Raw genomic sequence first — 144179 nt, 5'->3', positions numbered from 1 at the left:
CCTATAGATGCAGTTTCCTTTCACGAGGCATATATTTACAGGGCCATCCCTCTCGATAATTTTTCACTTATATGGAGACCACCATTGCCGGTGAAGGGCTGCAAAATTTAGGCTTATGCTCGGCGCTTACGGCCTTTGAGCAGGGAGGGATCTTTATCGTGCCACACCTGCTGTGACACGGGACCTCGGTTTTTGCGGTCTCATCCGAAGGGCCGCCCCATTTAGTCGCCTCTTACGACAAGCAAGGGGGTACTGAGGATCTATTCTAACCCGGATCCCCATGGGATATGAAAGATAAACGTCACGTGATATGAAAGATAGAAATATCTTTCATACCTTTCTTTCATAGAATATCTGTATCTTACAGGCATAGATATGAGAGAAATTCCACTCCTTGATGGTACATGGGTGGAATGATTCCTTCTTCACTGATGTTCGACTTGATGGAATTTGCACTGCCATAATGTTGTTATTCCTGGATGTTCTTTCTTGGATTTTTAGTTTCTCGCCAATGTCAATCTGAATCTGAACTCTACTCCGGAGATCATGAAATTCGCAATTTTTGTAGCTGCTAGGCCTTCCTCTTCTACATAACTAGCATTAAGTTTGCCAGATGTGAGGTTGTAGAGAAGATATTGAAAATTGGTCAATTTTGACAGTTTTAGCCCCGATCTTAGGCCTCAGAATGCAGGAGTCCTGAAACCTACAATTCATGTCCCCCGTGTCCAAAAGATGCTTCATACCAAATTTAAAAGAATTGGAATATTAGTACTAGTAGCTATCAAGAACAAAGTTAAGAATGCTCAATTATTAATGGAAAACGACGGACGCTGACCAATTGCAAGCGTGGGTTATTGCAATTATAAGGAAGTCCAAAAATACCCCCACCCCCACCCTAAGAACAAAAACAGCAAAACAAACAAAAAACAACAAAACACGTTGATGACGTTAACATATATTTAATCTAACTAAGAACATTATTTCCAAACTTTTTATATATAACACAGAAAACTTAGAAGGGATTTATATTGTATCCATGTTTATTCACGAGTGTTTTATTTCACTCCTAGAAACTTCAACAGTCTTTGTCGCAGTCCGCGATTCTTTGGTTTAGGCACCTGTAAATTTATACGATCTTTGTTGTAAATTCATGACATATAGAGCTGTCCTAAATCCTAACAGACCAGGGCCGTAAATTAACCTTCAATTTGGAGGAGGCAGGAAATTAGGCGGGGGTCTGGGGGCCGCCCAGGCCCCCAGACGCTGAGCACACTGAACACGTTTCGTGCAAAATCCTTGATTCTAGGGCCTTCTAAGATGTTACTTGACTAACTCATTCTAAAAGAAAGATTTGGAATGCTTTTTAAGGGAGATAGCATGTTCTTAGTTATTGGAAACAACATAAATTCTAATGAACTTTAAATTTTAATTTTTTTGGCTCAAAAGTTGGAGGAGGCAGCTGCCTCCTCCGCCTCCATGTAATTTACGGCCCTGCAGACCCACAGGGGCTAAGCCCGTTTTGGGCCCGAACTCTGTGATACCATAAATATTTATGGTATCACAGAGTTCGGGCCCAAAACGGGCTTAAATATTTATGGTATCACAGAGTTCGGGCCGAAAACGGGCTTAAATATTTATGGTATCACAGAGTTCGGGCCCAAAACGGGCTTAGCCCCTGTGAACAGACCAGTATCCTCCCACATCATTGGCGTACACTCAACTCGAGAAATACGCAACGCATATTCAACCCCGACTAACTCAGAGTGCTCTGCACATCTTACAGTCCAGACATTTACAATTTGTTGTCTCTTCAGTAAAACTTTTACAACAATCCATTTTTTACTTTGGCCTGTGTAACACTGGGCACACCCTGCTGTGACAGACACATGTACTATACACTCCCAATATCTGGAAAGGTTTGCACGGATTTATATCCTCTAGATCTGCATTTACAAAATCATGGCCCATCAAGAATATGTCATGGTCTTTATTACAATGTTATATCTCAAAGCAAACACTGTAATCTGTTATGGCTGGACAACACAACATCGATATTCCAGTGTATTGCAAGACATTAATTATGTAACTTTGTGTTCTTTTTCCTGACAGAGTTTCATATACATGTAATTGTATCAAGGACCAGTCATGAATGCCCCGACTTTCTATAACTTAGATAATGCAGTATGCGTTTCTCCATTACAAATTCTCCCTACAGTGCTACTCCCAAACTTTCTTACAATAGAATTAAACGTTTATGAATTCCAGGAATGATAGCAACCACGTGATCAGTAAAAATTGTGTATTTTCACGTGAATTCATTTTCCGGAATTCCTTACTCCGTCATAGAATAGTTGAAAAACAAAAAGGGGTTCCGAAAGTGTTTTGTTGCTGTGACTGACTCGCCTACAGAAAATATGCACATACCACATAAGTATACCTCAATGTCTGTAATAATGGTAGATCAAATGTTTCATCTGTGTGAAACTTTTTGCTAATCGAAATGTTAAACCAACCACCAATCCATGTACATAGATGCGCTACGTAAACAAAGTTGTTGATTGATGCATCGTAATGTCCGAGTGTTGCATGCTGAGAGATTAAATACTGTTTATACAGTCATTGAGAGACCTAACAAAGTTTCTTGCAAGAAGAGGAAGTTGGTGGATGCATTCAAGTTGGACAACGAAATCATAGTTTCGTTTGGTGAGTGAAAAAAAATGCCATAAATTTGTATTCAAAAGTTCAACTCACATTTCCTCTGCTATTTCACAACGCGATTTATAATAACATCTGTAAGTTTAAACACACGACATACAGTAGATGTATTATTTTGTATGTATATATGTATTCCATATGTGCATAAAATATAACTCCCACCTGTGCCAGTGATTGTAAACGAACGGATGTCATGTAAATGTATACCACATTTGTAAACATGGGCTCTCACAACTCTTTTATTAAGAAAATAATAATATCGTTATGAAAATAACTGTTACGAAAATAACATACCTTGAACTACATGTATAAAAGTAATGAAAAACAAATATCTGTATAGACCTACTATCTAGGGGTATGAGGGAACCGGATAAAAAGTGGAAGGGGGGGGGGGCATGTGTTGAATTATAATTCCCTAGACTATAGTATACATATATTATTACTTTGAAATTTCAGTGACCTAAGAAATATATCAAACCTGAAGTTTTGTGTTTCACACAAACATGTAGGTTGGCAAAACCTTTTTAAATAATGTAAATTAATCACAAGTCTGCATATGCCCTCTCATAGGCAAATGTATGCATTGTATGTATAAGTAAGATATGTATACTACACGTATGCCCTTCTCTTGACCCACATTTTGTAAATAAAACAGATATGATAAGTCTATGGCAGTTTATGAAAACATATATACATGTCATCTCATTGCAATTTATAATTTTGAAACATCAGTATTTAAATTTTAACTGAATATGTGTTGAGACACAGTTCTAAAATTCACATTGTATGATGCAATCTAATTACTCAATGGTATAATATAGACCTAACGGTGCAAATATCAATTATGATGATCTTTTTTCTAGGCATCAGCCTGAAGACCGAGGGAGGTTAGATAGGACCAGTGCAGGTTGAAGTGGATTTCGAGTCAACAAGTATAACAGCAAGAGAGGTACTATATTTTTTTTTTTGATAAACATTTGTAAAGACAATTCTGAGTATATCAGATATTCATCTTTTTTGCTATATTTAAATATATTTATCTATATTTTGAACAGGTACTCCATTTACAGTGATGATGACATATCCCCTGGACCCCCACAACTCCACAAATTTAAAAATGCTTGATCAAGTTCCGAAGATTAAAGAACTACTGCAAAATTTGGGACTGGATGAAAAACATTAATTCACTTATATGAGCTCAGAGCAGTGGATGTTATACAACATACTTTAAACTAAATTGTGAATTTAAGGGAAAACAAGTACATGTCATGTACTCGTATATTACAAGTACATGCCTTTTGAAAGACAATAATATTGCATAGATGTAAAGGAAATTTCAATGTTGATTATTTTTTCTTAGATATATTAGTAAAAAATGTGCACATGATAGAATATCAATTTTATTACTTCAATCAATGTGTTTGAATTTTCCTTGTAATTCAAAATTTAGTTGAAATATACATCATAGATACATTAATGTATATAAAATTTTTAGAAAAGTTTCATAATGGAACTAATTCACCCCCCCCCCCCCCCCCCCCCCCCCCCCCCCCCCCCCCCCCCCCTATACATACAGTGAACATAGACCTTCACCTGGGGAAAACTTCCGTTAGTTAATGCAATATACATGTACATGCATTCTCAGTTATCCAATAGTTCCATGTGAAACTACAATTAGAAATCTTAAACTTATGAAAGACACACCTATCTGTGAGGCTAAGATGACTCAGATGGACTTAATTGTAGTGATCCATGGGCAGTCCATGGGTCTCTTTCCATTGATATTAATTATTTATTGAAATATGAAATGGTTATTTAAACATATTTGGTGTATTATACTGTATAGTGATATAAATTTCTATCAAAAAATATTTATAGGTAATAGATTTGGTCCAGTTATTACAAGAAATTGTATGAAAAATAACTAAATATTTAGGCAATCATTGTGAGTGCAAAAAGGTCAACTGCAATAGCACACATTATATATCATTCTTAAATGGCTCATAGAAACTTCTAGTATTGTGAGTTTGAATGCTCAATATGGTAATTTGGGAATGCTTAATCATTTAAGGTCAATAGTTTATCTCTGCTGACTGTATCTCTTAAAATTCATTTCTAGAAGGGAGGGGGTAGGGTTACAAAATCTGACATAGTTTCAGATTAAACCTCATTTGGTATATTTTTTTCTATTCAATATTTTAGATACTACTTGACTTATTGTAAAAATGAAATAAAATCAGAAATTTTATGAGCAGAATTTTGTTGTTGTCAAAAAATGTATGCGTGATAGTATTTGAGAAACGCTATATTTAGGGTAAATTTGGCCAATTGCCAAGTCGAATCATGCCAATGTTTTCCTTAGATGCATTTTGAAAATCTAATCCATGTTGATTTTTTATCTGTTTGTGTTTAATTTACATAACTATATATGACAAACAATATTTCTGGTGTCAATAAAATTTTCATTGGCTTTTGTGTTAATTTGCTCAATTTTAGCATTTTTTGCCTTTTGGGGCTGCAAAAGAGGGGATTTCAATCTCGCTTTCCTCGAAAATTAACCTGATTACTTTTGTTGATTTTTTGATATGTTTTAGGATAAAGTCAAAATGTTAAAATAAATAAAATTGAAAAAAATTCAATGAGCGGTTTTTTTGGGGCTAGCTATCAATAGCTACCTTAAGTTATAAAATAAAAATGCATGTAATCTGTAAGCATATTTACCAGTTTTACATTGGTGACAGAACTTTGTGACATGGACGGTTCTGTGACGTCTTCAAGTTCTTTGGTAGTGTCCTTTTCTATGTCCTGATAATAAAAAAAACACCAGCTGATAAATATACGTATCATTAACATCCTGAAAGACAATCGTCGTGTCACTCTTATCACAAATGCAACGAATAATAAATAATACCTGAATCGGGATCTTAAAAGTGTCAATGTTGAACAGGAACAGCTTCCATGGCAGGGGTTCTTCATTGTCATCTTCAGTGTCATCCTCGTGTCTGTTCTGCACGCGGAAGTTCTGTAACAGAAATAAAACTTGTTTCAGATTTAAACGCATGCTGGCTACTGTCACTTCACTACTACTGTGTAACAGGAAGGGAGAAAATGCAACAGACCAGACCCGAACCGTGGCCCCCTGAATCTCTAGTTAGGTGCTCTACCAATTGAGCTATCTGGCCATCGGCGATCGAACCCGGCTGACCTCTTCATTTGCATTACATTGGTTATTTACTAATGTACATGTAACAATGCCAATATATGTTATATTACTTATAATATGTGATTACTAAGGTTACATACTAGTACTGCATGACTAATGGTGAATTACTAGCATTACATTATTGATAGAACATTGTAGTGTTAAATTGCTAATTTTACAGTACTAGTATCAAAGGAAAAGCAAGACGTCAGCCTTCAGGAATAAAAAGAAATGGTAAATGATTATTTTTTTCTTTCTAAAATTGTAGATGAACAGATTAGTTCATATCTGATGAACTGGTGATGTACCTGTGTCTCCTGTTTGTGAAGTGATTTGAAATAGGCGTCTGTCGCCCAAGGTGGCAGAAACATCTGGAATTAGAGATAATTTACATACAGAATCTGCAATTCAATTTCAGCTCATATTAACACACTGGACTGTTTACCCACCAAACGTCCAAAACTTACGTTGACGCCTGCGTGTTTTTCTTTGATGATTTCAATCCTCTCGATGGTTTTAAGGATCTTCTTCCGCCCAACAAACTCACTCTGTAATAATTCATCAATACATCAATTAGAAAATAATATTCATTTTAATTTGATAATAATTAAAAATAATAAGAAGAGCATTTATTCCAGAAGTATAGTTCTTACCATCTCCTGTTTGTTATCGGCAGCGATGTCAAAAATGGGGAATTCCATTTCAATGTCAGTCCAATCAATGTCAGATCTAAAATCATGGAGGAAATAAATTCAGTTGCAGAACCACCACCCCCCCCCCCCCACCACCACCACCACCACGACCGTGCACCACCACCACAAACACACACACTTGTAGTATGCCTTTTATCTTCCATATCAATAATTAACTGTTAAATTTGACACCAAATGAACAAAAGTAGGAGATCACAGACTAAACTACAAATATATGCGGTCTGGATCCCCGAGCTTTCGTGTGATACACATGGAATTTGAGGAAAAAGTCTACTCACTGCGCTTTGCCAGATACACCTTATTGTAGCAACAAAGAAAATGTTGTGACGTTATACTAGTATGACGTCATCCCATTGTTACGTATGGAGAGAATCGCGGTTTGCAAAACACGGACAGTCACGGGTCACGCAAAATCACGGACTACGGGGAAAAGTCAATCTGATTAAAATCAGCTCCTCGATCCGCTCCTTTATTTTTATGTTGTCGTTATACGACTTAATTTTTATCAGACTGGGGGAAAGTATAAGAAAAATAAAACATGAATCATTTTTACACAGAAATGCAAATTACTCGATCTTCTTTAATTTTGTATTCTTTCTAGAAATTATGAGATAGATCACTGTTTTTATATTCATCTTTTCTCAGCAGATTACCACTTGATTTTAAATCATGATTAGGGATTGCTTCCTTTCCATTCATCATATTCTATAGACAATCAAATTACAAATTAGACAATAAGCTAAAAAGTTATTAAATATGTGCATTATAGATTAATTGAAAATATTGAATGGTCATATATGGCGTGTAAAACGTTGTTATATTCGATAATCTTATGATGTATGTTCAATATCTTGTGATGTATGTTCAATATCTTGTGATGTATGTTCAATATCTTGTGATGTATGTTCAAAATCTTGTGATGTATGTTCAATATATTATGATGTATGTTCAATATCTTGTGATGTATATTCTATATATTGTGGTGTATGTTCAATATATTGTGATGTACATGTATGTTCGATAATCTTGTGATACATGTTCTATAATCTTGTGATGTATGTTCAATACAGAGTTTTTATAGGTAAGAGGAATTCCAATATGCCTCTGTGTTTTCTTTATATATCGGGATCCTGTTATAGATTTTCAGTTTAAAATTAGATGATTTCAGTGAGAATATTTCTTATTAATCACACGGGGTTTTTTTCGGTCCGAGAGCCGGTCGGTTTAGAGAGGTTTCACTGTATAGCCCTCTCCAAATAAAAAAAAAAGTCGGAGAGGGCTAAATTATTAATTGCAGATGATACAGGCCTAATGTATATAAGATATTTATAGTTTCGACCTTTGACCTTAGAAGAATCATCCTTGTATTATATTTGGAAATGAAAGTTCAAATTCCACAGAGGAGACAATCTGGTCTAGATGATAAGCCAACGTTTGAGTTTCATACATGTACATAATCCAGTGATATAAATTTGGCATTGAAATACCTCAATGACAGTGGCGGATCTAGAGGAGGGGAGGGGGGGTACAGGGATTGCAACCGGCCTCTCCTTAATCGGTTGACTCTATCTTAAACAATAGGAAATTTTTTGTCAATATGCAGTCTTCAACCCACCCACCTCCATCCTCAGCGGAAAAAGCAAGCACATTTTTCCAATGATCATTAATGAAAGTAAAAGATGCACGTGTAGGTAATTGCCCCTGATCCGATCCCCCCCCCCCCCCCCCCCTACACACACACACTATTTCTAACAGTAGGAGTAAATGAGAAGAATGTAAGCTTGAAAGTTATGATTAAAAGTTACTGAACGAAGTAATGATCATTAATAGTAAAACACTCTACCTCGCCCCATTCCCACGATTTAAGACACCGAAGATTGGGGGAAAACGTTGAGGCAGACGTGATAGAAGACTCTATCTATCCTACAAATTAGGATTTCGGAGATCGCGCAAAATATCTTGTTTTCTTTGTTTGTTTTTCCTTTTCCTTGTCAACATATTATAAGAAGAAACTTCCAATTTTGATTCCGAGTGCCCCTCCCCCTATAACTTTGAAATACGATGAAACGTGCCTGAAAGGTACAATCTTTAAATGCAGTGCCCCCTTTGAAAATTTTCTGGATCGTCCGCTGAATGATATAATTCGGTACTGACTAAACCCGGTCTCGGCCCCAGTCTTTGGTCTCGGTCCCGTGACTAAAACCCGGTGTACGGTCCCGGCCCGTCCCAGATATTTTTTATCCGATAAAAACAGAATATATCAGAATATTTGAGTCCCATTTCTCGTCAACTTAGATATGATATCTCATTCCTTCATTCTGATAGTTGATTGATCATATTATTTTCATCTTTCGTAAAATAACATGTGAAAACTCCGGGACCGGTGAGACCGACAAATAAAAACAACGATAAAAACCGGTTCCGGTGTTGTAGCATAGACTTTCCTCCTGCATAGACTTTTCCCCCGCAAAAACGTGCCCAGGATAGAATTTCCCCCATAGGGGGAAAAAGCGCCCCAGCATACAATTTCCCCCTATGTACAAAGTCAGTATAGAGTTTCCCCTTGGGCGGAAAAACCGCCCTAGTATAGAATTTTCCCCCACATCCGGTTTCCAGATTTCATTTGTTATAGTTTAATGAAATAGATATGCGTTCATCAATATTACGATATTCATTAAACAAACGAATATTTTTTTTAAGATGTTGAAGTTGGGTTTACTCGTTGAAAACTAATTTCAAATGCATATTGTAAATACAATATGCTTCCCAAAAGACTTTAACGATGGTCAATATCATTAGGATTTTTCGTAAAAAGTCGACTAATATATATACAATTAAAATATCTGAAAAGTAAGATATATGAACGGTATAAACAAAACTAAATTTTTCCTGTTTATTTAAATTCAAAATTTTAGATTTAAAACCATTAACTTCTTCCCAACTTCACTGTTTCGAATGTTAGATACTAGTAAATAACGATAAAGACTCGAGATGTCTGAATGAATTTTGATATACCATTACAGGATTTGAATAATTTCCTTTCTGAAAAAAAAAATCATATTAAGATGATGATTGTTCACGATACACAAGATCCAGCTCAAAATTAAAAAAAAATAATACGAAGAATCCCTGGGTCTAGATAAGCTAGAGAATTCTAGTTATAGAAGTGGAAACGGATACATAGCTAAAATGTAAGAAGAGGGGGGGGGGTACTGTCATTTGGGGGAAAATTCTATACTGGGATGGTTTTTCCTTGGGGGGGGGGTGATTGGGCCCGGGTTAATTATATATATATATATATATATATATATATATATATATATATATATATATATATATATAAATTGTTTTCTACAATTGTTGTCAAGCAGAAAAGAAACCTAAATATTTCTCTTTTGCTCAAACTTCATACTCCTAAATTGGAGGGAGGGGGCTCCGTTCGTCCTTCAATTCATCAATTCATTCATTATTACCATTCATAACTACTATCAAAAGAGTGGGTGGGGACCAATCTGCCAATTAATCTTCTTGTATATATGTGAAAATAACTTAGTTTGTATATGAAAATAGCAGAAAATGAACGTTGTCAAAAAAAGTGGAGGATCAGCCCCCTGGTTGTGCATGCCCGATACATTGGTATATACATGTATTAGTACACATGAAGATTTGCTTGTTCGCGAATCTGTCGACATTTGATATCGTGAACATTTGTATAACTTTGTAAATTAACAGCACAATTGAAAACAACAACGTTCTTAATTGCGTATCACATACATACATATATGTAATACTAAGTATTGGAGAGGGAGATTACAGGGATCGCACTCCATTCATTTTGGGAGAGAGAGGGAGAGGGTGAATGAATAACCGGTGGCCGTTTTTGCTTGTCAAAATGTTCTGTAGTCATAGGAACACCTTTAAAAGTTTATTCAATTCTTTCCTTTAAAGTGTAAAATAATGTTTCGATGAAAATATCAGTAGGGAGGTCCCCAGACCTCCTAGCCGCACTAAACTAATATATTGCATCTAACCCTTTCACATTCTGTGGGTCATGTTTATGGGGAGTATCTGTAAGGATGATTTTTTTGTCTTCATAGTGTTCACTTCTGTCCCCAACACAGAATGTGAAAGGGTTAAATGATTGGAATTTACTCTACAGGTTTGACCTCTCTCTCTCTCTCTCTCTCTCTCTCTCTCTCTCTCTCTCTCTCTCCTCTCTCTCTCTCTCTCTCTCTCTCTCTCTCGTAATTTCTTTGCATAAAACCACCGCGAAAGGAACTTAGGTGGTCGTTGTTGTTTTAACAAATGATTATGTTTTCATACCCATCAGGTAAAGTAACAAGCGGCACGACTTTTCCCTTGTTAATTGAATTAATTATAAGTAGATAATTAGGCGCACGCCCCAGTACCGTACCGCCGTCTAGGGCTTTCGCAGCCCTTTATCAGGTACTCCTCATTAAATCTCCGCTTTATGAAGAAGCAAAAAGACCGTATTCGTCTCATTTCGATTCCATCGCACTGAAGTAAAACATGACAGAACAAGGAAAGAAAGGTATCTAATTTAATTTCCTTAATCATTTTTAGATTTTCTTTATTTCTTGGGTCATTGAAATATTAAAGGTATTAATTATTGACCATAAATAGCGATTCAAAGGCAGCTCTTTTTATGAAATGAAAATTTGTATACTTTAAGTAAGCAATATACCTATTATTGTATACAAATTTAAGTAAGTAATATATCTACATGGTGTAAATGTATTTATATTATATAAAGTAAGAGCTGTATATCTAATGCGGTAAAAACATGCAACATTACAGTACTTTTACAGTAAGGGTACAACTTTATTTTTCAAGTATTTGTATTTGCTTGTACTCGTTTGCTTATTGTTTTGGTTGACTTAGTAAGACGTAATATATGAATGAAATTATTTCCATTTGTTATATTGTATATTTAGATAAAAGCTATTCGTACAATCTTTGAATGTTAACATGAAAGTTTGTTGAAACATGACCAGAGTTATCGTTCCTACACCTGGTTTGTGAACTAGATGAAAATCAAGAACGAAATTGAAATGGCCAAAATTCAGCGATTTTTTTTTTTTCGAATTATAAAAATTGAAGAACATTGTAATCAGAATACTTGATAAATAGATAAAAGAATCATTTTCTGAACGAAAAGTGCATAAAATGAGCAAGAATATAATTATTCTATGTAATTTATATAAATGAATAAACTTTTATCGGGACATTTACTTTTTTCTGGTTTGGTTCAAATCTATATATAAATACATGTATATTAAAAAAAATATACCGATATTTTTTAAATTTGATGATTTCAATTTCTTTTTAAAACATTTGTCTAATATATCTCTTTTTTTCCTCCAATGACATTTTCTTTGAAGATTTTAGTCATAATACATTTTTAAAAAATCAACAATAAACCGTTATAATTTTAATAGATATTCTTATCTAAAAAATTCGAACATTTACACGAGTCTTCTTAGCAGGTTTTATTAGATATTTATATCATGCATCAAAGCAAAGTTTGGAATTTAAAATATCTTATTTGCATACAAAATATCTTTTTGTCATTTCAGAAAAAAGAAATCAAACAATGTAAAAATGATTAGAAGCTTGTATCATTCTTTATGCTTTACATGAGATGCTTTAGATATTTTTTTTATATAATGAGCCACCTTAACATACATTGTATTTTGGCTAATACTTTTACAAGTTGCGTACATTCAAAAACCATATAGACAAGAATATACCATTATATATCGTGGGGAAAACCTTATTTCCTTTGGGTCTTCCATGGGTCTTAACTTCCGGTAAGGTCTTTAATTACCTGTGGGTCTTCCATTAGACAGGGCGTACGTCCGCTCTTAAGATTGATCGTGCAAGGTTTTCGGCACGGGGTGTGTCGTAATTAACGGGAACGGAACCGTGTATCTAATTAGATTCAACACTTAGCACAATTTTCAGTTCAAAATATGTAACGTGTTTCAAGTGCGACCGCAACTGAGGACAGAGACCGCCTGCGATTTAGCAAATTTAAAACAGTGTCTTAGTTACAGATTAAGAGTCTTTGGTGATGATGGATTTCATTCCCCTTACCCTGAAATTTACAACCACCCCACCCTCCACCCATAACTAATAAGTGGAATCCATCTGACGCGTACTCCACAACGGTGAAAGATAAACTCCACTGTATAGGTAAAATTGATTCCCATGGTAAACTAAATAAAACTGAGGAAAATCCGATGATTGTAACGAGGTCGAGAATCACTTCTTGTCTAATTTTTATTATTTTGAATATTTTACGTAAACTGACCACCGAATTTGCGGTTATTATCGTACGTATTGTAACGTGTAGCTATCACTCGGCCAAGTGCTGATCACGCTCGCCGGTGCGTGATCAATAAAGCGAGCTCACTAGTGAGACAGTCTAAGTTTCCTATTTATCGTTCGATACAGTATCATCAACCAGTGGCGGATTTAAGTCACCCCCCCCCCCTAAATTTTTCACATTTAAGGTAAATCGTGGTATCTTGTTCAGAAAAAATGTATTAAACGATAAAAGAAGCAATAATTTCTTCCACTCCTGGATAAATAAATGACAAAATCTGTTCATTTCTTGAATTGCTTTATTGGGAGAACTTAATTTTTTCCAAAATTAAAATTTGCGTCATTTTATTAATTTCACCTTAATAGAAAATAGTACAAATTACTAAATAGGAGACATATTTCATGCCCTATAAAATCTGTAAAATCCAGGAGCTGGGGCCTCATGGCGGTCCCCAGACCCCCTGCCTCATAAAGTGGCGCCCCTCGTAACAGCAATTCCTGGATCCACCCCTGTCAACAATATTTAAACATATAAGGATCATGTCGAGCGGATTTAAAGACGTAAAAAATAGACGCAAAAAAAAAAAAAAACACTAAGAGAAGCAAAGGTGCAACGCCGCGGATATCAGTCAATCGGATTAATACGAAAAGTTGAATCCGATTGACTGATAACCGACTGGACTCATTTTTTAAAGAAAAAAAATTAAAACTCGTTATAACGAGTTAATAATCTCGTTATAACGAGTTAGTATCTCGTTATAACGAATTAGTTTCGCGTTATATAACGAGTTAATTTCGCGTTATGACGAGATATACTAACTCATTATAACGAGATAATTTAAAACTCGTTATAACGAGATACTAAGTCGTTGTAACGATATAATTAACTCGATATAACGAGATTATCAACTCGTTATAACGACATACTAATTCGTTATAACCACATGACTAACGAGTTCGATATTATTTTTTTCACTTTTCAAAAATGAGCCTACCTGGCTTTCGTAGATTGAAGTACGAAGCCTAGAATAACGTAATACTTAGTAATTCTTTTTGATTGTTGGTGTGAAATATCACTCAATAAAAGCACTTTTGATTATGCTCGTGGTAAGAAAGTGAAGTGTTAAATGACAATAATTCAACAACGCGCGTTTTAAAAACATCAAGTTTATCGTCTTCCTTTGCGGTACATTTTAAAGGCTTTTTGACAGTTTACTTTATAAATTACTGTTTCGTAAAGATAAGAAATGGATCACCACGGCTTGTCACCACGGATAAATGTTCTACCATATAAATCCATGTTAATTCATGTCTAAACAATTTACAATGTAGTCTAATCTTTATTTTCGGGGGGGCTAGGGAGTATCAAGAAAAAAATCTGATATACGTAAAGTCAAGAAACACAAAACTCGAATAGCATTTCATTGTTAGCGCACACACACATAATAACGTTAATTTCAGCACACTTGAAAGACACTGGTATTCGAACTTGAATTAACAAAGTTAATAACGCGTGTGACCACCATTTGCATTCGCGCATGCTTGACAACGGCGCCTCATTGATGCCACGAAAGTGTTCAGAAATGCTTGCGGGATGTTGTTCCAGATGTTGGTTAAAGCCTGGCCTAAATCAGCCAATGTCACTGGCTGATTTAGTAAACGGCGTAGACGTCGTTCCATTTCATCCCAGACGTGATAAATCGGGGGAAACAGCTGGCCAAGGCAAGACATCAACATTCTGTTGAACAAAAAAGTCTCTGACTACACGTGCAACATGTGGCCTTGCATTGTCTTGCTGCAGAGTGATGTGATTTTGCTGTCTCTGTATGAAGGGTATCACATGGCGCTGAATAATTTCGTCTCGATAGCGTACGTCGGTGAGATTTCCATTGACAATTTGTAGAGGGGCCCTTCCACGTGCTGTAATTTCACCCCACACCTTAATGCTACCTCCACCGAATTGTCGACGTTGCACAACACAAGCGTCCTGGTACCTCTCCCCAACGCGACCATACACTCTACAACGGCCGTCACTGCTATCCAAATGAAATCTGGATTCATCAGTGAACAGAATATTGGCCCAGTCCTGTATTCTGAATTGCAGATGTCGTCTGCACCACGCTAGTCTAGCGATGCGATGACATTGAAGCAGTATTGGGCGCACCGCTGGACGTCTTGTTCTGGTGTTGTGCTCGCGCAGACGATTACGCACTGTTCTTGGGACTGATTGGTCGAAGTCCAGGAATGCTACGAGCAGTCAAACTTGCTGTCTGGAACGATTTCTCAGGTGCACTCAAATCTAATGTGGTTGTCCTGTCGACGCGACGTCACACGAGGACGCCCAGAACGTGGTCGATTCCGAGTGTTACCAGATTGTTGGAAACGTCTCCATAATGACTGGATGGTGTTCCGATGAACTCCAAAGTGTCTTGCTACGATATTTTGTGCCATTCCAGCTTGAAGCATCCAAACAGCACGATTATGTTGGTTTTCGCTGAGTCGTGGCATGACAGAAGGGTAAATTTTGTCAAAACTAAAGTGCTTTCCTTAACGAATAGTGTCCAAACAAACCTTTTACACTCCTTACTTCACACAGTATTAGCCAGTAAAACTCGTGCGTACGAACCCTTCGATAAACAACATGTGTTCACTAACCATGAAAACGTCCGTGCATCTGAGTCGGGTACTATCCGATATTGTTAAAAAAACACATCACCTTTATCGATTGTTTAGATTTTATAAATATAAACAATAAGTAATGGTTATCGTCTACCATCCGAGTAATATTCACATTATCAAATAGATGGGCGGTCCTTCTTTCACGAGAGAAGGACCGCCCATCTCTTTGATAATGTGAATATTACGAGGAAGCTAGACGATGACCGACTTTTGATAATGTGAATATTACGAGGAAGCTAGACGATGACCGACTTGTCACATATTTCAAAAGCTTCTCATTTTACATTTATTGAACATAGATATCACAGGCTTCGGGCCCAAAACGGGCTTAGCCCCTGTGGAACCATACATTCAATACAATGGTAGATTGCCATCGTCGGACGATGCATGTGTATATAAAATTTAATACGCTTTACCCGCAAAAGAGTAAAACTAACTTAATGAAAACTGATTATCCCTGTCAGTATCAATCACATGTTGGTGGCTTCATAAATTATTTTTCAGGAATTTAATTTAATATTGCTGACTAAAAAAACCAGTCACAGGTGTGTGTATATCTGTTACATAACACTTCCTGTCTGCTTCAACGCCCCAGACATCGATCGGCGTACGCTTTACCTGTGAAACAGCAAACTGATTTATGTTCTAATTCGTTACACTCAACCGAACATAAACAATTTATACTATAAATAAACACCGTGTGTAGGTACAGAAGCGCTCTCAAGAGTGCAGTTTATTGACGTCAAATATAAAATATTATATATATAATAACATCTTCTTAGAAAAAATACATCTTCTGTTCTCTACAATGAGAAACTAAGATCGGTAATAAAACAATTCATAAATGCTTTGTGGGTGTGTGTGTGCCTAGCTGCAATAATGTAGCCCTCTCTGATTTTTTTTTTTTTTTTTTTTTTTAGGGAGAGGGCTACAACTCCTTAGGATCTCCGTAATGGTGCAAATGCGGGAGTGATTCACTCCCGCAACATTTGCGCTCATTCTAAACATTTCCTGGCTTTCTTTACGTAAATAAAATGATATTCTATGTTTCTTAGTCAATATATAAATTTACAACCTGCAACTTTAGATTTGTGAGGCTCTATTCTACCGTTTTCAACAATTTCGATAAATTCCAATTTCTCGATTCATATTTGTGCGCCATGTTTGATGTACTGAAGTTTCAACTTCCGGTTGTCAAGTCATTTGCATATGCCATATAAGGTAGTATTTACATCAATGGACAAGTATGGAGGCGACAGCTATTTCGTCGGTATTGAAAAGGTTTGAATTTAATATCAAGTTAAAAACCGAATTGTAAATTCTTTCTGCAACAATATGATTTTCCTCTCTTTGTCGAAGTGGCTCGAGTAACTACATTTTCGCGCTGATTGTCAATGTTTAGGCTTTTCATTAGATCCACCTACGAGATCTCGCGATAACAAGCATGGCGGAGCAGACGAAGAATTTTGCATGCTGTACATTATATTTAATGAAAAACACCTTTATTAGACATGCCCGAGCACAAAGTTGGTGCTCCTTTTGGTAAAAACAACATTTGGGACTAATACACAGAGTTTATTATCGGTTATTCATAAAATTATTTTGCACCATTACGGAGATCCTATGGAATTGTAGCCCTATCCCGAAAACGTCAGAATTTAAAAAAAATTGGATAGGGCTACATTATTGCAGCTAGTGTGTGCCATGTCAAAACGCACAGGAAGAGAGCCTTCGAATGGGGCCAATTCCCTACTTGCAAAATCACGAGAAGCCGTGCTTCTCTAATTTAAATACAGAAACTTAAATAGAAACCAATGAAATTTGGTTTCCGGTAAATATATAAACAAAACACGTGTTCGATATACACACGTGTAACTATAACTACAATAAATACATTATCCCTGTCTTGTTTCTATTGTGTAATACGCAACTTCCGAGTTGCCCAATAGTTCTTTCCCTTTGTGAAACTCTTACGCACAGTGAGACGCAAAACATGCTATTGTCCACGCGCGGTGGGTACAAATGCTTATCGCTGCCTTCATATATTGCGTAAAGGCCGATTATCGGACATCATGCAACCACCCAAACTGAGGGGTCACACAATATAAGTAGGTTTATTAATTATGCCCCCGAGATCGAAGATTGGGGGGCATACTGTTTTTGTCCTGTCTGTCATTTTGTAATTCTGTCATTCTGTCTGAAACTTTAACCTTGCTAATAACTTTTGAACAGTAAGTGATAGAGCTTTGATATTTCACATGAGTATTCCTTGTGACAAGACCTTTCCGTGGGTACCAACATTTTTGACACCTTGACCTTGGAGTTTGACCTACTTTTTGAAAACTTTAACCTTGCTAATAACTTTTGAACAGTAAGTGATAGAGCTTTGATATTTCACATGAGTATTCCTTGTGACAAGACCTTTCCGTGGGTACCAACATTTTTGACACCTTGACCTTGGAGTTTGACCTACTTTTTGAAAACTTTAACCTTGCTAATAACTTTTGAACAGTAAGTGATAGAGCTTTGATATTTCACATGAGTATTCCTTGTGACAAGACCTTTCCGTGGGTATCAACATTTTTGACCCCTTGACCTTGGAGTTTGACCTACTTTTTGAAAACTTTAACCCTGCTAATACCTTTTGAACAGTAAGTGATAGAGCTTTGATATTTCACTTGAGTATTTTTTGTGACAAGACCTTTTCGTGGGTACCAACATTTTTGACCCCGTGACCTTGACCTTGGAGTTTGACCTACTTTTTGAAAACTTTAACCTTGCTAACAACTTATGAACAGTGAGATAGAGCTTTGATATTTCACATGAGTATTCCTTGTTACAAGATCTTTCCGTTGGTATTGAACCTTTTGACCTTGACATTTGACCTACTTTAATTTTTTTTTTACATTGGTCATAACTTCTAAATGGTAAATATTAGAGCTTTCATATTGTACATGAGCATTTCTTTTGACAAGATCTTTCTACTGGTACCAAGAAATTTGCCCTTGTGAACTTGGCCATCTTCGGAATTGGCCATTATCGGGGGCATTTGTGTTTCACAAACACATCTTGTTTTAATAATGAAATAGCTCAAACAAAAATCCATTTTTCTTTGATTAAAATATCACTTGTGCAGAGAAGGAAATAAAAAATAATTTCATATTTAATTTAATGGCCTAATTCAAACAAATATTGTTCTTGATATGGTCAGTTAAATGTATACCAACGGCTGATATAAACAAAATTTACACTTTCATTACTTTTATCCGTAATTACATAGCTAACCTATAGTATATGTATTCATCTTGTACCCAACCAACGTTCAACAGAACACTGAACGTACCTCCATAACAGAAGAGCTGACATCTCGGAAGTTGTGTATTCTGATGTTAGTACCGCCCATGCGATAACAAGGTGGGAGGAGCTCGGTATTATCACATATGCGATAACAAGACCCTGTTGATGATAACCAGATACGATTCCTGAACAACAAAAGAAAGTCACTGTAAATATGTGACAAATATAGAAAAATTATACTAGATTTTATAATGCAGTTTCTTTTTTCCGCTAGTATAATAATATATCTTATATAGATTATAGATATTGTAATATGTGGACAATCAAGTTAACGTAGATGTAATTAATAGACATGGTTTTCAAAATTACATCAAACTGTTATAAGGAAAGTGTTAGAATGCAACTCTCCCTTTACAGATCCTGCACGATACTCCACGTCCCCCCCCCCCCCCTAATGTTATCTCTCTATACAGATCCTGGACGATACTCCACGTTTACCCCCTATTCTATCTCCTTTACAGATCCTGCACGATACTCCACGTTTACCCCCTATTCTATCTCCTTTACAGATCCTGCACGATACTCCACGTTCACCCCCTATGCTCGTGCCGTTTTGGAGGGGATTTACGCCGTTACCGGATTTCCGACTAGAGACGAGCGAGAACATATTGGCGAGATTATCGGGGAGTCAGAGAAACGGATCCAGGTAAATTGTATACCTGGCTACTGATGCGACGTTTCAGTGATGTTTTTTTTTTTCTCTCTTGGAAAGATACTAAATTATTGTTGCATGTGTGCAATATATAGTTTCTGATAAAAATGAATGGGCTGTTGCACAATAGCAATTTACTTTAGAAAACCTTACCTGGATGTTATAAAACTTTTTTGAGCACGTTACTCAAACTCCTTGCTGTTAATCCAAGGGCGGATCCAGGAATTCTGGTTAGAGGGGCGTGAAATTTTTTTCAGAGGCATGGGGTCTGGGGGCCACCCTAATGCCTCCAGTGGGTCCAGGGCAAAGCCCTGGTGGGGGCCCAGGGTGTGAAGCCCCCGGAAACTCCTGAATTTTAGTGATTTTAAGAGTAAAATTTAACCATATGATTAGCCTTCATAGGTGAAGTTACATCCCCTCTTACAAACAGAAACACCTTTATCAACACTACTAAAATGAGACAAAATTTATCATCAGTAAATTTCTTTCTAGTCAAACTTATTTGCTCGTCGTTGAGCTGGGATTTGAGTCCATCTATTTGTATTTCTTGGAATTGAACACCCCCCCCCCCCCCCGTCCTACACACATCTCATAGGCGGATCCAGGAATTTGTGAAAGAAGGGGGGGGGGGGGGTGGTCTAGCAGTTGATCGATGTTTTAGCTACTTTTCACAATCTCCAACCCCACCCATTTACACCTTTTTTGCTTGTGTACATAACATTTTAGGGAGGTCTTGAAACTATTTATACATGTGTACATAACATTTTAGGGAGATCTTGACACAGTTTATACATGTGTACATAACATTTTAGGGAGATCTTGACACAGTTTATACATGTGTACATAACATTTTTGGGAGATCTGGAGACAGTTATTTCGTTTTCACTACTTGTTTCGTACGTTCTAGTCATTGTTATCCCTATACTCAGATCTGATTTTAAATCTAAAAAAAGAAGCTGATTTAAAGGTTTCTCCCAATAGGCCAGGGGTTTGGGGGGCCCCAGAGGCTCTGCGGTAAATAGTGCAAAATCCTGCATTCTGAGCATTTCCTGGCACTTCTTTTTAACTTTTAAATTCTTTGCTTCTTAAACAAAACTTTTATGTTACATATACTTTTGAAGAATTTGAAGTGATACTTCTATCTGACGAAAATATCGTAAATATATATCAGTTTTGTCTCATTCATCGTGGAATTGACTGATATATAGGGCTGAGTTCAATATCATAAATATATATCAGTTTTGTCTTATTCATCGTGGAATTGAATGATAAATATATATCAGTTTTGTCTTATTCATCGTGGAATTGAATGATATATAGGGCTGAGTTCAAGATTGTAGCGGCTATACGTAGGGCTCGGTAGCGCTACGATCTTGAACAATGTGCTAGGCTAGCCCTACGTAGGGATAACAAGCGTTAATTCATACAGTGCGTTCAAAATACTTAGATATCTAGCGTAGCAGCTAAGTTAGCCGCTACGATCTTGAACGCAGCCCTAGTGTTGATGAATCTGAATGATCTATTACATTCAAGTGTCCACCTTTCATCTCATTTTGACGCAAATTCTCGTTAGAATTGAATTTTTTTTGCCCCCCCCCCCCCCTCTGGATCCGCCCTTGCACCTTTTCATCACATGTTACGACTCTTGCCTTAAAAGATGTTTCTTTTTTTGAAATAAGAAGTAGATTAAATTATTTTTTTTAATAATAGCCAATAAAAAATGTATGCATGCTTTTGGGGTGGGAGGGGCTGCCAAAAATTAAACCAAGGTATATAGAGACAATTCTCAAGAAATGCATACTAGTATTTCTATTGAAAAAAATATAATCAACTTGGAATCTCTATACAGTTATTCATTTATGTGTGTGCAATATTAGAACAAGATATAATGCTTATTTCTCCTACTTATGTAAAATACGGAGTTAGGGACTTTATGTATTTTGATATTCACCTTTTAGAATCATTTTTTATAGATATGATTTGATTTTCCTCTTTTTATAGTACGCACTGATTTGTAACCTAAACTTTGAAAATTTTAGTCCCCCCCCCCCCCCCTCCACGCCCCCTTTAAATCCACCAGTGTAAACGTACTCATACTCAAAAGTGAAAGTTATAAAAATTTCATGAAATCATTCTCATACTCAAATGGAGAACAGGCTCAAGATTTTCCGAGTATGCTTTGGAGCTTGCTCAGAGTTGTACTCAAAACAAACACGGCAGAGTTTTGAGTATGAGTACGGTAAAAGTTTTATAACCTCCAGACCAGGTGTTTACCATTTGACAGTTTTCATCTTAGATGCCCCTTCGAATATCAAGTTTGAAAATGTCAATTTCCACGAACTAAACTGTGAGTGGTGTTCAGAATTAGAACAACCTCTAATATTACAGACAGAGTTGATACATACTCGTTACACGCAGATTAATGATTTGATGTAGATAATTAATGATTTGATGTAGATAATTAATGACTTGATGCAGATGATTAATGATTTGATGCAGATAATTAATGATATGATGTAGATAATTAATGATTTGATGCAGATAATTAATGATTTGATGCAGATAATTAATGATTTGATGTAGATATAATTAATGATTTGATGCAGATAATTAATGATTTGATGTAGATAATTAATGATTTGATGCAGATAATTAATGATTTGATGTAGATAATTAATGATTTGATGCAGATAATTAATTATTTGATGTAGATAATTAATGATATGATGCAGATAATTAATGATTTGATGTACATGTAGATATGATTAATGATTTGATGTAGATAATTAATGATTTGATGTAGATATAATTAATGATTTGATGTAGATAATTAATGATTTGATGCAGATATTTAATGATTTGATGCAGATATTTAATGATTTGATGCAGATAATTAATGATTTGATGTAGATTAATGATTTGATGTAGATAATTAATGATTTGATGCAGATAATTAATGATTTGATGCAGATAATTAATGATTTGATATGCTGTCTGCGAGCAATGTTAAGGACACTTCATACAAAGTTATACTAAAGATGGATGCATCAGTTGATGTACAATTTGGCTTACTTTGGTTGTAATACTGTACAAGTACAAATATTAAATTCCTTTAAAAAAACCAATAAGGGACTTGTACATTTCGTGTATGTTCAAACGTTGAATTGTATTACTCATTATTATATAACTTTATACAACCCTCCCCTTGTTTCGGACTTGAGAAATCATGAAAATGAATTACAATTCATACGGTAAATTGTCTTCATTTTGAATTGAATTGAATTTGCAATTGATAAGATTGTATAATATTTTTATCATACAATTATTACATATGTAACATTGGCGTCCTCGGTGAATATTGTGTTACTCGAGTAGATAAAGCAACATATTGACCTAAAACTGTCAATAATTGTTTTAGTATTGACCTGAAAATGTCAATAATTGTTTTAGTATATTATTTAATTGAATAATTAATGAACATTGAAACAGACTACTAGATCAGAGGAAACGACGCACGATGGTCGTCCATTTTTGTATTTAAATACAATGCAAGACCTAATCGAAAGTGCTAGAGACACAAGTTTTGGTTTGATTTAATGACTAAATCATTTAGAACATCGAGCTCTGCCACTAGAGCTTACCAAACGATACATGTACCTAATCGTTCCACAGGCACTCGACGTTTTAAATATCTATAATAAAAAAAATTGTCTTCCTGTAAACATAATATTATAATCGACAATTTTTTTTATTATAGATATTTAAAACGTCGAGTGCCTGTGAATCGTTCAATTCAGATCAGGGTCTATTTTACTAGACTTCAACAGGAATTGTTACTACAGTTTAGCTTTAGAAATAGACTGTAAAACCTATAGTCGATAGTGAATAGAGACGCGACTTTTCATTGAACGGAAATAATAACGAATCGTATCAATTTGGAAATCCCCAATCTAAATTGGGGTCCGATGTTGGAGAAATTGAATGTTATATTCACCTCGAAGGCACGTGTAGGTAAACATAATGTTCTATTCACCTCGAAGGCACGTGTAGGTAAATATAATGTTCTATTCTACTTCTAGTTTGTTGGATCTCAGCCAATCAGAAAACTTATAATTATTCTAATAATAATAATAAATAAAATTTATATAGCGCTTTATATAAAACAAATTCCTTTAGGGCGCTTTACAAGGGTAGCAATGAGGAATGCAACAATAAAAAAAACAAAAAAAACAATTAAGGGTGACGAACCTAATTCGTTTCTACAATAGAGATTTTAGATGACCTTAAAAACGGAAGTCCCGTGTCACAGTAGGTGTGGCACGCTAAAGAACTCTCACTGCTCAATGGCCGTAAACGCCGAGCATAGGCCTAAATTTGAAGCCCTTCACCGGTCTTGGTGACGTCTCCATTTGAGTGAAGAATTCTCGAACGAGACGTTAAGCAAGATACAATCAATCAATCTCTTTTGACATGTATGATACTCGAATCATGATCGCTGCCACACAGCACTGTTATAACATCTACCTCCTAGATTAAAGGTGCATTACATTGTAGCTGTGAAAGTGATGGCAAGTATCACTCAAAGGCATAGGAATATATATATCATCTACTAATAAAAACATTTAATTTGTACAAAAACAAGAGAACCCTAATCAAACGTCAGATAACCGCTTTTAGTGTAAAGAAATATATAAGGAAAAATTACATACGTTGTGGCTTGCAAGACAATAATTATTTAATCACCAAAATCACATATTTATATGCTTGCTTTGAGGTTTAAAGTGTTTGAAATACTAGTAATTAAATACTGGTGTTATTACTGAAATATATGATATAGAGCAAATTTTCATTTAACACAGCCAGTGCCCCTTTAACATGCATGGGTGAACCCCTTTGTACGGATGAACGGGTTTGTTAGTGAGCATCTACCTGAACATCATATAACAATAGTTTTTCCTCCTTATATCCATCCGAAATATATTTCTGATTTGATAGTAATTTCAATTTTTGATTCTCATAGTGAGATTTTTGTTACAATAAACAATTAAAGTAATACTACTATAATTATTAGATCCTAGTAGGCCTTTTGATTCCGGATTCGTGTTGAAATTTCAGAGTTGGTTCAAAAGAAATAGGAAGATCGATCGCAAACACAACCATGAGGTGGCACGTGGGGATATTACGGATCTGTTACATACTCTACAGAAAACAGACTCCGCCATCCAACTACATCCAACACCAACGAGACCTAGGCAGACTCTGGTGGAGGAGGAATTACCACGTGACAAGTCGGCGAAGGAGGCGCTGCCTAGCCTGAAGGCGAAATCCCACTTGACCCCGGCCGTGTGGTCACGCCCTCTCTTGATCTTGGGTGTTCCGTATTTTCCCACAAAATGTCCAACTTCCGCCTTTCCAGCTCTCGCATCAGCCCTTGAAATGCCGCCGACTATCGCATTAAATGTCTCACCGAAGAAGAAGGAGACCGTACAGAACTCGTTCACGCCAGAGTTGACTGAGCCCTCTAGCCTCAAGACCAACATCAGGATCAGGGACCCTTTCGAGGATGACCCTACACCAACGAAGAAGCGGAAGCTGTCCAGTGACGTCACGTATCAGATTCAGCCCATTGATAAGACCGTGGAGGAAATCTATCATCTGACGTCACCTCCGCTTCCACACGTCGACAACTTCCTCTGGGGAATAGAGGAACCCAGATGCACGTGATTCTCATTGTGATGTTTTGTTGAGCTATGCTATTATATCTATGAATATACTACTAATATATTAGTATTGTACTACTAGTACTTCATCTGTATGCAAGTACGTGCACCGTTTTGGCAGTGTGCATTTTTATGTAACTTATCAGAGTTCTTCCTATTCCACATTAATGTCGACTGTATGAGCACTTTTAAAGAAACTGTAATATTTATAACTTTTCTAGATAGCATGTTCGATTTTTTGTGCACCAGAACTAACGTTATGTATTTAGAATAATAAAAATGGTTTGCTTTATAATCGCTTACTTTATATTACGCATGTTCCTTGCATATCATGTAATGGTTTCTATGGTGAATTCCAAACGATTTTTGTTTGCTTTCATGTGATATATGACATCACAATGATACATTAGGAAAGCTATATTTACAGTTAAAAATCAAAACCTAAGATGCAACGTACACCGTACTACGTATTGCAAATTTACACACTTCTTGGCCATCAGTTAAAGTTAATCCTACACAGATTGATAACGAATCTATGGACAAATAAAGGTAGACTGTTGTTTTCTAATTTATTTCATTATCACTTTTAAATGCAAAATTGAAAACCAAACTTGTTCATTAAACAATCATTTGTTTGACCTGCACTGGTTCACCGCCACGGGAACGACGTGACGTAAATGGGTCATTTTCACGGTAGCCCCGCTATTTCAACGCCCGGATAATTGTTTATACAGCGCTATTAATGACATACCACACTGTCAATCTCCTCAATGATGAAGTGATGATGCTTTTTCGGTTGATTTTGAGATTGGATTTGCACATTTCGATAGTTTACCAGTAAAGTGATATAAATCATTGTATTGTACCACTATCTATGGTTCTCTGTATGCAGAGAGATAGTTGAAATATACATACACGGCGAACCTGGAATCAAATACAGAAAAATATCGTGTTTTTTAATGCATTGTAATGCGAAGTTAATAAAACTGTTTTTACTAATACGTATACATGTGCAACGCATGCACGACACAAAAAATAAATATCGTAATATATGGCATGATTATTATCATGACGGAAAGGTGAAGATTAATAAAGCAAAAATCTCCGGATAAAGTTGTACAAATGGTGTACCAAGCTTGTACATGGTACACCTATACACCCGTGAGCATGTTCTCCAGGATATTGATTTATATCATGTGTTCTGTCACGTACTGAGCCGAATGACAGTATTTTGAAATTAGATGATTATGATTCAACGTAGTCAGTAAGTTTCAAACAAGCCTGATACCAATGGGAGGTACTGGCCAAACATAGTTTGCGGAAGCGCTCTGTTGACTTAGATCAAAGAGGCAGACGATAAGCTGTAGACGGAGGACAAGATAACGGAATTCATTGGACATTGGTATTTTTATCAGCTATGTGATAACTGCAAGGATTCAACGAAATTATATCTAGCATGTAAGTATAAAGTTAAAATGTACTCATGCTTTTAATTATTTTAATATATTATATAGGATACAAATTTTTCTTTATAATTATGAATAGCGATTTCATGAAAAAACGATGTTTTGAAATATTTAATTATGAGGAATTTTTTTTTTATAGAAAGGTTTTTTACTTCCTATTTTTTTTACTGATAAAAATCACTACTGATCTGGATAAAAACCCTCCTCCTTCTCATGCGTTTGTTACTAATTCAAAAATGTATACGGACGCTTATGTGCTTTATCAAAATACTACTTAATTTTGTATATCTGTACTTTATTCCGAAACAAAGCAAAACCAAAAATTCGTCACCATCTCCCGAACCCTGAGAATTTTGTATCGCGACAAACTTTCTCAATGTATAGTTATTAGTGGTAATAATTGTCTACGACAAACTTTCTCAATTCATGATTATTTATGTTAATAATTTTCTATGTTCTTGCACATTGATAAACATGTGATATGTATGATTCCTAAAAAGAATCAATCAAAGGATTTTTAAACATACATTTTTATTGAAAAGTACTTTCTTAGATTACCTATAAAACATTTGAGATATTCTTGTAAATTTAGGACTAGTAATGCAAGATTCCATATAGAAACAGGACGAGAGAGAGACAAACTTAGAGAATGTAGAATTTGTCAGCTATGCAATAGAAATGAGATTACCATTATATATTTAATTGTACCGGTATATCTATAAAAGATGCTAGGTAATTCAATGTTTCAAGGCATTATTACACAAAATCCCAACATTCATGAATTTAATCAGCTATTTAATGTAACTAACAGAAACACATTAATTAGATTATGTAGATTTTTTATAAAAAAAAAAAATATGGAGAGAGCTAGTTCTCCAAGTTAATCTTATTTGTTTGGTTTTGGGTTTTTTTTTGTTGGTTTTTTTTTTGGGGAGGGGGTGGTAACTTTTTCAATGCAGGTTTGCTTTTATTTTGTAATATTTGTATCACTATCCATTTCAGTGCGTAACTTTGTATTGCAAGAAAATAAAACTTTCATTGCTTGATTGCAAAGAAATTCATTTTGGTGAGTTTAACTGATTTAAAGAGCTATACAATGTATATACGTATACGAGCTTCGAGATCATTTTTATTATTTCAACAATTTTGATAGTGTCTATCAAAATTATTGAAATAATAAAGATTTATAAGCATTTTAACATATAATCTCAAAAAATACATTGACACGAAAACAGAAAATAAAACCCGTGTAGAGCTACACTTGCTTATATCTGAATACCAGAAAGTATCAATGAGAAAATTAAGTTAAAGTAGATTTACGAATACTCTTAAATGTACTTATTTTAGCGCATTCAGAATTAGCGGAATTGGAGGTCGTGCGCTAATTGTTTAGCGGGACACAAGTAAAACTGCTATAAAAGTTTATAGTGTTGTAATATTGTTCCTAGACTTAGTTATATTATACTAGTACGGGGACTACTCCAAAACCACCATGTCATATGATGCAACTCTTCGCATTCAGTCAATAGTAGAAGACATTCTCTGAGGGTGAGGGGTCAAATGCCACCATCCAAAATCACTTATTTTAAAAATCAAAGTAAGACTGTGAAAAAGAGCCAGTTTGCAGAGCTACTTAGTCACACGGCTGCGATAGTCGGAGAAATAACATTACGAATCGCTATTGAACACGGACAAGTAAATTGTTTCCAAGAGATCAAGATCTAGTAAATCAACCCAGACATGCTGTTGAGAAGGGTGTTGTTCGTGCGTGTTTTCTGAGGTCAGAATATGAAACATTGACGTTTATAAAACTTGAAATAAGTTAGCAAAAAATTCAAATGTTTCAAAAACAGTTGTTTTACATCTGTTGGAATTACGGATACTCCCTAGTATTCATTCATTAAACCTATTGATATTTCTGTTGTGGAGTTTAGGCACCATTCAATCATTTCATAACGGTCATTGAGAAAATGTGTTTTATTATATTTCATTCACAGTATAAAGTGCATTAAAATGTAACAACATGTATTAAGACAGATTACATTCATTGCCTTACTCTTTTAGACATTGAACACGGTTGTGACTTCACGTCCTGTAAAACAAATATTATGACGACCTAAAGTTACCGACAGAGAGAAGGTAAGACCAGTGTCATTACAGACATTCGTGTATCACAATTTATCCAAATGAAAAATAAAACTAGATTCATACACATTTACAAATTAAACGTTTGATATTCTGCGGATAAAGTGGTGCAGTCAAACGATAAAACGAAAAATAAAAGTAAAATTTTGATATTCTGCGGACAATATTTTATTGTATAAGTGCATATATACAAACGGTTTGAACACAAGTTCTTTCAACTTAAGAGGTTCTCACCTTAAATACAACTGTCAATATATTTTGATATAATATAAATAGACATAATAATTTCTTAGTTCCATTAGATAAATAAATAAATATACATGTATCATAGGTTGATTATTTGAATAAAGCACGGTGTTAGGTAGTAGTAACAGTTAATCTTTCAGAATCTCTGATGAACTTTTGAACAGAAGAAAAAATACGATGGTTTATTTCAACATGTTGAGCTTCGTCTTCCCACAAAAGTAAGGCACAATCAATAATGAATACTTGAGAAAAATGTAAAAGACTTCTTAATAACATAGGCGTAGCTTGGGTTCGAATATTACTGGGGCAGGGGGTCTGGGGGCGCTATCGACATTTTAACAACGTAAAAGGTGGTTTTTGTTTTATTACCGAGGCAGCTGCCTCGGTTGCCTCAATGGAAGCTACGCCACTGAATAATTGACTTCTGGCATTATCGTATTTGTTACATACAAAGAAAAAAATTATACGAGTCCTCAGATAAACCACACGCACGATGTGGTGCAGTCGAACGATTTTGTAGATTCATACACGCTTACTAAATCAGATTTTGATACTCTGCGGACAAAGTGGTGCAGTCAAACGATAAAATGGAAGATATTGGCGTGGTGAAATATTTTAGTGGAAGATACCAATGTATAAAAGCTCACACACTATGACCTATACGCTTTTACATCGATATTGCGATATTTAATAGAGATAACCTCCACCAAAGAAATTGTGGTTTGCTGGGTTTATTTGTGTCTGTTGTCCGTCCGTCTGTCTGTAGCTCATTCAGTTGGTTGGTTGGTGTGTAACCTTGGAAGGACTGACACGACACGTTTATCAATGGCGTAATTGGTACATGTAATTAGGTACACGTGGATAGATCCGGGCTCGGGGAACGGCCCTTTATGGGGATGGAGTGTTGTGGTCCTGCTGGTGGTCTATTGAGTCCCACAGTCAATCGTGAAGTGAACGAGTAGACTGAATCCACCAAGAAGATATGACATGACATTTATCAAAGAAATGTGTCGGCACCAGTGCAAGTGACAAACATTCTAGAGACAATCCGATACCAGAACAGAAAATTAACATTCGGGAAGATAGAGGGATGTGTAAAAAAAAAAAAAAACCGCAGAACTAGAGACAATCCGATACCAGAACAGAAAATTAACATTCGGGAAGATAGAGGGATGTGTTAAAAAAAAAACCGCAGAACTAGAAACACAGTTAGTTAAAGGCACTTATAAACGTTTAAAACAGGACTTAATGTTTCGGAATGCATCGGTGTTTACGGAGTGTCACTTGTAAGTGTAAACAAGGGCTGTTTGTCAAGCGGATTTCATTACATATATAATCGGAAATACCAGTGTCGACCGAGTGTTTGAAGATCCAAGATGAGTCGGTACTGACGAAACAAGATAGACGACTAGACTTCTTAAACACTTTCAGTTTTCAGAAGATGATAATGTGCAATTAGATGGCCATCTTTAAGGCTTTGTTTTGTCGTTTTGTTTTGACACTAACCGACTCGATAATAGGTTTTTGCGGTGAAACAGTGTTTGTATGCAACGTGGAGTTTAATTTGCCTCGCTACCGTTGAAGCTTAGAAATTGAAGAACGAAGTTAAAGTCACCGAATACATCTATTTAAATTGACACACGCTCACAAACTGATTGAAATCTGTAATGAAAAGGAAGACATTATTTTTTATGACGAAAGCAACGTGAGGATCTATTAATATAAATATTCTGTTTTATGGTTCGACTACCAATACATATCCGCTTAATCGTAGAATATTTCTAATCAATTAGGAATTCACATTCAGAAACATATCTCTTAACAATATCTCTCCAGGTTTACAAGTTTGAAATGAAACCATACGCATCAAAATTGTCTGAGAATTAGCAAGGATAAAGAGAACAGAAATTCAAGTCAGAGAGATCATTGAAGAAAACTTTTATTCCAAGGAATTGTTTCTTATTCATTCCTAAAAAAACCCAAAACACACACACACACACACACACCAAAGAACCAGGTAATTGCTAAGCTTAGACAGTAACGTATATTTGTTATATCCTCTTCCATTTCAGAATCTACCCACAATGGTTGCCAGGAACAGCGGGTGTTTCGTAGTCATACTTTATTTACTCATATTTGTGCCACGCATTTTCTGTGGTAAGAAACAGACTTCAGACTTTGCACTGTTAAATGAAATATTTCTGAAATAGTAGAATATTTCCAATGCTATTTTATTATTTCATCCAAATGAAATTGATATGAATGTTAAAAGAAAGGAATCTAATGTGATTTTGCCAATTGGTATTCAACATAAAAATTCTACAAACAAACCTCTACAGCATATCGTAGATATTTGCTTAATTCGAAATCAAAAGTCTGCAAGTAAGTAAATAAAACAGATCCTAAATGTTTGATTTCTTCCGTGTAAATCGTTGGTAGGTTAAGGTACAGAGTCGTGTAATGATGTCGTACTAGTTTTACTAACACGTTGTGTAGTGTTGTACAAAAGTTAGTTAAGTTTAACCGACAGATAACGTTTAGTTAATACTATATAGATGTAGGAGTTAATTAATGAAAACTGTTACAGTTAACTCACCTTAGTGCAATTGGGTCCTGAAATGTAACTTAACCCCGCGAACATGCATCTATTGAATTATTATACAGAAAAACATTGTACTATTTTCATTAGGTGTATATTTTCATTTAGTGTATTCAATTTTATGGATCTCCAGAAAATATATCATGATGGATGATTCGGGGAGGAACTATGGAAGCAATTTTTTATTTGCATTTTCATATTCAATTTAAACGATACTATTGCATGACGAAAATCTAGGAGTGAATAGAGACCCCTTCACACTCCAATTAAAATCAGATCCCAGGACACGTTAACAATAACTACAATAGATTACGCAGAGTATACGGCGCGGATCTAAGAAGTCTGATTTTAATTAGATTGGACCCCTTCACGGGATCTGTTTATGTTAATGTTCACACGTATATCTAATCTTCAACTTTTCAACATGCTTCATTCTACAGGAGCTTTATATAAAGTGTAATAATACAGATTTTAGTATGGAAAAAATATATAAATGCCAACGCGGTACTCCATTCAAATGTCCAATTCTGCACGGGTATTGTTTTTTCAAATACAGATACCTGCAACAACGACATTCTGCAAAATACTCCCCCTTATGAACTTCACTATAACACCACCGATTTCACAGAAAGTATCTTTGGTTCATATGTGTCAGTGAATTATACTAATTATACACTCTACGAGGGAAGTGGAACTGTTTTTCACCAGTGGGACATCAGAAGCCCAGAAAACACTTTGATAAATATACTCTCCTTCCGGGGTTGGTCGCATAACCTGAATCCAACAGCCGACATCTCCTGCCAATTGCGTAAAGGGAAATTACAGGTCAGTAATTAATTATCTTCCGTTGGTGGCAGGCCTTGTATTGATTGTCAGGATATGTGTTACCTTGTGCCAATCAAGATGTGGGTCTTTCCGTCTGAATGTTTATCTACCCCCTCTATTTCATGAACTAGAACCTAATCTGATTGTTCAATACTAGCTCAGTTAGGGGACATATTGAGAGATCGGGGCAACATGTAATGATTTGAAAATGTTTAGCTTTCTTGATAATGTTTGTTTCTTCTAACGTTCATTGGAAGTTCACATAGAATTTAGTTTAAGAAATTACTACGGTGAAAATAATATGCAGTTGTTACATGCCATTTTGAATTATAATGGTAATTTGTACATAAAGAGTTAGAGATTTTTAGATATTATGGGTTTTGTTTATATTCTTAGTTGATTGATATACATGTATCTAATACCATTGCATAGGTGGTGGGTCTGCAAGGTCGGCAAGGGCCTTTCTGTAGAGCACCTGTTCACGAAGAAGATATCCTTTCCTACATGCCCACTTCATTATCAGCAACGAATTCATTATCGATCCAGCTGCAAGTTGATTCAGCTTTTGAGAACTCCAACTTTACTCTGCAATATGAAGGTAACCACCAGAACTGACAAACACAAAGCAACACTAATACAACACAACCACCACCACACAACAACACAACACTAACACAACCACCACCACAACAACGCAACTCTAACACAATACAACCACCACCACACAACAACACAACACTAACACAACCACCACCACAACAACGCAACTCTAACACAACACCCACCAGAACAACACAACACAACCACCACCACACAACAACACAGCACAACAACTAACACAACACTAACACAACCACCACACAACAACGCAACTCTAACACAACACCCACCAGAACAACACAACACAGTTGTTCATCAACACAACATAACACAACACTACAACAGCGACACTGATTGGATTACACTATTTCTTATCATTTATCTCTTGATTTGTTACCATATTGCCATGTTTCCTACTTACAGTCGGAAATTATTGCGCTGAAGAAGAAACCATCATAGATGACAGCAGAGTTCATTGGAATAGAACATTGCTCTGCAGAGAGGCAATAGCACCATGCCCACACTCAGCTGAGGGTAACCAATACTTCTTGTATTATTTCAGTCTATTCTATATAATGAAATTTTCAAACATATTGCCTATGTACAAATTAAATGGTTGAAAATTACATAAAAGTACATTATATACCACTGAACTGAAATTGAACTCATTGTCAAAAATGACATTTACAAAATGTTATGTAGTATTAGATTTCATCAGCACAGGATATATAACATTCACAATAATTAACAAATGTAATTAACGATAATCTCCACAGGTTACATGTTACGTCATTGTCGAGATCGAGACGGGGATCCTACCTGGGGAAGACCGAACTTGGAGAACTGTGTCAGTTTAGCTGTGAAGAATATCTTCAGAGAGGTATATGGATTATCACTCGACAAATAGTGATTGTTTCTTGTGGAAGTTTGCATGTTTTGGATTCCGATTATCGATATTTTGTATCTTTCGGGAATAAATGGTCAGCTTGTATACCATGATGCTGAATTAAGATGTCCAATGTTTACAAGTCTCCTGACCTCCTGTACATTCATATTTGTGTTCGGTATTTTGTATTTACAACTCTATATTTTTATTGCGTCATTTACATAATAAAAGTTTCAATTCAGATGGTGTTGGGTTTTTGCCTGCCTCAGACAAAAACAGTCCCTTTGTCGGAACATGAATAAGAATTGTTTCCTTAGCATGTTTATACTGTGGTTACTGTGCCTACCAACAGCAGTTTAATGTTTGTCATCTTTTGCATTGCTGCTTTGAAGACTTGTAATGATCAACGATGTGTGGAGAAGGCAATATGCCGTGTTTATAGATGTATCGGTTGTCACGGGTAAGGTAGTTTGTGGTTTTACGAAAATCTTATTTCACTGGATTGTTTCAATATTTCATTTGATAACCATGCTTCGTGGTGCATTTGGTTACGCGGTTTTCTTGAATCACAAAAACACGTGATCAAATGAATAAGTGAAGACAATGAACAGTGATCAATTTCATAATTCTTAAGAAGAATACAAAATCAATAGTAGAGCACACACACGGACCCCTCGATACATCCGAAGTGAAATCAGGGGCCTGGGAGAAATAATCATTTCCTGTTGATCGGTCACACCCGCCGTAAAAGCCTACATATTGATCAGCAAAATGGAGTGATCGCTAGTCAAAATTAGTATGTAAGAACGGCTTAACAATTGGTATGAAACACGTCAGACAGCATTCGACTTAATGACAAGTTGTATTTGTAAATTAAAAATTAAAAAAACTGATCATACGCAGAATATACTCTCGCGTTCGAATTAGTTGGGAGATATAAACGCTATATGCAGGTGATAATGGAATATTGCTATATACATGTAGATATGGGAAGCTGACGATGGAGAAGCTGAAGTCATAAAGCTGAGTTGTTCGTTTGCCGTTAACATCTATGCCCAATAAAATATAAAAAGTACAAAGTAGATTTGGAGGACTCTTTGACGTCTGGTATCTCGACTTCTCCGGGATACATGTATGAAAGAAAATAAGTACGTTAATAGATAAAACGTCGTCGATATATTTAATTGTCGAGTTGAAGGCCACAGCAAGATATATTTCATCTTCCAAAACAATTGTAGTGTAGTTTTAGAATCTAGGATAGGTACGGTAAGTCATATTCATTCGCCCATTGTGTCCAGGGGGTCAGTTAGATGCGTTTAAAACTTAAGCGTGATTGTGAAGAATTTCATCTTTTGAAAGGGAACTTGGAGTACAAGTACGATAAGTAGGATTATCTATTGTGGAAATGAAGTTCGTATAAAGTGTAGGTGTAATACTGAGAATTACAAACAACGACAATGTTGTTACAAGCTTTGTATTGAATTTCACATGATATTCCTTTCAGGCAGAATCACTCCGAAATCAAACAGTGGTATCCTCAATGTCAATCATTAACGTCACTTCCAGTCTTGCTGACATCATTTCTCAAAGAAAATCCAATACATCCCTCTACCCAGGGGATCTGACAGAGGCAACTCGGACCGTTGTAACCATTTCTGATGTTACGGCCAATGCATCTGTTCACGACGCTTCTCTTTTAGAAATAGCCAAGGTAACTGTAGCCTTAGAAACCTTTACCTATTAGAAATAGCCAGGGTAACACTTTCCTGTTAAATATAGCCATGGAAATCTTAAATATCTATTAGAAAAATATAGGCACCTGACGTATGGATGTTACATGTACTCCCCCCCCCCCTTTTTTTTTTGCGGCGATAATGTCTCTGAAATGTGTGGATTACTTGTCTATCCCATCCCTCTTTCGATTTATGTAATCGTTTCATACTTTTTAGCTCACCTGAGCTGAAAGCTCAAGTGAGCTTTTCTGATCACCTGTAGTCCGGCGTCCAAAACCACTAAGCCAATTTCAACCAAAGTTGGAACAAAGCATCCTTAGGTAAAGGGAATTCTAAATTGTTAAAATAAAGGGCCAGGCCACATTCCAAGGGGAGATAATCAAGAAAAGGTAAAAATAAAGTAGGGTTATTTAAAAATCGTCTTCTGAAGAACCGCTGGACCAGAAGAGCTGAAATTTACATGAAAGCTTCCTGACATAGTGCAGATTCTAAATTGTTCAACTCATGGCCCCCGGGGGTTGGATGGGGCCACAATAGGGATCAAAGTTTTACATACAAATATATAGGAAAAATCTTTAAAAATCTTCTTCTCAAGAACCACTGAGCCAGAAAAGCTGATATTTACATGAAAGCTTTTTGACATAGTGCACATTTAAGTTTGTTCAAATCATGGCCCCCGGGGGTAGGATGGGGCCACAAGGGGGGAATCAAAGTTTTACATACAAATATATTGGAAAAATCTTCTCAAGAACGACTGAGCCAGAAAAGCTAATATTTATATGAAAGCTTTCTGACATAGTGCAGATTCCAGTTTCTTCAAATCATGGCCCCCGGGGGTAGGATGGGGCCACAATAGGGGATCAAAGTTTTACATACAAATATAGGGAAAATCTTTAAAAATCTTCTTCTCAAGAACCATTGGGCCAAAGAAGTTGACATTTACATGAAAGCTTTCTGACATAGTGTAGGTTCAAGTTTGCAAAAATCATGGCCTCCAGGGGTAGGTTGTGGCCATAATAGGGACTAAGGTTTACATGCAAATGCATATGGAAAGTCTTTAGTTATGGGTCAAGGTGACTCAGGTGAGTGATGTGGCCCATGGGCTTCTTGCTTAAGCTTTAGAGATTGGCCTTCTACCGGTATCAGGTATAATAAAATACCGGTACACAAGGTAAGAAACAAATAATTGTAAACAACGGCTTCGGGGCACATTTTCCAAGCAATTGCAATGTTTTGTTTTTTGTTTTTTTGTTTTTTTTTCCTTTCAATATCTTTTATTTCTAGCTAACATACATTTGATATTGGGGGGGGTAATGTCTCCGCAGAGACCCCCGAATAATCCTCACATAGGGTGCCAGGGGCTCCATGGATTGGATATATGTATATATATGTGTTAACTATACATGTATGCATATTTAAGAAATATATCTACATGATATCAAACAGTATAGTTGATAATATTGTTTTTCTTTTACAATTAAAGATTTACATGCTAGATAGCAATATTTTTCAACTAAAAAAAAGCAAAGTATATTTAGGTGTCAAAATTATATCAGTATGCAAAATCTAATCTACTTAATACATATAAAGCAATGATTGATCCATATTGTTGCAGGGGAGACACAATCACAAACAGTTCACCACTCCCCTAAAAACAAGTACTGAGGAACAGGTCACCCTCAAGTACTGGTGGAATGCTATTGTTGGAAACTGAATATCAGATACATAGTATATACAGATTATTGCAATACATGTGTTATAATATAAAGCATTAAAGTAACAAAGAAAGTCTCTCAAATAATTTGTGATCTAGGAAATCGTACTTTGATTTTCTTAATGTTAAGTATGTTCTATAACAGTCTAATTTAACCTGTATCAACAGATTATTCACACTTTCAGTTTTGTTTTCAAGTCTTAACATCATTTTACTTTTGTAAATTCTGAAAGCAATATATGAAATCACAAAGTTAAATGTATGCACTTTAGGATTATCTTCATGAAAAAAGCCGAGAACAATATGTTTCCATCGAATGTCAATTTCAAGCACCATTTCAACAGTATTCCATATCTGTCTTACATTTTGACATTCAAAAATTAAATGTGCATTGTTTTCAATGACATCAGCACAAAATGTACAGTTTCTATGAACATCTTTTTTCCATTTGCTAAGTAGATAATTGTTGCATAAAAGATTGTGCAAAAGTTTGTAGTTAAATTCAGCAACATTTTTATCAACAACTTTACATACATTATTTCTATAAATATTAGTCCAGTCTGACTTTTCCAACATAAAAGTCTTTTCCCACATACTTTCCATATATGATCTTTGAAACTTGTCATCAACAAAAATGTCGTAAAAGAATTTACAAGATTTGCCAATTATAGATTCAATTTTTCCATTTTTAAATAAAAACACGTTTTCTTTTTCTATATGGTATTCTGTCTTATGACTTATTTTATTAAAAACATTTCTTAGTATTTTATATTCACACAACCAGTTATGTTTGTTTGTAAGATTTGAAAAATCAGTAATATCCTTGAATCCAATTTCATTAAACAGATCATCTACTTTTAAAACACCACTTTTCATCCAATTTGTAAAACAAAGTGTCTCATTTTTATAAGTAAATCTTTTATTTTTCCAAATATTTTGGGAAAATTGTAATGTTGTCGAATTGCCATTAGCTTCATTGAAATATGTAATAATTTCTCTATAAAAATAGGGTATGTATTTATGTAACATTCCACTTTCACTCAAAATTGAGTCGTTTGTCTTTAATAGATAGTAAATATCATATTGATTCCTTTGACAGAAACTCTGGAAAAAGTCTTTTAATTTATGGTTACACGATATTATTTTTGGGATCCATGATGCTTTAAGCGCTTTGAATTTGGATTTTAAGTCAACTATGTGTATTCCTCCTTTTAGTTTATCTCCTATCAGGGTGTTTCTTTTAATCCTGTCTTTCTTATTCCAAATGAAATTAAATATTATTTTATTTATTTCTTTGATAAATTCATCACCAGGAGTTGGTAATAAAGTTGCTGCATATACTAATTTTGATATTGCCAAAGAGTTTATTATGCAGCATTTTCCAAATATTGTAAGTTTTCTGGTTCTCCATGAATCTAATAATTTTTCTATATCTCTTTGATACCGTATCCAGTTTTTTTCAAAACACTCTTCTTTACTATGACCAATGTGGATACCTAATGCTTTAATTGAATTTTCATTTACTTTCAGATTAAGAATTTCTTTTTTTGTTCCTTTAAGCTTTCCTAATAATAAACATTCTGTTTTATCTTTATTTAGTTTTAATCCTAAATGTTTACAAAAAATATCAATTGTGTTTAACGCTATTTGTAATGATTTTTCATTCTTAATAGGAATCGTACAGTCGTCAGCATGCTGAACTATTTTTATTTCTTGTTTCATTTCTTTGATCTTAAACCCATTTATATCTTTATTTGATCTAATATTACAGGCAAGGACTTCTGCTACAAAAATAAAAAGCAGGGCAGACAATGGACAACCTTGTCTGATTCCTCTATTCATTTTACACGTTTTAGAAATCCATCCATTATTTTTCACTCTAAAAATAGGGTCTTTGTACATTATTTTTATCCATTGCATAAAACTTGCACCAAAATTAAACTTCTCCAGTGTTTTAAACAAAAAATTCCACGCCACCGAGTCAAAAGCTTTCTCAAAATCACAGAATAACAAAATTTGTGGGTCATTTGAGTTTTCACAATATTCATATATATCAAGGATAGTCCTTGCACTAAATCCAATAAATCTGCCTTTAATATAAGCAGTTTGGTCTTCATTGATTAGATTATCAACTACTTTTTGTAGCCTTCTAGCTAACACGAATGCTAAAATTTTGTAATCTGAATTTGTTAAGCTAATCGGTCGATAATTTTTTATCTTATCTCTTTCTCCCTTTTTATGCAGTAATGATAAAAGTGAGAGCCTTTGTGTAAAGGGCATATTACCAGTTTCAAAAGTGTATTCAAGAGTTGCATAAAAAATGTCTTTAATTTCATTCCAAAAGGTTTTATAGAATTCATTAGGAATTCCATCCATCCCGGGTGATTTATTATCTTTAAGATTCATTACCGCTTCTTTACATTCTTGAAGAGTAAACATTTCATCGCAAAATAATCTTCCATTTTCATCTAATTTTTGTTCAATATTTACTTCATTTAAATAATTTTGTATTTCATTATCATCAATGTGCTTTGATTCATATAGTTTGTCATAAAATGAACATATTTCATTTAAAATATCATTATCATTATAAACACTTTTTGTTTTTGTTTTGCAATTGCAATGTTACCTAAAGAATTTTAGTGAGCGGCAGTTCAGGGAGATGTTGTAGTACAAGTTTCTTCAACTTCAAACTCATTTCATCTCTTGTATTTGTCACAATCTTGCATGTAATGATCGGACGCTGCTTGTCTTCCACTGACAGTCAAAGCGGAGGCCACGGAGTTTGAAATGAGTAACACATACTTCAGGTGCCTGTGTTAGAAATAGCCAAGGTAACGCTTCGTTGTTAAATATAAACATAGAAAACTTTTATCTATTAGAAATAATCATGGTTACGCTACCCTGTTAAATATAGCTATAGAAACCTTTACCCATTCTCTCACCAGAGGGCTTGTTTCGCAAGCTTCACTTACACCTCTGTCAACGCTTGGAATCGCGTGACAATATAATCACATGATATAAACAATCATTCTCGATTCCTTTCCCTTTAAAAGGTGGCAACAGGTGATACATCAGCCTCTTTTCATAACCCACTGGCACTTTGATAAGTACATATTTACCATTTAACAGTTTGTCTCTTATTTTACAAGTTTTAACATCCTTTCTTAATTTTGATTCCATGTTTACATTTAAATCTCCACCACGTGAATGTTTTACATTCATACGCATATAACGAAGTAGTTTAATGGAGTGTGAATTTTATTCTGATTTCAGATACTTTTTATTTCAAACGGGTCAAGCGATTAGCGATACTTCTATGTCTCTTAATAACGCAGACAAGTTTGTTTTCTTAATGAATGATGTATCTGTCCAACCATTTTTAGCAAAGACAGTATAATATGTTTTATCGTCGGAAACAATGTGAACATTCCACGTACATGCAGTTTATTAGTTTATCTCTCTATTATTATATGTACATGTATATGATGTAGTTGATCAGTTTAAATCTGTTTATCTTTTATATGACAGTAGTATTATGGTATGTATTTCAATGATAGTGTCTCATAAGTCAATATGGCTGGATACCAATACTTTTAATATTGGAACATTGTTTTTTATATAAATGAATTGTATGTTGGTATTGTATTGGTATGTGACACGTTAATAAGATATTTCTGATTCTGGTGATGCGACATTGCACTGAATTGTAGAATCACGTGTGTCTACCTGGGTTTCTCATTTCTGGACAGCAAAACGTTGATCAATTATATATGTACCTGTGTTTGGTTTTGTACAACTAGATCCAAATGATGAGATAACTGCGTCAGTAATCTGATAGGGATGCTCGTTATATTTATAGGGATACGGAAAGGCAGTGAACGAAATCATTGATCCTGAGACGACAAGCATGTGGAAAATACTAGAATTTGTGAGATTTTTCAACAATCATTCTGACTTTGTGGTATTGCAATTATCAAGAGTACAATTAATAAAGGGTGGCCCAGTAGTTGTATACAATTATCTTATTAGTTTTCCTAACTTTGATAATTATGTCCTGTGTTTTTTGTTTACAGTCAACTGTTGAACGAAAACTCATCAATATTCTAGATGCAGTTGAAAATCTATCCTCGCACATTGCACGAAAGAAAATTTTGTTAATGAAGAGGAGAGCTACTCGTTCTATTACAAACTACACTCTGAACGACCGCATTAATGTTACACATGATTACTTAGGTATTACAGATTTATAAAGAACCTGGAATGTAAAACATAAAGCAAAGTTTTGATAAAAAGATGCCGGATTGTAAGCCTACATGTAATTAAATAGATATGAAAACGACTGTTAATTACATCATGTGGTGCATTTACTTTTCGTTTTCAGGATACGGATAAATGTAATTGTTCTTGGTCTGATTTTTAGATTTTGAAATATCCTTTCACGAGAGAGTTGCAATCTGTGAAGACACGATAGATTTAACCGTCGGTCCAACCATGTCGGACAAATTGATTTTGACGTCATCGGTGTTTAAAGCGGCCATTGGTTCTACGAAAGGTTATCTAAGTCACAATCCTTTCCTGAGTTGAATTTCAAGAATACGGTATATCAATTTGCAAACAGTATATGATATATACAATGTTTACAGATAAATACATTCAGCTGTACACAGGACGATTTCCAACCATTCCAAACATCTTGTCCTCAGCTGCAGTGGAAGAAACCAAATACCAATTCACGTACGTCACAGAGATTCCGCAATTGATAGACTTTGAAATGAATGCAGATGTTTTACTAGCGATTGAAATTGTACATGGAAAGTTTTAATGTTGTAGAAAACCGAACATCTCCAGGCAGAGCCAGTTCATTAATTCCGATATCGTATCAGTTAGAGTACTGAACACGCCGGACTCCGCTTACCGAGACCTCAGTCAGCCTATCTCCATTATATTCCGTGTAGAGGTGACGTAGTCATATATAGATCATACCATTTATTCGCTCAAACCATTCACAATGGCACATGAGGTACAAAACTTTAATTTTGTAATTATATAAACAATATTTCCAAAGGTATAAGGGACTTCCGTGGCCGAGTGGTTAGAGCATCGCGCTCAAAATCACACGGCCTCTCACCCCTGTCGGCGCGGGTTCGAATCCCGCTCGCGCCAGTAAGTGAAGAAGTTTCCCAGTTTACTTTCAAAAGGTCGGTGGTCTCTCCCAGGTACATTGTATCTGGGTTCTCTCTTCCACCAATAAAATTGGGCGCCACCAGATATCTGAAAAATTGTTCAGTGCAAGGTGAAGATAACGAACAGAGATCAATATCAGTGTGGCGGAAAACATCAATCAATCAATCAATCCAAGGGTATAAATATATAAATAATGCATGCATATATATATATATATATATATATATATGTTCTCCATTATATTCCGTATAGAGATGATGTAGTGCTATATATCTCCATTTTATTCCGCGTAGAGGTGACAGTCCTATAAAGCCTCGCTGATTACTCTTCGTAGTAAATACTCAACCAGCATGCATAATTGTATTGATGAATTATTCATGATTTTGATTTTATTTGTAGAACACAACATGGAATTCGTCTTTTCATAGAACTTGTGTCGCTCTCAATGTGACAGATGGGTAAGATGATCAAATCATTCCATAACCTATACGATTTATATAGAGGTCTTATCTAGAACAAGCACCTAACCATTTTCTGTAATATGTTTCATGGTTGAAGTAAACTTTATCACAGGACGGGAAAGTAAAAAGAGAAATTTTTAAGAACACATTGCCAATTTCACCTCAGCCGCAGACTCTTAGGACATCTGCAGGTTAAACATGCTCTGGTGTACACATACAAAGTCTTACAAACCACTGGTCCATTTTGTCATACTGAACAAAATCATTGTAGGACAGGGAATATTCAAATACATTCAATTGACCTCTTTTTAAAAAGTGAGAATTGTGGGGATGTCACCATGATAAGAAAAAATTCTTTTCGGGGGGGGGGGGGGGGTATCGTACAATATTTTTGTGATGTGTAGGTATTCTTTTCTTATAACGGATAAAACTCAACACTCAAATTCAAAAAGACATTCATCTGCAATTTTTGTTTCATTACATAAAACACATAATCATTCGGTCTATGGTATACTTACTACACCATCAGCCAGTCTCTACTGGGAGTTGATGGTTCGTGGTGCGAAATTTCAAAAAGATACCAGTGAGTTTCTTAGAAAAAAAAATTCAAGATAGGTTTCCAGACCAACACTTGTTTTGCAAATTTTGTACATTGAACCGTTGGAAGAAAAACCCTATCACTTGACCATGTCTGGACAAATTGATCCTTAAGACTTTGTTTTACAGCGTTTGTTATCCATTTTTCATTCACAATACCTTGTTCATACCATATACATGTATGTTCAAAATTCTATATCGCCAAACGCTCGGCATCAGGTGTGAATGTCACGGGTCCTCGGAGATTACCTTAAAAACGGATGCCCCGTGTCACAGTAGGTGTGGCACGCTAAAGAACACTCACTGCTCAATGGCCGTAAGCGCCCAGCATAGGCCTAAATTTGAAGCCCTTCACCGGTCTTGGTGACGTCTACATATGAGTGAAAAATTCTTGAGCGAGACTTTTAAGCAAGATACAATCAATCAAAATACTATGAATCAAAATTCTATGAATACATTCAAACCGTGGATTTTTAAATGTGCCTTTATACATGCAGTACTGGGTATATAAGTATTTGAAAAGAACATTAATTTACTTTCTTGTTTTCATGACTAGATGTTAATTTTACCCAATAAGAAATAATTCTGGAATACACATTAATATGTACAATGTACAAGAAAACGTCCTAAATACAGAGAACCTCGGTCTCTCAATTGGCGACAGAATTTTATTTCTATTATGAATTATGTCGAAAGTTATGCCAGACGATCGGCTGAATATGAAAACGAAGAACTTGATACATTGTCAGAATGGATTAAAAGTGTAAGAAGAATATCAAAATCCCGCATTAGACCCATCAAAACAAAAATACGTACCATCTATCCTTCTGTGTTTAGTAAACCAGAAGTGATACAAGAACTAGATAGATTACGTGAGGAATATGAAAGGTGAAAGTAACGAACTGATCAATCTCATAACTCCTATAAGCAATACAAAATAGAGAGTTGGGGAAAACACGGACCCCTGGATATTCCAGAGGTGGGATCAGGTGCCTAGGAGGAGTAAGCATCCCCTGTCGATCGGTCTTACCCGCCTTGAGCCCTATATCTTGATCAGATAAACGGAGTTATCCGTAGTCAAAATCAGTGTGCCAAGAACGGCCTAACAATCGGTATGAAACACGTCAGACAGCATTTGGCCCAATGATAGGTTGTATTGGCAAACTAGATCGTTATAACGACCATATAATTTGAGAAATGCTGACTTCAATCGAGACTGTTAGAACCCTAGGACCATCAACGTATTTGTCAGTAGCGTGCTTCGACTTAAAAACTGGCCATAAGGAGAACAAGCTCTTGCGTATCGAACCAGTTGAGAGATATAAACACCATATGCAGGTGATAATGGAATATTACTACCTAAATATGGAAGGTGACGATGGAGATATGTTTTGGTTCCAGCTGACAAAGCTTGTAATAACATTGTCTTTGTTTGTAAGGCTCATTATTACAACTGTATTTTAAACGAACTTGGCATTAATTCCACTTTTGGCAATTGTACTTGTACTCCAACTTCCCTTTCAAAAGATGAAATTCTTCAAAACCGTGCTTCAGTTTTAGAATTATTTCATATCCCAGTCAATGGGTCGGATGAATATGAGTTACCGTACCTATACTGGATTCCTAAACGTCATAAAAACCCTTGCAAACAGACACATTGCTGGATCCAGTAAATGTTCCAACAAGCCCCTATCTTTGCTTCTCACGAAAATATTAACAGATGTGAAGGAGAAACTCCAAACGTACTGTACGACTATATATGCTAGAAGTGGTGTAACTTTTAGTAAAATTAAAATCGCAAAATTTATCTTAAATCAACAACATCAAAACTTAAGACCTTTCATCTCTTTACACCACCATTCCTCGCAATAAATTAAAGACTAGAAGTTTTGACATCGTAGACAGTTGCTTCTTCAAAAATGGAAAACGGAATCATTCATATCTAGTGATCAGTCATCCAAAAAAGTCTAGTCTTGAATTCATCGTGAGGAATGGTCGTGTAAAGTGCTGAAAAGTCATAGGTTTTGATGTTATTGATTTGGGAAAAGTTTTGCAATTTCAAGTTTACTAAAAGTTCTGTAGAATTTTTAAGAATATAAAATTAAAGAAATTGAGCTTTGTGATGCAATACTGTGTTTATGAGTTTATATCAAAGAAGGATGTTGTCTTCTACGGCGCGTTTTTGATTATTATGACTGTACATTGTAGTCAAAGTATACAATGTATATCACCTAGTTATATTGATATTTTGCTACATGTTTTTATGTAGATAATCGCTGGATGCATATCTAATAATTATGTAAATGTTTTACTAGTTATGCAGACTATCGCTGTATGTATATTAACTAATTATATTGATATTTTACTAGTTATGCAGACTATGGCTGGATGTATATTAACTAATTATATTGATATTTTACTAGTTATGTAGACTATCGCTGGATGTATATTAACTAATTATATTGATATCTTACTAGTTATGCAGACTATCGCTGGATGTATATTAACTAATTATATTGATATTTTACTAGTTATGTAGACTATGGCTGGATGTATATTAACTAATTATATTGATATTTTACTAGTTATGTAGACTATGGCTGGATGTATATTAACTAATTATATTGATATTTTACTAGTTATGTAGACTATCGCTGGATGTATATTAACTAATTATATTGATATTTTACTAGTTATGCAGACTATCGCTGGTCGCCTGAAGGTTGTCACTTGGATGCTAGAAGAAGCAACATAACTCATGCCGTTTGTGTATGCTCTCACATGACCAATTTTGCGATTCTTATGGATGTGTTTGATGTTCAGGTACAAACTACAGCAATTCTGGAAATAATATAATTTTATTAATTTTTTGTACACAGTTCTTCCAATTTACTCTCTACTTTCATGCAATTCACATACTTACGAATAAATCTGCAGCCACTTGTATATCATTGAAATTTTACTTTCATATTTGCAAATAGTAAATTTGAAACCAAATCATGACAATAAATGACAACACCACAGAATAGCAAAATTTATTCACATGGAAAGTATCTCCGCGGATACAAGCATCTTTTAATTGTCACTTGGATTCAGTTGTACAGAAGTGTATTTAAAGAATCGATTCAAAAACAGAAATGGCCGGGTTGCGTTAAGATATTTTATCTATCATAGGGATGGCAGTACATGGATTCAAATGAAATATATTTTAAAAAAAATTAAACTGAAGTATTTATGGTAGAGAATCAATTATGTAACGCTTTTAAGAAGTCTACCCGAGAGATGCCTTGGATTTTCGTATGCATTTAGAATAAAGCCAGATTATGTAGATAGCCTTTTTACAAAACATACTGGAAACATGAGATTAAATGTAGAATTTTTCAAAAAAACAGAAGCTCATTAATATGTCATATGCATATCTTCAATGTTTTATAACATCTATAATGTACAAAGTCTGGAAACAAGTTAAGTAAAAGCTGTGAGAGGAGTTGGTTACACAAAGTAGGTACCATGCTTAAAAAATGACAGAATTAATTACATCATGTACATGTAACATTTTCAAAGAATGTCCGATCACTTCCAAAAAGATGCATGCACATTTTCAAGGTGTTCATAACAACTGTAAAAAGTTTTAGGAGTGTCAAGTTAGAGGTATAAAAGGAGTTGACTGCACAAAATAGGTATCGTCTATTCACGAAATGCCTAAAAAAAATGACAAAGTTCAATTACACGTAAATTTTTCGAAAAATGTCTGATCACTTTCAAAAAGCTCATCTTCAATGTATCCATAACAACTGTACACAGTTTGAGGAATTAGTTAGAAGTATGAGAGGAGTTGATTACACAAAGTACCTGTAGATACCCTATAACAGGAGTGACCACCCTTCCTCCCGCCCGCCATTCACCATTCTATAACCCGGCCAACTAGTATTGATCTCACAGCTGTTGTGATATGAATGCGATCATGTCAGTTTGCATGTATGTGGATAGGTTAGCCAATGTACATGTACAGTCTTATGTACAAGTTAGTCAATGTACATGTACAGTGTATGTATAAGTTAGTCAATGTACATGTACAGTCTTATGTACAAGTTAGTCAATGTACATGTACAGTGTATGTATAAGTTAGTCAATGTACATGTACAGTGTATGTATAAGTTAGTCAATGTACATGTACAGTGTATGTATAAGTTAGTCAATGTACATGTACAGTGTATGTACAAGTTAGTCAATGTACATGTACAGTCTTATGTATAAGTTAGTCAATGTACATGTACAGTCTTATGTACAAGTTAGTCAATGTACATGTACAGTGTATGTATAAGTTAGTCAATGTACATGTGCAGTGTATGTACAAGTTAGTCAATGTACAGTCAGTTATAGTAACAACTGCTCATGCAGCAGTGCCCACAGATAATTGAAAGATGTTTCGTTTTTCAAGATTAGAAAGATTTTCTTGATTTAGGAAAAGATTGACCACGACAATTCCTTAATACTGACCATTGTGACGTATGCAGGATGCGGGCTGTCTATACTGGGGTGTCTCATCACTGTCATCATCTTCGAATTTTTCAGGTAACTCGTACTATATATAATTTCGATTCCACTATCACGAATTTGTCCATCATGTCTACTAGATCTTCTATCAAACATATTCTATCTGCCTGACCTTAAACGCTCAACAAACACGACTTCGATGTCACTAGCTGAATTTCCAGATTGAGAATGGAAAGAATAAATTATCATTTAATTAATAACTTTTAAATTGATGATTTAATTTATAACGATGCTGACTGGATAAAGAATAAGTGTGATTTCTTAATATAAAAAATTATCCGGGCTCAGTAAATCTACCTGACCTGAACGCACAGCCATTTTGAATTTACCCTAGTGTTGTTTTCATTGTAACGTATATGTACATTTTATTCCTACGCGCCATTTCAAAAGCGTTAATTAAAGTTTTTTGATGAGAAAAATTACTTATTTTGTATTTGTTTCACAATTTAAAAACATAATTAAATGCTAAGAAATGAATCTTATAATTCTTATAATACTTTTCTTGATGGCAGTATCATAAGGGAAAATTGGACGCAAAACTTAATCAACGCGCTACGCACTCTGTCCAATTTTCCCTATGATACCACCATCAAGAAAAGTATTCATAAGATTCTCTTCTTAAATCATGAAATGATTTGCATATTTTTTTTCTTTCTCAGATTGTGAAAGGGAAGAGTAATTAATAATGAAATAATTTGTATTTTTATCCAGATTGAAAAAGGAAAGAATAAAGATTCATGAACAGCTTGCAATAAGTATCATTATGGTACAAATCATATATTTGGTGGGAATAGACCGCACAGAAAATGAGGTAAGTGCTAAATACATAAATTCTGTTTTGATATGATGTATTTTTATAACTTTCCATGATACTATAGCATAATTTCTGACCTCTCCTCATTTAGAACTTGATTTCTAGCTGTAATTGTACCATCAATCCACACCCAGTATTTGAATGAAGTTTGTCTCTTCTTCACATATTCACATTTCATAAGCTTTCTATTCTTTCTCCTAGTATGTCTGCATGTCTATGGCTATTTTGCTGCACTACTTTCTACTGACCATGTTTTGCTGGATGCTTGTGGAGGGATTCCATCTTTACATCGTATTGGTGCAAGTCTTCAAGACATACAGGGATTTCAAAAAATATCTAGCGTTCGGTTGGGGTAAGTTAATATAGGTGTTGCTAGGGGATGACGTATTCTGTTAAATCTCTGCAAGGATTACATGAAGAAGTGATGTTGTATTTATTTCTCAATTTATTTCAGGACTACCTTTGGCAATAGTGGGAATATCAGCAGGCATATTTCATGACGAATATGGTACCAAAACAGCGTAAGCAGGTTTAACATCGATTGGTATCTTGCTTTTCTCACATTATCACCAGTGTGAGATCGACTTTACCCATGTGAGACAGCCATGTGAGATTTTTCTGTCTCACACTGCTGCGACGTCATATATTTTCTATGATTTACGTTACACGGTGAAGATTTACGTTACACAGTGAAGTAAAAATATTTTGCGTTATCTTTAAATTTTAATGTAGTATAGCTTTCTGGTGGACAACCTTGGGTTTTTTAGTTTACACTTACAGTGTAAACCATTTTCGGGTATGCTCTTTCTGCCTATCTAATTAGTTTTTGCATCGAAGTTCAAATGAGGATTTTGATAATCTAAAATTGTCTGAAAGATCCTAATTTTATGCACTAAACTGTAGTTAAAATGTGAGAAAAATAATCCTTCATTATTTACTCGTGTGGGATAGGGAAATTCCACCTCTGGAACAAGATTCGCTGTCTAGCACTCGGCAAAGCGAATCTTGTCCCCTCTGTGGAATTTCCCTATCTCACACTCGTAATAATGAAGGATTCTATTACATGTAATCTCCAGTTCAATATTTTTTGATTTGTAATGACATGTATATTATCATAAGTTCGTTGTTTTGACAATTTTTGTTCAAGACCCGAGTTTAATTCGCTATTCTATTTACATCAGCAAAATTTAAAAAAAACTGAAAATAGAGTACCATTTTCCTTTTCAAAAACAAAACGCAAAACCATAAATGAAGAAGTGAAAATAGCGAACAGTGATCAATCTCACAAATCCTATAAAGAATACAAAATGAGTAGTAGAGCAACATGGATTCCTGCACATTGCAGAGATGGGGATGGGTGCAAATTCACTGATTTAGTTTCTTATAAAAAATGAAACAAATACCATACGTCTACTGAAATACTTGATAAAATTCAGTCAACATGCACATGAAACAAAAGAAACATTAAAGACATATCTAATCATGGGATAATAATTCTCGTGAAGTACGCTTTTGGGTCACACAAAACTTCTATATTTTGCAGATGCTGGCTGACGCAGAAAGTTTTGCTTGTGGCTTTTGTGCCAGCTGTGGGACTTCTGATCGTGGTAATTTCTGAAATTCGCTTTTCAAAATGATATCAAATTAAATTCAACTTTATGAATATCTTATTAACTTTTGATATTCAAACATGCATACGTATAATTGTGAGTGATTTTGTCGTTGGTTCTATTCAGCTGAACACCATTGTTTTGTTCGTCGTACTGAGGACTATGATGCGGTCCATATCAGTGTCCGCGAAAATAGGAACGGAGGAGCGGTCAAGTGTGAGGTCAGCAAAGAAGTTTGTACTGGACTAAACTTTTACATATAACGCACGGGCAATTATATAGCGTGGAAACGAATTTACTTTCAAAATGTAATTCTAGATATAGGGTGTGCCCATGCAAGTCCGCCGATGAAAAAAATAACAAACCAATTTTATAAATCCATCTGTATTCTAACATACATGTATTTGTACATAATCAATCTACATTACTACCAAAATTCATCCCAAAATTTCGCGTATATATGCAGATTTCAATTTTTTAAAATGTCTTTTCCAGTTGTATACTTTACTTACAAACTTGGGTCCTGGCATTTTACTATTCAACACAATGTTTGTGCATTGTAACAAGCAATTACAAATAAAACTGTATGTAGTATGTGCAATATTAAATATAATTTTTAAGCTGCATTCTTTATCTCCATTCAAAAACTGACGTCCGTAATACATGTAGCTCTAAGCGACTGAAAATTTTGTGAAGCCGTCTGCACTTTCACCTATCACGGCCATTTTGACCGATGTAATTACCCAAAAGGACTTTATTATTATGAAATGTCAAACACCTGTGTTAATGGGACAAATAGACAAAATAAGAGCTGTGTAACTTTACAAAGACCGGCTATTAGCATTAACATAATTTATGTATAATATTGAATTGTCGTTAATGAAAATTAGTATTTGAGTCTCTGAATCGCTTGGAGTGCTTTCATCCTTTTTTATATAAATAAACGAAAGGGTCAACATGGCTGCAATACGTGAAAGAGCAGAAAGTTTTACAAAGTTCTAGTCACTTAAATCGGAGCTATTACGGACTTCAATTTATTAATTTGGATATGAAATTCAAGTCTAAAATGGCTTCTAATGTTTGCACATTCTATGCAATTGCTAAGTGCTTGATGCAATTCACAAACATTCTGATTAGTTACAGTGTCATGGCTCGGGTAAATGTCGAGTAAAAAGAAATTCGAATTGATTTCTGTATATCTTGCATGGGAAGTACAAAACTTTTTGGAATGAACATTGGTAGTAATGTAGATTGGTTATGTGTGCATTTACTAGGATACCGGATAGTATTTTACACCATTTTTGGTTGGGTTTTGTTTTTTGTTTTTTTTTTTATTATTTTACTTTCATCGGCGACTTTGGGAACCATATATTTAGAACTTTATGCCATTACTCTTTAAACATAAATTCGAACCCGTGCGATGTAATTGCCAGTGATAATTAATTCTTTCACTTCTTCAAATGAATACCGATACGTGTACTAATAAAGCACTATATTCTATCATTTAGACGCTGTGAGAGAACACGAATGTAACTTGATTTATAAAGTAACTATTTAACTTTATGGACTTTCACCAATCTCAGGACTGGTCTGAAATGTAACTTGATTTATAAAGTAACTATTTAACTTTATGGACTTTCACCAATCTCAGGACTGGTCTGAAATGTAACTTGATTTATAAAGTAACTATTCAACTTTATGGACTTTCACCAATCTCAGGACTGGTCTGAAATGTAACTTGATTTATAAAGTAACTATTCAACTTTATGGACTTTCACCAATCTCAGGACTGGTCTGAAATGTAACTTGATTTCTAAAGTAACTGTATTTAACTTTATGGACTTTCATCAATCTCAGGACTGGTCTGAAATGTAACTTGATTTATAAAGTAACTGTATTTAACTTTATGGACTTTCACCATTCTCAGGACTGGTCTGAAATGTAACTTGATTTATAAAGTAACTGTATTTAACTTTATGGACTTTCACCAATCTCAGGACTGGTCTGAAATGTAACTTGATTTATAAAGTAACTGTATTTAACTTTATGGACTTTCACCAATCTCAGGACTGGTCTGAAATGTAACTTGATTTATAAAGTAACTATTCAACTTTATGGACTTTCACCAATCTCAGGACTGGTCTGAAATGTAACTTGGTTTATAAAGTAACTATTTAACTTTATGGACTTTCACCAATCTCAGGACTGGTCTGAAATGTAACTTGATTTATAAAGTAACTATTTAACTTTATGGACTTTCACCAATCTCAGGACTGGTCTGAAATGTAACTTGATTTATAAAGTAACTATTCAACTTTATGGACTTTCACCAATCTCAGGACTGGTCTGAAATGTAACTTGATTTATAAAGTAACTATTCAACTTTATGGACTTTCACCAATCTCAGGACAGGTCTGAAATGTAACTTGATTTATAAAGTAACTGTATTTAACTTTATGGACTTTCACCAATCTCAGGACTGGTCTGAAATGTAACTTGATTTATAAAGTAACTGTATTTAACTTTATGGACTTTCACCAATCTCAGGACTGGTCTGAAATGTAACTTGATTTATAAAGTAACTGTATTTAACTTTATGGACTTTCACCAATCTCAGGACTGGTCTGAAATGTAACTTGATTTATAAAGTAACTGTATTTAACTTTATATGGACTTTCACCAATCTCAGGACTGGTCTGAAATGTAACTTGATTTATAAAGTAACTATTTAACTTTATGGACTTTCACCAATCTCAGGACTGGTCTGAAATGTAACTTGATTTATAAAGTAACTATTCAACTTTATGGACTTTCACCAATCTCAGGACTGGTCTGAAATGTAACTTGATTTCTAAAGTAACTGTATTTAACTTTATGGACTTTCACCAATCTCAGGACTGGTCTGAAATGTAACTTGATTTATAAAGTAACTGTATTTAACTTTATATGGACTTTCACCAATCTCAGGACTGGTCTGAAATGTAACTTGATTTATAAAGTAACTATTTAACTTTATGGACTTTCACCAATCTCAGGACTGGTCTGAAATGTAACTTGATTTATAAAGTAACTGTATTTAACTTTATGGACTTTCACCAATCTCAGGACTGGTCTGAAATGTAACTTGATTTATAAAGTAACTGTATTTAACTTTATGGACTTTCACCAATCTCAGGACTGGTCTGAAATGTAACTTGATTTATAAAGTAACTGTATTTAACTTTATGGACTTTCACCAATCTCAGGACTGGTCTGAAATGTAACTTGATTTATAAAGTAACTGTATTTAACTTTATATGGACTTTCACCAATCTCAGGACTGGTCTGAAATGTAACTTGATTTATAAAGTAACTGTATTTAACTTTATATGGACTTTCACCAATCTCAGGACTGGTCTGAAGGCAGCTGCGGTGTTGCTTCCGATTCTAGGTCTAACTTGGACGCTGGGGTTCTTCTCGATTGATTCCAAGGAAACGCTTGTTTTTACCTACTTCTTCACATTCCTCAATTCTTTACAGGTAACCCCCCCACCCATTAGTATAGTTTGCTCTTTCAAAATCTTCTCTCTCTCCCTCTCTCTCTCTCTCTATTTTTTTTTCATTAAGAAACTGTGCCTACCCAAGACATACATGTATCTGATTATACATGTATATATACTCAGTAATTCCCCCTCAATACATAAATCAGAAAAAATATACTTCCTGTTTTTTATTTACCTAGGGTGTGTTCTTCTTCCTCTTCCACTGTCTAATGAGTACCGATGTAAGTATATCTAACTGCCACCACTTATACCATGCTCTATATACAGTGTAAATTTTGTAATAAAAATCTATTCATTACTTAGTAATCATTGTTTAGTAGCAAGAAACAACTTTAGGTGAATTTAAATCTGCGTGAAATCATTTTTCATTGTGTATGGACGAAAATAACGCGAGGCGAAAATTTCACTGTATAGAGTGCACGTAATAAGTTATATAGAAATACGACATGCGTGAACTTTTAAAAATTATGCGGGAGTATCCGAGGATATTTTATCCCAACCAATAATATATGTTTATACTTTCTAATAAATGATGAAACTTTAAAAGTTCTACTAAGTGTATTTATTTTAGCACATGACTGAGTACAATACAGATGTATCTCAGCATTATCACATGACTGAGTACAATACAGATGTATCTCAGCATTATCACATGACTGAGTACAATACAGATGTATCTCAGCATTATCACATGACTGAGTACAATACAGATGTATCTCAGCATTATCACATGACTGAGTACAATACAGATGTATCTCAGCATTATCACATGACTGAGTACAATACAGATGTATCTCAGCATTAGCACATGACTGAGTACAATACAGATGTATCTCAGCATTAGCACATGACTGAGTACAATACAGATGTATCTCAGCATTATCACATGACTGAGTACAATACAGATGTATCTCAGCATTATCACATGACTGAGTACAATACAGATGTATCTCAGCATTAGCACATGACTGAGTACAATACAGATGTATCTCAGCATTAGCACATGACTGAGTACAATACAGATGTATCTCAGCATTAGCACATGACTGAGTACAATACAGATATATCTCAGCGTTATCACATGACTGAGTACAATACACATATATCTCAGCATTATCATTCCGCTTTTGATTTATGTACACGATGTAGGTGAAGACTGCCTTTGAGCGCAGATCACAAAGGAAGAGCCGGTCTAGTTTATCAGCATCTCTTAGGAAGTATAACAAAAGAGACAGGCTAATCAATAACCAGAAATCCTCCACGGTAGGTCCACCGCTATGTTTTATATACTTCTCTGTAAAAACTTATTGTGCTTTTATTAACTAACAAAAGAAGATGTACTTCAAAATTTATGAATAGAATTGAAGTCTCATCCAGAACCCTATATTTGGGATTTTTTTTTTTATCTTAAAGCTACAGTCCGACACCTCTACAACTGAAATATCTATCTCGAACAAATCAACCCCACCCACAAATAGATTATCCCAGAGCGAATCAACCCCACCCACAAATAGATTATCCCAGAGCGAATCAGGCTGGGAAAACTACGGATACGACCATCCAACTGAGTTTTTTACTCGCTCATTCAGCGACGGAATCCCCACGTGGAAGAACACCAACAATTTACGCGCCCTTCACATGCATTATCAGACGGCAGATGACATCTACTCCAAATATAGTCTCCATTTGAAAAATTTTGAGCAGGATGTCCCAACACCCATTGAAGACCTCTACAACAAGCCGCTGAAAAGGAGGGACAGGGAAAATCATGTCCATTTCAATGACGACATGGAGTTGACAGCTAGAAATAGCGGCACGCCCGGTATACCAGGGGAGCATTCATTGAACTTAAACCGTCCCTACATCAAAAGTGATAAAAACTGGTCAAAGAGCTTTCTTGCTGAAATTCAGGAAAAGGCAAATAATATCAAATTGAGGAACACTTTAGCGATTGAAAACGGACAACTCCAAGCCTAGGGGGAAGTTCAGGGCGTCATTTAATCTCAGTGAACAATATATTCATAAATCTAACTCAATTTTCACATTGTTTATCAAATATTTGCTAGGAATTGTTTTCAAGCTAAATGTCACATTTTAATCTCATTATTACTAGGTCCATAATTTCCATTTCAAGATGTTGTCCTCTTAGCTTCATTTCATAATGTGCACATACATCTATGCTCATCTAGAATTTCATTCACATCGTGAAGACTTTAATAAGCTACTCACAATTAAATACTACGCTATTCGTTATTTTGTTCACTATACTACATGTATCTGTAGAAGAATTAATTCAAGTCACTGGATAGAAAATTGCAGGACTGTAATTTCATTTTATGCACTTTGAGTTTGATCTGAAAGTTCATAATGTTATACACTACATAATGTAATATTTACATTCACTGAATATTTCCTCTTGTATTTCTTTTGGACTTGACATTGCTTTCATCATGCAATGAATGCATGTTTGTTGCAGAATAGTTCGATCCGGTTTTTTTTAGTGCCACCTGTCTGTGTAATCATTACCAAATATGGAGCGTCATCAAGGTCAAAGGGTGCATTGGTTGTACCGTTTAACATAAGGAATGGGTCAACCATATGATATTTTAGTACTTTAATCTGATTTATATTTTTTAAAAATTATATGAAAATATAAGTAAAAACAATAAAATATCGTTCTTTGTTGTTTCATCGAGTGATAAAGGTAAAAATCATTGCAGAAAAAAAAACCTTTATATTTTTCTGCAATGCTTGTTACCTTCATCACTCGATAAAACAACAAAGAAAGCATTTTATTGTTTAAATAACTAAATAGCACTTTTGATTTTGATATGAATGGATATTTAAAAAAAATTATATTACTGTCAGAGACAAAATGGTTGTGTTTTAACAGTTAAATATGTAACAAAAGGCCCGAAGGCCTTATCGGTCACTTGAGTATTTAGTTGAAAAGTATTACTAGTCCAAGAGCTATTAAATCTATATTTTTCCTGTTCCCCATATCTAAGCTAAATTCTTATATTTAGTAGCACTATGAAACAAGAAGTGTTCTTATAACGCAAATGCTCCCGAAAATGTCCATATGGTGAAAGACTTTACATAATATATATTATCTTGCACGGTACAACTATTTTGGACCCACTCTAGCGTCATAACCCTGTGGTTGCAAATTCAACATTTTGGTATATCCCTTTCTAATTTTCCTGTTTTAACATATGCATTAGTTTTTATACACTATCAGCAAAATTAGTTTTTCAAATGATAAAAACAATAATCACTATGCTAATTTTGGTCCACCCTATAGAATCACACCCCTACATGTACCTCTAGGGTAAAAATTTACAACTTTGGTAGAAGGTTACGGTGACGGTTATACCTGCTTCTTATAAATATCCATTTTCAATTCAGTATTAATAATATTAAAGAAGATGTTACATAAATGCTTTATACATTTTCAATTCACGCTTCTTGCACGGAACGCTGAAGAGTTCGCATGGGACGTTAAACAGTTTGCATGGAACGAAACGGTTTGGAGGTGTAGTAGCACGCTTCAGGGTCTGTAGTAGGGGCTGGCTTTAGTCAGACTGCGAGTCCAGATAAATGGACGTCTTGTGTCATGGTACACTTTGGCACGATAAAGAACCCCAGCAGCTGCGGCAGCAAGCATCACACATAGGTCAGAATTCTAGCTTTTCACTTGAAGCTGGTGACGTCTCCATACGAGAGAAAACTCGGGGACGTAAAATATTATCATATTTTTATGTTTAAGCAAACTTCAGATTATGTAAATTCCCCTTTCTAAGCAATCGTATTTTCGCACTAGAATACAAACATACCAGGTGGAGGGGGGTGTCCAAGCAGAACTACCGGTATGGATATTCAAACATGATTCTCTTGACATTTCTGGGTGTACAATTACCTTATCAGTTACATGTAATAACAGAAGATGACGCAATCTTAATATTAATGAAAACCCTTGTTGACCTCGGAAATCAGGAACTTGTCAATCTGATGTACATGTATCTACACAGAATAACCATGTGATTTCCGCAGCAGCGTAAAGAACAAGATAATTCCGAACACTATCACGAAGAGAAGCAGTTTAATCGTGACCTGGAGGCTAGATGGGGAACTACTGAAGAACTGCAGAAAGCAACGCGTGACGCAAAACGAGATATATAGCGGGGTATTAAATCGGACAACGCTCCGAGTGAAAATAGCAGAAAACGACATAAAAGGCTGGGGAGTAGGGCAGGGATCATCATTGGGAACCAACGGTCCAACACATGTACTTTTAAATGTGACCGACCGTGGGTTTCCGACGATGGACGGGGATGTCAAAATGATGCTTCAAACTTTCATTTTTCTATCTTCTGTAATTGAATAAGAATTGGTATGCACATTTTGAAAGATCATACACATGTACGCAAATGACTCCATATTGAGGCTTAAATGCAAATATGAGATGCAAATAACCATTACTGGACTAAAGCATAATGCATGTCTTTAAAATCTTTCCGTAGAATCTTTAATTTGCACTGTATGGGCTATGATACCCAGGTGACCGTTAAGGCCTGTAGGCCTCTTCCTTTTAATACTTGCTATTTAAAAAGTTTTAATGACCTGATTTTAAGCAGCAATTTACTTTTCTCTACAGATGTACCAATTGACTGGGTCTGTTGATTCTAGGACTCAAATCTACACAAGCCCCAAAAAAGGGTTATGCCAAATCACCTTAATTATAAGTCACAGAGACGTTGATTTAGAGTGACACACCTTCTACCTATGATTCTAGACCAAATAATTGTCCAGATAAGAGATGGACAGGATTTTGTCTTATCTGACCATGTCTTAATCAAAGGTCACAGTGACCTAACTATAAAGTGCGATCCACCCCCTACCCAACATCTATCAGCTGTTTGACGATTCTAGGTTTCACAGTATTTAAGTTCGAGTCGGACACGAAGCGGGACTAATGGACGATAGACATGATCGCCAGACATCTTAGTTGGGCATATAAAAAATCTAGGGAACACTTAATGTCATTTAAAATTTGTACTTGCTTTTTTCTTGGTATTAATTATTGGCCCAATCTTTAATAATATCATTTTCAACTGTTGGTTGTAATTGACATTTGGTGCTTGATATTCGAGTGATGTCTGACTTTCGACATTCATGCAAAACCATGTTCTTATTCCCGTGTTTTTGTTTGGTCAGGACTTGAGAATAATCCAGCCATGGAGGAGGAGGAGGAGAAGGAGGAATCCACACTATAAATCTCTTCTTTCACTCCTGATATTACATATCTAAATCCACACTGCAAATCACTGCCAATCTACACAGCACATACACCTGAGCAGTTTTTTTTTTATCAATGTGGGAGGGAGAGGGTCCTTAATTTTCATTGTAGCATGGTGTAGTTGACAAACACTTTCAAACCTATTAAGTATAAAAATCCCTTTATTTACCAAAAAGATTTTTAACCTGGGAGAAAACACATTCAAAAGACTTTTGGTTTATATTACATAAATATCCTTTAATAAAAAATATCTGCAATTTTCTCTCTCCATTAATCAGATTAGTGATTACCTGGCTTTAGAAAAACAAAAAATTACAACCTTCTTTTTAACATATATTTGACTCATTTTCTTATATGCGATAAAGTAATCAAATATATCTGTTTGCACAAAAACAGTGTATATAAACATTGTTTAAAAATATGTCGCAAAATCATGTGTTAAACTGATCTTAAAAATACATGAAATATATAAAACATATGACCAGCAAAGTTAGAAATGTATACAAAAATTATGGAAAGTAATATACGAAAATGCACATACATAAAATATTAAAAACACTGATAATAAAATCTGAAATGAATAAATAAATTGTACATTAAGTGAACTGTAGTAAAACACGCTTATAATGAACACACTTAAAACAAATTCATGCTTATTGCAAAGTGATACTCTATTCCCTTGTAAGAGGAAAATTCCCCCCAAAAAATTATAGGATATAATGAAGTTCATTTATAATGAAATGTTTTGTTTGCTGGCCTGAAGGTTCACTATAACCGAGTTTTACTATTGCATTATAAACATTTAGAATGTTTTACACTTAAATATACATTTTAAGAATAATGATGATATGTATTTGAAAAAAATGGAATGTTTCCACATTTGATATGTACAGGATTTAGATATATACAACTCATGAATAATCATGATATACAAAATAATAATTCAGTACGAAATGTTGGTATAATATGTGTAGAGTGATATGTTTGTATGCACATATAATCATAAGCTTCACAACACATATGTAAAATTCAACATCGAGATATAATACAAACTTTTGCTTGAAGTGCTGTTGATTGCCCATTTTTACTCACAATGAAGGTGTCATTGCACAACCTATGCACTACACGGCAAGCATTAAAGTTTCATACATTAAAATGCTACAACCATTGATGGACTTGCTTATATATATGTACAATGTGTCATCAGTGTCACACAGTGTTGTCACTAGGATTTCTCTATCACCTCAAATATCTAAATATTACAACTGCTACAGAGAGGGTTGATTTTTCATGGAATGCGTACTCTCCATTTTAATGAATGGAGATTTCACAAATATGAATTTCCTCAATTTTTGTAGGAATGATAGATTTCTTGACATTTGAGTGAAGTTGATCATTTGAAGCTGCCCCTTTCGTATGAATTGTCTAGAATTCCCCTTCCATTGCTGTGAAGGTCTATCTCCTCCATGTCGACAGCGTTGCGGTAGTCCGTCAGCTCTTTGGATATATTGATTCGGGTGTAGTTAGCCGACAGGACCGACATGAAAAGCATCTGTAGGATATGACAGAAACCTTCATAAATCCTATTTAATATAGGTTTGACATACATGTATATAGAGGGATGGATCCTGCAGTACTTACCATGCCAATGATAATACAAGCCGCCCCAGCAAGGGCGGTACAAAACAGTGGACCAGCCTCAGCAAACTAAAAGAGAACAAACTACTGTTAATAATCATAGTGTATAGGGCAAAGTCATTAATCTCAGTGTATTCAGTAATCATAATTTATATGCTAACATGTAGTGAATTCATTAATCATTGTGTATCCTTTACAACATCAACAATTTTACGTATATTTTCACTTTGCTTTCCTGGAGAAAAAATATGGCAATGTTCCATATCTAATTTTATATAACAGTATATATATGGAATCACTATCCATTTTGTAGAAGATATTGTGAAAGAATTTGCTTAAAATATTCATATAAATCACATGATAGCACATAATTGCTTTATGGTGCCGCAAGCTTTCTATTTCTAGAGTAATTTTAGCTGTACATACATTATCGCACAAGAGCCTCAGCTCTGAAGGGTTGCAGATCTTGTCGTTCCCTGGAGCTTGTACTCCCAGAAACGGGTATGTGAAATTCCTGTAGATACCTGGTAAAACGTTAAAAATGAGATTTTTTAACCTGCAGACAGTAATTTCACATCAATTGAAGAGGCAGTAAAACTGATCAGTCAGCAAAGGTCCTCGGGTGAAGGATGCATTGCAGAGGAGAGGGCCGTAACTATCACAGTACAACCCCAGGGTCCATAATTATTTGAAGGGGAAAAACAACATTGATTCCACACAACTTGGGAATGTTACACATTCAAGTGTGGCCCTGTTATTTTTCAAAACATTTTTTTTAAATTCTCCTATATATGTATTCTCATGTAAAACTCCAAATCCCTATTTTAGTCCCTCCCTAGCCCCAGCGACCATGATTTAATCAAATATGAACTGCAACACATTGGAATACTTGCATACTTAATATACGCCTATTAACCATATATATTCCTGAAGATATACATGAATATAGAATCCAGTTTTAAATATAGAAAAATCTACAAAAGTAGTAGTATAATAAAAATATCACAAACTCGATTATTTTCTTCAATTCTTCAGGAGTGTAATAGTACAGATACTATTATGAATTGTAGAAACTAGTCAAGTATACTCAATCGGTTTTGTGATATTTTTATATCTAATACACATACACACGCAGATCTAATTCTTGAATTATCTCCACTGGAACCGTCGCCATTTTCATTCTAGTGCAAAGTTTAATCAGGAACATTTTTCCAGCTCTGTAACTCGACCATTATAATGCCAAATTTACACATTGACTTCTTTACCCTGATTTCAAGACAAATGTCTGTATTAGGGTGTCCAATGTCTTGATGTACTGCCAGAGACGTGATCGGTGAAACTGAGCAACATCTCAATCCTATCGCGCATCACTTCAGCAGAACAATAAATGCTATCAACAATTCAATTAATACGCGCAATAATTCAGAATTGAAGACACAATGTATCATTAATCATTTGACGAGATCTTTAATTGAATTGTTGCACACATCAAATGAAACGATATTTTCAAACAATTAAAGCTAATCTTGAATTATTTGAGTTTATGTTAATTTGGCTCAGCATAAGAGGATGCTTGTCTATTATTCTGACTAATCATAGCCAAGCTCTTCAATTGAGAAAGATTTTAAAGACTTTTTACTATGTATTCTGACCCATGCAAAACTTTGATCACCATCCTACCCTAGGAAGCCACAAATTGAACAAACTTGCATGTAAATCTGCACTTTTTAAAGCTGTATCAATGGTCCGAATTACAAAATTTTTTTCTTTCTCGTAAAAACGCTATTAAATCATCGCACATATGTAGTTATGAGGCTGTATGACATGTCATACATTATTTCACCTGTTTTAACCAAAATTATTTGATTTTAAATCGGTGTTTACAAACAATGGCGTCACTCTGCCATTTCAAGTGACAGTCACTGACCATTTCAACTTTCCCTTTTAAAATATTTGTAACTGAGTTTTCCAAATGCTCATTTTCGAATTAGGGCTTTCCTTCCATTCTTTTCAGCCAACACCCTTGGTTTACCATGTAACAACAACTCCTTATGATATGCTAATAGTTAGCTTTGTTCATACAACCATTCCAAATCAATCTAATTAGACTGATTATATTCTTGAGAACTTGCCATGTATACTCAGTTGTTTATATTAGTAAAACCCTAACAGCATATCCGGAAACCATCTATAGACAAGAGTACCGCAAACGGTACATAATACGCCCGTGAAATGCTTACATAGGGTGTTTTTCTTGTGCTATAATTTGTATAACTTTGCTTCAGGTAGTATCAGCCACCATGAGGCTGTGACAAACTTCCATATGAACAAAGGGTCTTAGCTTAAAAATCGAGATTTGCTCAAAATGGACCAAGTTCAACAACCTGTAATTTTTTCAAAAATGGAAGAAAATAAAAATCCTTCCCCAGATGCACATCTTCAACACCCACAAAATAAGAAGGCTCCCACTTGAAAACTGTGGGAGGAGTAGGGCAGACAAATTATGTACCCTCCAAATAATAATTATTTCCAAATAAAGGGGCAAAACTCTGGAAAAAAGGTCGAAATGGATCAAAATTGCAGTATGATCTAGAGTGACCCACAAAGAAGCTACACAGCAAGTTTCAGCATGATATGTGAAAAGGAAATGAACTGTGTACTGTGAGCAATGCTCACTAAGAATACCCCCCGCTTACCCCAATCTCCCAAAGGGTGTTGTTAATAGGTATAAAATACCTCTTTCCTGAGTGTAAAAATATGGTATGCATTTGTAGAAGAAAATGGAAGCTATAGTCCAAACACAAATCCATGGCATAAACCTATAATTTTGACCTTGAGATCAAAGGTCAAGGTCATAAAGAGGTCATGAATGTACATGACACATAGCCTCATGGTGATACACCCATGTCTTATGGTATGACTATGTCAAAACCCTATAATCAATTTTGACCTTGAGGTCAAAGTTCAAGGTCATATACAGGTCATGAAGGTACTCAACACATCGTCTCATGGTGATACATTCATGTGTCAAATATGATATGCCTATGTCAAAGAACAAAGAAGTCATGGCCCGGACATGAATCCATTGTAAAAACCTTTAATTTTGACCTTGAGGTCAAGGTCATATGGAGGTCATGAAGATACAAGACACATCATCTCCTGGTGATACACTCATGTGTCAAATATGGTATGCCTATGTCAAAGAACAAAGAAGTTATGGCCCGGACACGAATCCATTGTAAAAAACCTTTAATTTTGACCTTGAGGTCAAGGGTCAAGGTCATATGGAGGTCATGAAGGTACATGACACATCGTCTCATGGTGATACACTCATGTGTCAAATATGGTATGCCTATGTCAAAGAACAAAGAAGTTATGGCCCGGACATGAATCCATTGTAAAAAACCTTTAATTTTGACCTTGAGGTCAAGGTCATATAGAGGTCATGAAGGTACTTGACACATCGTCTCATGGTGATCTACCTGTGTGCCAAATATGGTATGCCTAAGTCAAAGAACAAAGAAGTTATGGCCCGGACACGAATCTGCACAGACGGACAGACGGACAGACAGACAGAGTGATTCCTACATACCCCCCAGAACTTCGTTCGGGGGGTATAATTATAAAGAGAAAAACCCGAATGGACGGACGGATGTACAGACATCGCTGTACCATAATACATCCCGTCTAAAGACGGATGTATAATAAATCCCGGATATAAGTGATGTGACAATTCAAATGGCAGCTACGAACAGGAAAAATGGCAGTTTGGTATGAAATTTAATAACTGGTGACTGCATTACACAGGTGGTTGCTTAACAGAGTTATATCATAGGATGTTTAATTGGGAGGGAATAAAATAACCACATCAGACAAGTGCCTGCTATGGAAAGTTCGACTGTATATCTCCATGTAAAACTTTGATTCCCTACTGTACCCCCATCCTACCCTAAGTGGTTGTGATTTGAACAATTTTGAATTCACACTCATAAAGGAAGCTTTCATTTAAGTTTTGTTTTTTCTAGTCCAGTGGTTCTTAACTTCTTATGACTAAGATTTTTTAAAATAAGCCACCACATTTTCATTATTTTTCAATTATCTTCCCTTTGAAAGGGAAGTGATCCTTCAATTGAACAAGTTTGAATCCCCTTTACCCAAGGATGTTTTATGGGAAGTTTGGTTGAAATTGGCCTAATGGTTCTAGAGAAAAAGTGGGAAACAAAATGTAAAATTTACTGACGGAGAGACAGATGGACGACTGACAACAGGTAAGGCCAAAAAAAAGTAACCAATAGTTTCTCAGGCACCGCCGCATCAGGTTAAACACTGCCGCATTGATCAATTTTATTGCCATATTGAAAAGGGAAATAACTCAATTTTCTATTTTTCCGAGTTGAAAAAGAAAATTGAGTTATTCCCCTTTTCATATATGCTAATAAAAAGACGTTTTTATTTAATATACAATATATTTTTTGTTCAACAGTATTCTATGGATTAACTTTTTATAAAATGATTGGAATAATACTATTTTAAGTTGAGTAAGTATTATAATTGATATTAGACTACAAAAAAGTAAGAATCGGTTGATATCATTATTTTGTTGACTGACAAGGAAAAAAGATAACTTTGGCTTCAAAAAAAAAAAAGAACCTGCCTGCCGCATTGAATTTTGAAATTTTTGGCCTGAGAAACTATTGATTAATTTTTTTTGGCCTAATCAGAAAAGTTCATATCAGTTTACACACCTGTACCTCAGGTAAGATAACAGCTATATTATACATCAAGACATTGCTCCACAAGAGCTCTGTAAGACAGGACATACCCATTCGCAATGAGTGTCTACAAGCTTTTTCTAGTAAGTCCCATAGGGATCTTGACCTTTGTGATCCCAAACTCAATAGAGTTCTTCCTCTCTAGACAACAAAGCTACAAGCTGAAATATCAAATCAATCAAGCAAAATATGTGGCCTGTAGAGTGTGTATAAGCTTAGTGTTACACCGGGCCCATTACTACATCCCCTCTCTCAATGAATTGTGAGGGGATAGTAAATATTGCACTTAAGCTAAATATAAGTCATATGATGCAAAATAAAAACAAGATAAAATTGATCAAAGTAAAAAGGACTCACCAAAATTACGGAGCTCGAAACAGCGATCGACGTTTTCAAAGCTGTTTCCATACACCTCATGGTTACAGAACGAACCCAGCATGATATACAGAAACACAGGAATGGTGGCCACACCCAGAATCACCACCCAGCATAAACTGAGCAGGAACGACATTGCCATAAACTGAAAGATTATGCCATAAAATTCCACGAGACTGATCAATGTTAAAACAGCTAACGTGTTAATGAATGACCTGCTGATCATTTAATTAACATTTCTGTAGATGTAGTAAGGTTATATATATTTTAGACACAATCTGTTCATCAAAACAGATAAATAATACAAAGCTGCCCTCTTATAAAACTTACCATTTACACATGTGCAGTAATGATAGAAAATTTGACCTATGACCTTAGGTTTATGCATGTTTTTTTCCTTGACTATAAATAAAGTTCTGACTTTAACCTTTCAAAACACGATGAAGTATGTGTCATTCAAACTTAAGCTGTGCCAAATAGACATATACAAATATATCAATATAACTTATATATCAAAAACTAGACAACTTATCTAATTGTATAGATCTTACAACTTACAAATCCTGCAGACACTCGCCCTCCCATGATGCAACTCTTTCCAGAGTAAACATTTTGTCGTGTAGCTCCTGTTGCAAGGAAACCGAAAACCAACAGAAGAATAGAGAACAGGGCCATCACAACACCATTCACAATGAACACATTCTGTATAACTGACAGCCTGCAAAAATATAAACACACAAAATTCAATTTAAATATCACACTATGTATACTCTTCCTTCCATTTAACAGACTTAAATGATGTCTGCACAGAAGAACCCAAGTTACATGAAAATGGGTTTAAGGAAATATTTCAGAAATTGAAAAGGTTTATACACATGCATCATTTAATTGACAGTAGTGCCAACTGAATTCAAGACATTGGACAGACAATATCTTCATAACCAACCAACATATGAAAAATCATTATGATCAAGTGAAATTGTTTTCAACATATTGAGCCCCTCTTCTTTGAAGGGGGGCATAAATATTTAATATTACATATAAAATACATGTATTATTCAAAATGAATGTTTACATGAGGTAGACTGAAGTCTTTGTATTCTACATACCATGGAACTGAAAACTGAAACAGTCCCTCCATAACATTGATTATAATGATCTGGAGTGCTCTGTATAGGGTCCCACAGAACACACCCACTCCAACAAACACAATGATGGTGGCTATCAGGGAGGCAAACGGACAGTTCCCCAGCTTCTCAAGTGTACCTAAAACATGCATCATTTGGGATTAGACAATCACCCAACAAGTGTACCTAAAGCACACATCATTTGGGATTAGACAATCACCCAACAGGTGTACCTAAAACACACATCATTTGGGATTAGACAATCACCCAACAGGTGTACCTAAAACACACATAATTTTGGGATTAGACAATCACCCAACAAGTGTACCTAAAACACACTTCATTTGGGATTAGACAATCACCCAAGTGTACCTAAAACACACATCATTTGGGATTAGCTTTTCAAGTTTACCTAAAACAGTGACAGTAGGTGACTCACAAATCAATCCTTCAACCTGCATTCGAAATCTTGGTGTCATGTTTGACTCCAAGATGGATATGGAGAAACAAGTGAACTCTGTCAGCAGATCTTGTTATGCACAGTTGTGGCAAATAGGCCACATCAGAAAATATTTAACAACAGAAGCAACTAAATCTCTTGTGAACTCCCGAGTTACATCAAGGTTAGATTACTGTAACGCTCTCCTGGTTGGTGTTCCAAAGAAAGTCCTGAGCAAGCTCCAACATATTCAGAACACTGCTGCACGTCTCATATCCAGGACCTCTCGTTACAACCATATCACTCCAATACTAAGAGAACTACACTGGTTACCTGTGCAGTATAGGACACAATATAAGATACTTACTTATACTTACAAAGCCTTATATGATGAGTGCCCAACTTATATCAAACAATTACTAGAGGTATATAAGCCTACCCGAAATCTTAGGTCTATAAAACAATCAGTCACTTTAGTTATTCCAAAAAGTCGAACCGTAACATACGGAGATCGGTGTTTCAGAACAATAGCTCCAAAACTGTGGAATGCCCTTCCAGAACATGTAAGGGACTGTAGAACACTGTGTGCATTCAAGAAGTCACTGAAAACACATTTTTTCCATCAAGTTTTCCAGGACTAGTTTCTATCATTTCAGTCATTCGTGTAGGTTAGATTCTGTGGAAAAACTGTGAAAACTAAAGACTATGTGTCTTAGCTTTCGAGTACCATTTTGTGATGTTTTATAAATTAAAAAAAAAAAGAGAAAAAAAAGGGAATTGTATGTTTTAATGTATTATACCTGAAACATCATATGCTGTGTGTGCGTGTGTGTATTTCATTATTATTATTTTAATACGCCCTGAAACTGATGTTTATTCTTATCTAGCATATTTATGGTATCTTGTGTTTTCATGTTTTATATGTACAATGAGGATAGGTACAGCTTTTAATGTTTTATTTATTTTCTATGTATTATGTGTACAACATTCTGTTGTAAGGTATATATGCATTGTAAAGCACCTTTGAGTGTACATAGTGTATGAAAAGGGTGCTATATAAATATGGTATTATTATCATTATTAAAACATCATTTGGGATTACTCGATCACATTTACACAGGAATAGTCACAAAGCTTATTATTTATAACTACACAAATCACTGGGGACCACTCTGTTAAATAAATATCATAATAAAGTGTCTTAATGAGCCCCACAGTGGTGAAACTGTGAACAATGGACAGATAGTTCACTGATTGCGTACTTCATGACTTTGCAGCATTCAGAATAAGGGTGGAACAATTAACCATAAGACGGTATATCACGGTAATATCATGCTACGATTCACGATACTTTATACTATATCACGGTTCGGTATTCTTGGTCCAGATTAATTTGAACCGTCATAATTATGTTGTAAAAATGGCTTCCTGTTACTGAAAATGTGGTGCCAACACTGTCACTAAATTATTTCTCCTCCTGTGACCCATAAATCTCCAATATCATATGGAAACATTTTGGATTCCTTCAATGGAAGAAAATGGTAGATAATGCAGGGTTGTCACTAATGCAAGAATCTGTGTCCTAGACGCAGAAAATTCATTTGGGATGCAATTTTGTCCGATATGGTGAGTCCCATGGATGCATCTCGAACTTTGAGTAAAAATCATAATTTTACTTTGATGCCCTAATATTGTGCATTAATTAAAATTCGTAGTAGGAAAAAATCTAGGTAAAACGTTACGATCTAGAGTCTAGATAGTGAACCGACATAATAACATGGAGTTCACAGTGTCCCAATCCGACTTGTGAGTTTAGCATCAGTCAATTAGGTGTGAATTAAGCTATTATACTACAGAGATAATAAGATAAGATGCAATATGAAGAACATTTTGCCACTGAAGAACATTTTGCCACAGGCAGTTATTTCTTTTTATTTCTTATCTAATTATTTATTTTTTATAAATCGGGATCTATATTTGAATATAAATGTTTGTCTTCCAGTAGCCATTTTAATCGAAAGTTGCATGCATGTAGTTTGTAAATAGGTTTTACAGATCGTTGGCAAACAAAACTAGTACGCAACTATTTTATCCCAATAATAATTTGATTAAAATGCTGGTTAATATTGAATAGGTTGTTGTGATGATAGGAGATCCGGGGAAGTACTTATGTTAGCGTGGACAATTAGTCGTCCAAGACCAAGTCACGAATGATTAAAAATAAATCTTAAAATTGATATGTTTTGTACTGCTTCCATTTTAATTGAAATAGGCATGGGACTCATCAAATTTTCATGGGACTCAAGCTGCTTATAAACCATGAGTCCAGGACTCGTCTTCAATAATTTCTAGTGACAACCCTGTAATGTTGATGTTCTGATCTTTTTAAATAAAGACATAGAGTTGTAACAAAATTAAGGTGCAATTAAATGATACCAAAAGCAATGTTGTTCATATGTTATTATTCATAGCATCTTAAAAGTATCGTGATACGTATCATATCGTCACGTCTGTATTGTGATATGTATCGTATTGCACAAGTACCATTGTACTCCTAATCCAGATTCTTGCATCACAGAAAACCGTGACATGATCAAAATATTCTCACATATATAAAAATTCATGAGCAGTGGTAGAATTCTGGGTTTTTTGGTTGTTTTTTTTTTTTTGGGGGGGGGGGGGGGGCTTGAAGAAAACACCATCTGCCTAGCACTAGTCTCCAGATGTGAATGAGAAATACAGAGGATGCTGAGGAAGGCAGGTCTTTAGTTTGGAGAATATACTATTACTCTGTACTTGTTAAAAATTTGATGGGTATTCTACAGGTTGGAAAGACTTCCCCTATAGCGAGATATTCTCGCTAAAACGCGATTATCCCTCTTTAGAGAGAGAGTAAACATTACCAATAACAGGTGTTTTGGCGTCTTTATTGAAAATAATGGCAAATCCTGTGCAACGCTGAATAAGTGCGACACATACTCAACATGACGCCAATTGTTTCTATGAAATTGACAACATAGTCAAGAAATTGTATATCAAAGTTGCTACGTAAGAGGGAAGCAGTCTGAAATCTAATGCACATCGTGAGTGTTTTTGTTTTGATATATTACAGAAGTATCAGACATTTTAGCACTCTTTCTTCTTTTCACGTGAAACATGAAGAGATGTACTCCACGGGTGTTTTTCTCGGTTGTACGAGATATATTTACTCTCGCTAGAGAAGGATAACCGCGTTTTAGCGAGAATATCTCGTTATAGGGGGAAGTGTTCCCAACCTGTTCTATTCACAATACCTTGGGGCTGTATGTCTTAACTGTGGCCTTAAAGATTCGTCCAGTATACCTCAAACTTAGTAAATTAAGACTTAAGTAACGACTATGGAAATAAACAATTTGACATGTACATCAACATAAACACTGATAAATACATAGATACATGTACATATATCAACATAAAACACTCAATTGTTGATTGTGATACAGGATTGTTTAAATTAGCGTCTTGTTCACATTTTTGAAACAGTTAATAATAAATCATAAATTACCCATTTTTTTCAGATCCTTGTAAAAAATTATCCCCAAACAAAATTAAATATAGCTCATTTCTTCTTTCAGTTCAAAAAATGACTCATAGATGTCGCTTTAGGGAGTGGCAGATACTAGGTAAGATGTCATCAACTGTCATCAGCAAGTCGTACAAGGAAAATATAGAACTTCAATGCGACACTTTCCTTTATAAAATGTTTATTCGCATATACATACATACAAATATGCATACATAGATATCAAGGGATAACCCATGAAAGCTCGAAAGCTTATTTCCAATGGGGTCCTTTGATGCACGGATGTTTGCGCTAGGGGGTCATTTATAAAGTAACTTTTCATGTGTTATCCGATAATATACAATCGTACACATTTTTATACAACAATATGTTTCCTTTAAGAACAAGTTTTATGTTTCCAAGAATGTGAACAGTCGAAACTCTATTAGCCATTCTCATTTTGCATGAAAATTACATGATGTAGCTTAAAAATATCGTTTTCTTGTCAATATGTAGATATTGATTCGATTTTTAGTGGACAGACAGCATATCCGTTGGGTGACATTGCCCCAATCGGAACTCCTCGAATGTCTCGCGCACTCAACATAGATCTATGTCGAGTGCGCGAGACATTCGAGGAGTTCCGATTGGACATTGTCCCCCCCCCCCCCCCCCCCCCCCCCCCCCCCCCCCCCCCCCCCCCCCAGTGGTTCTAGTTTTAAAAAGATTTTCTTTATATATTTAATTGCATGTATAACTTTCATTTCCTATTGTTGTAACCCTAACATATCCCCGGCGGTCATGATTTTAAGAAACATGAATCTCCACTATGTAAGGAAGATTTCATGTAATTTTGAGAGGAAGATTTTAAAATGATACCACCCTATTTTTGTGATTATTTTCCCTTGAAGAGCACATGACCCTTCATTTGAACAAATCTGCATCCCCTTTAGCCAAGGATGATTTTTGCCAAGTTTGGTTGAAATTGGCCCAGTGGTTCTGGAGAAGAAAAGTTTACGACGACGCCGACAGACATAGAGAAATTTCAATCAGAAAATCATAAAAAGACATGCGATATTTCATATTTTTTAAAATAATAAATCTCATTAAATATATGAGATATCTTACACATTATATAAGATATCTCACAAACTTTATAAGATATCTAATTAACGTTCTTGATATTAGATATCTCATAATCTTTATAAGCTATTCTATAACTTTTATAAGATGTCTTATAAAGAAAGTTTATAAGATATCTCATAAATACTTTATTGCGATATCTTATTAAAACATATACTCCTCCTATGCATCTGATCCCACCTCTGGTGTGTCCAGGGGTCCGTGTTTGCCCAACTATCTATTTTGTATTGCTTGTATGAGTTATCAGATTGATCACTGTTCGTTATCTTCACCTTTCATATAAGATATCTTATATATTTATTAGATGTCTCATAAACTTTATAATATATTTTATAAGATATCTCATAATTATAAATAATGAATTTTCATAGGATGTCTTATAAACTTTATAAAGCATCATATGAATTTACTTTTATAAGATATCTTATAAAACATATTATATATCTTGTATTATAAAATATCTCATATAGCATATCTTATAAAAATTAATTTATGGGATAACTTATTAAATATATAAGATATCTTATAAAGTTAATGAGATATCTTAAGGCATCTAATAAAACATAAAAGGTATCTTATAAAACATAGAAAATATCTTATAAAACATAGAAGATAGCTTATAAAACATAGAAGATATCTTATAAAACATAGAAGACAGCTTATAAAACACAGAATATATCTTATAAAACATAGAAGATATCCTATAAAGATATCTTATATGCCCTAGAAAACCAACGGGCAAAGCCTCTAACGCCAAAATTGAAGACATGACAAATATCTTTACGAACCTAACGCGAGAATGGCAAGCTTCAAATAAACAGTATAGCCCGACTAAAGCCATAGTTGAAAGCGTTAGCATACTGATACCACTACCAGCTCGGCAAGGAAAAAAACTTTATTTGTGATTGGATTGATCGCTCAATAACGAAAACGAAGTGGATGAAGTACTGATCAAACTTTCAACATGTACAAATACATGCAATAAAGATGAGGAAACGGAAAAATTAATTACTATTCAAGTTTACTTTACTACGTATCTGGCAACTACTCAGGGAAATGTTCATGAACAGTGGATTGAAGAGGAATTCGAGTATCTAAAGACCATTGTCGATGAAATAACAAACAACTCAGTCCAACTGCTGGACCTCACATCTGAGGATCTAGAATCCACAATCAATTGGGAGCAAGCTGTCACAACATGTGACAATTAGTGAAGAACGAATCACAAAACTTGAGAAAAAAATGTAGAATCTTTTTAGTGCGGTCGAAGGAAGACTAAACAGCAATGAAGATCGGGTCTGTATTTTGGAAAAAGAACTTCAAAGACTTCAGCAAAGAGAAAAGGAACACACAAGAATTATCCAGACGCTCAAAAAGAAAGAAAAAGACTATAAAATAGAAATTATGGTAACAGCAATACACAAGCAGCCTGAAGAAATACATAAAGCACAGAAAGTTACAGAGGAGATGTCGGTACATTTGGCGCCCCACACGAGAGTGGATAAAAGAGAAGAAAATCAAGGAAAATGTCACGAGTGAGACTGAAACCCCACAATACTACTTGTCCGACAGCGACGATACCAATTACCAACCAATAGTCAACAACTTGAATTGGGCGAGGAGACTGTCGTGAAATATACAAAACCTTCTAGTAACACATTTTCAAAACTCCAAACTTTTCATGAAGAAATCCATAACAAAACCAAAGAGAAAACTTTCATCTCAAACAGGACATACCAAGAAATCCCGTCCGGTCTTGAATTCTTTGGCTTCAATAGGACCATATTACATGCTGATTAATAGTAGCAGTCGCTTATCTCTTAATTGCGGTCACTGATTTATAACGGTTTTTCTACACCGGAGATCAACAAAACAAAACCTTAACAAAAAGAACCTTCCAGTTGAATTCTTAATAGATTCCCATGGTCATGGACTTGTGTCACAAAAATTGTTTAGAAAAAAACCACTTGATGTCACAGTTCTTCCACAAGGAAAAAGAATTTTAGTGGAGTGATTGAACATCTAGAAAAATTCAAAAACATTCAAGCACTTCATCGGTGTCGGATGCAATGACATTGATCCCAACATGGTCACGTGTAATATTGCGACTACAGTAACTGAAAATGTTACGCGTATCTTACATTCTTCTCCAAATGGAAGCGTAATGCACTTCCTACCAGTATTTGAGAGGATACAAAATGATAATTACAACAGGAAGGTGGGTGTAGCATAAACAAATAAAGTCATAAAAGAACTGTGTAAGCGGAAGTAAGATACCTTCTTTATTGAAGCACCATGGGCACAGTCAAAACAAATACGGCATGGAAACAACAGGCAATCCTGGACATCATCAGGATGGGGTCAGGCAATCCTGGACATCATCAGGATGGGGTCAAGTATGGCCTAAATATAAAAAATCCCAAGACAACGTTAGGGAAAACACCGTGTGCGTCAACTGGTAGACAAACTACCAGACAGGGAAAACGCCGTGTGCGTCAGCTATTAGAAGAACTACTGGACAGGGAAAACACCGTGTGCGTCAACTGTTAGAAGAACTACTGGACAGGGAAAACACCGTGTGTGTCAACTGTTAGAGGAACTACTGGACAGGGAAAACACCGTGTGTGTCAACTGTTAGAGGAACTACTGGACAGGGAAAATACCGTGTGTGTCAACTGTTAGAGGAACTACTGGACAGGGAAAACACCGTGTGCGTCAAATGTTAGAAGAACTACTGGACATTGTGTGATATGTTTTTAGTATGGTTGTGAAAACTCTCAATACTCATTATCTAAATATCTAGTCATTTTAAAAAAGTTGTAATGTCATATTGCGTAATATCTACTTTGCTCACTGTGTAAAGGTTTAATTGTATATAATGCTATTGAACATTGCTTTTTGGAATGTACATGGTCTGAGTGACCATAAGTTAGATGATGAATATTTTAGTAGTTTAAGTAGAAAGTATGAAGTAGTATGTTTAGTAGAAATTATATTGAAGGACTCTTCAAAAAATCTTCAAGGTTATTCACCACCATATATTGTCAAGTCAACAAAAACAAAAAAGAAACGGAAGACCCTCAGGGGGGATGCTTATATTCATTAAGCCTAATTTGCAGAAATCCTTTTTAAAAAATTCCTGTACATGACTATGTTGTATGGTTTGAAACAAACCTACTCTCATCCGCAAACAATAACTCCCCTCGTTATATATGTTTTTGTTAATTTAAAACGTTATATGAACAAACACGCCTCTGAATCCATTTTTTTTTTCAATTTAGAAAATGATATTTCAACAAAGGAAAGGGTGAAATTCTTATTTGTGGTGACTTGAGCTCTAGAACAGGAGGACTTCATGATTCCATTGATCACGATACAACAACAGATACTTATTATGAGTGTCCACTACCAGTAATATATGAAGCAGATGTAAACTTGAAAACTTGACACCAAATCTAATATTCACGGTCACTTACTTATAGATATCTGTAAAACTTTTTACATTGACTTTGTTAAATGGAAGACTTCCTGGAGACTCTTTAGGTTATTTTTACATTTTTTAAAATTCAAACGGTACAAGCACTGTTGACTACATGTTGGTATCAGATCAACTCTTTCATCATATTAGACAATTCAATGTACTACCGCCTACTGAACTATACAAAGAAAAATATAAAATCACTCCAAGTCCTGGAAAATACCTATGTACCTATGGAATAAAGAATCAAAATCTTACTACTTATATGCACTCCTAGATATTGAAGCACAACAACAAATGGCCAATTTAAATGAGTTAGTGGACTCAACAAATGTAGACTCCAACGTTCTTGTAGATAGGTTAACAAACATACTATATTATATACTACTACAGCAAATAAAACCATTCCTTTTCATAAAAGTCAAATTCCCCGTAAGAGAAAGTGTAAGAAAAAACCCAAATGGGTGAATAAAGAGTGCTTGCTATTACGCAAAAAAGTACACAATTTAGGAAGAAGAATTGAAAAAGACCCAAACAATTGTGCATTAAAACATGCTTATGTCACTACAAAGAAAACATACAATGGATTGAGGAAACACCCCCGAACACAATTTTCAACTCATTAGCTAATGAAATAATTTTTTAAAATCCAAACAATTCTAAACAATTCTGGAACAAACTCAAAGAGTCAAAAGCTAAAAGTCTAGAAGCTACTACAATTGGCACATCAGAATTTGTTGACCATTACAGATCCTTACTAAATATGCATAATCCCTTAAAGGGCAAAGATCAAAATATAGATAATCAAGTCTTACAACAGAATAACCCTTTAGACTATCCCTTTACTCGCTAAACTCAAAAACAACAAATCTGCAGGGAATGACTTGATTCTTAATGAATTTATAAAAACAAGTAGTGATATCCTATTACCAATATTAGCTAAAGTATTTAATGTCATCCCGAATAATGGCAAAATGTCTGAATCATGGAACCTATCAATGATCACATCCATGTACAAACCAATGGTGATCCTAATGACGCAAATAACTACAGAGGATTAAGTGTCACTAGTTTTCACAGGTCTGTTGCAACAACGTTTAAATAACTATCTTGAAAATAATAGTCAATATCAATCTGGTTTCAGACAAAATCATAGAACTACAGATAACATTTTTGTACTCAAAACTTTAGTTAATAAGTATTTGTGTAAAAAGAAACAAAATTTGTATGTATGTTATGTATTGACTTTTCAAAAGCATTTGAACCGTATGAAGGTCTGCATTAATTCTATAAAATCATAATTGTCTGAATGCTTTAGAAACATATTGTACAGACTGGAAGGTTCAAGTGAAGAGCAAGGAACGACAACTCTGGGTAGAGATTGATTGAAATCAAGCATACCTGGAAACGACAATCTTTCAGTCCAAGTTTTACTCAAATTATACCAATCCATGATTGTACCAATTATAACATATAGATCTGAAATATGGATTACAGACTAGTTATTAAATCCTCAGAATGTTTTCCATTTGAAAAAAAACAACCCACAAAATCATTTCTAGATGTACATAGAAAGCATCAAATTTAGCCGTCAATGTTGAATTGGGTTCTTATCCACTCTACTACTTATGTTGTGAAAACATGTTTAAATATTATATCAGATTAAGAGATATGGAATCAAGTACCACATGCGCTTTTAGTATCAGCTTTTAAAGAAGACAAAGAATTAGCTTTGAAAAAGAGCTATGATTCATAGCAAAGCAAGATTTTCAATCTTTAACATAAACTTAACTTGATTTAAATACTTCGCATAAGGAGTTTAGGTGTAAGTTTAATAAAACTTTTGCTGACATGACCTATGAACAATTGAACAAAATCTCATTATCTAACTCAGGAAAACTCTATTTCTATAGTAAAATCATAAATTGTAATGAATATAAATTGCAGGATTACTTAAAGTTTCCTTTGAAAAAGTGTGAAAGATCACAGCTAACAAAATTAAGAATAAGTGCACATTCACTATTTATTGAAACAGCCAGATATTGTAAACCAATAATCCCGAAGGAAAACTGTATAGGCTATGCTTGTAAAATGTAAATTATTCGTTGAAAACGAAAAACAGTTTGTGCTTTACTGTCCTGTGTATGACAAACGTCGATTTCAATATTATGATATTTTTAGTGATAAATTATACTGTGGTACTGATCCCATTAAAGAAATTGTTAACCCGTGTGATTATAATATCACAAACGTTTGTGTAACTATTTAGATAGATGCTTTATGCAGAGAAAACAAATTCATGGACTTTAAAGAATCGTATGAATATATCTTATATATGCTATAGTCATTGTGCCATAATTTTTTATTTTCTTTTTGCTACATTTGTTTTGTTATTTTGACTGTATGCCAACATGGTGATGTCAATAAATGAATTGAATTGAATAAAACATATAAGATATCTTGTATGTTTTATAAGATATCTTATGAAAATAACTTTATAAAATATCTTCTATTTTTATCAGATGTATCATAAACTTTATATAATATATCTTGTGTAATATGCATGATATCTTATAGAATTTATGAGATATTTTATGAAATATCTTAAAAACCGTTAATAATGAGATATCTTATAAAATTTATTAGATCTCTTATTAAAAATAGGAAATATCTTATGAATTACGCTAGATATCTTTATAAAGGAATAAATATAAAGATGGCGTGCCATAGTTCTGAGCCATTCACTAGCATACATGTACATGATGTGTGGTGCGTTTTTCATATTTTGATTAGTACTATCGGAATATTAGGATTTGATTTCAACACATCAGAGGCTTCACAAGTCCTTCCTCCTTACTGTAATTATAGATATCAGTTATAAACGTTAATTATTCTCGTGTCATTTACTTTAAAATGCTTTTTTTAAAAACAAAATTTATCATTTCATTTATTCGTTTGTTTATCATTTATTGTAGGGGTTCATGGATTTTTTAACTTTTTTTTTATTGAGAATATTGGCAACACGTGTATGTAATGACAAATCGAAAATACACAATATAGGCAATGGTTAATATTACACATCCATATTGAATTAGATATCGAACCCACACATAAATCTAACTGTATAGTAACTTGTACTAATCTACTCCCCAGACGCGTCAGAACTCGGTATACATTAGAGGTATTTTGTTTATGTATACGACCGGAGGTTCATTCACTCACTTTCTCCGATTTGTCTTGTCTTTTGTTTAGATTGGCAGAATCCTTGGAGACAAAAGTATTGTGTGTGACTTTTATTAATATTCTCAAATACATACTACAAAACAAGCTACGAGGATCGATGTCTTGAAACAGGACAAGTAAGCGAGGCAAAATATTCAACGAGGGTCGATATACTATCAAGTATTTACAAACCTCGTTGTAACTTCATTCTAGCGTATTTTATCTTATAAACAAATATTGTATTAGAATTAAAAATGCGAAAGCCCGGAATCATGAAAACATTCAAGCAAAATGTACAACGAGTTATGAAAATGAACTAAAATTGCATGAATACTTTTACCTGACTTTAACAATAATTGCAAACTCGTACATGTATATACACTGTATATGCAAGCCAAAACTAATGCCATATTGCAATGCTCAAATGACTGGTATAAATCTATGTGACTGTAGGTGGAGGGTTTTGTAGGTATGTGTGTATGTGTAGAACATGTTGATCTATAAAAAAATAAATTCATTGCAAAATTCAACAAAACTCTTATCAACTATTTTCATGTAAACCTCATTACAGTATTGTTACATTTTCAAAAAATCCTTTTTATCAATCATACCTTTGTACTTGACCTTTGTATTTGGGAGAGGGCCTGCATAGGCTCTGTCTGTTGCCCAATCCTGTTGAGTTTATCAATAAATGTATTTGAATTAAAATGACTGGTATAAAGCTTTTAGGAACCACACTGAGCTTTTTACTTTCTGTCTGTGCTTTGCGTTACGTCACACGACATGCATGGTACCAGACTTAAAAATATGGACCGTTAAAACAATTTGTCTGGCCGCGAGCTGGTAGTGTGAATTTACAACATCGAGTCTTGTTGCCTACACAGAATATTATAAATGTAGTTTTGAGAATGTTAAAGATTTTCCCAGTATATTCCAACGTAAGCTTTCAACTGTATTGTGACAGAACATTGAAGTGAATGCACGGAATAAATAGAACAAAAATTGATGCATATTATAGCGCTCTTGTAGCTTAACGGGAGTTGCGGAATTTGAACAACTTTACGCCAGCAACAATTTAATTTTTCATGTATTTTTCTATGCCATAACTGATTTCTAGGATTTGTCAACATTTTGAAAATTTTATTCCCCTGACTATAAAATTAAGAGACACAATAATTGAAAATATTCCATGATCTGAATAAGTTTTCAAAGTATTAAAGTGCATGGTTGAAATGCAGGAGATTACAGGAAATCTCTCTCTCTCTCTCTCTCTCTCTCTCTCTCTCTCTCTCTCTCTCAGATTATTAAAAAAGGAAGTATTTATAGATATGTGTAACAATTACTATATATAAGAAAATAAAAATTCCTACGGGATCAACGAATTTGTACTCTGTACTGACATAATTACGTAATTTATCCTTGATTCGCAGCCTTGTTTTGTATCATCCAAAAATAAATCATTATCATTATGCAGATAAATTAACCCATTTCATCACCTTGGATACAAACAAACAATAAATTTATACCCCATATTAATATTTTGTAATACATATTGTGTCTTTCGTAGATGTTTACGATTTTGGCATTTTAAAGGTCATTAATTGCGTTTAATACTTTATACCTAGAGGACATTTGTAAATGTAACTGTTGTAATGTGTAAAATATGTTACCGACAAACGCAGATTTGAATTGTCCACAAGACAAGGAATTGAAGAAAATGAATTAACATATGAATATTGTATACCTTAATTATTATAAGTTTGACTGATAATTTTTCGGCTTATAACCATGCATCCCCCAACGTACCCCCCCCCCCCCCCTTGTTTCAAAGGTCAAACACTAACGGATCGTAAACAAATTTGCCCCCGCATGTACCACGAATACTCACAACATCAGATGATCCGCGTGATATCTGCTGATTAGCAAGAGATCCTAGATCGCATCAGTCAGTACTGCTTCACACAAACAAGTTCCCCGAGTCACTTGTTACTGACACACGTGCCTCATACCTGATCGCCGTTAACTGTAGGCATTTAGATTTCGGGGGGGTGTCTTTTTTTTTTTACCAAGTTCTTTTCCCGTTATACTTGCATGCAATTTATAGTTATTTTCGCATGCAAAGTAAGATTATATATTGGGTGACTGCCTCCCCCATCCCACTTTTTAGGCCCCCTGAGAAAACTTAAGCGTCATTTTGGGGCAGTTTTTGTATATATAGATCATTAGATATATAGATTGTTTTCATGATGAGGTGCATAAACAATGGGAGCATTGGGTAATTTGTATAATTATATAGACGAGAGAATACGCTATTGCTTATGCTCACGAAAGTTTTCGGTTTGGCTTAGGTAGGAATATTCGTGACTGCAACATCACGTCCATGTTTGCAGGTTACATTAAATGTCGATATCATGGTAATTTTTTTTTTTTTTTACAAAGTTCGTATCACACGGAGGAATAATTATTATTATCCGTTGCTAAAATGCCAAAGAAAAATACCAGTAATTACCCAGAGAGGAACAGTAAAGAGGGAGGGGGGGGGGGGGCAGAGAAGGGATGGTTTCGGCCGGGGACAGAGATGGTTGGAGACGTTTCGCGGATGCCTTAAGTGCATGAAGCAGATAGGGTCATGTAATAGATCATATGTACAGACATCCCCGTGAATTCGAAATAAAAGACACTACACAGTCTTCCATATCTGCTTCTTATTTGGATATTTTATTATATGAAAAACCAACAACTTTGTGACAAACGGCTTCTCCATCGTCAACTTTCCATGTCTAGGTAGCGTTAATCCATTACCTACTGCGTTTGGTGTTTATATCTCTCAGCTGATTTAATACACAAGAGCATGTTCTGCGTATGATTAATTTTTAAAATCTTTTATTAAAATGCTTATTTCAAAATGCATACATACATCATAACAATTATATTGAATATCATACCCCCGGTACATCAGAAAAATCAGGAAACTTCATTTCATAATGTATATTTATATACATCATGATAATCGTAATGCATTTCATAATGCATATCATGCATCAGAAAATTATACAGACATGTACATCATTATAATCAAAATGCATTTCATACATAAACAAAAAAATCGCCATGCATAAGAAAATCACAACAAATTCATTTCATAATGCATATATGATGAATTTTGAAATCGAGGCAAGCTACTGACAAATATGTTGAGGTTACAGGTGTTTCAATCGTCTCGTTTGAAGTCACCATTTCGCAAAATTTTATGGTTGTTATGATGATCTTATAATTTGCAAATACAACCTCTCGTTAGGTCTATTGCTGTTTGACGTGTTTTATACCACATTGTTGGGCCGTTCTTTACAATACTGAATTTGACTACGGATTACTCCGTTTACCTGAATAAGATAAAGAGCTCAAGGCGGGTGTAACAGGTCGACATAGGATGCAGACTCCTCCTAGGCACCTGATTCCACTTCTGGTGTGTCTTGGGATCCGTGTTTGCCATACTCTTAAAGAGCTAGAGCCACGAAAGGTCAAAATCGGCCTATTCTTTGAATTAAATAGAATTGTCAAAATTTAATCTTAGGACATTGTACTTCATAGAAAAATAAGATATAGCATGGTATTACTTCCTTTGTAGGAACGGGTTACTTGGAAAGTTGCCTTTGTGACGTTCCGTCGGTAGACACGGTATAGCGTTATTAGCATGTATTTATAACAAATGTTCAATTAACATGTCTTAAGACTTCTGTATGGTACAGAAGGTAGAAACACAAACTGTTTTAAACATGTGTATAAACGAAATAACATAACGTCTCCAGTAGTTATTCCTCAACAAGATTCTTATCTAACTTCATTTCTCGATGTTTTACGGTGTATATTTATCGTTCAGAAGCTGAATTTCTTTTTGATAAAATGTTATAAGGATTACTCATGATTAAGCTCAGCGTTTATCATTGTATCAGAAATACATATTAAAATGTACAGCCTGTGCACTAATCAGGGGCGGATTCAAAAGGGGTTGTGACTCATATATGTACTTTTTTAGCCAAGCAGGGGGGTGGGGGGGGGGGGGGGGGGGTGAAAAGCCACCATGACACACTCCCCTTAACAAATTTTCTCTAAAATGTTCAACCCAAAGTGGGTGTTTGCAATCCCCAAACCCGTCTAAATCTACCATTACTGTTGAATTCATTAAACCAATGAACAAAATATTGTATTCTTTATGGGATTTATGAGATTTATCACTGTTCGTTAACTTCACCTTTCATGTGCTTCATTCAGGATGTTCGTGTTTTTCATTTGTTTACTGCGTGCATGAAAAATAAATATGGAAGGAACACCGCATTGCCACGATCCTAAACATCGCACGAGCTTTCCCGTCGAATAGAAAACTTGACAAATAAGCTTACGAGGCCAATGGGCCACATCGCTCACCTGAGTCACCTAGTCCCATATTTTACGATTGTCCCTATATATTTGCAAGTAAAACTTTGACCCCTATTGTGGCCCAACCTAACTTCGGGGGTCTTGATTTTTACAAACTTGAATCTGCGCTATGTCAGGAAGTTTTCATGTAAATGTAAACTTCTCTGGTCCAATGGTTCTTGAGAAGAAGATTTTCAAAGAATTTCTCACTATATATTTACATGTAAAACTTTGATCTTCTATTTTGGCCCCACCCTTCCCCCGGGGCATGATTTTAACAAATTTGAATCTGCACTATGTCAGGAAGCTCTCATGTAAATGTTAACTTTTCTGCTCATTGGTTCTTGACACGAAGATTTTCAAAGATTTTACCTTTATAGTTGTGTGTAAAACTTTGATCCCCTATTGTGACCCCATCAAACCCTCAGGGCCAGGATTTTAACAAACTGGAATCTCCACTATGATAGGAAGCTTTCATGTAAATCTCAGCTCTTCTGGCCCAATGGTTCTTGAGAAGAAGAATTTTAAATTTTTACATTATTGTGATTATCTCCCCTTCGAAGGGAACATGACCCTTCATTTGAACAAACTTGAAAGCCTTTTACCCAAGAATGCTTTTTGCCAAGATTGATTGACATTGGCCGAGGAGTTCTGGAGAAGAAGTCGAAAATGTAAAAAGTTTACAGTCGGACAGACAGACGACGGACAACAGGCGATCAGAAAAGCTCACTTGAGCTTTCACCTGAGGTGAACTAAAAATTATTCATTGTCTTTTCATACCCTACGCAACGAGTTGCAGGAAGCACAATGTATTTGACCCATCACATTATCCTATCGATCGGTCAGTCCTGTCTTTGTCAGCGCAGCTCCTTTAAAACCGCTCAATAGAATTTCATGAAATTTTGTAGTTAATAAGGATTTCTATGTACTATGTAGATACGCATATTCTCCGGAAATTCCGATATTGTCTGGGAGTTATACCCCCTTTGAACTTAGAAGTTTGGCCAAATAGGCCAGAATTAAATATACTACTGAAAAAGTTTGTCAGCGCAACTCCTCTCAACAGATAAAAAGAGCAACTCCTCTCAACATATACATGTATAAAGATTACTATTTTGTGCAACTTGCGGATTTCATACATATGTAATCAAAATATTTCTGCTTCAATATTTTACGCAGTTTACATTTCTGAACAACATTACAGTGTACACATGGGGGTGGGGGGATGGGGGGGGGGGTATGTGAGCTTGCTCACTTTTTCTTTCACTTACTTTGAATATTTGCTAGAAACGTTTAACGATACCTCCCCCATAGAAAGTTTAAATACTGATTTACACAGTTGTTGAAAGTATCCATTTTGAACGAATTTCATGCTTTCTGTGGAGCCTGCCGGAAAGACCTAAAAATCAGACTGCGTGGTTCATAAATTTTTTTGGCAGATTTTACCACGATATGTAAAGAACCCTCACTATTTCGGCCTTGAGAGCTATACAAAGGTTATGTGTAGCCGGTGACGTTTACAAGATATGAGTGAAAATTTCTCGCATGGGAAGTAAAATAACGTTAAACAAGCACAAGCAAGGCAACAATGGTATCGGACCGACTGAAAATGCGTCATAGATATAGCCATTGTCATTATGGTGTTGCATGCAAAACAAATGCCACTAGCTCTCAAGTAATGATGATAACTTAGCAGATGTTGCTTTGCTTTGCATATCTATATAAAGGGAAACATGTCTCCACACTTGAAGGAGGCGACATATGTGTAAATAAAATAGTCAGAGAAACATAGGTAGAAAAGACTTTTTTTAATTTACCTTTCATCACGCAACTAAATGGAGTGGGATAAGAAAAATAAAAATAAAATCACATTGTTTGAAATCCCTGTGCACAGATCTAGGTCTCTCCAGACAGCATGTATTGTGGGTCGAGACCCCATTTTTTTCTCGGATGGGGGGTGGGGGTGCGATCAGCATGGATAAGTGAAAACTGATACAAAGCAATCCTGGCACTTATACTGGCGTGTTGTAAACCCCACATCAGTCATATGTTAACATGTAGATCCGCCGATGGTTCTCTGTTTGCCTGGCGTGTTGTAAACCCCACATCAGTCATATGTTAACATGTAGATCCGCCGATGGTTCTCTGTTTGCCTGGCGTGTTGTAAACCCCACATCAGTCATATGTTAACATGTAGATCCGCCGCTGGTTTTCTGTATACGTTACCAGTATAGTGTTGATGTGGTCTTGATCAAACCAGCTTGATGTGGTTTGTAGAATAAGTAGGTAAATAACTTTTACTACAGTATATTATCTCCTTAGAGGAACTATTTCTAGTCATTTATACTTTTTACGCTGTCTTGGAAGTATCATACTATTTTACTATTATGCAGGTAGGTACAGCATGATAGAGGGTTAGAACCGTCTCTAATGGAAACATAAAAAATCTAAATAAGAAATTTTAATTATATAGATATAAGAAAGTTATACATTTGAAAAAATTAATATATATATTATATACCATTTTGGTTATATGTTTTGCAAATCAAATTATTCTGTATATAATACAATATTTGTACATGCAAATAACAACCAAATATATCAATTATTACCACATATATCTAATCAGTGGTGATATTAATTTTATACATTCTTTAAGTATATGTAATCGTATCTGATTAAATCCAATTTTCTACCGCTTTGCGAGTGACCCCCCCCCCCCCCCCTTCCAAGCGATAACACGAAGATGGAGACTATATAAGACGTTTGTTCCTGCGGTTTGTGAATTAATAGAATCCTGTGTGGGAGTGGGAAATCCTACCGAGGGGACGGAATTCGCAGTCTAGGACGAGTACAGTGTCCCGAGCTGCATGTATCTGCCATTTCTAATGGTTAAAATGGTTTATATAGTGACCTCTGTGAGCTGCATATCAATGGTCACCAAAACAATTGAAAAAGTTTTACTTAACACTATATAAATATATAATCTAAATGGATTCATTAAAATTTTGCCGATATCAGAAATTGGATGCGCCTGATTTGATATATATATATATATATATATATATATATATATATATATATATATGTGTGTGTGTGTGTGTGTGTGTGTGTGTGTGTGTGTGTGTGTGTGTGTGTGTGTGTGTGTGTGTGTGTGTGTGTAAAAAGACATAAATCAGTCTAGTAATAATTTTACATGTATATGTGTACACTGATACAAATACAAAATCTTCAGTTATATTTTCCCTTCGATTTATGTGGACCCAAAAGCAATCTAATTGAAATTGAAATTAGATGTTAGATCCGCTCACATACTCGTTATTTGTGTAGCGAGTATGTGAGCGGATCTAACATCTAACTTTAATTAGATTGACCCAAAAGCCATATCGAATGTAACTATGTGAATATAAAGTTTTAATGAATGTTCACATTCCGTGACGAACAACTAAGTTCATTGCCATGTTTGTATTCCTTTATTCATACCAGCATTCCATCATAAGTCTTCCAATTGGACGAGCTATCGCTAAAATGTCGCTGAAGAATTCGAATGAATTCTTCGCTGCGTTCATGTACTTGGCAATGATACAACATATATTTGTTATCAGAAATCAAAATACACAATGTATAGAATAAATATTGCAATAACTTAGGAGGGAAAAAACCCAGCATTCATGTTCCAATTGAATTTCAAATTTAATGTTTTGATTATATAATCAGTGTGATTTTCACGGTTCGGAACCTCACGTGTATTTCCCGCAATGACCTACATAATGTTTTTATGCAATTCTTCATAATGTGTGAAAAGTGTTATTCATTCCTTGCACAACAATACATTACAGGCATACTGCGTAGTGTGTTTACTAACAAATATTGGAAGTTGGAACTTTGTCAAATACGTATATATATCTGCGGGGAGATATTTTCTTTCGTAGCAACACAAAAACATATTGCGACCCAGACCAATGAATGAATAATGATAAATTAAAGAAAATATAGACTAATGTGCGCTTCTAGAACAAGAAGTGCATGTAATATGAAAAATATGTAATAATAATTGTTATTAACTGAATATCGTAAAATATATGCCCGTCCTCGAACGTTTCACGCAAGCTCGGTCCGCTTCATATAGCACAATGACATAATTTCCCCTGATATCCGGATAATTACTGTACCTATAGATATCCGGACAATTACTGTATACCTATATATATCCGGACAATTACTGTACCTATAGATATCCGGACAATTACTGTATACCTATATATATCCGGACAATTACTGTACCTATGGATATCCGGACAATTAATGTATATCCGGCGCTCATTTAAATTATCAAATTTCAATATTGTGATATCAGAATCCCTATACATGCTGTACATGTATTAACTTGTTATGATCATTCCCCGCATTGTAGAAGCATCTTTCCCAGTAAATTGTTAATGCTTTTCGCGGGGGAAAGTCTACAATATAAGCTTTTTGGTATAGTCTATAAAGCTGATCAGCGGATATTAAGTTTATTAAAAAAGATCTATACCATCGGGTTTTTTTACGATGTAAATCGATCATAAATACACAGCATATATCAATTTCATGAAAATCCACGAGGAAGAGAGTGGGATAGTTCATCATGTTACAACATTAAATTTTAATACAAATATGTTCAAGATTCAGCTTTTGTCGGATCAGAATGCATCGGAAACATGTACCACAGATTTTATCTATTTGCAACAACGTTCTTAAGGCATAGAAAGAGTGTTATTTAAAACCGTTAAAAGAGTGTTATTTAGAACCGTTAAAAGAATGTTATTTAGAACCGTTAACATCAAAGACACAGAAACAGCGTTATCGATTTATAAAAATGCACATAAATGTACGGGCTTTTCAAATGTAAAGCACCAAAAAATCGTTCAAATAGTTTTTATTTCTCTTTTATATAAAGCTGATAGGTGGTTGTTTTAAATATAAATTTCTTTCACTACATGCATTTCAGTAAAATAAAGTATTTTTAAAAGTCTTCATATACAACACGCGTTTTGTTTGATGTACTAATGAACATGAAAATTACCGTAATGAAAAATATATACATGTATACGTATATACAAATGTATGTAGCACCTCCCTGCGTCTTTTTTCTAGTACATGTGATATTGTTTGTGGTACAGATAAGGTTATGTTGGGGTGTGTCGAGTACAGTCAAGGTTTGGACGGGTTGCATTGATTTATATAAAAAAAATGTAGGGAAATGGGGATAATATTTTCAGTGTCATGCATTGGTGGAATCAATAAAACTGATAACGAAAAACTGTGTTAATTTATGATCTATCACACTAGTGAATATATTGTGTACCGTGCAGTATGCTTTCGTTTTAGTCTAAGAAAATAAAGGTTGGTCCTAATTTTGGGCGACACTCCCAATGGTGGGGTTTTGATTCCGTAACTGGCAAGTTTTCATCCTCTATTTTTCTTGTCCATTCCACTCACAAATATGATAAACATGGCTACAATCATAATACTAGTACCTCCTTTAATCATATTGACCTGAAATAATGTGAAGGTTTGATTTGAAGGAGGGGGGGGGGTGTGGATCATTCATTAGGAGTGATTAGTAGTGAAGGGATAACCCCCTATCCGATGAAGAAACCATCCAAAATGCAGTTTCTAAACACAGATATTTCCCATCCAATAGGATGAGATGGAAAATCCATCCAAAACACACACTTCTAAGTATAGCGTGCTCTCCATCATGAACTAATTTGATGATCCATCACCGCTTACTTTCCGCCAGGGAGCGCTGCTGCTGGCTATTTTGTGGAACCTGAAGCATTAGTTACTGTACCTGCAACGGTATATAAAGGGGGAAATGAATGACCTACTATAACCTTGGCCGTCCGAAAAACATATTTTGTTCATTAACCATTCTTTGAAACGAGATAAGCGCAGATAAAACAATTTTTTATTTTCTCCCTCTTTTTACAATAGGTTGAGACCCTTGGGAAAACTTCTGGATCCGTGCATGGACTCTGTATTACGGGAAACTGCTCAAAATACATTATTATTATTCAGTTCATGCCTTGTTAACTGTACATAGGTATTAGTTATATTTAGACAAAATTTTCCGACAGCCGTCGATTACGTGCTTTATACCTGCGATTTCCATGACGGCCATTCGATGTCAACGTTCACATTTAATTTAGACATGTACTGGAAAAGTTTAGTGGAATTATGCCGACACTAGCTATAAATATCAAAATCACATGTTAATCGGCTATAGAATGAAAGTACTTAAAGTTAATAAAGCCCACAAACTTATGATTTAAAAAGTACATAAGTTGTTCGAGTGTCTGAACAGATCGCAAGTACAACAGTGAGAGGAAATGTTATTCTAAATACTCATGTACATACACACACGCTTATCACACAACCATAGTTTACAGCGCAGTTTGTGCATTGTGCAAAGAGATGAGATTGGTTGTTTTTTTTAATTTATATAAAACTGCAGCATTTCCATATAAAAAAACAAAACCAAAAAAAACCAAAAAAAAAAACAACAAAAAAACAAAAAAAAAACCCCCCAAAAAACCCAAAAAAACCCGTAATTCCAAGGGAACTATAGACAGTGCAAAAGTTCATATTCAATTAATTCAAATTTGCTTTAAAAATATTTACCTATGGTATAATTTTATTAGTTGTGATACCGCAAAGTAAAATAATTTACAGCAGTGTAAATGTTTATGTACGAATTCAAGAACATAAATTTTGTTTAATTTAGCTAAAATTTCTTTTTCGAGTGTTTTTGGTGAATTTCTAAATGTTTACCTGCATTAATCAAGTTTGATGAAAATGAAGTAGTTTTCACTTGCAAACAAAACAGGAGTGGATACGTCCGCCTTTAATGGGTCGCAGCAGGGATGCAGATCTGGGAATGAGATTAATCACACGGTTGACAGACTACGTGTGGTGTGTTTTACTGGTGCTTGACATTCTTGTCTGTGTCACTGTCCGATCATGCAAAGAATCAGGGACCCGTTTCACCCCAAAGTCCAGAAATTCGGTCTGCCTTTTTAGGAAGCAAACTACATGTAAAAACGATAAAATTAAAGAAATGAAAAATGTAATTAAAGCCAGGGCTATTGGGATAATCGTGAAACATTTCGTAAAACAGGCACTTTGTATATATAAATGAAATATTACGTACGTAAGTACATTTAATGACCGCCTCTAGGTCTGAAACTCATAATGTAGGCTTTCTGAATGGAAACACCCTTTGAGGAGAATGAAATACATGGTCATCTCTAGCAATCTAAATAAACCTACGTAGGCGTTAAAAGAGGTTCCCGTCCTATCGCACCCCCCCCCCTATTTTCGGTGAGATATATTTAATCTTCAAAAATAGTTTTCACACACACGATTTGTCTAGTACATTTGGTTCTTCTCCGTGTTTTCAGAAATCCATTTTGTATGAAGAAACAATTACTGGATAAAATATTTTAAAACGTACGAATCCTAAGACGTTTCTCGCGTTAAAAGTAACGCGCTTTGATTCTTATTTTAAGTTTTATGGTTCTTCAGATTAACTTACATATTTCTTTGACAACACTCACACGCGCACACACAACGAATAGTTTTAGACATCAATAAACAGAGCAGAACAGCTAGAACAGCATCACGTGATTTCCTTCTATTGCTACAATGTAGCGCCTGGGGGCGTTAGTGTTTCTGTAGCTGGTGTGCATACTTGGGTGCCATAGTGCGGCATTCAGGGTATGATTATATTTATTTTACATATTTGTGACATCATCGGTACAGATTTTTAAAAAAAAAATGCCAAAATTGTTTTAAATACAAGCTAGAATATAGCAATAATGCAGCTAGTCTGTCAAATCATTTCGCGTTACGTAGTATGTAGCAAAAAATGATTGTCCTAACGACAGGTAAATAATATTACGGAAGTGTCTTGTTACTAGGTTTCGGTTGTTATTTGAGCCACAGCCAATGAAATTTCAGTATTTGATAAACGTGTTCGATTATAGAAGTTTTATTACCGAGTGAACACTTTCTAGCGCACACTGTCACGAGCAAGTTGAGTTTTCTATTAATATTTTCATAAATTTAAATCTTTATTGTAAAATCCATGAAAATGTTATTCATATTTCGTAAATACAAGAGTGAGGTTCCGCCATTCAATTTTTGCTTACTCCGCAATGTTGCCGCAGATACATTAACCCTAACCCTAGGTGTAACCCAAACTGCAACCCTAACCAGTAACCCTAAGGGCAACCCTAACCCTAGCTGTGAGCCTAACTAGGAACCCAAGCCTTATAGCTAGGTTTCCAAAGGGTTTTCAAAATTGTTTTTTATCGATGGTTTTTCCTGCATGGGGGGGGGGGGGGGGGGGGGGGGGGGGTGTTATATTACCTATAGTACAGTTTGTCAGGAATACGCAATGTTATATGAATGCTGCCTATTTTGGAGAAAATAAACATGACGTCAGCCGGCAAGGTGCGCGGTACTGGAGTGTGGATCACATGCAATACAACAGCAGGCTATACACAGTTTCTCCGATTAATCGATATATAGCCTCCACTAAAATTATACCCTTGGTATATCATTCAAATATTTAATAGATTGCAAATGTACAAATAACAACTTGAAAGATGGTAATCTTATCGTGCATAAGTTGTTTTTAAAATCAAATTTGGCATGTAAAGAATATCTTACTTCAATTAACAATAACAGATTGGTAGATTCATAGTATCATCACATATTCTTTTTTATTGACACTGGTAGATATCACAATGTTCCTAGTAACGAAAGAATCTGCAAAAACTGTACAGGAAGTTTAGTTGAAAATATTTTTTATTTCCTTATCCAATGTGACAAATATAGTCAACAAAGAGAGAAACTATTTAAACTTGTACATTCGAAATTGAATAATTTTAAAACTGATTTATCTGATAAAGAATTTTTTTTTAATTTTAATTTGCGAAGATGCTGAAATTATGAACTCCTTAGGCAAATGTCTTGAATTATAACCATATGATGTGCATTAAGTCCTTCCTTCTTGTGCAATGTACAGATGTACATTGTCCCAAACTCATGTATGCTGTCTTATGTTAACTCTGTCTTTTGCTTTCCCCCCAAAAAAAATTGGGTAGGATATTTCAAAAATATTCTGAACAACATTGCCCGAAAAATTCAACTTGCGTGAAAACCTCCTAATTTATATGATGGAGATTCAAATTATGTAAAACATTGTCTCTGAGCCAGGATGCGTGACAACAACGGAGTTCCATAGGGTCTGAAGTTATATGTAGTAATATAATTAAGGGGAAAATCTTATTCTCAACAGTCACGTTGAATCGGGGGGGGGGGGGGGGGGGGCCTTATATTTGTTTAACAATGACCATTATTTGCTATTTATGTAATGCAAATAAAAGATATATTGGGTGACTGCACCCCCGCCACTATTTTTAAAGTAGTCATGAATTAAAAGAATGTAAGCTTGAAAGTTATGAGTAAAAACTACATGTATTAGCAAAATATGAACAGTGATAGTAAAAGAATACCCCCTTCCCCTTCTCCCCTCGATTTAACAGGATTTTTGGAGAAACTAACTTCCTATATAATAATTTACCTCCGGCTGCCCCCCCCCCCCCCTGAAAAATGATGATGCGTGCCTATTCAAGTTTACAATTTGTCAAATTGATTCACAAATGTTATAGTAGGTTCAACTTTGTTCAAACCATGTTCCTCGAGGCCAGATTCTGGACACACTTGGGGATTAAAATTGCAAATTATAAATAGATAATACTGATATCTAGAAAATAATTAAATAATAATGTAGGCCTACCATCTTGTCAAGTCGTGTATGACATCTTGTCAAGTCGTGTATGACATCTTGTCAAGTCGTGTATAAAATGGATTCTTTATATTTATATTTCACGTTCATTTCTGTAGGAAAATCCCCAGTCGTTGAAATAGGTGTACTTCGATACGCACTTCATTCACAATTCACAAGGAAATGGCTATCATTGCAATAGGTAAAAAAGATTTCGAAGGTAAAAAAAAAAAAAAAAAAAAACCAACCCCATTTACATTGGAAATGTAAATATTCTAGATTGTTCATAAAATGATTGTGGATGTAATGTATGTGCGAATATGGATGGGTGGGGAGCAAAAACCACTTCAAATGGTAGAATACGCACACTTATAAATTTGCCTGTTTTAATTGTTTCACTTTAAAATACAAAGTATTAAAGCCTAGTCATCATCGCTATGTCCCCTTTGACCGGGTGAAAGGGATGAGGAGCATTCCACGTACATTTCAGCGTGGCTAGCAACGATGCTCCCAGACAAAAATAAGTTTCTGGATCCGCGCTTGCAGATGTGTGTAGCTGTACATGGAGACGGTGGCTCTCTACTCTTACTCAATAAAATTTCACGTAGAAATGAATCTAATTTACTGCTTATTCGACATACAATATTAAGCTAACAGCAACTATAACAATGGTTGTCTCGGGAGACAACATCAAGTGAATTTTGTCTCCACACGGTTAGGCTAGTAAACAAATCGATCTACAGTACGCGATTTTATTTGGATTTGCTTTAAATAAATTATCTGCATTTTACACAATTTTACGTTATTTGATTCTTTTTCTTACTTTCATCACATTTTTCTTTAAATGTTACATCTGTAAAGAAACAATACGATGTGTATTTTGAGTAACTTTTAATTTGCAGAAAATCATTAGTAACAGGCCCCTCAACTTTAGTACAACCCTGTATGTGACGTCGCGGAAAATTTCTTCTAACCTCCACACAATAAGTTACATGGAGTGACCGACTTTTTCACTCGCAAGCGAGACGTTCCGCGTGTTTATTGTCACCTTGTTTAATAAAAACTTTGCATTTGGTTAAATTTTGGGATACTTATTTTGCAAAAATACTACCACTAAAAAGGTAGGGTATTTATTTTATATATATCTATACTATAAGGTACTGTAGATCTACGACTGTGTTTGCAGGACGCATTAAAACACCACGTGTTCTACGTACTATTAATTCTTGTATGTTTCGTACAATACTGAGTAACGCAGGATTTTTACTAATCTCATGTTGTATACTAGTTACTTTGTATGTGCATTGCTCTCTGAATGAAATGCAGCACACGACCTAAGTGTTTCTCTTAAATAGTTTGCATACCTCTTATGCCTAGACCTCTTTGTATCTGCTTAACAAAAAAATTATTCAGACAAAGAAATTCCTTTGTGATGTTTTGATGCTAGAACGGAATATGGAAAATTTAGCGTTTAGTTTCCCCACGGTATTTCCGGTTGAACTTGCAGTTCAAACTCCTGATTAGGATGAAATCAACGGATCGCAAATTAAGGACGATTGGGCAAGAATCGGGTAGTTATATACAAATATGAAAATCTGATGATGTTAAAATTTAAAGAATTTTTTTTATAGATATGATACAAAATTATTGCTTTTGTGCACTGCACAGTATTTCCATGTAAGGGAATATTGCTATCACGAGAGCTGCACGTTTTGCATGTTATGTTGCATTCTCAAACACACAGACAACTGAACAGTGTGGATAGCGTATACATATATCTTGGACACCCCCCCCCCTCTTCTACCCAATGAAAAATAAATGTAGAATCAATAATTTATCCAAAATATGCTTATTATTTCCCGGCGGATAACCATCATAAGTCGTTCTGCATGATAGTCAGTTTCTACTTTCTGTAAGCTTTTGCTATGACCACTTGTGAGATACTAATAATATACATATATATTATGATATCACAAGTGCCAGGTCATCTCAAAAGCTTACAGAAAGTAGAAACTGGCTATATACAAGGAGATCGGGCGGGGAGATAGCATATTTTGTATATTTTTTATTTCGGGTGCAGAGTGTATGTACAAAAGATCTATACATGCTATCTACACTACCGGTACACTGTGCCCTAGTATCCTTTACAGCTTTGTGATCAACTCTATTATTTGCAATAGCAATGGTACATGTATGTACTTGAATACACGACATCTAGTCATTTTCTAGTTTCCTTTTTATTGTTCTCATCCCCATCCACAATCTATGTAGAATATATTGTGTAAACAAAACATTGTTACACCTCTTATGCACATGTCTCTTATAATCGTAAATGTTCTTTGTATTGTACTGCACTATGTGAGTCCATAATTGGTTAAGAAATCATTTTTACATATAAGGGGGGGGGGGGGGGGGGGGTAAGAAAGAAAATAAATCTTGATTTGTATTTCATAGAAAAGATAGAAGTGTATATGTGTATTTTTTTGTTCTTTTGACTGTTTTTGTAGATTTTCACGGTAAAGGGGAAAGTCCCAAACAGATATAATTCTGAGACATGTTATATAGTTTTTTGATTAACAAGAAATGAGCATTCGATCTCTGAAGATTGTAAGAAAGAGAACATATGCTGATTGAAATGGTTATGTAATTAAAAAGGGTGGTACATGCATCACTGGGATATGACATTTTGACCCTGAATATAGAACAGGATGACGTATATTAGATGTATCTGTGCCTAAAACATATCACTTATTGATCTAAATTTATTATATTCAGGAGTTGGAGTACATGTTAGATGCAGTAAAAATGAAGAGGGATGATACCGAGTCTTCTAAAAGTCACTCGTCCGACGATTCCATCGTCAAAGAGAAGAAGAAAATCAAAGATCGGGAAGGATGGAAGGGCCGGATGGACTTCATTATGTCGTGTATTGGGTACGCTGTAGGACTGGGCAATATCTGGAGGTTTCCCTATCTGTGCTACAAAAGCGGTGGAGGTTAGTATCTCGCTGGTGTGTATTTATGAAAATTAATTTGACGAAGTGTTTTAGGGTAAAGACAATTTCTATGGTTCGCCGAGTTCACTGGAGTCAAAATATGAACTTTGTCGTTTCCGTGGTGTTAACTATCTAGTAATTAAAGGTAGAGATTTAAAAAACCCTCCCTAATGTTTACTGGGACGAGACGAAGTGGAAAGGATTGCCGCCGTTGTAGTGTAAATTATTGCACAATGTAGATAGATCCGAAGCGAATTTTGAATTTACTAATTAATTATTTAATATTTGAATTTAAAAAAACCCTACTGGTATACCTGTTGTTTTATCATTCTATTATTTTACTAAGACCATTACTTCCTCTATGTAGAGTCCTGTGTATACGAATTAACTGGCCGCAGAGCAGCATCCTGTAAACACAAGTTCGGACCCTAACCTGAAGTTTACAGTCTCCCCCCTTTTGTGTTCAAATCTTGGGCTTTAATGCTATTTCAATTTTGAATAAAATTTAGTCTAAATTGTTGAACTATACTAGAGTAGATACAAAGGAAACTATATATTTACTAGAGAAATGTGATGCAGATTCACAGTTGAGTGTTTGAAAATTCTAATTTGTGAAAGTGGCCTGCCGTAGCATTTTCCTTATCAACATATCTTACATCAATATTACATTATGAATAAAGACGAGGGAGAATTTGTATGAGAACATATAACTGCTGAGGTTGTTTGAGTTTTTCTTGGAATTCTGACTAGATCACGTACATGCATGTCTATACAGTAGTCGCCTAAGTCGGATGTACAAGTCGAGGACACATGCACTGCGAGAAGAATGGTAAAGGACAGTGAACGACTGTTAACCATCTGTCACTTCTCTGTGGTATTCAAGGAAAACATTAAAAAGAATTTTATTCTGTTAGATTGACAATGCATTGCCTATCTGTGTGTAGACCAAAAATAAACAAAAAGTTATAATATCATATGATACCCATTGTTATTCTTGAGACGAAAAATCCGAAGTGTAAGAGATGTAATTGGAAGGTATTGTGAGTTAAACGCTTGAAGGAATTTAATTTCACAGTCAATGCGTATTGGAATTCGGAATTCAGCAGTGCAACGTGATGCGAGTTTCTACAGTTTTTTGTTTTTCTGAAATAGAAAATCATGTGAAGTCGAAGGGAATCCGCATTAAACCAACAATGATTTCAATGCTAAGTGAAATTCGCATTATGCATTCATATGAACTAGACGTACAGAATTTTACTATGCATAAACGAGGAAAAATACGTACTTGATATGATAGAATATTCCCCACCCACCCCCCTTCCAAGGAAAGAAACAACAAACAAACAAGAATTAAATTAATGTTCATAAAACTCTTCTTCTCAAGCTGAGAACCACATATAGAATCCAGTTTGTTCACTCTATGAATTCCGAGGCAATGACTGGGCTGCAGTAGCGGTTCAAAAACAAATAGGAAAAAGAGTTCTACAATCTTCTTCTAAAAAACGATTTTGTCAAATTAATACGCAAGCATGTTACGCTAGATTTTCTTAATAACCCCCGGGGTATTGATGAGATAATTTTATCAGAATGGGAGTTTGGAGTTTTATCGTGCTCAGGTGAGCGTCGTGGTCCACAGACAATTCTCTCTCTCTCTCTCTCTCTCTCTCTCTCTCTCTCTCTCTCTCTCTCTCTCTCTCTCTCTCTCTCTCTCATTGTCTTACTTTCCTTAAAGACTCCGACTTTTCAGATTGATACATTTCATTCAAGGTTACTGTTAAAGAGTGTATGTAATTTGTTTAAAATTCTTTATATTATGAGAACCAAGAGGTTCCATAAATTTACTTCACTATTTACAGGACAAACTTCCAACAAAGTACAGTACTGTAGCAAAGGATTTAGATAACAATAGCACCTACAGGGGATTTAGATAACAATAGCACCAACATGGGGGTCAGGGGAGGGGGTATCATCTTTTATTTGGACGGAGTTTAGATTGTGTTTAAACATAAATAACCCCTATTTGATATTTCGGTGTGTGTGTGTGTGTTTTACTTTTTCTTGATGAAAAATCTATTTATTAAAAATCTTCGAAATGTACAGGAGCTTTACATTGGGGTCGTGTTTCAAACAATTTAGAATTAATTTGCGGGACACTTGCTTGTATATCCAATGATAAAAAATATATATAAGCAGTCTGTCAATTTTAAAAGATTGGGTTGATTTCCCTATAAATGAACCTCCAGAATTGTTTAGACTGATCCCACCTCAGGTATATCCAAGGGTCCGTGTTTACCCAACTCTTTATTCTGTATCCCTTATAGGAGTTATGGGATACTGTTCGTTATCTTCACCTTTCATTTGTACATGTATGTTTTTATTTGCAGGTGCTTTCTTCATTCCCTATGTGATATTTCTGATCCTTTGTGGGGTTCCCCTGTTCTTTCTGGAGGCGTCATACGGCCAGTTTTCCAGTCTCAGCCCGATCTCAGTGTGGAGAATGTGTCCATTGTTTAAAGGTATTCCGCGTTCTATTTGTACGCTAAAATAAATACGCAGTTGGCCATTTCTATATTAAAACTGAATACACATATAATTATTGTATGTACTTTGTCCTTTTGAAGAAAAAGGAAGATAAGGAAAGCGATGAGGAGTGGGGATATTAGTACTTGAAATTACACCTTCAATTAAAAAGGTTCCGCTTTTGTCCGGAAAAAATAATCTTGTTTATATCCGTATCCAGCCATGACCTTTAATGTACATGTCATAATTTACATGCATATTTAGGTTGAAATCTTGCGTTTTTCGATCTGGAATAAAAATCAATGACTGCAAATTGTGCAACAGTCAGCAAGTTAAACATGGAAAATCCCCAGTTTATTTATTCGTCATGCAGTTAAACGGGCACTGACACAAATAGACCTGTTGCAAAATGATAAGCACGAACAATTGGCAATTCTTTTTATTGCTGTCTTTTTTAATTAGTATTTTTCCCTTACTTTACAAGTGATTTAAATCTTAGTTATGTTTGTAACACATAGGACCCCCCCCCCTTTTTTTGTGTGCGTTTTTCATTACTGAACTTTGGTGATATATGACATCCCCACCCTGTCCAACAAATGCTACATTCTGCGACGCACACATGTAATTACATGTTATGTAAAGTTCTTCGTGTAGATAAATGCAGTTATCCTTTTAGCAGAATAAGCAAAAGATTCTAGATAATTACAAAGCATGGTATATGACTTGTTTCAGGAGTTGGAGTGGGGATGGTGATGGTGTCCGCCATTGTGTGTGTGTACTATAATGTGATAGTGGCGTGGACGCTATACTTTCTCTACATGTCGTTCCGTGCAGTGCTTCCCTGGAGCACGTGCGACAACGAGTGGAACACAGAGAATTGTGTAGTTGGAATCGGACATACTTTTAACCGTAACCAGGATAATGCGTCTCTAGGGAACTTGACCTACAGTTCCTTAACGAATTCGACTACCGTTTTCAACTCTACAGTGACCCCTATAATAGCCAATGCAACAGCTGCCGTAACAGCTGCCGTCAGCAAAAAGATGTCGGCAAGCGAGGAGTTTTGGACGTAAGTACTTTTATGGAAAAATAAGCTGCCGTCTTTTTTAGAGGGGGGGGGGGGGGGGGGGGGCAAATACAAATGTCCATTATAAATGGAGGATCCAGGATTTTAAAAAGCGGGGGAAAGGCAAGGATTTGGGGAAATTTGATATTGTGGGGAAATTTGATATTGTAAGATTAAGTAAAGCTTATGTCAAAGGGGTCCCGTGCCCCTGCGCTTTATTAGAACGGAATGTGAAATAATATATTACCTCGTACCAGGTTTTTATGAAATGACAAATTGGGTGTAAACTGAATGTAGTACTGTTATGTTCGGTATCTTGTTGCAGTGAGATGACAAGGCCCTTTGTTTAACAAGGTTTGTTTTTCTTGCAGACGACACGTTTTAGAAATCACAGAGGGGATCAACAATCCTGGAACCATACGTTGGCAGTTGCTTATCTGTTTGATGTTGGCCTGGCTCTTTGTGTTTCTGTGTTTATTTAAGGGAGTTAAAGTTTTAGGAAAGGTACGTTGCACTTGATCGGTAATAATGCATTAAAGATCAACAAGATGGAGGGAAAACAAAAAGCCTAAAAAAAAAAAAAAAAAAAAAAAAAAAAAAAAAAAAAAAAAAAAGAAGTCCCCAATTGAATCAAATAAAAATAAAATAAAATAAAAAAAAAAAACCCCAAAGAATAATAATAAAAAAACAAAACCCCACACAAATAGGCAGATAAGGAAAATAAAAAAAAGTATATACATGTATATATAAAAAAGAATTAAAATAGAATAAATGCAGCAGGTGGACCTGCCTGTATTTTCAAATTGGGAATGACATACATGTAATTGTAACATTTACTGCCAGTACTTTTTTCCCGGCCAGAATGTTTTAAATTTTGAAGTCATTTTGACATATTTTTATAATCTACATCAATGTAATTCAGTTTTATGTCACTTTGTTGATTTTATAATATAATTTGTTGAGAGTGATCTGCAGTAAAGTTGTAGACGAAGAAAATTGGGTTGTTCAAATATTAATGCTTTTAATTAAATCCATTTAAGATTTAATAGTTTATTATTTATTTCTGGGTTGAATCGGACATTTTCTTTTTCTGATATGTATTTAATTATTTACATATACGTATTTTTCTGTCCTTCAGGTCATGCACTTTGCTGCCCCCTTTCCCTATCTAGTCTTGCTTGTCTTATTGATCAGAGGGGTCACCCTACCAGGTGCAATGAACGGCATTAAATTCTACATTGTTCCTAAGTGGGAGAAATTGACGGATTACCAGGTAGGAAAAACAGACGCAGGCAGCCACAAAATCTTCTGCTCTATAGGAATTAAACTTTTACTCAAAACAAGCTCCCATGGGCTGCGTACATTGGAGATAGGATCAGAACGACCTCCTTGTCTCTGTAAGAAAAATGGAAATATCTTCGATTCGCAAATAAATAAACTGATAAATTGAAAAGGAATTTGAGATACATTTGTGTGGGTAAACTTGGCATAAAATTGCTGATATTATTTTGAAAGAGGGACTGGAAAAATACCTGACCTGAATATCAGGTGGCATTCAATAGGTTATTTAAATATAGAACAGACAGGAGGTATACAAGCACTCCCTTTAACTGGGGCCCACATTATGGATCACCTGGATATTCAAGATAATGAGTTCTCTGGCTTTCATAGGAAAAAGACGAACGACAATTCAAGTCAACATTTTGAAGCATGTTAATTCGCATTTCTTGTAAGCTAAGGAAAAATGAAAAAAAAAAAGTAGAGGCAATTAGAGATGGAAAACAGCCAATGGTTTTGAATGCCACATGTTTGACATAATAAGTTGGAGCTGGCAGTTTTTGATAACGTAGGATGCTGTTAGAAAGTACGCTCTGTTTAATCGAATCATTAGAACATCATACTGAAGAGATTCATTTTTTTGTTGTTGAAAATTTTAAATGTAGTAACATTATGTTCCAGCTTTTGGTCCTGTATACATGCATATGCACCATTAAGAACTGATAGCGTGAGCAATCGTAGTTTGGTTTAGAAAACAAATGACTATTCTACAAAGAGATTTTTATTTACTCTATGACAATAAGGAAATATGATAAGATTCTTTTTATTGTCTATAGGTGTAGGGAAATGATAAGAATTTTTAATAGACTTTTGTTTACAGGTGTAGGGAAATGATACATTTTTTGTTGACTTTTGTTTACAGGTGTGGGGGGATGCGGCACTACAGATCTTCTACTCCGTGGGTATGGCTTGGGGAGGTATTATAACCATGTCCAGTTATAACCGCTTCAGCAACAACATCTACAGGTAATTAACGCCATAAACGCGCAACGATATCTCCAGGTAATTGACACGATTAATCGTCCAAATGTACCGCGTAATGATATCAACTGGTAATTTATACGAGTTACAGGATTGTCCACATATATCAGACATCATATGCATGTAATTATCATTATGTCCAAATATACAGTGTACCGATACCTATACGTACAGGTAATTAACACGATTACGACAGCGTCCAAACGTACCGCTAACAACATCTACAGTTGCACGAAGCCTAGTTAACTTTAACTGACAGTTAACTTGCCATTAACTTGAACATTTATTTAGCATTAACTTGGAAGTTAACTGCCAGTTAAGCTTAACTAACTTTTGTGCAACTCTGGTAATTAACGTGATTGTCCAAATGTACTGTCTAGCTCTATCTGCAGGTAACGATGGCGAATAAGATATACCGTGTACTGATAATTTGAGATAATTAACACAAATAAGATGATCGTCCAAACGTTCGTGTAACGCGGCATTGTAGATGGGTATGGAAATTTGAAAAGAAATACGAACATATTACAATGTAATTATAATTTTAATGCTTCCGTTCACAATAATGAGGTTCATTTACTACATCAAAATGAGTTAATGCATGTATATATATATATATATATCTATAAATAAAGTGTCAGAAGAGATGCAGCGCGGCAAATGTATATATCGTGAGGCGGTAATTATACTTTTCCACATCAATGAATGCAAGACAGTAAATACTAGTATCGCTCGATCAAAGAATTTAAGAAGTGAATTACATTTATCATGTTCATAATTCTGCTGTTCATTAATTGTCTTTTTTTAATTGATTTGCAGGGATGCTATGCTCGTGCCCATTATAAACTGCAGTACCAGCATATTTGCCGGGTTCGTCATCTTTGCCATTTTGGGGTTCATGGCGGAGTCAGCTAATACGTCGGTGGATAAAGTTGTTAGTCAGGGTAAATTACTACGCACATAGCATCGACCAGAGCCCTGATAAGGTTTCTGAATCAAACGTCTGTACTAAACATGTATGTGTACCTAACAGATGACAGCAACATTTACACACGTGTAATCATGTTCAGTGCGGTAAAAATATTTGGGATGTTTTTGATAAAGTGACAAATGGGCGACTAGAGGATTTTACTCTTAGTCGTAAGTTCTTTTGTAAAATGTGACCTAGGTTATTAAAAGAGAAAAAAGAGAGTTGCCAAAAAAAAACCCCAAAAAACCAACCCATTTATAAAATTCCATTCACCCCAAAACATTGTTAAATTCGTGTAACCCAGCTTTGGAATGTTGTTCTGTATTTCTGAACAGATAAGCTCCTCATGCAATCTGATTAGTATCAGCTCCTCGATCCGTTCCTTTATTTTTATGTTGTCGCTATACGAGGATCATATAGCGACAACATAAAAATGAAGGGGCGGATCGAGGGGCTGATTCTAATCAGATTGTGATGAAATGCTTAAAGGGCAGCAGAATCGGGGTTTAGAGCGATTTATTCATTTTTGGAAATGTAAAATGTCGTAGATTCTGCTTTATTTAAAAAAAAATTAAATACAAATATATGCTGAAAATTTTATTAACTTAAAAAAATTATTTCAAAAATTTACAGGATTTGAAATTTAGACTTAAAAATGTTCTCAGTTTATGGTCTTGAGGCCAGGTGTACATGTACAGTGTATCTGCAGAACTGTAGCTCTTAGAAGAAATAATTGGGACAGATCTCTGATCAATGTGTTCCAGTATTTTTTTTCAGAGAGGTAAAACGTTTGCAGCTATACCCGGTGATACTATCGTTTTTGGGACAATCCCTTTTACACGTTAACTGTTATAGTGTTAAGGATGAGAGGAGAAAAAAAATTTATCACGCACGTTAAAACGAAAACTAGCACCCGTAGCAGTGTGTAGTAGAAGTAGCTCAGACGTCCGCTGACTAGATGTTTAGTGTCCTTTTTAATGACAGACCTCGTGTATATACCGTGCACAAGGTATATTTGATACGTCAAAATGGGAATAAATCAGGATGGCATGGAAGTGGATCTTTATCAGTAACACGGGTTGTTGAAAATTGATCATGAAAATTCATTATACGGTATGGACGCAGAATAATTTATAAGGGACATTATTCCCATTATTTGAAATCGGTGATTAGAATGCCACAGTATGACATTGTGAAAGTTACCGTGTAAAGACTTAAAAACAATAGACAGGCCTCTTGTCCGACATTTCGTCACAGACAATTCAACATGCATGTAAATCCACTTGATATATTTGAAAAACAAACAAAAATCAATAACCAGAGAACATACAAATGTACACGGATTATACTGTCTATATTTACACGTGTATCTGATTGGAATCGAGCGTTTTAACTCATTGTGCGATCTTTCAACTTCAGGACCAGGGTTGACGTTCGTGGCGTATCCAGAGGCGGTGGCCAATCTCCCTATTTCTCCTATGTGGGCGGTATTGTTTTTCCTGATGTTGTTTACCATCGGTCTGGACAGCCAGGTAGTTAAATAATTCATACCTTCACAATTTCCGTTACACATTTCGTTTCCTACAGTCTATTTGAGAGTCCAAAAACACCTTTTACTTTTGTGTGGATTTTTTGAAAAAGTAAAAATTTTGATATAATCGATGCACTATTTCAAAATACTTTTATCCAAAGTAATGATATACTAGGCTCTTTTTGCAAGGCAAAGAAAAATAACAAAAATGTGTTAATTTATCTAAATCAATATCAGAAGGTACACATCACCATTTGTAAACTTTAAAGTAATGCGTACATAGGTAAGGGTATTCCACGAGTGTGCATGTGCATTGATACATTTTGCATATATATGTTTATCTTACATAAATAGTTCATTACTAGAGGCAAGGGAAGGGTTTTCCGCAAGGAAGGCGAATTCACAACCCCTACATATGGTATGTGTACGTTCTGCGAAAATTTCCAAAGTCTTCGGAAGTATTCATGTCTACCGATTGTCACAAATTAGAACATAAATATTTAAAAATTATGCTGAAAGTTCTAAATTGGAAATTTAAATTGGTACAGACATTCATATTGAATGAAAGATATTGGGATTTGGAAGATTTTTTTTTTCCCGTTTGTTCTGAAGGAAAGAGCTACATAGAACGAAAACTTAATGATGTGATTGAATGCTCTCAAGTAGGCTGAGTGTTTCCCGGTTACCTTATTGTTAGACGGAAACCTTCATCACCCACAAATATATAAACAGTATTATAATGCTGAATGAAGTCCATGTAAATAATGCAGAAACAAACTGTCAATTAATATGTGTAGATTTTAGAATACTGTCTTTTATCAGATAATTTATTTTTAAATGATTTTGAAAATTTGTAAATATTGAGTTGCCATTTTACACGTTTTAATGGCATATGGAAAACAAAGTTGCACTTAATGATTTTTTTTATTCCACTGTGGAAAGTCCCCTGCTAACACGGAAATTCATGTATGCTTTAAATTCTGTCTGTATAGTACGAATTGACCAATCAAGATTATATAATCACAGTTATCGAACATGTCTTTTAAGAAGTTATGGATAGAAAAAAGAGTTTTTTCTGTACAGCCATGGACGGTTATTCGATGCCAGGCTAACGAAATACACATGTAGTTTTAATGCTCTCAAGAGCTGTATATACAGTGCAAACAGTTTTTATAGGTTAATTCCTCAGTGTTGACAGGGCACAGTTCACAGTTCTAAAAGTAAAAATTCCATAAATTACTTCCATTTGATCAATTTTTATTTATGAAATTGGAGAATGTGCAACTATGTTATCCATGTTAAAAAATCTCAAAATTAACAGTTCTTTTATACATGAAACAAACTATATTCTGTTAGAAGGTGAATGTGAAGCGCTTTTCTTTGGGGGTAAGGTCGGCCCTTTAAGTCATTCAGGTAAGCAAATTCGTGAAACAGAGTGTTAGAAATATCAAGGGCACATTTTCAATGATTCTTTTTTAATGTATGTACGAAACAATTTGCTAATACCTTTGATTTGATAAAAAGCATTTGAGAAAGGATTTATTTTTCTACTTTTGAAATGCTTTGTTATCCTGAATCTGTTTTGGCAGACTGTTTCACTGTATATGCTCGTCTTTAGTGTGTCGAGATGTTGAGTGAATAAAGTTTTTGTTGAGACCGCTTAAAGTTTTTGCCAGTAGGTGTGAATATGTGTGTGTGTGTGTGTGTGTGTGTGCGCACATGTGTGTGTATGCAAGAGATAAAGAGTATTGGAAGTGAACTACATCATTGAAAGATTGAATATGTTTTATTTCATAAAAAAGATATACGAACGAACTAATAATATAGTATGGTATGAAATGATAAGTTTTTATTTCAGTTTCTAAACGATACTCATATTAAAATGACTTATCTGGAAACTTGGTAAAAACAAACCGAAGCAAAACATGACCTTTAACTGTGTGTAATGTACATGCACAATTATTTTTGACAGAGACTTTCTTCTTTGAATGCATGACAATTGAATTACATGTACCGGTATTTTAATTCCCAATGTACTAGAATGCCCTTTTCTTCTCACACAATCCCTCTCGGAGAGGGGAGGGTCCCGCCAAATTTGATCTATATCATTCGGAATTTTACGGTTAGTGAACCGTAACCCCGTGTTGACGAGTCTTGAATATGAATGTTTCGATATTTAGCATGTTCCTTACGTTTGAGATTTTTACAGACGGAGAAAAACAATCGCATAGCGTCGCACACCATGAGTAAAATGCATACCCCATCCCCTCGTTGTTTTTTTTTACCCGTGGTTCAATGCTTATGAATTTTCTCGCAGCTTCATACGTATTTTTTACTCATTGTATGGTCGTGAGATCGATTCGTTGACAAACGCAATATTGAGGTGTAAAGACACGAGGTTAATTTTCTGCGACAACATACAGGACGGCATCGAGACGTTTTATTTCGTTTATCGTTTCACAGCTTATCCTAGAATTGTTCACTCGTAGAGACTAGCTATAGGTGAAGAGCAACAAATGCTGACCTATGCATGGTGCTGATGGCCGTACGTGGAGCAACGAAAGTTAGCCAATGCCTACCGTGACTCGGGATCTTTGTTTAGACATGATACGGCTGTCGTCATCAAGAACCTTCCGGTGACAAAACAAACACCCTATACCCTGGTCTATCACGACCTGTTTTTCATGTGTTATAAACTAAAGTTGGCTAAATTTACGTCACAATTTAATGGATATTGGTGAAATTGCGAAACTTTCCGTGATGAAACGGGTAGGAGGAGCAGAATGCCACGTGACTTGAGACGATGATTTCCCTGGATACTTATTTAATTATAAAAGGCTATGGACAACAAATTGAAGATAGGGTTCAATAAAACGCACACACATACACAAGAACAGAGAGGGTTTTATTTTTGCTACAGAGAAACTTAGGATTGTAATAGCGTTATTTGTTACATGATTTGATTTCCTTCATTGAGACAGGTATGGTCGGCACGTAACAGGAGCCACGTGGGCCTCGAACAGGCATCGCCAGGCTGAAAAGTCACATAGGTTTCTATATGTCCATTTTGTGATCGAAACAGAGATATATGTATTAAATGGAAATATTATAGGAAAAACTAGGAAATAATTAAATGGGGTGAAAATATTCATAAAATTATAGTTTTTATGGTGTTGTTCTCCTTTAAATACTTTGAGGCCGTGATGTTTCATAAATGAACTGATTTAATTTATAGGTAGAAAATGAAAGTTTACATTCATCAGCATGATCCATTAACATTCTGTGTCAGTGATATATCTTCACCCCTTTTATAGATTTGTTTTAAGTTTTTTTTATAATGTATATATTTTCATTTTAAGGTTACCTCGTAAATAAGTATGCTTTTATATATACCCATAAACACGGTACACCAACAAAGATGGCTAATGTTAATAATGAATACTGGTAATGCTTCAATTGTTACATATGTATATTATCCCCCAATCCAAATTTCCCTACCCCCTCATAGATAAACAGAAACTCATACCTATCATTCCAATACTAGATTTTATTGTACACCACGTCCGTTGGTTATTAGAAATCATTAATTTATGATATGTGTTTTCTGAGTTGCTATGATTGCTTCACTCTATTTCACTTATATTTGTCAAAATACATTAAGGGCACTGGATACAAACATAAATATGGAGGCATGGGTTGGTGTGTGTGTGTGTATGTGTGTATGTGTATGTGTGTGTCAAATATACATGATTACACATACTTATGTTGTAATAAGTACAAATTTGAAAAAAATAATTTAGGTCTTGTAAATTTTCTATGATGTTTAAAACTTGAAATATATTAATCCTGTAACATCGTATACAATTTTGTATAAATTTTCCACACTGTTTTGGACTGGAATGAGAAATCATGGGAATATATTATATTCTATACAATACCGGTAGTATTCATTTGTCATTAATGTACAGCAGCAATTTCGATAAATAAGATATCAGTTTCAAAAGACATGAGTGAAGCAATCATGAGTATATCGATATATTTTTGTTGCTTTTATATTTATAGAATGTGAAAATTGATGTGATTGTAGCACACATTAAGGCTGTGGAGTGGAGTTTTTAACGTTTTCTGATATTTTATCTAGTTTGGTATGGTTGAGACCTGCATATCAGCATTTCTGGACGAATATCCAAAGTTACTCCGGAACAAAAGAACGCAGATTTCAGTTATAGTCTGTTTGCTTGAGTTCTTGATGGGCCTTCCCTGCATCACTCAGGTGAGTGTCTACTCCTGAAAAGGACTTGTTTAACTACGCCTTGTATTGTCACAGGCATCATCAACAACACACTCTGTTAGGCTCGAATTACATGTAGAACATTTACTTTTGTTGCCAGTAAATGACACCACTTGGACTACTTTCAGGGTGGAATCTACATTCTTCAGATAATGGATTGGTACTGTGCTAGCTTCTCCTTAATGCTGATTTCTTTGACGGAATGCTTGGCTATAGCATGGATATATGGTACACATATTTACTCAAATCATTTATATGAAATTATCCATACCTTCATGTATAATGTGTGTGTACATGAAAAGTGCTAATTAATAGTACTTGTGTATCCTTCATGTATTTTGATTAAAGGATTAATACAGTGCAGAACTGTATCGCTAGTTATTTAAAAAAATACCTTTTATTTTTGCTTTTTCAATTATTTTTTTCTTGGAATCCAAATTCATCATGTTCATATTGAAAAATTTGGTGACATGATTTTTTTTAACAAAATTTTTATACTTTAATGATTTTAATACTTTACTGAATATGTTACAGGCACGGATCGATTTTACAAAGACATTGAATTAATGCTGGGACATAAACCTCATGCGATTTGGCACATCATGTGGCGATATGTTACACCAACCATTATCTTGGTAAATCAGTAATTATATCTATACAGGAAAACATGGTTATAGTGAAATCAAGGGCCAGCCAAAAACAGTTCGCTATAATTAAACTTTATTATATCAAATTAAATTTTCGTTATTTAACTTTCGTAGGGGAATAAATATCACTTCGCAATAAGCATGAATTCGTTTTAAACATTTTTGTTATAACGATGTTTTACTGTATGGCTATGCGATTGTATATTTCTTTATATTAGAATCTAGATGTAATGCAAATATTTTTATACTTGAAACATGAAATAAAGGTAGATTTTGGATAATTATGATATAAAAATATTTGTGAAATTTTGTATTCTATATACATTGTGTACATGTATCTTAACTGTTGGAAATAAAAATAAACATGAATAATTTTTTTCATTTGTGAACAGGGCATCTGGTTATTCAGTGTGATCACCTTGGGGCCTGTTAAATACGATGGAAAGGACTATCCAACGTGGGCTGTGGGTTTTGGGTGGTGTCTAGGGGTGGCATCAATGATTCCCATTCCAATAATTGCCATTAAATCACTGTTGCTTTCCAAAGGAACATTTAGAGAGGTAAAAAAAAAAACCATCATCTTCATTGGATTTTTTTTCTTTGCATTTTTCTCAAAGTTTTGTAAATTAAATATTGTTCATCGATAAGTTGTGTTTAAATGATCTCTATAAGATTTGTACCGGTGAAAAATGTTCCTGTTTCGTCATACGTGTAAATGCAAATGTCGTGTTGGTAGTCTAATTCAAATATGCGTGAAAAATTCCATGGGATTTTCGGCGTTTCAATTCATTGACAAACATTAAGAAACCCCTATAGATATTCAACAGACAAAAACCCATTACTGCCATTGTACATGTCGCATTTCATGCTATCTGACTATTGTAGAGATGGACTAAATTAACCACCCCATTGAGTAGCTGGGGACCAAGTCAGCCGGAAGACCGGGAACGGTACCATGCATCGTTATCTTACTCGAACGGCGGGGAACTTATGACAGGATCTTATTCAATGAGTCATCAAGCCAATATTGAAGATGATATTGCAAAATCATTCCTGTCAACGTGAATGATCAGAGCCATCGCTGGTGAAAGTTTCATATTCAGTGTTTTTTTGCGAAGTAAAATGGTAGGCTCGAGGAAGAGTTTTTTATGCTCATTACCAACAGTGTTATAGGAGTATTCAAGTTTCACCCCATCTGTCTGTCCATCTGTCTTCCTGATGAGAAAGATACAGTATGGTAGAAATTGTAAGTACTTCCCATTATTCTGGGATCAAATTTGAAAACTGTGATATTAACCTCACAGTTAATTGTAAGTTTGAGAATCTCTGCTGGATTAAAGCCCACAAACATAATTCAGGACTTCGTATGGACAGTTTATACTGACATAACCAGACAGTGGTTAATTATACATACAAATAACCCGAAGGATATCAGAAAAATACAGATTATATGCATCCAGCGTGGGGAGCAGTCTTCATGGAAAGTCACAGTGTGATGCATGTTTTGCACTAGCTACATTTAATCTGACTTTTAACTGTAGGTCTGTCTGAATATACTTCATCCACTAGCATTGGATGTCCCTACTTTATTTTAATTTGAGGAGGTCTATGGTCCTTATCATGTGTACTAGCCATACTCCCCTGCATGAAACGTTGTTTCAGGGTATTTACTGCATCAGGACAGTAGTAATTTCTCTGTAGAAACATGCTATGCTGTGTCTTTTATTTAAGCTGTAACGATGTTGTGGAGGTACATGTAGACATTTTTGTAGGTTTAGTTGTGTTGTTGTGGTTGGACATGTTAGCTCACCTGAGCTACAAGCCTATTTTTTATTCTCTTTCGTTCGTTGACTATAACATTTAAATTGTGTTTAGAAAAAGCCAAAATTCATAACCAGTTACCAAGGAAATATGATTCGTAATTCTCTTTCATCTAACGTGGGTTTCCTTTAATGATTTTGATATTTTAGTTCTAATTTGTGTTGATTTAGCTATATATCTAGTCCATTTGTTTACAACTAATTTTTACGATAATATTAGCAAATTACAATTTTTTATATTTTTAGAATAAGGTATTTTTATTTGTATTGAAGTATACATTTAACATTGTCAATCGAATATGATTTTACTATGATTTAATGCAAATGTGTCGTCGTCTTTTTAAAACTGTTTGTCACAATGAAACATTGATTTATGCAGTACAGTCATCTAGGTCAGAACATTGTCTGGTCATCTAGGCCAGGGCATTTTCTGGGGTGACTATTTTTGTCAGTATAAAAACTATGTCCTATACATTTAGTGTACAAATGAATTTCACCGCTTTTGCCTTATGTTAATAGCACTGTTTAATATAATGGGCCAATGGTTTGTTATTTTAACATGCATCATTATGAAAGCTGAAACGTTTAATACATGTAGATTAAAAAACAAAAACAGGTGATATACATGTATATATGTTCCATCAGGGCATTTGTATGTTCTCTGTAGATACATTTACATACCACGCGGTGCTTTTGCAGACTATGATGATCTGTCGAGAGATAGTTTGGAAGGTTTTTTTCCCTCATTGATAGGCATTAACACCAGAATTGTATTTATATATAGAACCCAAATTCAAAAGATGTTGCCAAATACAGAATATAAATATAAAACTCTTTACTCCAGTGGTTTTATTAGTTCTGATTATGCTTAATTTGAAAAAAAATTATTTTGTTTAGAAAATTATTAATCAGTTTAGAAAATAATTTACACACCTTTGACACCCTACTGTGGAGGGAATTTTGTCTTTAGGCGTTAATTGTATTGATGTTACCAAGTGGTAGAAAGGTGCGATAACTGTGTATATGTATTGTATATATTCTATGAATATGCTAAGCATAATATGTTTTTTTTATGTTCTCGCATTAGAAAAAACGAATTGTTCTATATTTCACATGTATTACTTTGGCGTCTAATTGTTCACCAAAGCAGCTGTAATTTTTCATGTATTTTTAATGAAGAGATCTGTGTTCAGAAATTGAAATTGAAATACTGAAATTTCTCCTCTTTGATGCGATTACTAAGGTTGATGGGGTAACATCCCTATTGTTTTTAAATATTTTTATTTCTTGTTGAATAGTTGCAGATGATTTCCATAACTCCCCAATCATAAAATGATGAATGGCGATAGGACGTGTATATGTTGTATCATCATGACTGTGAATAAAAATTGAAAAATCAAATTCAATTATGTGATCAGTAAAATAAATAAATTGAAGAAAAGACTTAAACCCTGTTGTTATAACTTCAGTTTGTTTACGGAGTGGGAATGTTGATTTTTCGTTTTAACAGTGTACAAAGGAAGGTACATACTTCCCAAGAAATGCAGAAATGAATTCCGAAAAATACCTACATGTATTATTTTTAGTCCACTCTTAGCTTGGCCCTGGTACTACGACTAAACAAAGTGTTTGAGCATTGCAAGAAGGTACAAATGTATTACATATAATGTACAGCATTAGATATCATTTTCCAAATTGAATGTCTTACCCAATTTCATAAACTGAAGTCCGTAATAGCTCCAAGTGAATGAAAATTGTAAAACCGTATGCACTTTCGCTTATCATAGTCATTTTGACCGGTGCAACTAACTACCTAAATTAATATCATTATAAATCGTCAAACACCTGTGTTAATGTGGTCTGGATAGAAGTAATACGACATTTGTATCTTTATAAAGACTTGTTATTAACATCATTTATGTACTAAAAGGAATCGGTATTGATAAAAAAGAATAATTGAGTCTCTAAATCAGTGTGGGTCCTTTGATCCTTTTTGGGTAATTAGTTGCAAACTCGGGCGATATAATTGCCTATGCGTTAACCTAATCACCCAACTTTGTGACAGTCGGGATGGTTTATCAATAAGCTGTTCCATCGTCAACTTCCCATATTTATGTAGCAATATTCCATTATCACCTGCATACGGTGTTTATATACATGTATCTTAACTGATTCAATACGCAAGATCTTGTTTTGTATATGATAAGTTTTTAAATCAAGGCAGGCTACTGACAAACAAGTTGATGGTGCAGGGGTTTCAACAATCTCGTTTAAAGTCAGCATTTTGCAAAATTCTGTGGTCATTATAACGACCAAGTTTGTCAATACAATATGTCATTGGGTGAAATGCTGTCCGATGTGTTTCATACCGATTGTTAGGTCTTCCTTTATACACTGATTTTGACTACGGATTACCCCATTTACCTGAGATATAGAGCTCACGGCGAGTGTGGCTTATCGACAGCGGATACTTACTCCTCCTAGGCATCTGATCCCACCTTTCACTCTAGTATATTCCCTTGTTTGTTCTGCTGGCCATGAACAACGTCACTTCCGGTAATCATACTCTATTATTTACATTAATCGAATAAAATAATCATCTTTAAAATTCATTATCTTTATGGTGGATCAAAGGCATAAATATTGAAATTACTGGATCAGAAAGACCTTAATTTGGGATGGGTGATGATAAAAGCAGAATTTGAGTATAAGTTCGTTTCATCCCTTGTGTTTTCTATTAGGGGTTGGTATGGTATAGACCCCTACTATTATTATTACAGACAAAATCACCGTTTTCTGTGATCATTTACTCATCCCTGAAATGGTACAAAATTCTTTAATCACCTCACCCTTGAAATCGTTACCCTGGTTAGAATGCATTCTGACCGGTTTCCCCACAGTGAGCAATAAAATGACTAAAGAATGCTGGTATCACTGTCACACTCGGTGATCCACGTAAGGTATAAGGTATACTGTCGGTATTACCTTGTATTAACTTTACTACGTATTCAACATAACTCAACGCCTAAGTACATAGCATACAATCAGCCATGTACGCTCAAGAAAGAAGCTTTGTCCTGCATGTATACGTATGAACGCCGGCTAGAAAGTGGCCACCCTAGCGAACTCGATTACTCCCCGTGACATCACATTATTGACACAAGCTTCAAAGATCAGCTGCAAATAATTTGTTTTATTTCACCGACCGTCATGAATTTGTCATTTTTTCCTCATCCTCTCTCCTTTTTCAAAATTATTGGGGCGGCATCTATTAGTTCCTTATTGAGATTGCATCTACTTAGACCGGTGTACATGTAAGTGTAGCTGCAATAATGTAGCCCTCTCTGATTTTTTTTTTTTTTTTTTTTTTTTTTTAGGGAGAGGGCTACAACTCCTTAAGATCTCCGTAATGGTGCAAATGCGGGAGTGATTCACTCCCGCAACATTTGCGCTCATTCTAAACATTTCCTGACTTTCTTTACGTAAATAAAATGATATTCTATGTTTCTTAGTCAATATATAAATTTACAACCTGCAACTTTAGATTTGTGAGGCTCTATTCTACCGTTTTCAACAATTTCGATAAATTCCAATTTCTCGATTCATATTTGTGCGCCATGTTTGATGTACTGAAGTTTCAACTTCCGGTTGTCAAGTTATTTGCATATGCCATATAAGGTAGTATTTACATCAATGGACAAGTATGGAGGCGAAAGCTATTTCGTCGGTATTGAAAAGGTTTGAATTTAATATCAAGTTAAAAACCGAACATCAGAGTGTAAATTCTTTCTGCAACAATATGATTTTCCTTTCTTTGTCGAAGTGGCTCGAGTAACTACATTTTCGCGCTGATTGTCAATGTTTGGGCTTTTCATTAGATCCACCTACGAGATCTCGCGATAACAAGCATGGCGGAGCAGACGAAGAATTTTGCATGCTGTACATTATATTTAATGAAAAACACCTTTATTAGACATGCCCGAGCACAAAGTTGGTACTCCTTTTGATGTAAACAACATTTGGGACTAATACACAGAGTTTATTGTCGGTTATTCATAAAATTATTTTGCACCATTACGGAGATCCTATGGAATTGTAGCCCTATCCCGAAAACGTCAGAATAAAAAAAAATTGGATAGGGCTACATTATTGCAGCTAATGTAAGTGGTGTAAGTGTACATGTGCATACATCCAATTTATGTACATGTAAATGATTTCATGACCTGTAGAGATTCATATAACATTTTGTCTCAGAATATAAGATATATCACACATTTAGTGATTACACGTACACATTAATCATATAAGCAAAATCATCAAAATTCAGTTTGTTACTTTCGTTTTACATTTACATTGTGCAAAGCCTCTCTAGTATTTTTTTTTCAGATAAAATGTAAAATTTAATTGTAAACCACATGTATCTTATAATAGTTATAGTTTAGCATACATATGTAGTTCAAATTATTATTCAAGGTTGTAAATATGCTCACATGTCTTACGAAAATATGATCATAATGTATAATTTTTCAAGATTTTAAGGGGGGGGGGGGGTGGGTGTACTTGTAGTAGAGCTGATAGCTTCTAAAATAATATGTCAACATATGATTCTCTTGCTCAAATCCCTATTCTAAGATAATAATCTGTAAATCAAAATCAATTCATTCAAGGTTTAGTCCATCAAAATTAGGGAAAAGACCAATATTGACGTCAAATGGTATCTCCTACAGTATTTCCTTTCACATGTTTAGGCTCATAAAGTATACATTGTGAAAATATTTATTCCAATTTATTAGAATAAATGATTACATACCATTAAATAAAGGGTATATAGTCTATGTTGCTTATTACAGCCCATTTGTTTGGGAAAATAATAATTAATAAGAAAAATAAAGAAGGAGGAGTGCATTTTCATTAATGTTGATGGGTTGCTTACTTTTGAGAAGCAATAACAACGAAAATAGCATGTCAACATATATATTTTTCAATGTCTATCTATTAGTGGAATGTATATTTATCTTGTAAAGCCATTTTTTTCATGATTGAGTCCATTTAAGGCCGAGTATAGATCTACCTTAAAACTTTTATTAGATGATAATGCAAGTATGGAGTTACCTTAATTGAATTAATGCGTGCATCAAATAAATTATTGCTCTCATCAAATGAATTAATGCGCACTTCAATTCAATTATTGCTCTCATCGACAAAATTAATGTGCGCATCAATTGAATTAATGAGAGCAGTAATTTATTTAATGCGCGCATTAATTCAATTATTGCTCTCTTCAATTCAATTGATGAGAACATCAATTTGGTAGAAATATTGCTCGCAATAATTAATTTAGAGCTCGGTATGATTAATTTGATGATCTCTTTAATTCAATTGAAGATATCTTTAATCATTTACAATGCTTTTGTAGAAGGAATTAATGCGCACATCAATTCTTTTAAAGAGAAGAACAATTCAATTAAATGAGATCATTAATTCAATTGTGGATATGTTGAAATGAAAATATCTTTAATTATTTAGTTGCTCTCTCTTAAAGAATTATTGTTCTCTTCAAATTAACTGTATGTAAGGTTTAGTTTTCACAAATGAATAAAATACATGTAATGAACTTAGAACTTAGTGTTCTTAAATCTTTTGTAGAGAATGGATGCTTCATAGTTAACGTCAGATGCTTCTGATCAGAACAAGGAAGAATCTATGGATACTATAGTACTGAGGTGGAATCCGTGCAGACGGCTGACACCAGCTTGCATACAACTGGAGCCTCTGAATATGCGTCTCTAGATATGCATGACTATTTCGGTAGTGAATTCACCACTGTTACCAGTGATTTTATGCATGTTAACAAATGTACACAAACTGTTTTCGCAGTGTCTCAAGATCAAAGCGTACAGACCAACAAAATGTGTACAGAATTGAAAAATAATTTCTGCCAGACAGATTCAAACAAGTGGGATTTTTTATGTCAAGCTTCAAGACCCGATATAGTGTTTGAGGATATACAGGAATCAGATGAGAAGATTATGTTTTACACAGGAATTCCAAACAAAGGTACATTTAATTTACTGTTCAATGAGATTGTTGTCCCATATCACAGAACTCAAACAGATACCGCTAAGAACTGTGGGGGGAGACCAAGATGTCTGCGAATAATAGATGAGTTCCTTCTTGTGCTTATGAGACTTGGACTGCTCATAGAAGATTTGAGTGACAGATTTCACATCTCCAGATCAACATGTGCAACAATCATTAACACTTGGATTGACTTTTTATCAGTGAATCTTTCTTTTCTCATATCTTGGCCTGACAAAGAAACAAATGATAGAACAATGCCAGTGGATTTTCAAATGAAATACCCAAACTGTCGTGCCATTATTGACTGTACAGAATTTATTACAGAAACTCCACAATCTCTTTCTAACAAGTCCCTCATGTTTTCACACTACAAATCACATTCGACATGGAAAGCACTTCTAGCAATTAATCCCCGAGGAGTTATTACATTCGTCTCAGATTTGTGGGGTGGCAGCATTAGTGATAAACAATTATTTAAGAAATGTGGAATTTTAAATTATCTAGAGGCTGGAGATCAAATTATGGTTGACAAAGGTTTTTTAATTTCTGATTTAACAACCCCTAAAGGTGTTGAAATTATCATACCACCATTCAAACGCAATGGAAGATTTAGTAGACTAGAAGTGGAGGAAACACGTCGAATTGCAAATCTGAGAATTCACGTAGAAAGAGCCAATGAGCGTGTGAAAAACTTTCGAATTTTACAAGGAACAATGCCTATTACCTTGTCTAAAGTTGCTAGTAAAACTTTCAAAATTTGTGTTGCTCTCTCAAATCTGCAACCTCCTCTGGTTCTCAGATGATTGAAATACATAATTCTGGAATTCATGTACGACTTTTCAAACAATTTTTAGGTAATTATGTATCATTTTCAACCAGCATGAGTACATTATACGTTTTCTTTGACTACATGAATGAATGTCATTTTGAGAAATATATATGTATGTGGATGTTAGGAAACTACTAGTATACAAATATTTCCAATGAATTGGATTGTGTTCTACTATATCATCATGTATCACAGAAAGGATGAATCCAATACTTGTATATAATTTAAATTGTTCAAATGGGATAAATCTGCTATTATCAAACAAACATTGTTTTGTTGTATTTATTTCATTTGCAACAAGAAGTGAGGATCAAATAATTATGTAAAATAATGAAATTGAAAATATGTTTGTGCTTCTTTTTAATTTGCATTCAGTCAGTCTTTATTGTACAGACATTTTGATCTTCGAACTCGAGATGAGAACAGCTCTGGAATTACTGCATATTTGTAGAATTTCTCCAATTCGATAACTACTTCATTCCAGAATAGATCATTATAATAAATTCTTTCAACTGAGTGGTCAATTAAAGTCCAAACAACAAAATCACACCATTTTCTACCAGATATAGCCAACTGGCCCTGAATTTGGTAGTAATAATTGTGATTTCTTTTTAGAGTTGCTTTGCCATCCAACAATTCACAGAAGAAATCTTTCTGTGATGCAGCTTCTGATGGTGATAGAGTTCTATATTTGTAGGGGCATTTTACTTCAAGAGTTCCACAAGATTCTTTGCAATGTGGACAATGGAGAAGTCCATCTGGGCTGGTACCAAGATAAGGGTAACTTGGATTAGTAAGGATACCACATTCTTCTACATGCAGTGAAGGATGGTGTTTTTTGGCGCGATATAAATACATGCGTCTTACTGCAGCCTCGTGAGTATTTCCCCAGTGGGTGGCATCTGACTTGAAAGAATTGTAATTCATGATGGATTTCACTACATTTTCTGAACCAGTTGTTTCCCTCATTTTGCAAATTTGTCCAAAGTTGGAACTTGTCACCCTACCAATTCGTGCTTCAATCCAGTGCTTGTTTTTTCTTTGCCCTTTTGTTAACTGTTGGATAGTTTTTACATCATTTTCTGAAATTGACATTTGTTGAAAATACTCCTCAAATTTTTCCTGACAGAGATGGGAATCTAGTTTCACAGAATCATGATATTGAAAAGGAACATTTTGTAGGTTGGGTAATGACGAGCTATGCATGTCTTCCTGACTAGAGATTGTTTGCAGAAATGCCGCATTTGGATTGCATCGACTCAATTTTTCAGCGAATTGTATCTCATCAATCTCAAGTAGTTTAGAACCTGATCTACTTGTGCCTTTTTTTTTGCAGATTTGTGTTGCCCAAAATCTTTGTTCTTTTTGAAGTCATATTTGTTAAAAGACAAATCTTCTGCTTTTTTGGGACTCAGTTTCCTTTTACGTGGTTGAACCCATTTATACTCTGCTGACGTTGTTGAATTAAGTCCATCAACTTTCTTCTCTGTAATATCTACGAGTGCATATAACGTAGCAGATATATGGTTGCATGCCTCACCTTCCCTAAAATTATCATAATGGCAGGTTGATATGCAGTTATAACAAGCATTCTGAGAGTATTGCATAGCGATACATAGTCCCCTACCAGTTGCAAAAATTAGTGGACCGCAACAATATTCGAAGTTCATTATGTAGATTATGGTAAAGGGGAAAACTATGAAACCAGGATAGGAAAGTTAGAAAAATATCAAAATTGATATGTAACTTGTTATGGAAAAGCAATGTACCAAATATCAAATGAATATCTGCAAGAACAGCGAAAAAGTGCGGAAAACTGATTTGCTGGACTGACGGGCAGACAAACGGAGTGCAAACCTAAATCCCCCCCCCCCCCCCAATAAAAAGACAAACCTCTTTAATGTATACTTCAAATGGGGGAGGGAGTATCGTTTCAATTTCATGGGTTCAATTCCTCAGTTAAACCTTTTATTTTACCACTCAATACTACTCCAGAAAAAATTAAGGTTGCTTACCATTTTCGTTTTCATGTATAAATTTCCCATTATTGAAATGTTATAGCCACAAGTTTAAAAGATGGTTATTGACAATAATTGTTATTCAAAATAATTTTATTTTAAATCAAGCAATTTATATGATTTTTATCGTTTAAATACAGGGTATGTAATCTACGTATCCACGAATTTCGGGGGGAGGGAGGGGGGGGGGGGCACTGCCTCCGTGAAACAAAATCAATTTAGCATGAACATATACTTTGAGTTTTCCACTTAAAAACTGTCGTGTTTATTTCATTTTTTTTCTCTCTCTTATTGCAAATCTCAAAAAATCGAAACAATTTCACTTTTTCATTTATATCATTTTCAATTTCATCTTTACGTTAATTTTCTGTAGGAAATTAGAATCTTTTGCGTGGTTAGGTCGTCGTCTATCAAATGTAAAAAAAAATTTCAAACGACCGGGTTAATTCACGTCCCTCACGGACATAAGGTTTTTTTTTTCAATCTAGATTTTTTTTTCTTATTTAAAACACACTTCTAGAGTATTCAAAAATGTTTCATGTCAAATTTCTGATTATTACGATGTGCCGAGTTTGTAATGAACTTTTAACCTGGATATTGTTTAGTTTGTTTAGTTGGACTTCGTGTCCAATATGTGGATGGGACTCGCAACAAACACGCCAAATACCTGTATTTGATTAGTCAAGGCTGCTAACGAGAACTTATGTTTTATGAATTAACAATGGGGAATCCTACAGGTATACGTATATAAGAGTTTAAATCTAGATGAAATTACTTACTTACTTACTTACTTATGAAGGTCAGTTCCGCATGTACATCACAAGACTTGCCGCTTTTGTGCAACACCCTCTTTTCTCAGGAGCTTTATTCTGGATAAATTAGACCCTTTTTCTAGCACAGCTAGACTTATAAAATGTCAGAGGTTGCTTGTTAAATATCAAAGTAGTAAACGTTCAGCAATAAGAGTTCTGACACGATATACGTCTAGGTATGTTAGACAGACACTTCTGAATGCTGCAAATATCCACCTCCTTAAACTGTAGCGTGTACTCTTTAACCCAGCATGTATTATATAAATGAAATGAGAAAGAATTGCAGCTGAATTCATTTATTTAATTAAAAACATCCAGTTTCAAATACAATTATAACCATAAAGAATTATTTAGATTTATTTATATATCGTTGCAAACAATCGGCTTTAAAACTGACATACACACGAATTTTTATTTAGATATGAATTTTTATAGTAAATACCTTATAGAAGTCGGAAAGTGTATATGATTTAATTATCTTTAGTCAGCTGGAAATTTGGAAACACCCCCCCCCCTCCCTCCCGGACTTGGACTACACCTATGACAAAATAATTTATATCAATCGAGAATATATATTGAATAAATGAAAGTTGATTTTGTGATTAGATTACTTAGTTTTCTGCATTTTAAATATTTAAATCAGACGATATACGTACCCGGCTGCACATGTACAATTTGCGGTGTGGACACGGCCAGTTACTTTGGACAGAGTTACCCAAACATTGTAATCGGGTTTGTTTTTGACAGAGTCCGTTGGTAATGATGGGACAACTTTCGCTCTGATAAAACAATGAGAGCATTCCTCATTTACAGCATGATATTGGAGATCATGCACGTGCCGATCCTCGTAAAAAACCCGAGCTTTGAGCTGACGAGTTGCCATCATTTTTTGGGAATCGGTTGTCCTGTTTTGACTTAATACTAAATAATTGTACAAGTCGTTGTTGGAGATATTTGGAAATAAGTGAACGTCCGACTTCCAGTTCGATTTCAAAGATTCTGGATCAGGTAAAATTTCACCGAGGGGAGTCATTAACTTTTCAAAACGCCGAATACCATCACTTATAGCATCTGACACACTTGTTTCTGAGACAGTTTTTTTGTTCAGAAAAATCACACCCTTGACTCGTTCAAGGAGTTCTTGTTTGTTTCCACTGACCATTTCCTTACGTTCCCGAAGAAAAGATTTTAACTGTTTGATAGACCATTTTTCAATTTCAGCATCCATATTCGATATGTAACTCGAATTTCGCGCACTATGATCTTGTTACTACCCGGAAGTTGTCATCAGCACACTAAATGTTAGAGTACAAAGAGAGATAACTCACGTTTTCGGATAGGCCTATTGGTCAATAATGCACCAAAACAACTATATTTAAACACGCTAACTGCATAACGTGAATACATTATTTTCCCGCTTTTATTAGGGAACTGCGGGAAAATACAAATATCGATATATAGAAACGAAGTTCCAAAGCATCCCCGTGGCCACTATTTAGCTGATTTCTTTCCTTTTGATTTCTTCTGGCGATGTGATAACATAAGTCAATTGATGGTCAGCTCACTCATAAATCATCTAGTACCGACAATAAATCTGCTTACATGTACATTCTCTGATGTTGAAGCTTATTAGTGACTTTGAGTGTCATGTCTATCATAGAAGTCGGGACTTTCCTCGCTAATACAGTGATTTACAAATACGATATTTAAACCAGAAAACATGCTTTGCGTATTACTTACGGGTGTATGTTTGACTGAATAAAGCTGTATAAACGGTACCATCATTGCGTGTGGTGTAATGTCATTATACGATACGATGATGTCATTATACGATATGATGATGTCATTATACGGTATGATGATGTCATTATACGATACGATGATGTCATTATACGATATGATGATGTCATTAATATCATATGATATGGGAATGTCATTATATGATATGATGATGTCATTATTTCATATGATGATGTCATTATACGATATGATGATGTCATTATACGGTATGATGATGTCATTATATGATATGATGATGTCATTATATGATATGGGAATGTCATTATATGATATGATGATGTCATTATATCATATGATGATGTCATTATACGATATGATGATGTCATTATATGATATTATGATGTCATTATATGATATGGGAATGTCATTATACGATATGATGATGTCATTATATCATATGATGATGTCATTATACGATATGATGATGTCATTATATCATATGATGATGTCATTATATGATATGGGAATGTCATTATACGATATGATGATGTCATTATATCATATGATGATGTCATTATACGATATGATGATGTCATTATATGATATGATGATGTCATTATATGATATGGGAATGTCATTATACGATATGATGATGTCATTATTTCATATGATGATGTCATTATACGATATGATGATGTCATCATATGATGATGTCATTATACGGTATGATGATGTCATTATACGATATGATGATGTCATTAATATCATATGATGATGTCATTATACGATATGATGATGTCATTGTATGATATGGGGATGTCATTATACGATATGATGATGTCATTATACGGTATGATGATGTCATTATACGGTATGATGATGTCATTGTATGATATGGGGATGTCATTATACGATATGATGATGTCATTATACGGTATGATGATGTCATTATACGGTATGATGATGTCATTATACGGTATGATGATGTCATTATACGGTATGATGATGTCATTATATGATATTGGAATGTCATTATATGAAAGCATTATGTAAGGTGATATGTTTGTAATCTAATGTGGTACATCCATTATACGAGGTCATGGAATTACTCTAAGATACTGTCTCTCTATGTAGTCATCTCTTTCTATGTTTCTCTCTATACTACATGTATCTTGACGTCTGCCCGTACCGGCTTGGTCAGCCTTTTCGTGCAATAATCAAGCCTTGATCAAAATTATATAAAATAGATTTTTTGTACTGATTTAGAATTCCCGGAATAACTTTTAAAAGAGGTTTATCACCCTCCAGGAAGTCACCGAGCAATACTTGTAAAACCCAGATTTTTCAATGATCATCAAAGATAACTAAAACAGTGTAATAATACATATTGATTGATAGACTGAGCCGTTCCTAGCAAAAAGGGCCCTTAAGTATATTAGTGCTAAAGTGTAAACTATAGAGAACATCCCTCAAAATAATAGAGCAATGTTGATTGTCGTTAAAATATTACAGTCAATCAAAGATGACAACCAATTCGTGATTGGTAATCATGACCTTTTTCTTTACAAGTATGCAAAAAATGACATTATGTATTTTCATTATGATGTTTTTTGAAAAACATGTAATGTTGGATAACATAAGGGCTTTTTTGCTAGGAACGGCTCGATTGATTGTTTCACTAGGAACGGCTCGATTGATTGTTTCACGTCCCGTCGAGAATTTTTCACTCGTATTGAGACCATGTCAAGAAATTCTTAGCAAAATCTCCGGTATAGAAAAATCGTTATAAATCAGTGACCGCAATTAAGAGATAAGCGACGGCTACTATTAATCAGCATGTAATATGGCCCTATTGAAGCCAACGAATTCTTGGCATGGTCATGATTTTTGTGTATTCAACTAAAACACTCAAATAACCCCATACCGGCTTATTTGGCCATTTTTGAAAATTATTTTTGCACATTAATGGGAAAAATTACAAATTGTGACACCCCCCCCCCCCCTGCGCTTCATCACATATTTTGAATGAATCGTTAGAGAACGTTGTAATTTATCACTTGTTTAAATTGATGCCAATAACGCGCTAATGCAGAATAACGCTGTTGGAAATGCTCATTGTCTGCCGACACTGCAAAAACAACATCCTACGCAGAATTTTCGAAAGTTTGTACCCGCGAACAAGACTACACTCAAATCCACAAGTTTTTCACATGTGTGTAAACAGCCTGAGTGCACCTCAGGAAGTAGCCTCAGCTACCAACATCAAATAGTTCCTTTGTATACAACTGATTATTTCCGAAAATTACACAACATTTCCTAATCAGGGGTACAAAAATTAAGAGAAAAGAAGAAGAGGAAATGAGAAGAATCGCGCAGGGGGAAAAAATCATTCTTTTAAATATATGGAACTACCATTGACTAAGTTCATTTGGATTGAACAATTACCGGTGTGATACCTTTACACATTAGACGATCGATCCCGATGCCGGCATATTTTGTAGAATATTGAATATACCTTTCTGTCTGCAGACTGTGTATTGATACAGTAGTTCATATTTTTAAAATTATTTTTACTTCCCCCACCCCACCCTTTCAAATTTTCCGTTCCAAACTCGGCTATATCGTACTCGTTTACCATGCCAAGAAATTCTTAGCAAAATCTTCGGTATAGAAAAACCGTTATAAATCAGTGACCGTGAAGAGATAAGCGACGGCTACTATTAATCAGCATGTAATATGGCCCTATTGAAGCCAACGAATTCAGACCGGACGGGATTTCTTGACATGGTCACTATCTGTAGGTGAAATACCACAAATAGACCTATACTTAGCGCTTACGGCCGTAGTAGTGAGCGTTCTTCATTGTGTCGGGACAAAGGACCTCCGTTTTTAAGATTATATCCGAAAGACCATTGATTCTTCTAAATGCCGAACGTTGAAAGCGAAGGAGCAAACACTATCAGGGGAAAGAGTACCAATTCATTTCCCATAGACCTCAATGTTAACCTTTGGCCCTCTCACTAATTAACTATATTGATTTTAAACAAATGACCACAAACATTTCAAAGTTCATTCCAAGTGTTGATAAAAAATGACAAAAAATATATAGGGTCCCGTGCCTTTTATAGGCCATATTTGTACTTTTTTACAACACAAAGCAATCTGCAGTAAATTACACACTTCATTTTAAACACACCCCTACCATGGTAATTTCCTCAGTCATTTCTCGATTTTGTGCGATAATTTTTCATCCTGACAATTAATTTGAACCTCTATAATATTTCTTTCAATTCCAAATGATTTCACTCTTGATATTAGCCAATCACGCAACACCTAGACATTTATACCTCCGCTCAATCTTGGGGTAAACTGCGTCCTGGTTATGCATACGGGGGTTTGGTACTCTTATTCCATCAATTTTAATGTCTTAGGTTTGATGCGGCCATGGCACGAGCGGGGCTCGAACTAACGACATGAAAATAGCTTCCAGAGGGAATGGGAAAATAGAAAGAAGTCAAAAAGTAGATTTGTAGTCTTCAATTGAACGCTTTCAGGTATAAAGAAAGTGACTGCATGTAAGTGACATTCATTGTTTAACATGCGTAGATTTACTAATATCTTGTCTAGGCGTGTCAAGGCTAGGGGCCATTTACTTCTGAAAGAAACTTCCTTCCTAGAGAATTTTCATTGCCTTCATCCAAGTCTTCAACCCCTAATCATGGTACCAGTGAAGATCGATCATCCCGTTCCCACGAGATACCACGTTTTGCAACAAAGAAAAATGAGTATGGTTCAAAACTTCATTTCCCAGAATGTGATTAACATATCTTTTAATGTGTGATTATCCCGGTATTCTAATTCAGTAAACATTCATTTGAAATGTAAGAGGATGGGAGAAAATGCCAAGGACAACACCGGGATTCGGACTCCCCCTACCCCTGAATTTCTAGTTAGGTACTCTACCATCTGAGCGATATGGCCACCGCCGATTAAACCCGTCTGTCACAACACTCCTTTCTCCTTCAACGTCCTCACACCTTGAATCTTTATCCCCTGCACTTTCATCTGTCAGGGGCGGATCATGTAACCGGAAATAGTGTTTGCTGTGACTGAAGTAAGTGAACCCTTTCCCAAAGTACAAGTTTTATCGTCTTTATTAAAGGAACTCACCGTCAATAGTACTTTGGCTCAAAAAGACTTATTATAGTACATACATTATGAAACACTGTTTCTGTGTTGCACCCAGGTTCGGTTGGAATTTCTAGATTATGTTCAACACTTTGTTTAAATGAAAAGACTTGTCAAGTTTACTAAAGTAAAAATAGTTTCAGAATAGTTGATAACAGATAATAAGTTTTCCAAAAGAGTGAATGGGCTGTAAATATTACCCAAACTAAATGACCTGAATTGAGCAAAAGTAAACGGTAGTATCTTATAAACTGGAGCAAACTGACTTTATGGGGCATTAAGAAGCTATGGCTTCCACATTGCTCTAAGTAATGTAGGACAATACTAGATATAAACATAAAGATGGCCTACATAAGGTAAGGGGTATCTAATTCTACCCGTAACCAAACTAAACTATTGATTCTAGTAAGGTATCTTCACCACATTGTGGAGAGAAAATCTGTTTTCCAACACTACCTTGTGTAATTTATTGCATGTTTAAACCCCTGCTCTATAATAAGACAAAAAAGGAGAACAGAACGTTTTTGTGAAAAGTACGTCAAACCCAGTTCTTGAACCTAGCGGAGTAAGCAATTTCACAACTCCTGACAGAGAACAGACTAATTAAAGAGATGCTAAAAATAAAAGCATATTCCGATAATTTAGGATCAAGCCTATTATCCAATAAAATTGCAGAAAACAAATTACGTTTCTGGAAGATTGGCAAAACGAATAATGAATTACATGGAACCGTGAAAAGTAAACGCTTGAAAAATCGAAATATTAATTTTCCAGAGTATTAGATTTACTGCCACGACCTAAGGAAGAACATTCCTGAAAAGCTAAATGTTTTCTGTTTTCAACTTAGAATTCTTAGTATATTAGGCACAAGTTTCCAAGGCTTTGTCACGACCGGTGTGACCGGGCGACAGGGAATGATTACTCCTCCTAGACTTCTGATCCCACCTTTGATGTGTCCAGGGGTCCGTGTTTGCCCACCTCTCTATTTTGTATTCCTTATAGGGGTTATGATATTGATCACTGTTCTTTATCTTTACCTTTTTATATAGCAACCAGCTTGGCCCTATATGTAAACTGGTTAAACGTGCTATAAAAATCATGTCTTTGTCTTAAAAGTATTGCTGTTCCCCGATAAATCTGTAAGCTTGGTATTGCATCTATTAAACTCATTATTTTGGTGGAATATTTCAGCTCCATTGTCCGACAAAGTTCTTTATTACATTATTTTTAGATGCAATGCAAAGTGGGATCTTATGGTGGGTCGCCCCTTCCACATTTTTATAGAAGTAGCGAATTGTAGTGGAAATATAAAGTTAAATTGATGAATTGAAAATGAAGGATCCGATTTTGCCCTCCTTCACTATATAGGTCACCGGGGATGCTTAGTAATCCTAGATACTTGATCCCACCTCTCGTATGTCCAAGGATCCGTGTTTGTCCTTTTCTAGATACTGAATCTATGAGATTTATTACTACTCGTTATCTTCCCTTGTTCATTTCGACGTTTGGGCAGAACAATTAAAAAAAAAATTTTTTTTCTTGTTTTATTTTTGCTCAACAAAAATTTTCAGACAATTGCGAAGTCAACTTCTCGACCTGCTCCTTTCCTTTTGAACAATTATGAAACGTACCTGAAACGGTAAGTATTAATAAGGTTCATATAAGTGTGATATAACCTATGAATTGCAATGAAAAGGGGAAAACGAAAACATGTTTAAAAACACACAAGAGCTTTACAACTTTATGCATCCTGTTGAAATAATGCTTTGTAACTAATAAATGTATGTATTTGACCTGAAATTAACAGGACCATTTTATTTCAAAGTAACCTTAGTTCTTTTTTGGCAGTAAGTAATATATCCCTTGGGTGATATTGGGTTTTCCCCTCAAATTGGATTGGAAAGACATATTTCTCGATTTGGAGGAACATGAAAATAAATAAGATAAATAACGACAGTGTCGTCTCTGTCATGTATACATGTAATTCCGAGTCCACTTGAACCAGCCAAAGTTTTCGTGACCAATATATATACACTGTACATATATACTTTTCCTAGATTTGTCACTTCAAGTAGAATCACTTTGAAGTGCTCTATTTTTGTTTCGAATAAAAATCAGTAAATATTTCCTTAATTGTGATTTTAAACAAACAAAAGATAAACATATACATAAAAAGTTGTTTAGATTTGTTACAAATATACGTGCAGCTTAATCTCATTACAATAGGAATACATCATTTCACACAATCACATTTATGAAAATATATCTATTTTTTCATTTACATTTAAAACGCTGATTAATCCAGTCTGAAATTGGAACCAATTCAATAGACAATATGACTGACATGACTGTTCTGTAGAACCTTGTCATGTAGTACTAAGAAGCCGTCATAGTGTGTTATAGTATCACAGTTTTACTGTAGTAAACATTAGCATCATTTTTTTCTATAGTAAATGAAAGTTTCACAGGTTTTACTATGGAAAAAATGAATATCTCAAAATGTCAAAGTCACTCCATGTTTCTTTTTTATTTTATTTTGTAAATGACAGCTATTGATGTTAATTTTGTCAAAGTACATGTATTTACTCCAAGAAGATGAAAATCAAAGATGTCGCTTAAACGTTATAAAAATAATGATACTACTACTACTAATTAAAAAAAAAACCCACAATACACGTGTCTCATTTTTATTTGTCGGTGATGAGAGAAAAGAGTATCAAAAGATAACACATTGAAGAAGCAGACACAGACAGACCGATGACGCGTACGTTTGAATTCGTTGGCGATTGTATAAAACAAATCCAAAATTTGAACCATTTTCCTGTTTGATTTATGTTGTATACATATAGTTATATAATATCTGATACGGAAGACCACCAAGGAAACGATCAGAGTAATTTATAAAATAGATACCTTAATTGTTATCCACGAATGTAGTCACTGGTACCACACGGTGGATCATCGCAAAACGTCTAGTACATATTCTGTACCAATCGCTAATTCAAATAGTTATATTTTAGAAGTAACACCATAGTTATCATTATTATCATCAAAATTGGGCGGATGAACCTTTATAAAGCTCACTGCCCCGGTGTACCCGTTACTCTGGTGCGTGTAAACTAACAAGGTGCTAGTTTCCACACACCCAAATAGATACTAATTAACTTACTAGTAACAGAAAGGAGAGCTATTTGACATACATTATTAAACACATTTCTGAACTCTGTACCTGAATGATATAGTGCTTCTTTGCAAATTTAACAGATTCTACCATAACATGGATAAAGCATTCAATCTCAAATAAGTCAAAAGATAGAGACATCTGGAACATAGCCGGTTTATTCATCAAATTTCAAGTACATACCACTCATTTCAGTGAGGAAAAGGAAACGTACGTCATCCGCAAGCAGATGCTGATTGGTTTAGCATTAGCCTTTTTCACATTCGAATCCATATGTTGCATCAGTGTATGTTATGTTTTGAAAGGAATACGATACTAGATTGATGTTGCTATCATCCTAGTTCATAAAAAAACATGTCATATACCAAATCTCTTCTCAGTGTTTGAGAGATGTTCTCAGCATATTAAGTCTGTTCTGGTTTATGCAAAGCGTCAAGATATTTCAACCTGCAATTACGAAAAACTGTTGGCTACGAAAGAAACGTTAAAAGATGGAAAACAATACATTTGATCTAGACGATTGGAACGAGGAGTACGCCAAAAGGTATACGGCAAGTACTGTTATCCAATCCCTGTATCTCACGGTGGGTGTCATTGGCAACCTGTTGGTAATCGTCGTTTATTCCACAAAAATGCGTTCTAAGAACGATAACAGATATTTTATACCTATTCTTGCTACAGTTGATCTTGCTGGATGTGTCGTTTCGACCACTTTAGCTTTCATTCAAGACAGTCTACCATACAGATATCCGAATTCTGGCTTGTGTAAATTTGTCAACGTGATGGCTTCTGGGTTCATTATCTCGTCCATCTTCCTGCTTTTAGTGATTTCGGTACAGCGATATCAGAAGATCTGTCGCCCTTTTGGATTTCAAATGAATTTGACGTATAAGCGAATTGCAGGAACAATAGCACTATTACTGGCCTCAGTACTTGCATTTCCTACTATATTTCTCTATGAAAAAATTGAGGTAGTTCATCCTACGAAAAACATAACCGGCTATAGATGTGGTCCAGTCCCAAATACCGAGACATTCGGAGAAGTATACAGGGGGATTGTAATTACCGCAGAATTGACCTCCGTGGTGTGCATGTCTGTCCTTTACGGACTGGTTGGACATACGTTGATTACAAAAATGAAACCTACACGAAAACACCACGATAAAAAAGTTCCCATATCTTCTCCGCTAACTGATAGCGTGGATAAGACTCTAGGAGAGTCAGGAGTTTCTGAGACATGCGTCAGCTACACGGAGTCTCCATTAGAAGAAAACAAAGGAGACAGGATGCAGTCAAAACCAAAAGAAGACAAAAACTCGAAAGTGAGGTCTCTGACTGGCAAGCAGTACTCCGTGATGTTTATGGTCATATCACTGGTTAGTATCCTTTGTCTTTTCCCTCCCTGGATATTCGTTCTCCTGGAGACGAAAGACAAAACGTTTTGGAATAACGTATCCTATGAAGAGGCCCAAGTATTCATCATCGTTCACGGATTGTTTGTTTTAAACTTTGTTGTTAACCCTTTTATCTACGGATTTTTTGATTCGAAGTTTCGAAGACACGTCTGGCGTTGTATATCGTTAAAGGGGAATAATACAAAAGGCTAAAGCACGCTGTTAGCAATGTTAAATGAAGAAGTACACATGTATCATGCAATCTTATACATCTGTACACAGTATAATCTACATATATATAACGATATATCCACGGGCTTGTGCGAAACGGATTCAAAGTATGGGCTACAGGCAGAAATATACCTAGAAAGCAATTTTCACTGATTTTCTAGTATATCAAATACGAAAAAATGAAGATTCCAGCATGCTTTCTGTATTTTAATCAAGTAGATTATGTGGCTTAATGAGATGGTCGGACCTCTATCATTGCTTCATAGTCAACCCATGTACCAGGGAAGTACTAATTTTTGCCTTCGAAATTTTATTGCGGAATGGTAACGTGACGATTTGCTTGCATACCGTTGCTTAATATAAGTACAATAAATGTGAAACAGAAAAACAACTACAACCAATATTCAGCACTTATATTTACATCAAAGTGAAGGAGTTCAACGTGATATCTCATTTCCCAGAGCATTCGTGCTTACTAATCAACAAGCTGGAACAGTGTTGGAACATCCACGGGTGCTTTTGTCAACGAAATTAACAATTGGATTGGTGGCTCAACGTAATTGTGTAATGCACCTTTGTGGTGTTGTTTAACTATTTTTAAAATTTAATGAAACAGAGGATATTAATTGTTTCATTGTAAAATCATGTTTGAATGTAATGGTAACAAAACTAGTCAATGTCTATTGTGATTTTAAAAACAGTTTGACCAGTCACCTTTCCATCAAATTAAATTTGAAATATACATTTGCAAACAACTTGTTGTTAAAAAGAATCACACACAGAAATCTTTTCATTCATAAAAGTTGATTTTTATGAGTTAGTTGTAATGCGTGTAATTTTTTTTTAATTTGATGATTTTGTTTGTATATGTAAATGGTTTGCACTTTTATGTACTGTCGTTCTACATGTGCATATGACATGCACTCGCTTATATTTAATGTTTGACTCGACAATAAATATTTGTAACAATATTTAGGTGCAATATTTTCCAGTCTATCCTTAAAAAAGATTGTACTGTTCAGGTTTCAGGAAAACAGTTGCTTAATAGATCGGAATGTACAACAAAGATAGATGGTGGCATGCCCACCGTGCAAAACTGTTTTTCAGATGTAAATGTTCATCATTGTAATATCGATATTTTATATTACATTTTACCGCGTTCATAACCATGGAAATTCTAATAGAAAATCAAATTAAACATGTTGGAAAAATATATTTCCGCTTCCGATGACTATGGTCAAGATATAAATCCATGATGATGGTCGGAAATCCAATAGGTCATTCTTTCTTGTACATATACATAGTCCAATGGTTAAAGTGTTTGCGTCGTGACCTGCAGGTTATAATTTCTAGCCTTGCTCGTGTCATTACTGCTTCAAATCTACAACTGAAAATGCCGTGTATCGGGTAATTTTGGAGTTATAAATATTTAGCGGATTTGTCATTTAAAAGTAGTTTAAATAAAAAAAATCTTAGAGCTTTAATTTTGACGCAATTTCATTTAACAAGTGACTCCATTATATAAACGAAGAGGGCCCCTTGGAAACACCCGAGGTAGGATCAATTGTCTAGGACGAGTTAGCGCCCCTAATGATTGGTCATGTCTGCCTTGAGCCCCAATCATCATCATGTGCACTGTAATCCACAATCAATCAGAATGTATAGAACATCCTAACTTGGCATGGTTTGGAATGAAACACATCAAAGAGCATTCGACCTATTTATCGGTTGTATTTGCATAAAGCTGAGTTGCTAGTTTGCCAATAACGTCTATGTTCAAATGCACAACCTGGTAAACAAAAGGGAAGTTGCAGTCAATGCGAGAAATTTAACATTTATCATTTACCCCAATTCTAAACTCTGTAAATAAATTTAAAACATTTCCCTTCACTGAACCATGCAGATCCTACACATAGACAAAGCTAAGCTGCATTCAATTCTAATAAAAGGGGTATGGACACGATTTGAGCTGAACAGCTTCAAATTTTATTTTTCCATTTTTATTGTCTAGAATGCGTAAATAAGGTATTTCTGATGGTCAGCAAAAATTGAATGTCAGTTGTCGAGGTACTTGGGGGGAAAAACAAGACACGAGCCTCGTTTACATAACAAAGAATTGTAAGTACTTTACATCACTTGCAACTCAACAACTGATATTCAACGTTTTGTTGATCATTGGAAATACTTTAGTTAAGCATTGTAAAAAAAAAATGGAACAATAAAGTTTGAAAATTTTCAGCTCAGATCGTGATCATGCCCCTTTAAGAAATACAAAATTAGAAAAACTTATCTGATTACAACTTCCATTTCAAGTAAATTTTGTTCATCGTTTTAGTGGAAAAAGAAAATTAAAATACAACCATAGAAAATCACTTCATCATTGGTTATTTGTGAGCGTGATTCACAAGCAATTAAAATGTTGATATAAATTTATCATTATATGTAATCTTTTGAAAGGAGAAGAGGATCCCAGAGAGTCGACACCATCGTATTTCATATAAAACAATTCGTGTAACAAAACTCCTTGCAGTAGGTAAGAGGGGTTATGAGCATAACAAGTCCGCTCTTGTTTGTAAAAAAGTGACGGAACTTCCGGTTGTGAATATAAAAGACAATTAGCTACGAAGGAGACGTTAAAAGATGGAAAACAATACGTTTGATCTAGACGATTGGAACGAGGAGTACGCCAAAAGGTATACGGCAAGTACTGTCATCCAATCCCTGTATCTCACGGTGGGTGTCATTGGCAACCTGCTGGTAATCGTCGTTTATTCCACAAAAATGCGTTCTAAGAATGATGACAGATATTTTATACCTATTCTTGCTACAGTTGATCTTGCTGGATGTGTCGTTTCGACCACTTTAGCTTTCATTCAAGACAGCCTACCTTACAAATATCCGGATTCTGGCTTGTGTAAATTTATAACCTTGGTGGCTTGTGGCTTGGTTATCTCGTCCATCTTCCTGCTTTTAGTGATTTCGGTACAGCGATATCAGAAGATCTGTCGCCCTTTTGGATTTCAAATGAATTTGAGATATAAACGAAGTGCAGGAACAATAGCACTATTACTGGCCTCAGTACTTGCATTTCCGATAATATTTCTATATGATAAAATTGAGGTAGTTCACCCTACCAACAACATAACGGGCTATATTTGTGTTCCTGGAGCACACACCGAAACATTCGGAGACGTGTACAGCGGAATTTTGATCACAGCAGAATTGACCTCCGTGGTGTGCATGTCTGTCCTTTACGGACTGGTTGGACATACGTTGATTACAAAAATGAAACCTACACGGAAAAATTACGATAAAAAAGCCCCAAAATCTTCTGAGTTAACTGATAGCGTGGATAAGGCTGTGGGGGAGTCTGGAGTTTCTGAGACATGTGTGAGCTACATTGAGTCTCCATTAGAAGAAAACAAAGGAGACAGGATGCAGTCAAAACCTAAAGACAAAGACTCAAAAGTGAGGTCTCTGACTGGCAAGCAGTACTCCGTGATGTTTATGGTCATATCACTGGTTAGTATCCTTTGTTTTTTCCCTCCCTGGATATTCGTTCTCCTGGAGACGAAAGACAAAACGTTTTGGAATAACGTATCCTACGAAGAGGCCCAAGTATTCATTATCATTCGACGACTGTTTGTTATGAACTATGTTGTCAACCCCTTTATCTACGGATTTTTTGATTCAAAATTTCGAAGACACGTCAGGCAATGTTTTTCTCTAAAGAGACAAAACGCACAAATGTGATTAACGTCTCCAGAGTAGTTGATGCAAGCAATGCTCGACCAACAAGAGACCCGCAAGGCAGTGAACATCCCCTTTCAATGATTATCTACATTCATCTACATATATTTTTATATGAAGTCCCGTAATGTCCTTGACCTTTGACTTTTTGATCCCAAAATTAAAGGATTTTTTTGTTAACAAAACTATATGTGAAGTATCAAATCCATACAGGAAAATGTGGCTTACAGAGTGTCTCAAAAGCTTTTTCTGCGAAGTCCCGTAATTATCATGACCTTTTGATCCCAAAACCTATAACATGATTCTTCCTCTCTTGATAACAAAGGTAAATGTGAGGTATCAATTCAATCGAGCCAAAATGTGGGATGCAAAATGTCTACAGGCTCAGCGATGGACACAGACAAACTCACACACATACTCGCCCACACACGAATGGTATCGTTACTATATTGAACAATGAATTGCAAAGAGATAACAAGTACGATATTGTTAAACATCCACATAATGCAATTTGTACACAGTATATTGTCCATGGCAAATGGACTGTTAGTGCGTCTAAATTTTTTGTAATAAACAAGTGTGTAGCGCAGTGAGGAAGTTGGAACTTCGGTATTTATATAAGAATAATGTTGATTATTTTATTTTCATATCAAAATAATCACCGTCAATTGAAAATTTGCCAAGCCAAGAATAACCTCAAGTACAACAATATTTTCTTCCTTGTTGGGCAACAGGAAAAAACCTTTAACGGTCACACAAAACAGTTACTACACCAATCTTTTGAAACCATCGACATCATGTCTCCAGCTCGAAATACCCCCCCCCCCCTCCAAAAAGAAACTCCCACACAAAAACCCGGACCCTGTCATCGTAAAGGGTAGCTGACCAAAAGGCGTCTCCATCTAGAGGTCGCCGGCGGCCGACGTAAATTTTCCACCAAGCAGCGACACGGGGAAATCCGGATAAAAATGGCCGCATGTGCCTTTTCCAACAAGCTGATGAATCTTTGATAAGTCACAGGTCAAAATATCGCATTCCAGTCATTTGTTCTCAGTTTTTTTTTCCTTTCAGATACCCTAAACATGGAAATTGACATACAGGATTCAAGTCTTTCGAATTGATAAGCTTCTGAATGAAAGGTGAAGATAACGAACAGTGATCAATCTCATAACTCCTACAAGCAATACAAAATAGATAGTTGGGCAAACACGGATCTCTGGACACACCAGAGGTGGGATCAGGAGGAGTATGCATCCCTTGTCAATCTGTCACAATCACCGTGAGATCTATATCTTAATCAGGTAAACGGAGTTATCCGTGGTCAAAATCATTATGTAAAGAATGGCCTAACAATTGGTATGAAATACGTCAGACAGCATTTGACCCAATGATAAGTTGTATTAACAAACTAGGTCGACAGGGGATGCGTACTTATCCTAGGCACCTGATCCCACCTCTGGTGTGTCCAGGGGTCCGTGTTTGCCCAACAATCTATTTTGTATTACTTATAGGAGTTATTAGATTGATCACTGTTCGTTGTCTTCGCCTTTCATCGTAAATGTTGATTTTAAACGAGACTGTTAAAACCCCTGCACCATGAACTTGTTTTCAGTAGCCTGCTTTGATTTAAAAACTGATCATACGCAGAACAAGCTTTTGTGTATCGAATTGGTTGATATATAAACACACCATATGCAGGTGATAATGTAATATTGCTACATAAATATGGGAAGTTGACGATGGAGAAGCTATAATCATCTCGTTTGCCATAAAGTTGAGTTGTTAGTTTGTTGTGAACATCTACTTTCAATAAATTATCTAAGTATGAAGCAGAAGTTCACGACTCTGTGGTGTCGTTTATTTCGAATTCACAGTGATATATTGAATCGACATATGAATGAAAATTATTATTGTTAATAGATGAAATTTCGTCGATTTATCTAAATATCGAACTAAAGGCCACAGCAAGAGATTTTTTCTTCTCACATATAAGTTTCCGAATAAATTCTGCTTCAAAAGAATATAAAAACAGTTCAGCAAACAAAGGAGCATAATTTGTGCGCCCATGGGAATTCCAACAGACTCTTGGAAGACCTGATCACCAAAGACTACGAAGATATTGTCAATGAGGAGCCCCACCATATTTTTTATTTTAACTTCAGAGTACTTGTGCGTGGAATCAGAGTGGTGTTTAACTAAGTAATTTTTTGGATGACTGATCACTAGATATGAATATTTCCCTGTTTCATTTTTGTTGATGAAGCAACTGTCCAAGAAATCAAAATGTCTAGTCGTTAATTCATCGTGAGATATGGTCGTGTAAAGTGTTGAAAAGACATACGTTTAGATGATGTTGGTTTGAGAAACGTTTTGCGATTTCAAATTTATTAAAACTTCTTTAGATTTTTTTCAGATTCTACATTTGATTTACACTACTTCTGGCATATGTAGTCTAACATTGCTTTTAAAGTTTCTCCATCACAGTTGTTAATATTTTCGTGAGGAGCAAAGATCAGAACTTGGTAGAACATTTACTGGATCCCGCAATGTATCTTTGTTTGTAAGGTTTTTTATGAAGTCTGGGAATCCAGTATAGGTACGGTAACTCATATTCATCCGACCCATTGATTGAATAAAACTATGTCTGACATGAGAAATGTCAATCATTGTAACATCAATATTTCACATCGCAACTGAACCCCGGAACGTTTTCGTCGAATACCAATGTATATATAAAGCTAAAACTAAATCTTGCATCCGAAATCTAAGGTCAAGAATGAAATACGTTTGTATATGAAATCAGTATCTATACATACTTTTCCTTTGTATGTGATATTGTTTGATACAGCTTTTAGTGTAATGTGTTGTGGTGCGTGAAAGTATATCTACGATAAGATATGATTCTTTTTATACATTTAGCTCAATGTAGAAGAAGCTCTTGAAAACATATCATTCATCAAAAACAAAAATTAAAAAAATTATCATGTTCTGTGGTTTCTCTACTGTGTCTCCAGATGTAAACAATGTGTGATGTAGTTGAGTTTGAAGTCGAGGGTTGAAAATTTGTTATGCTCTTGTCCCTCTCTGGACATCATGCGTGTTTTACAGAAGTTTGTCTATATCTGATATCTTACTATCACCACCTGGCAATGTAGTTTCACATGTCTCGCATATACCACAGGAATGAAATATGAAATCCATAGAAGACAGCCTTTAAACAATTCTATCACTATTCCCTGAATTAAATGAGTCATCAATTCCAGTATTCCCAAATCAATATTACCCTTTTAATGACAGGAACTTAAAGTCATCAAGAACCCAAAATGTTGAATCACTAACCCGCCACAGACAATGGTCAGAAGTGCTAGACAATGATACCTGCAGCTTGGTGTGTACATCGAAATACCCCAATAACTTATAAGCTATTAAAATCCCACACACTTTGTACAGACCCTGAAGCGTGCAGCGTTCTGTTTCGTCCCGTGCAACTGTTCATCGTTCTGTGCAAACCGTTCTCGGATCCGTGTAAACTGTTCAACGTTCCGTACAATCATTCAGCATATCTGTACACCATTTCATATGAATAACAACTTTTCGAATATGAATGATATGCTTTAGAATATAAATTACAAGTTTTCGAATATGAATAACAAGATTAGTATAATAGTACAACGTTTTACACGCCATACGTAAGCGCCGAGCATATACCAAAATTTTGCAGCCCTTCACCGGCAGTGGTGACGTCTCCATATGTGTAAATATTCTCGAGAGGGACGTTAAACAGTATATATTCATCCATCCTTTCTTGGCTTTTTTTAAATCTAGGAATAATTTGTAGTGTTAGATTTGTTTGATCACTTCTTGCTATTTAAAGATACCGCCCCCCCCCCCCTTCAAAATTGTTTATCAGAAATGTTTGAATAATACAATCACCTATCTTTATTCTATTCGAATTCCAAGGGGCCTTTTTACACGATAGAGATCGGCCAATCGTGGTCATGGAAATTCACACGCTGAAGGTGAGATCAGCCAAGGCAATAGAGACGTTATAAATGAGGTTTTATATTTTTTCCCCTAAAAATAAATTATTAATATGCAAAGAGTTTTCTCTAGGTTATTAAGACAAATAAAACCCTGAAGTAATTTTGACGTTGCGCACAGTATTTACAAGAGTTTTAATTGCATAATCCGTAACTAAAACACGGTCACTTGTAGTCTTTAGTAATTTTTGTCATTATGTCCATACGGATCTCTCCGACCATTTCCACATAATGTCAATGGCATACAAGATTCATTACAAAATTCCCCCAAAATGGTTAAAAATTGAAATATCTAAAATAGGTAAAATTGTGTAAGATCTCCTGATTGCAGAATAAAAAAAAAAAAAGGAAGATGAAATGTTTGGAAAGGTTAATTGTATATTGTTTAACGTCCCTCTCGAGAAATTTTCACTCATTGAAGCGTCGCCATTGCCGGTGAAGGGCTGCACAATTTAGGCTATGCTCGTCGCTTACGACCCTTGAGCAGAGAGGGATCTTTATCGCGCCACACCTGCTGTGATAAGCATGGGACTTTGGTTTTTGCGGTCTCATCCGAAGGAAAGCCCCCATTTAGTCGCCTCTTACGACCAGCAATGGGATTTTTAGTTTATAACATAATTGTATACAGAAAATAAGATAATAAATGAATGTGTAAATGATAAACTAGACACACATTTCTTAACATTAACTGCGAAGTTTTAGTAATATTGGTTATATGTCCGCGGCAAAATATGCGAAATTATGATTGACGAGACTTATACCGTACGTAATAGTATTATATCTTTTAAATGAAATGAAAAGGTGAAGATAACAAATAGGGATCAATCTCATAACTCCTATAAAAATACAAAATTAAGAGAAGGCCTAGCATGGATCCCTGGACATAACGGAAGTTGGATCAGATGTGTTAGAGAAGGAAGCATCCCCTGTCGGCCGGTCACATCCGCCATGAGCCCTACATTCTATATCTTGATCAGATTTGAAATCTTATTTTAAAACTGTGCAAATAAAGCACACGGAAAATTAACAATTCGTTAAGAAAGCGAAGCAAACTTTTGATGTCTGGCATAATTTGTTACTCATTCGCTTTTTAACGCTTTCGCGTTTTACATTTACATAGCACATACAAATCTGTTAGCGGCAGAGAAAATCGGAATCAGGGGCGGATCCTGAATATTTTCAAAGGAGGGGTTGCGACCAAGTTTGAACCTTTCTCTCTCAAAACACGACGGGAACGAAAAAATGTCAAAAATTCTGTTCAACCAAAGAGGAGGGGTTGATACCACCCTTACCCTCTCTAGATCCGCCACTGAAAATGAATAAAGAAAATAAAGAGTCTCTCCCATGTCGCCCCTAACACAAAGCGAGTCATGAAGGGAAAAAAACCCAAGGGGATTTGTCTTTCATTCGTGGATCCAAAAATCATACAAAGACCACGTGATTTCTCCGAGTTTGCTCACAGTGATTAGCTTCGGACAACTGATTCATCGTAATGTTAACGTCGCAACTAATTCCGCTTTTTTTTTTTACTTTATTCTAGAGATAACAATCGGACAAGAATTTGTACCGAGTAACCGGTTCATTTTTCTAGATGTACATGGTAATTTCTAAACAAACTTCTATCGTTAAACTACCGTTATGTACATGTTTATAGTACCATTATGTACATGTGTGTGGTTTGTATGGCATGGCTTGTCTCATTAAGGGCTTTGCTATATACATGCCCTTAGATGAGTTCCATATGTGTAAAATAGTAAAATGTAAAACATTGTCGTCTTATACAGTATATGTAAAGTTAACAAAGCAAATGTTATTCAGTTTAACAACCCACCCCCGAATGTGTGTTCAGGTGTGTGTATGATTTGATAAAATTTACAGAAATATGTATCAATTTAATCCAATATCAAAAAGTCATACATTGTCAAAAGTTTGAAATCTCGGAATCTCCTTAGTGTAAATTTCGTAAGGAAACTGAAATTAAAACAGGCCCTGTTTAATGCAGATTTTGCTTTTGTTATAGTCTTGTTGAATGCAGGAACGTCTCCTTACATGTGCTTGTATGTCATAGTCAGTGCAATACATGTACTTGTATACAAAATGTCCTTATCAGACCCCTGCTGCTTATTGCTAAAATAGTTCTCGATTAAAACAAGGAAACTAATCTTGAATCCGTTAAAAATCCTTCCGTGTAGAAAGGGAAATACGTGGTAAATAAATTGAGTTTTCAGTTCCACGAACTGAACCGAGGAACAACAATTAGAAGAGGTCCTTATAGAGCCCGATAATTATTATAATAATAGCGTCCGTCACATATATATAAGCTCGGGTCTTGTAATGTACGGCTATCTAACCCTCCAGAATATCTGATGATGGTAAATTATTCTCATAAACCAATGTACAAAAGATATAGAGAAATACAAATACTACAGTATACAATACACAAAGTCAGTATCCAGAGTAGAACAATTTATAGAGAAATACAAATACTACAGTATACAATACACAAAGTCAGTATCCAGAGTAGAACAAAAGATATAGAGAAATACAAATACTACAATTTACAATACATAAAGTCAGTATCCAGAGTAGAACAAAAGGTATAGAGAAATACAAATACTACAGTATACAATACACAAAGTCAGTATCCAGAGTAAAACAAAAGATATAGAGAAATACAAATACTACAGTATACAATACACAAAGTCAGTATCCAGAGTAGAACAAAAGATATAGAGAAATACAAATACTACAGTATACAATACACAAAGTCAGGAACCAGAGTAGAACAAAAGATATAGAGAAATACAAATACTACAGTATACAATACACAAAGTCAGTATCCAGAGTATAACAAAAGATATAGAGAAATACAAATACTACAGTATACAATACACAAAGTCGGTATCTAGAATAGAACAAAAGAGAAAAGGAAAAAAGAAGACAGCAAAAACAAAACATATACATACATGCACACACATATATACATATACCGTACATAAAGAATATGTACATGATGCAATGTACATATGCTGGAGGACTAGCGCATGGAAGTTAAATAATGAAAGTGTTGATATAAGTGATGAAGAGGGTGTTGCACCAAAGCGGGAATTTTCCCTAATCGGAGCTCTGTGCCAGCATCGTGACGTATAGCTGACCTTCATTCACATTTATACTCATTGCGTATTTGCCATTTAAATACCTGCAGGATTCCCCAGTACTAGGGACAAGCTTAATACATTTTATTTGTCAATACATTATACATGTAGTCTAAAGATGATTTCTGAAATCGTGAAAATTAAATTGTCTTCTTTTTTCCCCCTGAGTATCAGATACAATGTATACGGTTACATGTTACGAGTGTATCAAATATTTAATATTCTATACTACTACAGCCCAGAAGCTCCTATACTCGTATGTATTATTTTCAACAACCAACAATTGGCAACTGTATATGACTCTGACCACAAAACAAAATATGGGAATTTAATACGCATGAATAAAGTTCAACATCATTTGAAGTGCATGCACCTGTAAAAATTGATTCAATATAGCAATTTGCTACTGGAATACATATAGACTCAAACTGTTTAACGGTTATTTACCTTGTTCGACCTTAAATTTTTTCTTCCGAAGCTTTGCATAGTTCACAACAGTTTTTCGTAAAAGGCACCATGTCTTTGTCAACAAATTTCATTCAGAAAAACATACAAGTTCTCGTTAGCAACCTTGACTATTAAAACACAGGTATTGCATGCTGTATTCACAAACGAAACAGTGTCCGGGTTGGAAGCTTATTTCAAACTCGGCACATGGTAATAAACAGAGATTTGACATGAAACATATATAAAAACTAGAAGCGTGTTTCAATTAAGAAAAAAAATCTAGATGGAAAACGTAATATGAAAAAAAAATGTGTTCGTGAGGGAGTCGAACCAGGTCGTTTTGAAAATATAAAACATCTTGACATATAAAAGTCGACGACCTTCTTTTTCTTTTATTGATAATCTTCATACAATATATATACTTGATAATAATAGTAACTAAACACAAAATATTTAAAACATAAACATCAAAATATCATCTGTTTCTTTAACTAGATG

At 35.0% G+C, this 144179-nt stretch overlaps 4 protein-coding genes and 2 long non-coding RNA genes across 7 annotated transcripts; 4 read left to right on the top strand and 2 right to left on the bottom strand.

Annotated features, from left to right (window-relative positions):
- The first annotated feature begins 2346 nt into the window (after window positions 1–2346).
- Window positions 2347–4233, top strand: LOC130052089 (uncharacterized). Its single transcript, XR_008800451.1, has 3 exons — window positions 2347–2703; window positions 3579–3664; window positions 3771–4233. It is a non-coding gene; the product is annotated as an uncharacterized LOC130052089 (long non-coding RNA).
- Window positions 4234–17168: 12935 nt separating this feature from the next.
- LOC125678865 (uncharacterized) lies at window positions 17169–25390 on the top strand. Its single transcript, XM_056157231.1, has 3 exons — window positions 17169–17199; window positions 19524–19660; window positions 24782–25390. The coding sequence occupies exons 1-3, from the start codon at window positions 17169–17171 to the stop codon at window positions 25388–25390; spliced, it is 777 nt and encodes a 258-aa protein (XP_056013206.1).
- A 5111-nt stretch (window positions 25391–30501) lies between these two features.
- LOC125678872 (adhesion G protein-coupled receptor L1-like) lies at window positions 30502–56619 on the top strand. The gene is made up of 23 exons (XM_048917631.1): window positions 30502–30529; window positions 32399–32667; window positions 33100–33265; window positions 33691–33801; window positions 34044–34147; window positions 35658–35864; window positions 41463–41531; window positions 41677–41836; window positions 42024–42155; window positions 42247–42337; window positions 42434–42560; window positions 43187–43245; window positions 46539–46668; window positions 48311–48420; window positions 49114–49213; window positions 49418–49568; window positions 49671–49737; window positions 50760–50823; window positions 50953–51047; window positions 54216–54345; window positions 54548–54589; window positions 55518–55631; window positions 55788–56619. Exons 1-23 carry the CDS (start codon window positions 30502–30504, stop codon window positions 56343–56345), a joined length of 3084 nt encoding a protein of 1027 aa, XP_048773588.1. The 3' UTR covers window positions 56346–56619.
- Window positions 56620–59810: 3191 nt separating this feature from the next.
- Window positions 59811–71690, bottom strand: LOC125680760 (proteolipid protein DM beta-like). Its single transcript, XM_048920522.2, has 7 exons — window positions 71563–71690; window positions 67562–67718; window positions 67011–67170; window positions 66435–66597; window positions 61732–61829; window positions 61309–61374; window positions 59811–61219 (listed from the first exon to the last, which is right to left on the bottom strand). Exons 1-7 carry the CDS (start codon window positions 71564–71566, stop codon window positions 61061–61063), a joined length of 807 nt encoding a protein of 268 aa, XP_048776479.1. The 5' UTR covers window positions 71567–71690; the 3' UTR covers window positions 59811–61060.
- A 14385-nt stretch (window positions 71691–86075) lies between these two features.
- On the top strand, window positions 86076–113264 carry LOC125678898 (sodium- and chloride-dependent GABA transporter 1-like). 2 transcript variants are annotated; one of them, XM_048917684.2, is made up of 14 exons: window positions 86076–86211; window positions 96432–96651; window positions 99036–99167; window positions 99904–100240; window positions 100609–100741; window positions 101376–101510; window positions 102438–102541; window positions 103376–103500; window positions 104946–105058; window positions 109199–109330; window positions 109477–109576; window positions 109883–109983; window positions 110388–110555; window positions 110881–113264. In XM_048917684.2, exons 1-14 carry the CDS (start codon window positions 86206–86208, stop codon window positions 111058–111060), a joined length of 1986 nt encoding a protein of 661 aa, XP_048773641.1. In that variant the 5' UTR covers window positions 86076–86205; the 3' UTR covers window positions 111061–113264. The 2 variants fall into 2 exon arrangements, with proteins under 2 accessions (XP_048773641.1, XP_048773642.1); XM_048917685.2 differs by lacking the exon at window positions 86076–86211 and adding an exon at window positions 94630–94777.
- On the bottom strand, window positions 89399–91236 carry LOC130052088 (uncharacterized). The gene is made up of 2 exons (XR_008800450.1): window positions 90635–91236; window positions 89399–89654 (listed from the first exon to the last, which is right to left on the bottom strand). It is a non-coding gene; the product is annotated as an uncharacterized LOC130052088 (long non-coding RNA).
- Window positions 113265–144179: the final 30915 nt, after the last annotated feature.

Source organism: Ostrea edulis, chromosome 2 (assembly GCF_947568905.1).
Source record: "Ostrea edulis chromosome 2, xbOstEdul1.1, whole genome shotgun sequence".
NCBI lineage: Eukaryota > Metazoa > Mollusca > Bivalvia > Ostreida > Ostreidae > Ostrea > Ostrea edulis.
The sequence above is the reverse complement of the archived record's forward strand: the minus strand, read 5'-3'. Positions and strand labels throughout refer to the sequence as shown.

Bases quoted from the DNA above. Each gene is read 5' to 3' on its own strand.
- LOC125678865 (XM_056157231.1), top strand. From the start codon at position 17,169: ATGCCCGAGCACAAAGTTGGTGCTCCTTTTG. The intron at 17,200-19,523 runs GTAAAAACAACA...TCTCCTTTACAG, and splicing joins CAAAGTTGGTGCTCCTTTTG to ATCCTGCACGATACTCCACG. The intron at 19,661-24,781 runs GTAAATTGTATA...TTGAAATTTCAG, and splicing joins AGTCAGAGAAACGGATCCAG to AGTTGGTTCAAAAGAAATAG.
- LOC125678872 (XM_048917631.1), top strand. From the start codon at position 30,502: ATGCATCGGTGTTTACGGAGTGTCACTT. The intron at 41,532-41,676 runs GTGAGATTTTTC...TTTTGTTTACAG, and splicing joins TGTGGAAAATACTAGAATTT to TCAACTGTTGAACGAAAACT. The intron at 41,837-42,023 runs GTATTACAGATT...TCTGATTTTTAG, and splicing joins TGTTACACATGATTACTTAG to ATTTTGAAATATCCTTTCAC.
- LOC125680760 (XM_048920522.2), bottom strand. The intron at 61,375-61,731 runs GTATGTACAGCT...GTTCTCTTTTAG, and splicing joins TGAGGCTCTTGTGCGATAAT to TTTGCTGAGGCTGGTCCACT. The intron at 61,220-61,308 runs GTAAGTACTGCA...CATATCCTACAG, and splicing joins CTTGTATTATCATTGGCATG to ATGCTTTTCATGTCGGTCCT.
- LOC125678898 (XM_048917684.2), top strand. The intron at 109,331-109,476 runs GTGAGTGTCTAC...GACTACTTTCAG, and splicing joins GCCTTCCCTGCATCACTCAG to GGTGGAATCTACATTCTTCA. The intron at 109,577-109,882 runs GTACACATATTT...AATATGTTACAG, and splicing joins GGCTATAGCATGGATATATG to GCACGGATCGATTTTACAAA.